The sequence below is a fragment of the Pipistrellus hanaki genome, assembly GCF_964339955.1.
Source record: "Pipistrellus hanaki genome assembly, chromosome: 1".
Taxonomy (NCBI): domain Eukaryota; kingdom Metazoa; phylum Chordata; class Mammalia; order Chiroptera; family Vespertilionidae; genus Pipistrellus; species Pipistrellus hanaki.
Window position 1 is genome coordinate 72,415,425 of NC_140503.1, and position 140,190 is coordinate 72,555,614.

At 47.7% G+C, this 140,190-nt stretch overlaps 8 protein-coding genes and 1 pseudogene across 16 annotated transcripts in view; 2 read left to right on the forward strand and 7 right to left on the reverse strand.

The window, feature by feature from the left end:
* The window catches only part of PSMB5 (proteasome 20S subunit beta 5), a 6,701-nt gene extending 5,253 nt beyond the window's left edge, over positions 1-1,448 (reverse strand). The window contains exon 1 of the mRNA XM_084902396.1: positions 899-1,448. Coding sequence (XP_084758522.1) covers positions 899-1,096 — 198 coding nt within the window. The 5' untranslated portion in view covers positions 1,097-1,448. The remainder of the gene's footprint in view (positions 1-898) is intronic.
* Positions 1,449-8,468: 7,020 nt separating this feature from the next.
* PSMB11 (proteasome subunit beta 11) lies at positions 8,469-9,332 on the forward strand (the record flags this gene model as incomplete). Its single annotated transcript, XM_084880010.1, has 1 exon — positions 8,469-9,332. One exon carries the CDS (start codon positions 8,469-8,471, stop codon positions 9,330-9,332), a length of 864 nt encoding a protein of 287 aa, XP_084736136.1.
* A 5,326-nt stretch (positions 9,333-14,658) lies between these two features.
* On the reverse strand, positions 14,659-24,520 carry CDH24 (cadherin 24). Its single transcript, XM_084898875.1, has 12 exons — positions 24,212-24,520; positions 22,454-22,762; positions 21,981-22,275; positions 21,684-21,803; positions 21,445-21,612; positions 21,109-21,296; positions 20,486-20,739; positions 19,435-19,571; positions 17,030-17,151; positions 16,839-16,950; positions 16,369-16,617; positions 14,659-15,636 (listed from the first exon to the last, which is right to left on the reverse strand). Exons 2-12 carry the CDS (start codon positions 22,652-22,654, stop codon positions 15,140-15,142), a joined length of 2,343 nt encoding a protein of 780 aa, XP_084755001.1. The 5' UTR covers positions 22,655-22,762; positions 24,212-24,520; the 3' UTR covers positions 14,659-15,139.
* Positions 24,521-25,184: 664 nt separating this feature from the next.
* ACIN1 (apoptotic chromatin condensation inducer 1) lies at positions 25,185-61,333 on the reverse strand. Of its 6 annotated transcripts, none has more exons than XM_084862820.1 (19): positions 61,016-61,333; positions 59,468-59,533; positions 57,378-57,489; positions 56,853-56,972; positions 47,791-47,879; positions 43,196-44,440; positions 42,460-42,675; positions 41,864-41,979; positions 34,601-34,742; positions 31,153-31,195; positions 29,919-30,049; positions 29,671-29,787; positions 28,805-28,946; positions 28,163-28,308; positions 27,731-27,838; positions 27,491-27,598; positions 26,984-27,308; positions 26,774-26,874; positions 25,185-26,096 (listed from the first exon to the last, which is right to left on the reverse strand). In XM_084862820.1, exons 1-19 carry the CDS (start codon positions 61,325-61,327, stop codon positions 25,764-25,766), a joined length of 3,972 nt encoding a protein of 1,323 aa, XP_084718946.1. In that variant the 5' UTR covers positions 61,328-61,333; the 3' UTR covers positions 25,185-25,763. The 6 variants fall into 6 exon arrangements, with proteins under 6 accessions (XP_084718946.1, XP_084718944.1, XP_084718945.1 ...); XM_084862818.1 differs by having other exon boundaries at positions 29,671-29,823; XM_084862819.1 differs by having other exon boundaries at positions 29,919-30,052.
* Positions 61,334-61,525: 192 nt separating this feature from the next.
* LOC311611549 (uncharacterized protein C14orf119 homolog) lies at positions 61,526-65,970 on the forward strand. Its single transcript, XM_084863819.1, has 2 exons — positions 61,526-61,659; positions 64,799-65,970. The coding sequence occupies exons 1-2, from the start codon at positions 61,625-61,627 to the stop codon at positions 65,226-65,228; spliced, it is 465 nt and encodes a 154-aa protein (XP_084719945.1). The 5' UTR covers positions 61,526-61,624; the 3' UTR covers positions 65,229-65,970.
* A 146-nt stretch (positions 65,971-66,116) lies between these two features.
* CIROP (ciliated left-right organizer metallopeptidase) lies at positions 66,117-71,084 on the reverse strand (the record flags this gene model as incomplete). The annotated part of the gene is made up of 14 exons (XM_084880021.1): positions 66,117-66,324; positions 66,829-67,008; positions 67,190-67,413; positions 67,619-67,891; positions 67,995-68,091; positions 68,168-68,237; positions 68,417-68,588; positions 68,665-68,810; positions 68,943-69,027; positions 69,570-69,695; positions 69,964-70,107; positions 70,430-70,481; positions 70,572-70,665; positions 70,790-71,084. 14 exons carry the CDS (start codon positions 71,082-71,084, stop codon positions 66,117-66,119), a joined length of 2,166 nt encoding a protein of 721 aa, XP_084736147.1.
* A 3,328-nt stretch (positions 71,085-74,412) lies between these two features.
* On the reverse strand, positions 74,413-75,679 carry LOC311630104 (heterogeneous nuclear ribonucleoprotein A1-like; annotated as a pseudogene). The gene has a single exon. The product of its transcript is annotated as a heterogeneous nuclear ribonucleoprotein A1-like (transcript).
* A 7,065-nt stretch (positions 75,680-82,744) lies between these two features.
* Positions 82,745-84,555, reverse strand: CEBPE (CCAAT enhancer binding protein epsilon). The gene is made up of 2 exons (XM_084867627.1): positions 83,856-84,555; positions 82,745-83,273 (listed from the first exon to the last, which is right to left on the reverse strand). The coding sequence occupies exons 1-2, from the start codon at positions 84,363-84,365 to the stop codon at positions 82,938-82,940; spliced, it is 846 nt and encodes a 281-aa protein (XP_084723753.1). The 5' UTR covers positions 84,366-84,555; the 3' UTR covers positions 82,745-82,937.
* Positions 84,556-93,545: 8,990 nt separating this feature from the next.
* The window catches only part of SLC7A8 (solute carrier family 7 member 8), a 49,300-nt gene continuing 2,655 nt past the window's right edge, over positions 93,546-140,190 (reverse strand). For 2 of the 3 annotated variants that reach the window (XM_084886078.1, XM_084886077.1), the window contains exons 4-13: positions 125,682-125,886; positions 124,192-124,343; positions 108,223-108,348; positions 106,608-106,761; positions 105,872-105,995; positions 103,920-104,023; positions 99,848-99,944; positions 98,092-98,241; positions 96,089-96,266; positions 93,546-95,629 (exon numbers count right to left, since the gene is read on the reverse strand). In XM_084886078.1, the coding sequence (XP_084742204.1) occupies positions 95,475-95,629; positions 96,089-96,266; positions 98,092-98,241; positions 99,848-99,944; positions 103,920-104,023; positions 105,872-105,995; positions 106,608-106,761; positions 108,223-108,348; positions 124,192-124,343; positions 125,682-125,886 (1,445 nt within the window). In that variant the 3' untranslated portion in view covers positions 93,546-95,474. The other variant, XM_084886079.1, reaches the window with a different exon arrangement.

Here is a 140,190-nt window from a genome sequence, read left to right on the forward strand (position 1 = left end):
AATTATACCTATTTTTTGGGGTCACATATATAAAAAACATATATTTTGGTATGCCACATAATTTTAGTGCTCAATTTATGTGTGCCATGAGATAAAAAAAAGTTGAAAACCACTGCAATATACTTTTCCACATATTGTCACTTGAGCTTCACATCAGTACTGTGACATAGGTATAAACAGTATTTCTCTCATTTTATAGATGAGGAAAAAGGCTTAATGAGATAGAATGACTAGTCTAAGACCGTAGAGCTAGTTATTGCAAAGCTGGGCCAGGAATCCCAACAGTCTGGCCCCTAGTTCTGCAGCGCTCCCTCTCAAAATCCCCCTCTTGTCATAACCCAGAGGGGCCGTTCCATTTCCAAAACCTTTGGTGAGTGGTTACAACCGCCTTCCCTCAGCCAAAGTTCCTTGCTGGGGCTGCCTCTCTTTTCAGGGAAGAATCAACCACAAGTGGCCAAGTAATCAACCTCCGCAGCCTCAGGGTCTTTCTCCTTCCAGCCCCAGCCTCAGCCCCCTGCCCCCAGACACCAGACCCCAGCCCCGGCCCCAGTCCCAGCCCCAGCCCCAGCCCCAGCCCCAGCCCCAGCCTCAGCCCTCAGCCCCCTGCCCCCTGCCCCCATCCCCTAACCCCAGCCCCCAGCCCCCAAACCCCGGCCCCAGCCCCGACCCCAGCCTCAGCCCCCGGGCCCCAACCCCCACCCCAGCCTCCAACCCCCAGCCCCAGCACACCCCTCTCGGCCAGAGCGAGACCCGAGGCCTCCCGGAGCAATGAGACTGCCTAGGCGACACGAGCGACCCGAGCCTCCGCCTGTGCCTCGCGGCGCGGCCCCGGCGGGCTCCGGTCCGGGAAGGGCGCGGACGCGCGGGCCTCAGTCCGGCTCAGCGGCGGGATCCGCACCTTGAAGGCCAGGGTGGTGGTTCCATGAAGTATTTCGATCCTCGGCTCCTCTGGGACACCCCAGCTGGGCGCGGCAAGGCTCAGCCCATCGCTGGGACTACCTGGACCCAGGTCCAACAGATCCGCACGACCCCCGAGCCCGAAGAACCCGTGCCGGTTCACCGGGACCGAGCTCTCCAACACACTGGCCAGCGCCATGTCTAGTGAGGGCAACAGGAACCGCCCCCGAGGACGCTTAGTAGATACCGGCCTGGCAACGTCTGACGTCACAGCTTCACTTCCTATTAACGCTCAGGGAGGAGCCATTTTAACTCCTGGCAACCACGCCTCCAAAGACTAGAGCCAGATGCAGGGGACCATTTTCGCCGAGCGGCGGGGGAAAAAATGGCTTCACTGCCCTTAAATTCTAAAGGGATATATGCCTGCCATGTTAGGTTTTGTCATGCAAGCGGTGCTAGATTAGATTATCCTCAAATTCCTAGGGAGCGGTCGGAAACGTCCACGTCGAGCGAGGGAAGCGCGGCCCGCCATCTTTGAGAAGGGCGTGACTGGAGGAAAATGGGTTTTGGAACCGTAGCTGCTGGCTGTCCCCGCCCAGCCAGGTGTCCAAGCAACACTTCCCGTCTCCACTGCGTCAGCACCCTAGTAACGCCACTGACATTGAAAATGCCATTTTGTTTTACTGGATAAAATAATGATCTACTCTGAAGTCATTTTCCTACGAAGTTAGTTAAACCACCTTTGTTTGTGGTAAAAGTGCAACAAAAAGGAGGGGGAAAAAGAGAAAGGCGCAACAAAATAAAAGTGCTATACTTGTTTGATAGTGTTAAGCATCACATACCCAGGTTTTCTAACAGTAACCACTTAAAAAAAATGTTATTGATTTTTTACAGAGAGTAAGAGAGAGGGATAGAGAGTTAGAAACGTCTATGAGAATCATCCATCAGCTGCCTCTTGCACAACCCCCACTGGGGATGTGCCCGAAACCAAGGTACATGCCCTTGATCGGAATCGAACCTGGGACCTTTCAGTCCGCAGGCCTTCACTCTATCCGCTGATCCAAACCAGTTTCGGCAGTAACCACTTTTTAAGATTTCATATTCTCTTTACTCCCACCCTCTGGTGGAAATTCTAATGAGTAATGAAGTACCTAAAAGGCATATGGAAGAATAAAGAAGGAAAAGCAAAGAGCTTAGCTAATCCACAAACTAGATCTTCATTTCATCTCCTGAATAACGGAGTCATTGACAGTCTCAGAGGCTGGAGAGAGTTGGGGCTCCATATTAGGAAAGAAGGAGGAGGAGGAGGAGGAGGAGGAGGAGGAGGAGGAGGAGGAGGAGGAGGAGAACGAGGAGGAGGAGGAGGAGGAAGAAGAAGAAGAAGAAGAAGAAGAAGAAGAAGAAGAAGAAGAAGAAGAAGAAGAAGAGTCTATCAAGAGGTTCTCCTAACTTAAGGTTGTTAGAGGAGCTCTTTATTCGGGAATGCGGTAGTTAACTGTCTCTCCCTCTCCACCCACCTTCAGTTTCCAAGCCTTTTGGGAACCATACAAGGAAGTGGGCAAAGGTATGAAAGGTTGCCTCCCGCTTTACGGTTTTATGAAGTCAGTGACTGGCCTTCCTTGTTGGATTCCAGCAGTAACACACATCAATACCGAAATTCCACTTTTCCTCTGATACCCAACTCAGCCCCTTCCCTGCCCCAGCAAATTCTGCATGTGTTGTATTTTTAGTGCTGAAATTTGGCAACTCTCCCCCACCTCCACCATCAGAATGTAAGAAGCAGAAGATCCTTATCTGCGTCTCACACTTGGATGGCATGGAGCAGGTATTATTTTGCAGTCACCTCTGTACTGCAACTAGTCCTCCTCCTGACTTCTCTCAATGGTTCTTTTACTCTGCCAGTAATAGCATTTGTACCTCTTTTAAAGCACATTCACATTTTACCTACTTTTAAGTTTACACTTATCTCCTACTGGATTGTGAGCTTTTAAAGACAGGTATTTCTCGCCGAAACCATTTGGCTCAGTGGATAGCACTTTGGCCTGCGGACTGAAGGGTCCCAGGTTCTATTCCCGTCAAGGGCATGTACCTTCGTTGCGGGCACATCTCCAGTAGGGGGTGTGCAGGAGGCAGCTGAACAATGTTTCTCTCTCATCGATGTTTCTAACTCTATCCCTCTCCCTTCCTCTCTGTAAAAAATCAATAAAATATATTTAAAAAAAAATAAAGACAGGCATTTCTCTGTTATTCATCTCTGTACCCACTGTGTACTTAATACGTTTGCCAAATGAGTACCTGAAAGCATGACAATAATGTTCTTCCAGTCACAGGCTTGACGTCCTGGCTCAGCTTTGACAACTCCCTTTCCTTTCCTCCACAAACAGAAAGTTGCCAAGTCTTTTTTTTTTTTTTAATATATTTTATTGATTTTATACAGAGAGGAAGGGAGAGAGATAGAGAGTTAGAAACATCGATGAGAGAGTCATCGATCAGCTGCCTCTTGCACACCCCCTACTGGGGATGTGCCCGCAACCAAGGTACATGCCCTTGACCGGAATCGAACCGGGGTCCTTCAGTCCCCAAGCCGACGCTCTATCTACTGAGCCAAACCGGTCCTGGCTTGAAAGTTGCCAAGTCTTGATAATTTTTGCTCTACAGTGTGTCCCACCTTCTTTCCAATGGTAGCTAATACTTCCTTTGACTTGTCTCCTCACTCTTCAATCACTGAAATGTTCGCCTAACTGATTTTCTGGGCCCAAAAATGTACTCTCTAATTCATTCTGCAGAACACCAGATAGATTTTCTAAAACAGAATCTTGATCTTATCACTTTGCCTGCTTAAAAATGTACTATGGCCTGGCTGGTGTGTCGCAGTGGTTGAACCAGGAGGTCACAATTTGATTCCAGGTCAGGACACATGCCTGTGTTGCAGTCTCAATCCCCAGTGTGGGGTGTATAGGAGGCAGCCAATTGGTGATTCTCATCACTGCTGTTTCTATCTCTCTTGCCCTCTCCTTTTCACTCTGAAATCAATAAAAATATTTTTTAAAATTAAAAAATGTACTATGAAGTTTAATTCTTCAGTATGGGACTCAAGGACTTTCATGATCAATTCGGAATTTACTTTATATTAGTTCTCTGTTCTACAGTCCATACTCATGGGGACCACAAAAGGGAGGTACAAATGATAAGAGCTGCTGTTGGGCCTGGCTGGCATAGCTCTGTGGTTGAGTGTCAATCCATGAACCAGGAGGTCATGGTTCAATTCCTGGTCAGGGCACATGCCTGGGTTGTGGGCTCAATCACCAGTGTGGGACATGTAGGAGGCAGCCGATCAATGATTCCCTCTCATCATTGATGTTTCTCTCTCTCTCTCCCTTCCTTCTAAAATCAATATATATATATATATATATATATATATATATATATATATATATATATATATATTTTTTTTTTTTAAGAGCTGCTGATGCAGAAACCGGTTTGGCTCAATGGATAGAGCATCGGCTTGGGGACTGAAGGGACCCGGGTTCGATTCCAGTCAAGGGCATGTACCTTGGTTGCGGGCATATCCCTAGTAGGGGGTGTGCAAGAGGCAGCTGATAGATGACTCTCTCTCATTGATGTTTCTAGCTCTCTATCTTTCTCCCTTCCTCTCTGTACAAAATCAATAAAATATATTTAAAAAAAAAAAAAAGAGCTGCTGATGGTAGGAATGTAAATAGAAACAGCACTATGGAAAACAATGTGAAGGTATCAAAAAAATTAAAAATACAACATATGATCCAGCAATCCTACATTTGGGTATTTATCTGAGGAAAATGAAGTCACTATCCTGTAGAGATATCTGCACCCCAGTGTTCATTGCAGTATCAATTCATAATAGCTACCTCTTGCACACCCCCACCAGGATGTCCCGCAACCAAGGTATATGCCCTTGACTGGAATTGAACCTGGGACCTTTCAGTCCACAGGCCAACGCTCTATCCACTGAGCAGCTGAACTGGTTTAGACTGATTCGATTGTGAATTTGGTTGAGTCTTCTATTATAAAGGGTGAATAGCAATATTAAAATATTTCTTTTTAAAAAAAATGTATTTTATTGATTTTTTTTTTTTTTTTTTTTTTTTTTTTTTTTTTTTTTTTTTTTTTTTTTTACAGAGAGGAAAGGAGAGGGACAGAGAGAAACACCGATGAGAGAAAAACATCAATGAGCTGCCTCCTGCACACCCCCCACAGAGGATGTGCCCGCAACCAAGGTACATGCCCCTGACTGGAATTGAACCTGAGACCCTTCAGTCCACAGGCCAACGCTCTATCCACTGAGCCAAACCAGTTAGGGCTAAAATATTTTTTCTAATTAATTTCCTTTCAATGTGCACAAATCTGTGCACCAGGACACTAATGTGTGTGTGTGTGTATGTTTGGCCAGATTATTATGGTATCTGAATGCATAATAATCTGGCCACTCAGTGTATATCCTATATAATAAAAGGCTAATATGCAAATTGTCCCCTTGACCAGGAGTTCGACCAGCAGGCAGGCCAGCCAACTGTCCATGTCTCCTCCCCTTGGCCAGGTTGGCTGGACCCCACCCATACATGAATTCATGCACAAGGCCTCTAATATATATATTAGAGGCCTTGTGCATTATAGAATGTGGTGCTATATATATATATAACATTTTGCTGTATACATATTGAATATAATATTGCACACCTTAAACTTACACAACGTTATATGTCAGTTTTATCTCAATATGGTGGTGGGATGAGGGGAGGAAAATGATAAATGCTGTAAGTTCATAGGTGGGAGAGGAGGTCAGAACAGACTGGGTTGAGGTTGGGGGTCCAAGAAGGCTTTGCCGAGGAGGTCTGGATTTATTTGCCTAATTACTAATAGGGTCCCCCTGCTCCTCAAACCCCCAAGCTCTCCTCTCTCAATCCATACCTGGGAAGAATTTTCAGAATAGGTGGTAGTTAAGCCAGACTTTGAAGAATAGGATTCAAATAGATGAAGAGAAGGTTGTGGTGGCTGGATTAGGACTGGACCATAGTGGGCCTTAAATGCCAGCCAATGTGGAGAAGTATTTGGATTTGATCTTGTGGCCCTTCAAGGTTTCTTAGTAGAAAAAACACAGGACTTGAGTAATAACTTAGGAAATATATCAGTGTGGAGGATAAGATTAGATGGGGAGATTGGAAGGTGGCTAATTATAAGGCCATTCAACTGTCCAGATCTGACTTGATATTGGCCTGACCTAGGGAGCTGACCGTCCACTCATAGACAAAGAGTTTTAAGACTTAGTCTTTAGATGGAGTAGACAATCTTATCTCTAGTAAGATTTCCATGTGGCCGAAACCGGTTTGGCTCAGTGGATAGAGCGTCAGCCTGTGGACTGAAAGGTCCCGGGTTCGATTCCAGTCAAGGCATGTACCTTGGTTGCGGGGGTGTGCAGGAGGCAGCTGATTGATGATTCTCTCTCATCAATGTTTCTAACTCTCTATCCCTCTCTCTTCCTCTCTGTAAAAAAATCAATAAAATACATTAAAAAAAAGAAGAAAAAAAAAGATTTCCATGTGGTCCTACACAAAGGAAGGGAGAAGGATTGGTTGGACCTTTGCCTGACCTCCTGGTTTCTCCAGTCTTCCCATGACATGTTTACACTTGCCTTTGTACTGAAACCTCAGGTAACTATGATGCCACAGCTCCACCATCATGATGGCTGGAGAGTCCAGGCCCTTTTCTTTGGGTATGGGTCTATTTCTTTGAATAAAGCCATTCCCACGGCACCCGTTTAAGCTGCAATATTTAGTAAAACATACTCCACTAGAGGCCCAGTGGATGAAATTCATGTATGTGGGGGGAGGGTGTCTCTCAGCCTAGCCTGCACCCTCTCCAATCTGGGACCCCTCTCACAATCCAGGACTGCTGGCTCCCAACCACTCACCTGCCTGCCTGACTGATTGCCCCTAACAGCTTCTGCCTGACAGCCTGATCACCCCATAATTACTCCCCTGCCAGCCTGATCAATGCCTAACTGTTCCCCTGCCAGCCCGATTGCCCCTAACTGCCCTCTCCTGATGGCCCGGTCACCCCTAACTACCCTCCCCTGCAGGCCTGGTGCCCCCCAACTGCCCTCCCCTCAAGCCTGGTCCTCCCCAACTGCCCTCCCCTCAGGCCTGGTCCCCCCAAACTGCCCTCCCCTGCAGGCCTGGTTGCTCCAAACTGCCCTCCCCTGCAGGCCCAGTCATCCTAACTGCTCTCCCCTGCTGGCCCAGTCACCCCTAATTGCCCTCCCCTGCCAGCTTGGTCACCCCTAACAGCCCTCCCCTGCCAGCCCGATTGCCCCCAACTGCCCTCCCCTGCCAGTCTGATTGCCCCTAACTGCCCTCCCCTGTCAGCCATCTTTGTGGCAGCCATCTTGTGTCCACATGGGGGCAGCCATATTGTGTGTTGGAGTGATGGTCAATTTGCATATTACCTCTTTATTATATAGGATGTGGTGCTAGAAGTAGTTGCAGCTTGTCACTCTGCTCTAGCCTACTTTGTCTTTCTGTAGGGCCAGCTGTCAGGGTCCACCAACTTCATCGCTCAACCACCCCATGTTGGCCTAAGACTTAGGCTCAGCATAAAGGGGTCAAGGTCAGTTGTTTCCCTGCCTTGGCACCACAAGCCAATCTCTTGCCATTGTGAACTATTGGGCAGAAGGGGACCCATTAGATTTTTTTCAGCTACACACTCAGGATTATAACACAAGTCAGAGAAACTTTGCTGCTGGAGAACTGGGTGCCATCTTTATAGGCAGATGGAGGTTCATATACACCCCCAAACAGAGGAGAAACAGAGGTCCCTGACCCCTGGCCCCTCAATACCTTACTTTTCCAAAAGGTATTTGAGTCTCCCCAACCCTCCAGCTCTTTTACTCTTATCTCTTTTGTCCTTGTCTCAGCCCATTTCTCTTTCCCCACCCTGGCCATGAGGTGAAAATGTGAGCTGACGGAGCATCCTGGTTCCCTGGCCCCATACCTCTGAGGCGAAACCCCGTCTCGGTGGGGCCACGGCTCGCTATTCCGGCTATTTCAGAGGACTGACTTGTCTCTATTCATCCTCCTAGGCTGGGAGATCTTTCAGGGCAGGGACAGGGAAAACAAGAGGAAGCCAGCTCTGTCCCTTGGCTTGCACCTCCTTCCCTTGGCAGTTACCCCAGCCCCACCTTGCTCCAGGTGCTTGGGGATGACAGACAGGAGACTCCTTGGGTGAAGCTCAGGTGTGTCAGGGGCAGCGTCTTCCCAGCACTGGAAACCCCGCTGGCCTCATCCTGTCTCCCCTCTGCGCTCCTCCTCTGAGGAGGGGGCTGCTCCAGCAGCCAGTCCCCACGCCTAATGTGGGACCAGGGAGAAGTGAAGCCACAAATCACATGCCTTCCTTGCCCATTCTGGCTGCAGCACAGCTTTTCTTCAGCGTCCCTTTCCCCCACCTGACACACGCGCGCACACACACACACACACACACACACACACACACACAAAGCCCCGTCGTGCTCATTCCAGCCTTCACTCCGCTCCGGGATGGCTCTGCAGGATGTGTGCAAGTGGCAGGCCCCAGACGCGCAGGGCCTGTCTCCGCACCTGCCTCCGGCCGGCGGCTGGGCCGTGCCCCGGGGCTGTGACCCTCACACCTTCGTGCAGACCCACGGCCCCAAGCTCGCCCACGGCACCACCACGCTGGCCTTCCGCTTCCGCCACGGGGTCATCGCCGCAGCCGACACCCGCTCCTCCTGCGGCGGCTACGTGGCGTGTCCCGCTTCCCGCAAGGTCATCCCCGTCCACCAGCACCTGCTGGGCACCACCTCGGGCACCTCGGCGGACTGCTGCACGTGGTACCGGGTGCTGCGGCGGGAGCTGCGGCTGCGGGCGCTGCGGGAGGGCCAGCTGCCCAGCGTGGCCGGCGCCGCCAAGCTCCTGTCCACCATGCTGTCCCGCTACCGGGGCCTGGACCTGTGCGTGGCCACCGCCCTCTGCGGCTGGGACCGCTCCGGCCCTGCCCTCTTCTACGTCTACAGCGACGGCACCCGCCTGCAGGGGGACATCTTCTCGGTGGGGTCCGGGTCCCCCTATGCCTACGGCGTGCTGGACCGCGGCTACCGCTTCGACATGAGCACCCAGGAAGCCTACGCCCTGGCCCGCCGCGCCGTGGCCCACGCCACCCACCGCGACGCCTATTCCGGAGGCTCCGTAGACCTTTTCCACGTGCGAGAGAGTGGGTGGGAGTACGTGTCCCGCAACGATGCCTGGGTGCTGTACTCGGAGCTGCAGAAGCTCCCGGAGCCAGAGGAGCAAGAGGAGGAGGAGGCCGGCCAGGCCCAACCTGAGCCTGCCACCCCCCACGGCGCTGGTGACGGTGGGGAACTCTCTGTGGGACTCAGAGACTGAGACGCTGTAAGAAAGGGCAGGACTTGGGGGCACCCAGTGCGGGGAGTGGGTGACGCACGGGTGTGAGCAGCCTCACAGCCTCTGGCTCCAGTCCACATGGGTGGCCCATTTCATTTGTTCCAAGTCCCCCTCTCTTCCTGCAACCCCGAGCTACCAATGGTTCTGTCCAGCGTGTCCCTAGGGGCACCCAATAGATTGGTCCAGCCTCCTGCTCAGCGCCAAGTTCTTTCAGAAATCCTTGCTGCGTGCCTGCTGTGTGCCAGACGCTGTGCGAGGTGCCAGACCCTCCTTTCTTGCCATCCTCTTCTCTGCTTTCTCCACCCCCCTCCCTCGGTCTTCCTTCCTCCTCCCATTTTAGTCCTCATCTCAGCTTCAGAGCCTGTCATTTTCTCAGCTTGCTAAGGAGGGGAAGCCAGGAGGGGGGTGAGGTGGGGGGCAGCCCAAAGGGCCCAGGCTGGAGAGGCAGGGCAGAGCGTTGCGGGCCCCTGGTGGGTGGCGACGGGCTTCTCACCTGCTCTCCTCTACTGCCCCCCCCCCCGACACCCCCATCTCATTCTAACTGAGTGAGTACAGTTCTCGAGGTAACCCTCTGAGGTAAAAATTATCCTCATTTTACAGAAGAGGAGACCTTGCCCGAGGTCACACAGTGAGCGGCAGGGGTGAGACTTGGACCTAGACCTTGGGCTCCAACACAAAGCTCCTTTAGCACAACTCCTCCTCCCAGGTCCTCTGCCTCGCTTTCCTCCCTGCCACCAGGACAGAGCCCTGCAGGCATCTGGGGAGGGCGGTGGGGAGAGTAGCGGGCCAAGCCCATGCCAGTGGCCAGGGGTGACTGAACCCCGAGGATCCCGAGGGCTGGCGGGAGGGTGAGCCCGGGAGGCTGCTCCCCCTGAGCCTCAGTGCCCTGCCTTCCAGGGCCTGGAACCGGCACCCCAGCTCACCTGTGCGCTTTCGGTTGCTGCTGCTGCCAGACTCCTCCTCCTCCTCCTTCCGGCCCACCATCTTCCCTTTGCTTTCCTTCCAGCCTCTGAGGCACGCAGGAAAGAGGGAGATGGCTGTGCCCCTGGGAACGATCCAGTTATCAGGGCTTCTCCTGCCCCTCCTGGCCCCCTCCTGCTCCCTCACAGGCCCTGATGTGGAGCTGCAGGCTGGCCGCTCCAGGAGGGACACCCCCAGCCCCTCCGGATCCCAGAGACAGCACGGTCAGCCAGGAGATGGGCCTGAAGGAAGGCTGCTGAGCCGTCTTTCTCCGATCCCACTCCTACAGCGTCCATTACACGGATAACAGACACCTCTCCCCGCCCCCCGTCTCCCCTCCCCCTCCCCACTCCTCTCAGCCCCTAGCCCTTCCTTGAGTTCAACCCTGCCCCTCAGGCTAAGCGCTCCTCCAGGCGGAGCTGGCCAGACTGAGGAGACCCCCAGGCTCAGGCCTTCGGGGGGATGACTGGAGATGAGGGAGGAAAGGCCAGGGAGCACTAGGAAGGAAAGCAGTGGGGACCGAGGGGCTGAAATTGTGATAGGGAAAAGCGGCTGTAGAAAGGTGCCCAGGCCTGGCCCATGTGGCTCATGGTTGAGCATCGATCTATGAACCAGGAGGTCACAGTTCGATTCCCAGTCAGGACACATGCTCAGGTTGCAGGCTCGATCCGCAGTGGGGGGCTTAAAGGAAGCAGCCGATCAATGATTCTCTCTCAATATTGATGTTTCTATCTTTCTCTCCCTCTCCCTTCCTTTCTGAAATAAATAAAAGTATATTTAAAAGAAAAAAGGTGTCCAGGCCCTAGCTGGTTTTTCTCAGTAGTTAGAGTGGCAGCCCATGGACCAAAGGGTCATGGGTTCAATTCCCAGTCAAGGGCATGTACCTTGGTCCCTGGCCCTGGTCCGGGCGTGCAGGAGGCAGCCCATCAATGTGTCTCTCTCTCCTCCTCCCTCCCTTCCACTCTCTCTGAAACTCAATGGAAAAAATATATTGGAGTAAGGATTAAAAAAAAAAGTTGCCCAGTACAGGAGGACCAGCCCTTCGAGCCAGGGTCCAGAATATGGCCACTGGCCTGTTCAGCAACCCTTCTTCACCCCTTGCCTGGTCCTCAGCCTCAGGGAAGGAAAGGAGGGACTCTGGAAAGAGTAACTGGGGTCAGGGACCCTGGCTAGCATAGGAGGAAGGGCAGCTTTGGCTAGGATTCCAGTGATTAATGGAATCAGGCATAAGAGAGTGCCTCTCCATGTGCAGTGATGTGTGTGGGTCTTGAGTCCTGGTATGAGTGATCCAGGACAGGTGTGTGCACATGAGTGTGACGGGTGATGTATGTGTGGTTCCTGAGTGCAGAGAGGGGAAACAGACTGGAAAAGAAGGAGCAACACTTGGGTGAGGAGAGCAAGACCTTACTGGGGAGAAAGCCAGGCCTTGTCACTTCCTTTGAGAAAACGCTCCAGAGCAGCAGTTGCCAACCTTTTGGACCTCACAGACCGCCAGTCATCTGAGGCCATGGGTTGGTGACCCACTGCTCCAGAGTAAAGAGGAGGTCAGGGCTCATCCCACCCCTTCTACGCCCTCCTACCCTTATCCTGAGGCCCTGCGAGTGAGAAGTAGAGAAAGGGAGTGGTGGCCTGGAGCCTGGATTGCCAGCTGAGCCCAGAAAAAGGCTTTCTGGGAACGGCATGTAGCTCAGTCTCCTGGGACGGTCTGTGCCCCTTCACTTCCTATAGACTGGGAGGGAGGATGGGATCCAGACAAAGAGAGCAGCATAGGAGGGGAGTCCTCCTTCCTGCGGCTCCTTTACCCATTGTCTCTCCCCTTTTCTTTTTCTTTCATGGTCCCGCCCTTCTTCACTCCTCTGACAGGTTCTGTCCTTCCAAGAGATAAGGCATCTGAGACCAGAGATAAGCCCAAGGGTCTTGCTGACAAGCCTGTTTCCCCATGCCGTGTCCCCGCTAAGTTTAATGAGTTGCGGAGGACTGGCCCAGAAGAGGGTGTGGGGAGGGTTGGAAGAGCAGGCAAATGTATGCATTCACATCAACACACCCCTCACTACCTAGGAGTGGCCCATGGTCAGTTCTCCTTTTCTCCACTTAGTCCTGAAGCTTGATGCAGATATCAGAGAGACCAAAGGGGCAGAGATCTTGCCTGAACTGGAAGACCTTGTTCCTCTGACACCTGCTTAGTGTGCTGCTTCCTCACCGTCACCTGAGGCCTTTGGGGACAGACAGCCTGCTCTCGCACAGGCCTTTGGGCGGTCAGGGGTCCAGTTCCAGCCTTCAGCAGAGGAAGTGACAACTCCAGCACTGGGGCAAGGGTGGGAGGTGTGAGAGAGGGCAGTGACCCTGGAAGCAGCTTCCTGATTACCAGCACCCTTCCTGATTACAAGCACCCTGACCACCTACTCCAGTCTACAAGAGCCCGGCCGGGCCAGGCGTGGGTGCTCACACTGATCCCTTCTCTGCTCAGGGAGTGGACATTGAGAGATGCTGGCTGCTCCCGCTCAGCTCCCACCCCAGCTGGCTTTGATTCTGCCTCTCTGGTCCTCACTCCCCTCCTTTGTGCTTCACAAAGACGAAGACAACGGCTCAGCCAGCGGGCTCCGTGGTTGAGTGTTGGTCTATGAACCAGGAGGTCATGGTTTGATTTCTGGCCTGGGCACATGCCCAGGTTGCAGGCTCAATTCCCAGTTGGGGGCGTGCAGGAGGCAGCCAATCAATGATTTTTCTCTCGTCATTGATGCTCCTATCTCTCCCTCTCCCTGCCTCTCTGAAATCAATTGAAACATATCTATAATAATAAAAGCATAATATGCTAATTAGACCAGACATCCTTCCAGATGACCTTTCAGATGAAGCAGGGGGTGCAAGGAAAGCCCAGGTCCCGGGTGCCAGAGGGAAGCCAGTGCCATCAGCCAGAGGAAGGAGCCAACAGTTCCAGATTGCGAGAGGGGTGTCCAATTGCCGGTTTAAGATGACATCCCTTGAGGGGTCCCAGATTGGAGAGGGTGCAGGCTGGCTGAGGGACACCCCCCCTCCGTGCATGAATTTCGTGCACTAGGCCTCTAGTATATATATAAAAGAGAATAAGACAATGGACTGGGGAGAATTAAAGGTTGGGGCAGCAGGCCCAGGTTCAGTGTGACTGTGCCATCTCACACTGGCCCACCCTTTCCCCAATGGGCACCACAGGCCCCAAGATAGATCAGATTGTCCTCCTACATAAACATTTTTTCTTAGTCTGAAGTCCCTCTTCTTTTCTTCGTAGCCTTTTTTTTTTTTTAAATCCTCACCCAAGGATATTTTTCTATTGAAGTTTTTTTTTTAGAGAGAGTGGGAGAGGGAAAGACAGAGAGAAATATCGATGTGAGAAAAACACATCGACCGGCTGCCTCCTATAGGAGCCCCAACCAGGGCCCAGGGAGGAGACTGCAACCAAGGCTGAGTGAGGTATGTGCCCTTGGCCAGAATTGAACCGTGGACCCTTTGGTCTCCAGGCCAACACTGGCCAAACTGGCTAGGGCTCTTCTTAGTCTTTCATCGCTCTTCCTCTGTTCTCTGTAGCCCTCACCATCTACTTCTTTCCATTCTTCCCTCTGGACAGTCCCCACATCTTAATTCCCTAGGACAGTTTGAGAACCACAGGAAACCCAAAGAGTGGGTGTAGGGGTGGGCACAGTCATTATTTCCTTACTTCCTCCATGGAAGCAATGCAGACCCTCCGCTGTCTGGAGCAGCGGTCGCCAACTGGTGATCCATGAGGTCTGAAAGGTTGGGGGCCACTGATCTGGAGGGACTAGAAGTGGACGGCCCCCCAAAGGAGAAAGAAATGAGGCGGAGGGAATAAGCTCAGGCCTCTCCTCCCGCCCTTTGGTCCAATGAAGCTCCCGACAGAAGCCCGAGTGCAGAAACAGATCAGGGCTCCAGCTTTACAAAATAAAGTGTTTGTTTATTATGAAATTAGAGATGGAGGCTCCTCCCCATCCTCCCTCTTTCCCCTTCCCCAGCTGCCTCCCCCTGTCCTTCCCCTCCCCTCCCGCTGGGGCCTGGGAAGCACACAAGACAATGCCCAGAGCTGGGATGCCAACAGCCTGGCAGAGCTCCAGGGAGGCAGCCAGTGTGTGTGTGTGTGTGGGGTGGGGGTGTGTGTGCTGGAGCTCTCCCCTGGGGGTGGGCTGGCTCCCTTCCTCTGCCGGAGGCCAGGAGAGCCAGGATGGGCCATGAGTGATGGATGGAACCATGCGGGAAGGTCTGTAAAGACAGGAGAGCCCAGTTAGAGGTAGTGAGTGGGGGAAGGCTTTGGGCCACCATCGCCCCACACCGTCTCGGGGCACTGACCTGGGGCAGAACATCCCCTGCAGGAAGATGGGCAGCAGTGGCTGGAAGTTTCTCTTGCTTTTGGGATGGACAAAACACAGAAATCCAGTCACAGGGACCCAGAGAGAAATGGGGCAGATGTGGCAGGAGACAGACACGGAGCATGTGTGTGGGGGCCAGGGACACAGAGAGCACGTGTGAGATTTAGAATCCAGAGACAAAACCAGAGCCAGGGAGCAGGTGGGATCACAGTGACAGAACAGAGGACTCCGTCAGAGCCACACTACCCAGACCCAGACAGAGTTCCAGAGACAGAGATCCCTGGAGAGAGACAGAAGACGCAGGAGGAGGGAGGAAGGAGAGGGTTGCCTGGGGGGTGGGGTGGGGCAGGAGCAAGGGACACAGGGATGGGGAAAAGGCGTGGGGCCCCTGGGCTGCTGCCGCCTGCTTGGACACGGGGCTCACTCAGAGGGCCGGTGTGGGCTCCCCCACCGGGGCGGGCAGGGCGGCCTGGCTCAGGGGCCCGGGGGCTCCTTGGCCCCGTACAGCTCGGCCAGGGTGCGGAAGAGCGGCCCCCAGTCCTCCAGCGGCTCCGCGGGGCCGGGCGCGCCGCCGGCCTCGGAGCCCAGGGAGCTGAGGGAGCCGCAGGACGAGCCGCGGCCCTCGTAGCCGTACACCTGCACCGAGTCGTAGGGCGGCACGCCGGGGTCCTCGTCCGCCTCGCGGAGCCGCAGCGCCAGGAGCTGGGCCACGTCGGCGGGGCCGGGGCCCGGGGCCCGGGGCTGGCGGGGCGCCCGAGCCCGGGGCAGCACGTCCCGGCGCGCGGGGGGCCCGGGCCCCGGCAGCGCCCCGTCGGGGTTCTGGAGGGCGCTGATGTCGAAGGCCTCCGTGTCCTCCTCGCCGCCGCCCTCGTCGTCGTAGGTGATGATGTTTTCCCGGACGTCCTCCTCCTCCAGCACCATCAGGGCTTCCTGCTTCTGGCGCCGCAGCGCCGCGAAGAGCACCGCCAGGGCTGCGGGAGGACGGCGGTGAGCCGGCGGCGGGCTGAGGCCAGGGTCCCGGGTGGGGGCAAGCCCTCCGTGTGACCTCTAGTGAACTTGGTGTGAGTCCAGACTCAGCCTTGTTGTGTGTGAGCATGGGAAGTCGCCTAACTTGTCCCAAACCCTTTGACCAGAAGATCGATGGCTTGTTTGGAGAACAGGGAAAGCATTTCCCTCCAAGGGTTGTCAAAAGGATGAAATGAGCTGAAACCGGTTTGGCTCAGTGGATAGAGCATCGGCCTGAGGACAGAAAGGTCCCAGGTTCGATTCCGGTCAGGGGCATGGTTGGGGGCACATCCCCAGTGGGGACTGAGCAGGAGGCAGCTGATAGATGTTTCTCTCTCATCGATGTTTCTAGCTTTCTCTCTCTCTCTCTTCTTCTCTGTAAAAACTCAATAATATATGTATATTTATTTTTATTTATCATTTTTTTAAAAGGATGAAATGAAATGCCATTAAGTTATGTGCCTAGTACCACATGTGGCCCAGAGCTGGGGCTCCATACACAGCTTTATGGCTGTTACTGCCACCGCAGACCAGCAGGGCAGGCATATGCGGCCAGAGCTTTTCTCTGGGATGCGACAACCCAGGAACGAGGGTTCCTGTAAGCCCTACGATGGGTTTCCCTAAGTCCAGGGTCCTGATGCCTCTCCACATCCCCAAGGACCTGGACCCCGCCTCTATGTCCCACTGTGGCCGCTCACCAAGCAGGGTGCCCACACAGGTGACGATGGCGAGCAGGGCCCCGGTGCTGAGCCCCGCGGGTGAGAGCTGAGCCTCGGGCCGGCAGGATGCCACGGAGCCATCAGGCCGGCAGCGGCACATGCTGACGGTCACGGTAGCGGTGCTGCTCAGTGCCGGGGTCCCCCAGTCCCACAGTGCTATGGGAACTAGGTAGGGGGCCTGGCGGGGCGGAGCAGGACGAGAGGGCAGCAGCAGGCTGGCAGAGCCATCTGTGGGAGAGAGGAGGTGTTCCGACATCGCCCGGGATACCTTCCCAGGAGGGTCAGGCTGGCCCATGGAGACGGCTCCCCGTGGGGAAGGTTTATAATCAGTGAACACGAGCAAATCCGTATCTCCTTTCCGTTGGGAGGAGGGACCAGAGAGGCGGGCAGGGGTCACGTAGGCTGGAGACAGAGAGGAGCAGGGAGGCAAGCAGGGGCAGGCCACCCACCTCGGTTGTCCCGGACAGTGAAGTTGGCATCGGGGCCCAGAGGACCTTGAAGGGAGACACGGCTACTGTTGCCAGCTTCATCTCTGTCCAAAGCCCGGATGACCTGAATCAGCTGGGAGGAGAAAATGGGCCTTTATGGCGTGGGCAGCCAGAGGTCCTGAGATCCCAACCCCTCTGTCTCCGCAGCTCACCTGGCCAGGGGCTGCAGAGTCACACACGAAGGTGTCGTAGGGCTCAGCCAGCTGGGGAGCATTGTCATTCTCATCCAAGGTCTGGATGGCGACTTGTACATGGGAGGCCTGTGCGGAGCTATCTGAAGCCAGAACACGAACACATACACCCCCACACGCACACACAACATACATGGTGCATGGGCATGGATGTCACATGCAGCACATAGCACACACATGCAACACAGATGCATGCAATTTTGCAAGTAGCAAACATTTTGCAAAGAATGGAACAAGAACAGGTGCATGCAACATTCATGTAGTGCCCAAGATACACAATATACATTTGACAGGAAGGTAGCACCCATGATTTACATAAACAATAACCCACATGTAGGGCACACATACCATAAATGAAGGGTAGACAGACGGTGCATACCAGATTGCATTTAGACAACAGCCATGAAATACACAAGCACAGGCATATCACATATTAGGACACTCAGCATTTAAAATAAATGCAACATATATGGAGTGGATGGTCAGTGTACACAGCGGGTACAGTATCCCCCACCCCCCAGGGTCCAGATAATGCATTTTCATGCCCAGCATCGGTGGGAGGACACACACACACACACACACACACACACACACACCACGCCCCATCAGAGGAAGGCTGTGGTGCAGCAATGAGTATCACTTAGAACTGACCTTGGGGAGGGAGGAGCTGCCTGCTGCACAGGGCACAGAGCCTGGGCACCACAGGCAGGCGCAGGCCCCTCTTCTCCCACCCCTTCATCAGGTGGCTCCCACCACTGCCCTGCCCTGCTCCTCACTGCCAGCGGCCCCAAGAGAGAACGGGGACATGTGCATTCCTGCTCACTGTAGTGCTCACCGCTCCTAGGCTGGTCCCTTTAACATCGCCCTCCCCGCCCCTTCCCCACGGAGAGAGCTGACGGTCACAGCCTGGCACAGGAGGCTGAGTGGGCTGCCTGGCTAGAGGCTGGGGATACTCCAGAGACGGGATGGGGCTGGGATCCATTCCCTCACTGCACTAAGGGCCTGGATCTGCTAGGTGATACTGGGGTTCCAGCGGGGAGCAGGACTTGCCAGAAGCGTGAAAAGACAGTGAGGACACACACACACACACACACACACACACACACGGCTGGTTATGTGAACACAGGCAGCCATAACACACACTATGTACACACTCAGGGACAGACAGGCATGCACTGCCACGTGACACACAGCTGCATGGACATAAACACAGCCCTGTCCCAGCACGGTTTAACACGACGACGGCAGGGTGGTGCCAGGACATAGCTCAGCCTCCGGCCTGACTGGGCCTGCCTGCTCCATCCTTCGTCTCCGGTGACCTTGGGAAGTTCTTTAACTGCCTTTGCCTGAGTTTCCTCATTGTACAACGGGGAAATAAGCACACCTCCCCCACAGATTTGTGGTGATGATTACATGAATAAATCTACATTTGGTACTAAGACCAGTGCCTGATATATAGTAAGTAATAAGTTATTATTATCTGTCCATAAACACTCACATATATAAAACAATAGACACAACCGGCTACGTGTCCCTATCATTTATGCACCTTCAATTACACATGTGCATAAATCTTGTAAGTGTAATTCTACACCCTCAACTACACATGCATATATATAGACATGTACTCGTAAATATATATGTGAGCATATGTACTTTTCACACACATGGAATTATACTCACACGTAAGTGCACAACACACAGACACACACATTAGCTCTTGACTGACATGCAGACATCTCCACACCACAATGACAACTCCCTTAGACGGGACACAGCACATGCAGTGCCCCGGGGCGGGGGCGGGGTGCTAAGGGGAGACTGACAGAGGGCGGGGTCTTCCTGCCTCCGTGGGCCAGAGCTGCCGGGGAGGGGCCGCTGAGCCGTGCTGTGGTGACCGGTGACTGACAGGGGCAGGGGAGGGGCCAGCCTTCTCCCCTACCCTGAGGATTCCCCGCAGGGCTTCCCTGGGAGTGGCCCCCAGGGCCCCCCATCAGCCCCCAGAGGAGGTCCTAGCCCTTCCCCGGCCCTTAGCTTCAGCCTGAAGCGGAGAGTAGGCAGGGCAGGTCTGCCAGGCTGCAGCTGGGATTCTTAGGGGCTGGGAGCTATCTATCTGAGGTTACGCTTACTTTGGAGGTGAGGAAAGTCAGGTATAGGAGTTTCTTTAAGGTCAGAAGGATGCTCTAACAGGCCCAGCAGCCTAGGAGAGCAGCCTGCCTGACGGTGGTGATCCAGACCGGGACCCAGTACCCAGGGGAGGGTCCGATGACGGAACCCTCCCCTCCCCGCCCCCACGCTCAGGGACAGTCCCTCTGCCAGGAGGCTGCCGCCCTCTCCAGGGCCTCCTGGGGCCCAGGACTCCTCACCAAGCTCTGTGGCCAGCACCGTGAGGTTGTGCCAGACTCGAGCCTCGCGGTCCAGGGGCACAGCTGTGCGGATGGTGCCGTCCTCGGGCTCGATGGAGAAGCAGCGCTCCACGTCCGAGTGGGGGAAGATGGAGTATCTGGTGAAGACAGAGCAGCATCAGGGCTGATCTGGGGGCAGGGCCACAGCTTGCTGCTCTCCCTCGCTCCCTCCCTCTTTCTCCCTCCCTCTGTTCCCCTTCCTGGGCCTCCTGCCCCATGCACCCATAACCATAGCTCCCATAGGGTCCCCTTAAAAGACAGTGTCCCTGGGAAGTCATCAACATTAAATACCTGTCATGAAACTCAGGGGCCTGGGTTTCCTTGGGGTGGGGGTGGGGGTGGGGGAGACGGAAAGAGGTAGAAATGGGGAGACCCTGTTTGTCTTTCAGACTCTGGGCTCTGTCCTGGGGACCCCGGGATCAGTGTTCTAGCTCGGCTCTGCCCCAGACCCACTGTGGGACCTCAGGCATATGGTCCTCTGTTTAACCTCTGTTTCCTCAACTTCCAAATGGGAATGATCCCAGCTCCCCCCTCAGTGCTGTGATGGGCTGGCTGGGTGGTGGAAAGAGGGGTTCTTCTCTGGGCACAGTCCCAAGCTCTGCCACTTACCGACTGGGTGACCTTGGGCAAGTTACTAACCCTCCCAGGGCCTCGCCTCTGAAAGGCTGGTGATGAAAACGCTACTTCAGAGGGCCGTTGTGAGAATTAAACGTCAGTGCGCCATGCTGAGGGAATGACCCCAGGGAGAGCGACCAGGACCAGTCACACTCGGCAGAGGACATCCATCTGCTCGCACTGCCGCTCGGAGGCACCTCTGCCATCCGCCCCGGGGGCTGGGTGGAGAGTGCTGAGCCAGGTCCTGCAGCCCTCCCCTGGCCCCAGGCCCCCGGGAGGGAGACCTCTGCCAGGAGGCAAGTGTGACTTTGGGTAAAGGGGACACATGCTCCAAGGGACGAGACTGCCACTGGGCACCTTCCCCCAGGCCCGCCCTGCCCTGCCCCCCTCCACTCACCTGATCAGGCTGGCAGGGGAGTCCAGGTCCGTGGCTGAGACCTGGCCCACCAGGGTCCCGGGAGCCTTGTTCTCGGGCACTGCCAGGTGGTAGGCTGCCTGGGTGAAGGCGGGCGGCTCCGGGGCATCCTGCACAGCTACGCGCACCGAGGCCACGTCCTTGAAGGGCCCTCGCCGCAGGTAGGCCGGGTCAATGAGCGTGTTGGTGGCCTCCACACGGAAGGAGTAGGAGTGGCGGGTCTCAAAGTCTAGGGACTACGGCAGGGGAGGCGGAGTGACTGAGACATGCAGAAGCCAGGGCAGGCCCAGCTCCCGGAGGGCGAGGAGTCCTTCCCCAGAAGCACCCAGTGCTCAGCCCGCCTCAGAGAGGGCCCGTGGCCGTGGTGGTCAGGGGTGGGGGCAATGACTTAGTGAGTAACTCTGGGTCTACCCCAGCTCTACCACAGACTCTGATACACGAAGTCTTGAGCCCCAGGCCCTCCATCTGAAGGCTGAGGGGATGACCACGATTTCTGAGCTCTAACCTAGCTTCCCGAGTCTGCTCCAGACCAGCGGGAAGCGCGTCCCCAGGGGCAGGAGGTGGGTAGGAGTGACTCTGCAAGTGTTAGCGGACAAGAGGCTAACCTTTCGGACAGTGAGGAGCCCATCTCGACCTTGGGCGTCCGTGCTGATGCTGAAGGCCTCGGACCCCTCCCCATCTAGGATGCTGTATGCCATGAGGGCGTTGTCCCCCAGGTCTGGGTCCTGGGCCCGAAGCCGGCCCACCAGGGTGCCTGGCCCAGCCGTCTCCACCACCGAGAACTGGTACAGGCCTTGGGGGTGGATGGAGGGGAGACATTCTCAGAGAGGTCCCCAACCCTCCTCCCTCCCCCAGCACTTCCTTCTCCGGAGCCTGGCCGGGGGAGGAGTGGGGTGGGCGGTCAAAGGATGGCTCCGGTGGCGGCAGCACTGGCCCCTTACTCTGAGGGAACTTGGGGGGATTGTCGTTGACATCGCTGAGGGTGACTGTCACCGTAGTGCTGCCCGACAGCCCCCCCATGTGGCCGCCCATGTCCTTGGCCTGAATCACCACCAAGAACTCCTCCTGTGTCTCCCGGTCCATGTTGGGGATGGCGGTTCGCACGACTCCTAGGGGGAGACACTGGGTCAAGGGGCGCCTCTTCCCCGGCTGCCCCACCGCCGCGGACCCCTGTCCTCACCGGTCTGGGGGTCCACGGAGAAGAAAGGCAGTCCGTCCAGCACCGTGTACACCAGCTTGGCGCTGTTCCCGTAGCTGGGGTCATCGGCGTCGTGAGCCGTCACCTGGATGACTGATGTCCCTGTGGGGGATCCCAGCACCCCACTCAGCAGGGGCAGGGCCAGGAGGGGAAGAATGGCAGATGAGGGGAACCCAGAGGCGAGCAGGCCCGAATCGAAGGATTGGGTTTGGGGGCAGAAAGCAAGGGGAAGGAGGGAGGAAGGGGTGGGACCTGCGCGCTTGGACGTGGGGCACTCACCGACGTTGGACATCTCGGGGACGGTGGCGTGGTAGGGCCCGAGGGGGAAGACGGGGGGGTTGTCGTTGATGTCCTGCACTTTGATGATGAACTCTGACGGGGGCTCCAGGGGGCGGTTGGAGGCTCGGTCCACGGCCTGGGCCAGCAGCACGTACTGGGCCTTCTCCTCCCGGTCCAGGCTCTTGGTGACGTGGATGTTGCCTGTGGCCTCGTCAATCACAAACACGGTGCCTGCCCCCTCCCCGGTCAGCAGGTACTTGGTGCGGCCCTCGCCCCGATCCACGTCCGAGTGCAGCTGTAAGCGTCAGGGGAAAATGGCAGCGGGTTCCAGCCACAGGAACCGCAGGTTAGAGTCCGAGTCTAGGACTGAGTGGAGTGTCAGGAGTCCTGAGGGAACAAGGTCATTGCAGAAATGATGAAGCTACAGGGCAGGGCTTGGGAGTCAAGGTGGCCACAGGAGGGCTGATCCTTACCTTGCCGATGAGGACGGGCTCTGGACCGGCATATTCCTCGATGACAAAGAACTGGTTCCACACCCAGCTCCTTCGGGTCCGCAGCAGTGCCGGTCCTGGGCCCCTCCGGGCCCCTTCCCAGGCCCGGGCTGGGGCTGCCAGGCGCCCCATGCAGCCCCAGCCGCCCAGCCAGGCCAGCAGGAGCCTCACCAGGCCCCACATGGTTGGGCTCTAGCCAGGCAGGGCTCTGGTCACCGTGCCCGGGGGGTGAGGCATGAGCTGACTGGGGCAGAGGGGCACGGGCGCTGGGGCTAGCCCATGGATCCACACCTGCAGGACAGGCAGCTGCTCAGGCTCAAAGCAACATTTCACCCTCCCTAAACCAGAGGTCGATGCTCTATGGACCCAGACTCCCACGGCCCAGAACCCAGACGAAGACGGAGGGCAGACAGTCTGGTCCTTCCCTCCACCCGGCTCTGCCTGTATTCACCTCCAGCCCTCCAAGCTGATAAATCTCCAGCCAGTCAATTCTGAATAGAGAAGCTGGGGAAGAAAACAGGCAAGGGGGTGCTGGGAGGGCTCGAAGCCCCATGTTGGACATGCAGCTGTGGGCTGGAGGAGATGGGTACCGCCCGGAACAGGCTTACTGCCCAGGGGTTGGGATTCGTGGAGCTGTCTAGGGTCAGGCTGAAATCAGGAGGAGTGCAGCCTGAAACAGGCTTGAGAGCCCTTGGAAGTCCCTCCCCCGCAGCAACCTGCCCCTCGCCCACACTGCTGGCTGAAGTCCTTGAAAGGGACCTGGGCTTATGAGGCAGAGTGGGGGTGGGGGGGGGGGGCAGAGCTGAAGAAAGAGGGGGTAGAGTTGGGGGCAGAGCCAGTAGACTAGGGAGGAGGAAGAGACACAGCGCGATTGAGGGTGAAACCAAGACTGGACTGTCCAGCAGAGACAGAGACAGAATGGCCGTGAGACCGAAGGAGAGCTCAGAGGAGGCTGCCTGGTGTCTGAAAGGCAGACAAGAGTCATAGGTACCGGGCTGGGGAATGGAGGGGAAGAGGCAGAGGGGCTTCCCGCGTGTGATGGGCAGGCAGGTCCGCCTCCGCTGCAGGGGTCAGAGCAGGCCGCCTGAACTTCATTCTGGGAGGGGGTGGCTCAGAGGGGCTTGGGGTGGGGGCTAGAGGGAGGACCCCTCCCCGGCCATCTCCTCCCTCTGTCCTGGAGGGGGGTTCCCCGCAGGTAGCTGCGGCTGCCTCCATCCTCCCCGGGAGCAGACACACACCTGATAATCCTTCCCCTCCCCAGGGAAAAGGGAAGCCGGAGGGAAGCCGGGGACCAGAGAGGGAGGCGGGACGAGGAGGAAAGGAATAGAGTGGGAAACAGGAGAGTGGGGAGGGGAGAGGAGCGGGAAAGAACAAGGGAAGGAAAGGAGAGCGGGAAAAGAGAGGAGAGAGACAGGAAAGGAGAGACTAAGGCAGAGGAGGAAAAAGGCACAGAGGAAGTGGAGATGGGGAAAGACAGGTCAAGAGGGAGAGAGAAGGGTTGGGGAGACAGGGAAGGGGCAGAGATGGCAAACTGGCAGAGAGAAGAGACATCAAGGGAGAGGAAAACGGGAAAAGCGGGCCGGAGGTGCGAGGGGGGACGAGGAAGAGGGAGAGCGCGGGAGAAGGGAGCCGGCGGCAGGCTCAGCCGCGGAGCGCACTGCTCTGAAGACACCCGCAGACTGCGGGCCCCCCGCTGCCCCTCCGCGATCCCCGACCCCGGGCTCCAGGACAGGCCCTTACCTGGCGGTGTGGGAGGGCCCTGCCCGGCGGGGAGCACCCCGCACGCCCCCGCTGCCGGCCCCGGGGGCGCAGCCCGAGCCGATCGGAGCGGGCGCCGCGGCTCCGCTGCAGGTCTGAGCGGCCCCGGCGAGAACAAGGGAGCGAGACGGAGGGGGCGGGGGAAGGAGGCTCCGCCTGCGGAGGAGCGAGGCCGCTCGGAGCCGCGCGGGAGAGGGGAGCCCAGCCTCCGACCCTCCCCGGCCAGCCCGGCCGCGCGGGGGCGGGGGCGGCGCCGCCAGGCCGCGGGGCGCATACAGATGTACCGCCCCTCCCGCCTTGTCCGCTGCGGGGCACTTGGTGGACGTCCTGGCCAGGTCCCCGGGGCAGGCGGGAAGGTGCACCGAGAGTGCTGAGGGGCCGCATGCCCCCCACAGGGGGCTGTAGGGGGGTCTGGGAGCTAGGAGGGGACTTAGGTTAGGGGCCACTGCGGAGGGGTACGCTCGCGGGGACCGGCCTCGGGGGCGGGTATGGACCCTGACCGTAAGGCGGCGGCATTTGGGGAGCTGGTGCAGGACACGGTAGAGAGCCTGCTATGTGCGCTTCAGGATGGCATTGAGGTCGAGGAGTCCACGGCCTGGGCCCAGGAAGCAAGGCACCAGACTGGCGGGAACGGAGGTGGGGAGTGGAGCCTTTTTGGGAAGCTCATTAACAGGCGCCTACCGAGCGGGCGGCTGCGCCCCCTGGCGGCAGTTGTGGGAGGCACCTTGAAGGTGAAAAGCAGGTGACCAAAATGCCGTTGGCGGGACTCCGGGGCCTTCCCTCTACCCCGCAGTGAGGTAGCCCCTATCTGTGGTGTGGTTAGAGCCAAGGCAGGGTGGGAGGTTAATCTGGTTCTGGGAAGCAGCAGTCTGCACAAGGATATGCTGGCTCCAGCCCAAACCCACAATTTGGCTGTCACCCGGGCCCTACCCAAGGAAAGCCACTCACACACTAGTTAAAACTAAGTCAGATTTTTATTATTTTCCATAGACCACATCATTTAATAATAAAAAAAAATAAAAATAAAAATTGAACAAAAGGAAAAGGTGGATATAAAGTGAAACTGGTGGGCAGAAGGCAAGGGCTGCAGGACAGAAAAGACTGGGAACTGCGGGGGCCCTGGGACTCAGGAGATGCTGATTCAGCTCATAGGTGACCCAGTCCTGGCCCCAGCTGTTCCCAAGAGGAGGTGTGAGTACCCAAAGGAGGTGGTGAACAGGATGGAGAAAAAATGAAAAAGCCCGGGGCTCCTGGCTGTGCCGCAACTCTGGGCCTCCACCTTCCTCTCTGACCTAGCTCTTCCCTCTCACAGACTTCATGGGAAATGAGAGGAGGGCTAAATCCCGAGATAGGTTATGGGGCATAGGGGAGGAAGATGGCCACTGCTCCATTTGGTATGCGGGGACAGGGGGCAGCCATACTTCAGCACTGGGCAAATGGCATGAAAGAGATTGTACCTATCCCTCCGTGGCCTGGAGCCCCCACCCCGGGGCAGGGTGGCTGATGCCTGCAGCTCTCCCTACTGTTTTCCCAGCTAGCGGCGCCCACCCCGGTCCCGCACAGGTGTGCTCCGACTCCGGCTCCTGCTGTGGCGCTTGGTGTCTCTGCGGTCCCTCTCCCTGCCTCGTTCCCGGTCCCTTTCCCGGTCCCTGTCCCTGTCCCGCTCCCCCCTGTCACGCTCCCGGTCCCGCTCTCTCTCCCGGTCCCGCTCTCGGCTGTGCTCTCGCCGCTTCTCTCGCTCCAGCTGTCGGTTCCGCTCCCGCTCTGCTTCCTTCTCCCGCTCCTTTTGTTCTTCTTCTTCTTGCTCCTTCCGCCGTTTCTCCCGCTCCTTGGCCCGTTCAGCCCTCTCTGCCTCCTTCTGAACAATCTGCAGCCGCAGGAAAGGCAACAGGCATTTCAGTCCAGCTCACATCAGTCCTGCTTTTGTCTATTTGCACCCAGACCAGGCACTCCTCGCTCAGGGTCACTGTTGGCTTTGCTGTTAAGCAGGAAGAATGTGTATGTGTGTGTGTGGGGGGGGTGGTGGTGGTGGTGCAGCAATGACATTTGTCCTTGTCTCAGAACCCCAGTTCCTCCAAGTGTTTATCTTTTACATTCACAGCAGGTAGTGGGCACCATCCACACCTGACCTCCGGTATTTCCCTAGCTGCCTATATGTGAACAAATCTCTTTTCTCTTCAGTTGAGTGGCATAAACCTAAAATTCCCAAAAGGGCTGTTACAAAGAAACAAATTTTAAAAGCAAAAACCCTACATATTAAAACAGAGAAAGGGGTGAGTTTATACAACAGATTTCTCTGCTACCTGAAATTAATTTTTAAGAAGCACAACGGGCACAGCCAACTTCCTAGGATATGTGCACACAGTTCCTGTCTTTGTGTCTCCCTCCACCCTCTCAGGTTTGGCTTCTCTACAGGGCAGTCTCATCAACGGTTTCTTAAAACTGCCCCTTTCCGGAATGCTCCGTTTCCTCCCTTATTCCCGAGCTGTTCCTTGGGCCCCAGCCTCGCTGCAGCTCTGAGCAGGCAGGAAGGCCAGCACCCACCTGGCTGTCGGTGAGTGGGAGCCAGTAGATGCAGGGAGCTGCCTTGGTCTTGCGGAAAAGGTCGTCCAGAAGCTTGGCCGGTGGTTCCTCCTGAGCTTTTTCTGAGGTGCAAGACAATGAGTCAGACTTGATGCATAGCCCACCCCCCCGAGTCCCACACGGGTCCCTTTGCCATGTACCAGCGGGTATGTGTGCCCCACAGCTAAGTACCTTTCTTCTCACTCTTCTTTTCTTTGGATTTCGCACGTTCCTTGCGGCGGCGGTCCCGGGACCGTGATCGGGAACGGGGCCCTTCTCGAACTTTGTCCCGATCCCATTCACGCTCTGATCGAGTTCGCTCCCGGCGCTCCATTTCCCGTTCCCGCTCTGCCCACTGCTCCCGCACTGCCCGCTCCTGCTCCCTCTGCTCTGCTCGGGGATGCTGTGGCGGCTGGGCTGGGGGCGGGGGCGGAGGGTGCAGGGGCCGAGGTACCCCCTGCTCCTCTGGCTTAGTTTCAGAGGGACGGTCCACTAAGAGGCCCCGGTGATAGTCCAGCTGTGAGTAGAAGAGGGACAAGGACAGTCAGGATGGAGATGACATCACTCCCACAGAAGCAGCCTAGGAACCAGAGGACAGAGGCTTCGGAGCCCAGGGTTCCACTACAGAAACCAAACAGGAGGGAGAGAAGGGAATCTCAGGAGAAGATGGCCTCCCCTGCCTTTACCTCAGCTTCTTACCTCCTCTTGCTCAGCATAGTCGGCACAGAGGAATTTGGGATTGGATTGGGGCCATTTGACCCCATGTAGAGCTGTGCGAGTAGCAACTGCTTCTTCTACTGTTGAATACTGGTGGGGGAAGGGAGAAGGTAGAGGGGTCATAAAAGGCCTTTAATCTCGACCACTTGCTACAATGCCCTCAAACCCGTCACGCTGGTCACAAGAAACATGCCAGAACTTAGAGCTTCATCTGCTCCTCACCGTTACAAAGCAATGAGACTTGATCTTGTCAATCCAGAAGGCCTCTTCCACCAGAGTTCCTGTTCGTCCCAACAATTCCTTCAGTTGGCCTAAAGTGAAGGGACGAACCTGCCAATGAAAGTGCAAGAACAATACTCAGATAACTAATATCAAGGTTTCCCGAGCCACTGTCACAGGGGCACAGCTTCAATGTTTGCTAAGGGCACAAGCGAGGAATCCTCTGATAGTAATGTGAGAATGAGAACACTCCCTAAGGCGTTATATGCCAGCCCTTCTGCAAACTCTAAGAAAACCCTGCAAGGTTTTTCAGATGAAAAGACAGATTGTGGGGTTAAGTAACTTGCTCAATCTGTCTCTTTAGGAGTTGACCCTAAGAAGCAGGAGTCCAAAGCGCAAACCCAACAAGGCTGCACTGTGGGAAAAATAACTTACCAAATTGGAGATGTGCACGATGTTACTGATCTTTCCCCGGGGTGGGGAGGGCACTTGAGCAGTTCGGACTGGATCATCAATTGTAATGGAAACTCCAGACTTCTGCTGGCTAATGGAACGTCGTGTTAAAGTATCTCCTAAAGTCACTACAAATAGAGCACACAAATGGTTTTCAGTAGGGAACAACATGAGTTGATTTTTTTTTTTTTTTTTTTTTTGAGAGAGAGGAAGGGAGAGGGAGAGCGAGAAACATAGATGTGATAAATATCAATTGGCTACCTCCTGCATGCCCCCTACTGGGGATCAAGCCTGCAAACGCATGCGCCCACCTTTTGGTACATGGGACGACACTCAACCACCTGAGCCACAAGGACCAGGGCAACATGACTTTTCCCGACTCAGGAGTTACTCTTGCATCTAAATGTGTTGAGCACCTATAATGTGCCAGGTATTGTCTAGGCTAATCTCATTAAGGGGATTCAAAGATTTTAGAGAGTCAAAACTAGCCCTCAAGCAGCTTAATAACTTAGGAGGGACAGAGATAAATAAAATACCATATAAAGCTGGAAAACATTAAAAGTCCAAATAAAGTGCTCTGGGAATTCGGGGAGTGCACTGTTTCACTGTTGGCGGTTCACCCACCTTTCTTTACTTCATGCTCCACAGGTGGCGGCAAGGCCACCTCTACTGAAACTTGGGGAGGTATAGGGGGTTCTGCTTCAGGCTCTTTTTCTTCTTCTTCTTCTTCCCTCTGCCCATTCTCCTGGCCCTCTGCAGGTACCACCTATAAAGAACCAGATGCAGAGGGATTCTTAAACACTAGCATATTCTTTTCAGGCTCTGGTTTCCTGTGAGAGCGGGCCGTACAGTTAACCCAGCATGTGTCTTAAACTAGGACAGTGGTCGGCAAACTCTTTAGCCACAGAGCCAAAAATCAACAGTACGATGACTGAAATGTCTTTTGAGACCCAAATTTTTTAAACTTAAACTTCTTCTAACGCCACTTCTTCAAAATAGACTTGCCCAGGCCGTGGTATTTTGTGGAAGAGCTACATCAAGGGGCCAAAGAGCCGCATGTGGCTCACGAGCCGCAGTTTGCCGACCACGGCACTAGGGGAAGTTTTCATCATTAAGTTCACCTCCACTACATCTTGGGATTGTTAATGCCTCAACTCTGTCACGAGGAAAACTTAGCCAGGAGGTCCATAGATTTCCTTCTGTACAGGGTAAGACAGTAAATATTTTTAGGCTTTGTGACCCATACGGTTTCTGTTGCAACTATTCAACTGACTTTATTTATAACACAGAGCAGCCACAGACAAGAGTACGTGAACTGGTGCGACTGTGTTCTAATAAAACTTTATTACAGGCAACAGATTGGATTTAGTAGTCCACGGATTCCTAAAAGGACCAATTAACCCAACTCTCTGCAGATCCCAACATAGCTCCTTGGTTGCCTGCTCTGCCTCCACTAATCCCGCCCTCAACCCCGGGTGAAGGAGCCTCACCTGAGTAACAGTCCGGCATATTTTCAGCCCTTTGTCGTGGGTCCCATCGTCACCGTTGCGATCGGTTTCATCCTCAGAGATTCGGGAGTCATCAGCATGAAGATCCACAACAGCCTCCTGCCCCGCCAGGGGTTTGATGTCGGGGATGAGGCTCTGGGACACAGACACCCCCCACCCCGTTACACTGGGCCCATGTCTACCCCACCTCCATGTTCTCCTCCTCCCTGCCCTGGCTCCGCCCACCTCACCTTGAGAGACTCGGTGGTGATACTGATGGAGGGTTTCTTCTGTGTGGTGGCCGTGCTGGCTCCCCAACGCCGCTTCCGACAAGGCTGGCCCCCCTCTGTGTCACTGTTTCCACCTGGCACCCCCTTGGCAGCTGCTGTTCCCAAGAAACAGGACCCAAAAGTTAGATGGTCTCAGGGCCTCTACTGGTTCACGCAACACCCAGATAGCCTTCAATTGGCATTTTAGTAAAAGGGTAACCTAAGGAACTTATATCTGGGGACTGGGGAAACCATGCTTCAAAATAAAAGGTCTGGAGTCACTTCCTGACAAACGAAAGCTACTCATCTCTGAAGGCAACAAGAAGAGCAATTTTTAGTTTAAATTTTTAGTGGTAGAAATATCTGAAGTTCTAGGGAAGAAAGATTGAGGAGGATATGGTAATGTAGAAAAAACAAAAACAAAACCATAATATTAAAATCTAATTAAGATCATGATGTGATCTGATTATGCTTTAGGTTAATTTTCACGATACAGATTGATATGTAAGTTATAAAGATCTATTACACTTCTGTCAATTTAGAGTTCCTCATTTGGGAACATGTTAAAAATGTTACTGTTTGAGCCGAAACCGGTTTGGCTCAATGGATAGAGCGTCGGCTTGGGGACTGAAGGGTCCCGGGTTCGATTCCGGTCAAGGGCATGTACCTTGTTTGCGGGCATAACCCCAGTGGGGGATGTGCAAGAGGCAGCTGATTGATGACTCTCTCTCATCGATGTTTCTAACTCTCTATCTCTCTCCCTTCCTCTCTGTACAAAATCAATAAAATATATATATTTTTAAAAATGTTACTGTTTGAAGTGTGGGGCACTCTTTTCCTCAGAAACTCTCTTAGAATAAGGCATAAACTGGTAAGCACTACATAGGATCCCCTCAAACCCACTCCTGGTTTTGAGAATTCAGACACCTGAAAGACTAAATACATGTAGGACTAAATAAGAAATGGTGAGACATTTCAGTCTACCTCACTAGAGTTGAGAAACGTGACTGGGGAAAAATGACAAGGATTGTCTGTTTTGAGTTTCAAAACAGAACCCTACATATGCCAAAAAGATGTAGATTTGCTGTGTGGAGATCATGAGGCAGGAGTGGGTGACCCAAGAATGCCATTGAGAGAGAATGGGAATTTATTTCTCTGTGAACTCTGGTTTTTATGCTATTCTTGGCCTTTATCAGGGATTTGGGGCTAGACTTACAGACAACGGAGATCTTCCTCTTGAATGATTTAGGCAGCGAACTCTGTATAGAGAAGAAAAGGGGGAAAAAAGAGAAAGAGACACACCCCACAGAGAGGGGGGAAAGAGGTTAGATGGGGCAGTCTTAGCTTAAGCTTCAAAGACACAGAGAGAGAGACACAGAGACAGACAAGAGACCAAAACAGAAGCAGCAAACGGCAAAAACGAAGCAGAATCAATGCAAGTTAGAGAAATAGAGAAAAAAATATATAAAACCAAACATCATAGCAGGGAAAAATCCTCTAGCTCATACCACACCTATGTATTAGCTTAACCAGAAATAAGCTGAAAGAGGATTTCAGCAGCCTCCCAGCCCTTCCAAGTTGCTGGTCATGTCCTTTTCCACTGTGTCTATGGGGTAAGGGGACACCAAGCCCAGGCTGTGCCCAGAACTGGGTCATCTGGCCTCCTTGGTCTTCCTTTCTAACTTGGGGAAAACATGGGGAAACCAACTCTGGGATGGCAACTTTAACAAGGTAACTAACCATCCTCCTTTTCTCCAGGTCCAGTCTGACATCCACGCACAGTGGCTTTGAGTCGTTAAGACTGTCCAGACCCCGACCACACACACTGTGGAGAAGGGCAGCGCTGGACCCACTGGCAATGAGGCCCCTGAGAAAAGTGCCCGGAAAGAAGTTGTCTTTGGTAAAGGAAGGTTTCTCTGAAGGCCAGGCTGTCCCCAGCAGAGTCTCCCTCAAACTTCCCAAGCACTGTGCAACTCCAGTCAAGCCCGACTGTTCCTTCTGAACAGGGCGTAAGCCTTAGGGGCTCTGCCAAGGACCAGAAACCTCCAAAGCTGATTTCAAGTAATTTTCTGTCCCAAACACTCAGTGGGAGAAAGACTATGGACAGAACAAAAAAAGGGAGGGAGAGAGAAAAGGGGAATAGAGCATTTTTAGACTTAAGGCTTATTTCTGGAAAAACTAAGAACTACCACCCGCCTTAAGGGCAGGGAAGTACCCTCTTGATAAAATCCCCTTTCTCCCCCACCCCCCACAACCCCATCTGTGTAGTCTAACCAAGTCTCCCTGGTCTCCGTTAAGGGCCAGCCTGACCCCTAGCCAGTCTGCTCTTGATGGGTAAGTTAGTGAGAAGAAGAAAAGTCTTAATTAAAACAGGAAAAACATGAACCAAATAAATAGATAAATAAAATAAATCCAATAAAGAAATCAGAAAAAGAAAAAATTAAAATAAAACATAAAATAAAAAAAGAAGAAAATAAAGAGGAAAATAAACTAGGAATATGACAAATGTTCCAGGTACCATCTCACACCTGGGATCTTCAGTTCAGCCAATCGCACCTCACTGTGTACTGTATCTAGTCAACCGCCGGTCCAATCAGAATGAGCCCTCCCTGCTAGGCGCTGTGCAATTGGTGGGGGGTTGGGTTGGCAAAAAAGGTGGGCGCACGGCGTGGTGGTCAGCACGGCAATGCCAGAGTCCTCCCAGGGGCGCAGGGGGGCGGGAGGGAAACGTGTGGGGGGACGCTGCCCAGTTTCCATGATGTCAATAGTTCACTGGTGGTGGCCGGCTCAGCGAGGGGTACAGGGGGAAAAGGGGCAGAGACATCAGTCCCAGCTCTGTAGGGGCACATTTTGCAGTCCCTGATGAGATGGCCTGCGAGAAGCAGGAATGGTCCTGGCCTTTATCGCGAGGCAGGCAGGACCCTATGTCCACCAGTGGCAAGCTGCAGCAATACCACCACCCAATACTTGGAATGCAGGTGATGACTCCAGAGTCCCTTTCTCCTCTGCCTGTAACTGGGGAGGGGGTCCTCTCACCGAGTGGGATCATGGAACCTCTGATGAAGGCAGCCTGGGGGTAGAAGATGACAGCCCCAGGACCTGGCACGCATTCAGCATCGAGGTGAGAATGCTTTTCTTCTGAGAGTTGTGTGTGGCATCTTCTCAGGGACTCCAGCTGAGACAGTGGCTCCAGTCAGGTGGATGGATGAGCTCCTGCCTCCAGGGATGGAGAAGTCGGAGCAACCAACCTGCTGCCCTTCATCATGGACAACAGGGACCAGAGAGAAGTCCATCTGATGAGCAAGTGATGATACTTGGCTGGGCTGTCATCAGCAATAAATCCCTGGGCTCAGACCCTAGACTTCTCAGCAGGGTTCCTAGTCGTCACAGCTTAAGCCGAGAGCCCCACTCGGTGTCTCACAGCATGGCACTGTGATCACAAACATCGACTGTAGGAGGTCTTGGTGCCCTAGACGGGGATCCCAACAGTCTGCAGCAAAGGAGGTAACCCACAGTCCTCAAAAGAGTAAGGCCATGTGGGCAGGCGCCCCAGCACTGACACAAGCTCTTCTTGGGGTGTCCCAAATAGGGAGATGGTGCAAGTCCACCCCTTTCCAAATGCTTTTTGCTTTCTTAATACAAGTCTCTCCAGAACAGTGCTCTTCTTGGCCCCCTGATGTAAGCAAGGCAGGGAGGCAAAAGGGGCCCATCACAGCATCCCATATACATGCCCCCCTCTGGCCAAGACACCTGGACAGCAGACTCGGCTCTGATTGGGCAGCTCAGTAGCAGCGGGTGGGTCCAGAGGAAGAGGCGGCATCAGCGATTGGCCAGTTGGGCAGGGTTATATTTTACGGGCGGATTATCGTACATGAGGTACTTGGACAAAGTTTTAAGAAGGACCTTGTAATAAATAATATTCTGCACATCAAATCACTTTCACCGGCCCCACCCCCCGCAACACACACCAAAGAAAGGCTACACACACAACAGTCCCTCCCACCCTGTTACCCCATTCCCAAACCCAGCTAATTCTTTCTGTTACTTTAAGAGCCAGGTGGATTTCGCTGGCTCTGATGGGAGGAGGCCCCTGAATTGGATGCAGGATAATATATATGACAAAAAAGGAGGTAGAGGGGTCACAGAAGTGGGGAAGGGGCCTTTGGGATCAACCCAGGTGTGGGTTCTAAGTGACTCCATCTCTGCAATGAGACCACTGGGGGGCAGATGACAGACAAAAATTCCTCAGCATGGCGGGTCAGCTGAGAACCACAAAGCCCACTAGATGGCGTTTAGCTGTAACAGACTTTTTAGAAGGAGGGAAAGCTAAAGGAGTTCCCACAGGGAAAAGCTGGGGAAGGTGGCAGGGAAAGCTGAGGCCAGGTCTTAGATAAAGGGCCATTAACCGACTTTCCCATTATTACAAACTTCCGGGGTCTGGACTGCATTAGTTCCCCATCAGGGAAAGGGGAAATGATGAGCCCTGTCCCATCACAAGGGGTCTCCTTTGCTAAACCAGCGAACTCTCCCTTGGCCCTGCTCAGATGGCAGTCTCTGCCTCTCCCCTGTAGCTATCCACCTGCGGACGAGGGTTCACCAGGTGGTCCACTCCTTCCCCTAGGTCCACTCCTCCCCTCCCACCAATGGGCAGCTTGAAGATTTACCTCTTTCTTCTCCTCATCTTCAGCACTGCCCTCTGGGCGGTCATCATTGCTGACTTGGTCTGCAACAGGCATGGGGGGCTCTGGCACCTCATTTTCTGTTCTGTTCTCATTTGTATCCATGGTCACTTCCTCCTTCTCCTCACTGACAGTATGGGGGGGGGGGAGGTTGGGAGAGAAGGGCAGGAAAGAACCAAGGGGAAGAGAGAACAACATGTCAGGTTGGGATCAGGAAACCTCCATGCCTCATCTCTTGGATGGGCTGGGAGAGCTGCTTTTCACACCAGACCAGAGACACCCCCTTCAAGAAAAGTGGGAAAGTTTTCCTTGAGGAAGTGCATGGATCAGAGCAACCCCAGATGGGATAAAGCTGTTATTTGTTGGGCCAACTGTTCTTAGGTAATTAATCAGAGTACTCTTACGTGAAGGCAAACAGCCCCCAATCCCTCAAAAGTGACTGTGATTTGTCTACAATCTTGTGGCTTCTCTGTCCCCTAGTCACAGGCACCTGTATTTTACAAAACTGCATACTAACTAAGTGGGTTTGAGAGCCACAGCCGTGGTCATTCTCCTGATTCTTGGGAGAATAACCACAGCTGTGGCAAATGATCCCAATCTTGTATTTAATCAACTGCTTAATAAGTAAAGACCTACAGACCCATAGGATCTGGAGATACCAGAAATGGAGAGATGGTAGGGGTGGGGGCTGTAGGGAAGTTAGGGGTGGTGAGGGTTCAAGCTTCAACGAGAACCCTCGCTCACCTAAAAGGAAAAGCTGAAACTGCTGGAGAGTACGAAAGCTCAGAGGAGAAATCGGGCCACTTTTACCTGCTCAGAGGTGTAGGAATTGTTCTTACTTTCTGCTTTCGCCCGGTTTCCCCCACTCCCTCATTCCAACTTCCAAGAGATAAAGAGCAGCCTCCCAGCCAGGACACACCCTCCCCCACAAATGCAGAACCCACTTCCACTTTCCCCCAATCACACACGTTCTCTCTCATTTAAGGCAATGAACACTAGAGACTCACTTCAGATAAACTATTTTCCTCTCTTCTTTTTCTGTCTTCACCCCTAACTTCTACCTCCAATCTCATCCCCACTATCACCCATACACTGGGATTAAAAAAAATCAAATTGAGATGATCAGGGGCCTAAGTCTCAGAAGGGAAACCAAACCTCCCCAGGCTGATAATCACCACCAGGAAATCCAGCATTCCCGACAGGCTGACTGACACTGAGAGGTCAGAACAGCTTCCCAGAGCAAGCAGGGAGGGATGCACAGGAAGGGGGAGGGGAAACTCGGGACTGTGCCCCCAGCTAACAGGCCCCCGCAGAAACACAAGATTCAACTCCCTAAATCTAAAGAAAAGGCTTATCCAAAAAATACCTATTTCCTCCAGAGAGAGGACAAGTGGGGCCAATTAGAAACCAGGCAGGAAGGACAAAGGGGGAAAGCAGAATGACTGAAAACAAACCAAAACGAAAGGCGGAATGAAAGCCACGGGGCAGAGGAGGAAGCCGAAGTGGGCTAGGCCAGTGGGGAAAGAGGATACATGGAAATGTGAAGCTCTCACCCTTCTTTGCTTTCTGATAACATGATTTTTTTCCTCCCCCTGGAAGTGCTGTTTATCCCTTTCTGGAATGGAAGAAATAACAAAAACCAAACGAAAAATCCTAAAAAATTAAAACAAAACACCTTTCTTGTCCCAAGATCCCACCACCTCCTCCCCAGCCACCCGATCCAGAGAGAGAAAATCGAGATGGAGCAACTGGGGATCCAAAAAAATGGTAAATGGAAGGGGAGGTGGTGGTGGTGGGGAGGGAGGTTAAAATAGATCTGGATTTTAAGAGATAAGCGTTAAGTCCTCACGGCAAACCCCGAGTTCGGCCGCACTGGTCTCTCTGGAGGAGGCGGCGGCGGCGGCCAGGCTGCTGGTAGCGGCTGGCTCTATTGTATTAGCGGAGAGCGGCGATCAGCCGGAGACATGCAGGGCAGCCATCTTGCCACTTACCCAGCAGCCCGTGTGCGGAGGGAGGGCCGCTGCCGCAGGGGAGGGGAGGGAGGAGGGAGGAGGAGGAGGAGGGGAGGGGAGGGAGGAGGAGAAGGAAGGCGGCGCTCAGCGAGCTCGGCTCTTAGCCTCTGGCAGGCCGGCCACCGGGCTCACAGCTGGCTCAGTAGGCCTGGCCCTTTTCCCTCTTTTCTCGGGTTACAGCAGCTACAAGGCCTGAGCCCGCGGGGAAAGGGTGCTCTCTCCCAGTCTTCCCAGGGGGCGGGGAGGGGGCTGGGTGGAGAGGACATACAAAGTTACAGCTGCTTGCCTGGAAGATTCCAGAGAATAGAAGCAAGGAAAACTGCAGAGCTGGGAGTGAGAAAAACGATTAGAGGGCAGATAACAATGTCAAAGTGGAAAGAGACACAGAATGGAGGGTCACAAGCAATTTTTTTTTATGTGCCCACCTCCCTCTCTTCAAGAAACCAGACATGAAACCTCGAAACCAGATCAGGTCAAGGTGGGGAGGTGGGATGAGAATTAGTGCTAACCAATCACTACAGTAACTGGCCGCGCACCCAAACATTACGTTTCACTCCAATCTGTCCTTTTCCCGGGGATGTTGGAAGAAGCGGATAAACAGATTTAGTTCTCTTTCGGATTACCAGTGAGGGGGTAGGTGGGGTGGGGGTGGGTGAGGGAAAGGTGTCTCTGAAGATATGACAGACAACTTTGTTTCATAGAGTCTTTAATAAGGTCACCCTGCCCCAGGGTCCACTGGAGACAGAAAAGGATAAACAGGGCAAGAGGACCTTGGATAGCTGAAGCATGAAGGCAATTCTTGGAGCCAGGGCTCCAAGGTGAGGGCTCTGAAGTGGTAAGAAACTGAAATGAGAGCGCTGTTACACCGGTGGGGGTGTTCTGCTGGGCAGAGTGACTGGGAACTAAGTAGAAATTATGGGCCTATTCACCAGCCTAAATGTGAAACGGGAAGCTGACTCTCATCATTCGTAAAGCATTCAGTAGATGCTCAATATCATCATTTGTGGACTACAAAGGGGCTCCTTTTGTATCTTAGTAGCAGCAGAGGTTTAGCACTTCTGAGTACTTAACCAAAAGCTTAGTGTTTATCTCATTTGCAATACCAGAGCTTTTAGGTAAGAATAAAATTTTCTCTCTGCTGCTTAAAATCTTAATCCTACACGCCAAATGAATGCTAAAGAGGTCATGCAGTTTATTTTATACATTATTGTAAAAGTTCCGTCTCCTCAGTAAGATTAGGAGCTTTGGAGTCAAATTGGCTAGGTCCCATACAAGTTGTGTGATATGGGCAAGTTTCTAACCCTTTCTGTGCATTTCATTCTTAAACTGTAAAGTGGGAATAATAACATACATATCTCATGGAACAGTATAACAGTTCACACTTAAGGGTCTGGCTTGAACAACACCCCAAGTCAGGTAAAGAATGTGCATAAATACATGTCTGATTAATAGGCCATTATCTCATTTGATGTCACCTATAGAGCTTTTTAAAAAATTTTATTTCCTCAAAGAGTAGACTTCTCTATCTCTCATACAAAGGCTTTCAGTAATTGGGCTGACAGATTTTCAGCAATATCCTCATCACTCTGTAACTGCTGGTTTACTTGCCCCTCACTCCACCCTGCAGGGTTCCTCAGGGCCAGAGACTACAGCCCTTGGTCTCTAGCCCAAGGCCTACCACAAAGAAATGCTCAGTAAATACTTCTGAATTAGGTTGTCATTGTGGGTACCAAGTGGACACTTTAAATAAGTGCTTGCTCAACTGTAAGTTTTCCTCTTAAAACATTTCTTTGGCTAGAATTCCCACAAATAGTGTTACCTTTAAAAATCCTCAAATAAATACTCCCTGTCCATCACTGTCCTAAAATACTTTCAACTGCCAATTTGCATCTCCAGAAGTAGAATCCTTGGAGAGAAAAAAAATTCTTTACTGGAAATTTCACCTTTTTAAAAAAAAAAAAGAAAAAGAATTTTACCATGTTATCCTTGGGCTTTTTAAGGCACAGCAAGTTTGTAATACTGCCCCATAATCAATTTTGTAGGATCCAAAACTTCCCAAGGCTTTAAAAGAAGAATTCTTGAAATTTACTTGCAAGACCAATCCAAAAGCCTTGTTAGCTGTGTGTCAGAGCCCCACCCAGCTTTTCCTTGTAGTCTCTGACTTCCCACTTATTTTAGTTCTTACACAAATGTTTCCGAAATCTTTGAAATATATGTGAAATTGCATGGGGGTTAGGGTTGGGGTTATCTACCCATAATTAAACAGCATTTGTAACCCAGAAGAAAAGGATATTACTACTTGGAGGCTAACAACATCACACTACAGTTAACAAATAAATATGAATAAAATTCAGAGAGGCTAATGGAAAAGAAAATTTTATAAGCGTATGTTTGAAGTTTAGTTTTTGTAGAAAATTCACGAGGTGATGTGAAAGTGAATAAAAAATAATGGAAATTGACTACCACCAGCCACTGAGATTTTAATACAGAACGCTCTCAGGAGCATACTAGTTCCAAGATAACAAGGACAGTATGGTTTTGGGGGAATATGTCCTTAGATACCAATTTCTCAGTGAGCAAATTCTACTGATGACAATAAATTCTACTTTTTTATTATGCATCATTTGGCATAATGGCACTGTAGGTCCTCCCTGGGGAGTACCAATTATGGTGTCATATTGGCTTAAAGGACCATTTCCTTACTCCTATTCAGGCAAAAAGCCCTACATTTCTCTTGCAAGGTCTGTATATACAGTAAGGCAGTCTTCAGAAAATTTCAGGTTTGAATCTACAACTGCTCCCATAAAGTTCCCCCCTTTTCTCCCCCCCTCTATTTTTTTTTTTTCTTAAATAAAGAGAATATCCTTATTTTCTGTTTTATGAGGACATTTTTGTTATAACCATAGCAGGCAGAGGGCTGTATTTTGGAATAGGGCTCAACTGAAATAGAATTGAGGCTCACAGATTCCTGCTCCAAGCAATGAAAAAGATACCTTACCCCATAAATCTAGAATTCTTCAGGGCACAATCAGAATCAGAATGTATTTAGCCAACCACGGCAAAAAAAAAGTTAGGCAATCTCTTTCAAGTGGTGAGAGGTCCTTGAAGTACAGTCTAATTTTTTTTTTAAACACTTTTCTGAATCAATAGGCCCTATGCTGTTTTTATTAAAGTCATGTGATTTCTTAAGATGAAGGAAAACCAAGGTTAAGCCACAAAAGGTCTTTTCCATTTAATACTGTTGATCCCACTTTTAAAAGTGGCCAGGGTTCCCAAGGTCACTGGCTAAACACTGGAACTGGGGTGGGGGAGGGGGTGTGAAAGCCCAGGAGTGTTGTGAATTCGTTGTACCAGGACCTCTCAGAATAGCCTATGGGTTTAGGCCTGTGGCATGTCTTTTCCTTAGGTTGCTGACTAGACCATTTCAAGAGGAATGTGTGTAGTAAACTCACAGGTATTTCTAATCTAGAGACTGTCCACTGAACCTTGCCTAGGCAACAATGGACAATCACAGTATTTGCTCAAAGTGCCACTTGTCTATCATCTTGTCAGAATCATGTAGATTAGATCACCTTCGTCATTAAATGAAGACCAAAGCCACCTTTCACTGGGGAGAAAAACTGTATATGACTCCAAGCCTCATTTGCCCTGGACTCCATGTGAAAATCCAGAAATAAAGGTGCTTCAAAATAGCATAAAGCACTGTTCTGTTGCCAGAAAGAACCTCACAGACCCACAGAATTTTAGGGCCAGCAAAGAGCTTTTAGAAAATTACTTGCTTCTCAAAGTGCATTGGAGCAGTTTCTCATGCCTACTCAGTAGCAACTTGTCCACACCGACTTCCAAACTGTCACTATGCAAAGGCCATGTTGTACCCCCATGGGATGGGGATGGGGATGGGGAGGCAAGTATTATCACTGGTTGATGGACATGAAAGGGAAGGTGTCACCCCATTTCCTCATCGATGTGTAGCTGGGGAAATCCTGAACACTTTCCAGAATCCGCTGAGTTTTCACTTTATGGTCCTAGAAGAAAAACCCTTTTCCAAAGGAGAATGTACTCATCCCAAAAAGGAATAACAAAAACTTTTCAAAGTAGAATGAACTTTGGCTTTCAAAAAAACAAAGTAATGCCCACAAGATGGCAGCAGAGGCAAGAATGTGTAATGGACAGTAACAAAGGTAGTGCCAAGGTAAAAGCTATAAAGAGTATAAATTATTAAAATCATTAAAAAACGAGATGATAAAATCATATCACCTGCCAACCACCCTCCAAAATCAGAAGTAAAAAACAGTCTAAAGTTCTCAGAAAAAGACTTTTACATAAAGGAAAAAAATCATACTGATAGTATAGTGTTAAAATTACATAGAAACAATCATGGGAAAACTTTAGGTCAACTGTCTATATAGGACATTCACCAAAGCAGTACCGGATTCCTGATGTCTAAAAGTTAAGCATCTTATTTTCTCAATGCTTTTATTTATTTTTTTATTTTCCCATGAGAATTTGAAGCCAGGAATTCTGGTTCAATAGCTCTTTAATTTATAATACTTGGCTCAGAATAATAAATGTTCAATTACAAATTTAATTTGACACGAGTATTTTTCTAGAACTAAATACAAGGAAATAAAAAACTCACATTAATTATCTAAATTATAAAACCAATTCAAGAGTCTTAGGGACCCCAGAAATAACTCTGGACTTATTATGGATGGACTTCATATTTTGTAGTATGCTGTATGAGCTAACTTAACTGTGCTAATAAAATGATAGCAAATAAACAAGAAAAACACAGAAACTAAAACACAGCAACACCCTTCTGTGTCTTTCTTTGTAGACCCTCAATATCCTTTATTAACCTGTATTCCGGGCTTAGATGTACCTGGTAAATGAGTTAAAAACTGAGAAAGATGTTTTGGGTCAAGTCCCTCACACTGTCTTGAGTTTGGAGACAGACGTCTCTGCTGCCTGCTCTTAAGGAAGCAGAATTTTGGCCAGGGGATCCTAGATACGTTTCTTCACGCTCTCACCACCACTTTTCAGACTCTCTTAAGATTTTTGGTGGTAGCTCCCAACATAGCAACTGAAGCCTAGCCTTTGTCCAGATAAAGTTCTGCTTTCATGTTTTAAAAGGAAACTATGACCGCTTAACGAAGTGTGTGATAGTTCTTGCGAGCCAAGAACTATCACACACTCCAAGTTTCTTGTTATACCCGAGTTGAAATATATCACTTACACAGTGTGATGAATCTTTTCTGATTCTGGTAGGTGAGAGGTCGGAGTCTCTGAGGTTTGGGGCTGTGTGGCAGCTGGTGGCTCTGCCTCTTCAGCTTCGCACTTCTTTGGGCTCTCCTGTCAGGACAAACATAGCAAAACAAACATAGCAACATACTTACATCGGCTGGGTTTCTTGTCTTTAATCTGGAGCTGGTAAAAGGCATAGCAGAATATACAACATACCACCTCTACACATAGCTCTACATAGCTTTGCTATTTCATTTTATACAGTGGGATGGAATATTGCTTAAAGAATTTCCATGCCAGCTATCATTTTATTAGAATTCTTTTTCAAGAGAAGCAGGAAAAGGCTTCCTTTGAGCAGAAAAAAGGAGTTTTGTGGAAGAACTGACCCCGAGAGTCCTGGAACTGAGAATTTAGCCTCAGGAACCAGGGAACTGGAAATGAGTTAAGTGGAATCTAACAGGTATCCCCAACCTTCTACATTTCTAATGAGCCTTGTCCAGATTGACCTTTCAGTTTTATAGCTAAGACAAAAGGGAAAATCATGCCTAATCCTCTCTCCCCCTCTAGGGAGAGGGCAGAATAGCCTACCCGTTCAGGCTGTACCCTCTGAGTCACATGCTTTTCGGCTGGCTCAGGTTGGCCCATGGGCCTCACTTGAATAGAGGATGATATGGAAGTCCTCTCCTTTGGCTCAGGGACCTGTGGTTGTAGCACTGGTGGAGTTGCAACCTCCTGACCAGAAGAGGGATCTTTGGTTTCAGTGTAGCTGGTGTTGCTGTCCCTGGAGATTCCAGGGCTCAGAGACTGAAGAAACGAAACACATAAAGCAAATTATTTTATATGATGTATGTTCAGTAGGTCACTGGTTTTCTAACTTCTGCTGACCCAATTGAATACTTTCAACCTTTTTGTCCCTGTGTTTATTCCTGTTTGAGTTAGTGACCTCCCTGGCTTCTTAGATTATTCAACAAATTACTTATTTAAGCCCCTCTGGGTGCTGGATACTGGAATACACATGTTAAAAGGGACGTTCCTAGCCTCAAGAAGTTTATAGTTTAGTAGAAATGGATAAATGAACTAAAAAAAAAGTTCAAAGTTCAAATTCTTTTCTTTGGAATCAAAGGGGCTCAAAATGAAAAAGGACCCATTTAGGGATCAATGAACTGAAAATTAGATTCTGAAATGAGGGGAAAGTAATTACTGAACTGGGAACTAAAGGAAGCTTTTCCTATTTCTTCCAGAAAATATGATAGGTTCTCCTGTGATTGGAAAACACTGGCATACAGACAGAACATCAATGCACTCGGGGTACTCCCATACTTACTTTTCTGCTGTTGCTTGATGCTGAACGAGAACGGGAACGTGACCTAGACTCTGATGTTGATCTGGAACCCATCTTGGATCTACCACGAGGGTTGGCATGAGATGCATCTCTCTGCTTAGATCTTGGAGGTGAGTGAGACTGAGAGCCTGAACTATCAGGAGAGCGAGATCTTGATCGAGAACTGGAAGATGAAGATGAGGAGGACCGGCTAGAGGATGAGTCTAACCGTTTCGATCTGTGGCTTGGGAGAAGGGGATGAGAAGCCCCTCTACCTTCCTTCTGTTCCAGAGACGGCTGTTTGAGAGATTCCTCAGTGATCCCTGTGGCCAGTGCTGATCCCTCCATTTTCAGAGGGACTGGTTGACCAGATTTGTCTAACTCAGTTTCAAGATCCTTCTGGGTTGAGGATTCAACTGGTGTGCTTTTCTGAACCGGAGTCAGGACACTTTCCTCTGGCACTTTCTCTGCTGGAGATTCTACTTTGGTGTCTACAGGATTTGACGAGAGAGACAAGCCTCCCGCCAACTGGACAGGGTGCTGAGATATTAATAGCTCCCTGGCCTCAGCTTCTGTTTTAGGAGGAGATAACTGAATGAGAACAGGGGGGGCTGGGCCTTCCATGGGCTCTATTTCTTCTTCACTCTGAAGCTGGGCATTAGGTGGTGGTGAAGATGCTTCCTTGGTAAGTAAAGGTGGGGGAGTCTCCTCCTCACTGGCGGTTTGCTCTGGTTGTAGCATAACAGGGGCCTTCTCTAGATCCTCAGTCAGTCGAGGAGGGGAAGGGGACTTTGATTTTTCCTCTAAGCCTTTTGAAGGCTTTAATTCTCTTTCTTCTTCAAGGGGAGATGTTTTCATCTCTTTTTCCTGCTGATGTTTGGCCAAATGACTTTTTCTACTAGCCTCTTCCTGGGACCTTGTAACTCTCCCTCCTCTCTCTAACCCCTCCTGTTCCTGCGATTTTATGGTTTGGGATCTCTCATCCATCAGCTCTTCTGGTTTTGCTCTGGGCATCTCTTCCCTCTCTTTTTCTTCCTCAAACTGTTTCAGAACTGGTGCATCCCTCGATTTTAACCCTTCATCATCTTCTTCCTCTTCTTCCTCCTCCTCCTCCTCCTCCTCCTCTTCTTCATCCTCCTCTGTTTTCAAATTTCGATCTGCTCTGACCCTTAGATTTCTGGAAGGTGTTTCTTGATCCTCTTCTTCCTCAGCAGCCTGGCTGCACTCAGAGAGTTTAGCTGCTCTTGCCTGAAAAACAACAACAACAAAAAAGACATATACAACAATTCCAGGTATATTAGCTCACTGTCACCAGAAGAGAAAAAGTATCTCATGAGACACACAGGAAAGAGAAACTCAATGAAGTGCTTTCAGCAACATAGAAAAGTAAGTGTGACAGTAGACAAGCATGACTAACGTGTTCTCTAATGAGAAGCAAAATAATGACCAAAAGGAAAACAATAATGAATCTTCTGGTTCATTTTTTAGCTTCAAGCTTGAAAAATAAACATAAATTGAACATCAATAAAGTAGGAGGGGCTGATCTGTTATCATTGAATGTGACTATTTTTGTCATTTTGGTATATTTTATTTCTCCCCATTATTTCTTTTCCATCGTTATAATTACACTATACATACAGGTTGTTGTTTTTTTTGGCTAAACAACAGATTTTAAAAAATATATATATATTTTATTGATTTTTTACAGAGAGGAAGAGAGAAGGATAGAGAGTTAGAAACATCGATGAGAGAGAATCATCGATCAGCTGCCTCTTGCACACCTGCTACTGAGGATGTGCCCGCAACCAATGTACATGCCCTTGACTGGAATCGAACCTGGGACCTTTCAGTCCGCAGGCCGACGCTCTAGCCACTGAGCCAAACCGGTTCTGGCTAAACAACAGATTTTTATTGTCTCACAGTTTGGGAGGCTATTACAAGTTTGAGATCTAGGTGATAGCCAAAACTCTGAAGGCAGGCCTCTCTCCTACCTTCTAGAAGTTCCTTGAACACTTCGAATGGTGTTCTCTCTGTGGATGTGTCTGTCTCTGAGTGCAAATTTCCCCTTTGCGTAAGAATACAGTCATATTTGATAAGGGCCCACCCTGATAACCTCATTTTAACTTGACCCTGTTTACAAATAAAGTCACATTCACAGATACTTGGAATTAGGACTTCAACATCTTTTGGAGGATGCAATTCAACCCATAACAGCAAAGTAGATGTCAATATATTTTCTATTTGCAGCTACATCTTCTTCCCTCTTTCTCTGCTTTTCACATTCCTTATTCCTCAACAGCCATCATTATTAAGATCAATCTTTGGGGAGAGAATCCAAGATGGCTGCTCGGGTAGGCACCTAGCCGCAGCCGCACGCAACAATTTCAATAAAATACAACTAAAATATAAAATGGACATTACCCAGAACTACAGGAAAGTCGACTGACTGGAAATTCTACAACGAGAAGCAAGGAGAAAACCAGAAGGAGGCGCGGAGGAGCTGTAAAAGCCCAAGGTACGGAGACACGCAGCGCGCGCGGAGAGGACGGAGCCGGAGAGGAGGGAGGCCGAGTGCCTGGCTGGCGTTCCCTAGCGGGAAGGAGATAAACATTCCGACTGTGCTGGGCCCCCGACTGCTCTGAACCCCCGTTCTAGGCCAGACCCTGGGGACCCAGGCTCATCCAGAGGGAGCTGGGCTGTAAGGCGGAACCCGGGGAAGCGGCAAAAGGAGGTCCCAGAGGCGCGCACACCGCGCGCAGAGAAGGGCCGGCCGGCTGTGCCGTAGGACTGCCCTGGCGGGAAGGAGACAGGGGCTCCAGACTGCTCTGAATGCCATCTCCAACTCCATTTCCAATTGAACTGAACCCCAGTTTCGGGCCCATTGCAGGAGAGCCTACACTGTTTGGCAGCAGGCGAAAATCGAGGGCACCTTTCTCTCAGAGGCGCTTGCAACAAGTACTGGAGGACCTGAGTCTCAGGAGTCGCATAGGGCGGGGCTGACAGAAGCCGAGGCTGTAGGCTCCACCCTGAAACCCCGCCCCATCAGGAAAGCTGCCTGCGAAAATGCCTAAACCAAACAGATCACAAACGAAAGAAATGGAGGACAAAAAGCGACTGGATATAGAGTTCAAAACCACACTTATAAGGTTTTTCAAGAGACTCCTAGAAAAGGCCGATAAAATAAATGAGACCTATGAGGATATGAAAAGGGATCAACAAGAAATAAAGAATACATTGTCTGAAATAAAAAATATTATACAGAGTCCTAAAAACAGAATAGAAGATCGCAAGAATCAAGTAAAAAATTTGGAACATAAAGAGCCAGAAGATACTCCTCTGCAGAAGCTAGAAGGCAAGAGAATCCAGAAAATTGAAGATAATGTAAGAAACCTCTGGGACAACTTCAAATGATCCAACATCAGAATCATGGGGGTCCCAGAAGATCAGAGAGAGCAAGATATCGAAAACATACTGAAAGAAATAGTGACAGAAAACTTCCCCCACCTGGGGAAAGAATTGGACTTACAAGTCCAGGAAGCACACAGAACTCCAAATAAGAGGAATCCAAAGAGGACCACACCAAGACAAATCATAATTAAGATTCCAAGAGCAAAGGACAAAGAGAGAATATTAAAAGCAGCAAGAGCTAAGCGGGTGGTTACCTATAAAAGAGCACCTATACGATTGTCAGCTGATTTCTCAACAGAAACCATGCAGGCCAGACGGGAATGGCAAGAAATATTCAAGGTGATGAATAGCAAGAACCTACAGCCAAAAATACTCTACCCAGCAAAGCTATCACTCAGAATCGAAGGTCAGATAAAGAGCTTCACTAATAAAAAAAAGCTAAAGGAGTTCATCACCACCAAACCAGAATTATATGAATTGCTGAAGGGGGTTCTTTCAGAAGAGAAAGTAAATAAAGATAAAAATTATTAACAACAAATATGTAACTATCAACAAGTGAATCTAAAAACCAAGGAAATTAAAAAAAAAAATCTGATGAACAATATTAACTGTTGAATATAATAGAATCAGAGGTATGGAAGGGGAGTGAACTAATGATTCTTGGGGAAAAGGGGAGAGGGGAATGTGGGAAGAGACTGAACATAAACTGTGCACCTATGGATGAGGACAATGGGGAGTGGGGAAAGGGCAGAGGGTGGGGTGGGAAGGGGGGGGGAAAGGAACACTTGTAATAATATGAACTATAAAAATTTATAAAAAAATAAATAAAATAAAAAAAAAAGATCAATCTTTGAGGATAAGTTCAAAATGTATTTTTTTTGAAAAAATGAAGTTATTAGTGGAACACCTAGAAAAATTTAAATGACTAAATATATACTTTTGTACTCTGTTCACTTAACATCATATCATAAAGCTTTAAGGTTTTAACTGAATAATTAGAAATCTAAGGCCAGAGCAGCTAAATTAAAAAAAAAAAAAAAAAAAAAAAAAAAGATGAAAGGGAGTAGAAAGATGAGTATATAGAAATAGAAATGTAGAGAAACCAACTCTGAAATAGTCTGAGAAAGAAGAGCAGAAGCTATCCAAAGCATTATCAAAGAGATAGATGCTTTAAGAGGTATTTGACTTACCTGCCTGACCCTGGATGACCGTCTTTCTCCTTTCCTTGGTTTCTCATCATCAGAGTCACCTTTCTCTTCAGAAACAGAGGAACCTTTTCCTATCAAATGAAAGGAAATCAAGTCATATTCATGACATGAACACTCATTCAAGGCTGTTTTCTAAATCAATTATAGCATATGAACTGGTCAATACATCATTCTATCAATTTCTTTGACTTCTATGCAGAAGACTATATAAAGCCCTAAGGGTCTAGGTCTTAATAATTCCTGCTATGTATGTCTGAAATATTTAAAAAAATATATATTTTATTGATGTTTTACAGAGAGGAAGGGAAAGGGATAGAGTTAGAAACATTGATGAGAGAGAAACATCGACCAGCTGCCTCTTGCACACCCCATACCGGGGATGTACCCGCAACCGAGGTACATGCCCTTGACCGAAATCGAACCTAGGACCTTTCAGTCCGCAGGCCAACGCTCTATCTACTGAGCCACACCGGTTTTGGCTGTCTGAAATATTTTAATTATCTCAAAGCCAATTCACTTAGTACAAATAACTCAAATGTAAAATAACTACCAAAGGCTTCAAACTGTCTAACAAAGATGTACAAATACTAAATGCAGTTCTTTCTTTTTTTAAAATATATGTATTTTTCATTTCAGAGAGGAAGGAAGAGATAAAGAGATAGAAACATTAATGATGAGAGAGAATCACTGATTGGCTGCCTCCTGCACACACACTGCACACTGGGGATCAAGCCTGCAACCAGGGCATGTGCCCTTGATTAGAAATGAATCTAGACCCCTTCAGTCCGCAGACTGACGTTCTACCCACTGAGCCAAACCGGCTAGGGTCAAAGTACACTTATTTTTTTGTTTTTTCAAAGTACACTTATTTTTATAAAATGTTTTCTCGCTCTGAATTAAAACTCTAGATCCCACTAGGTTCAATGTCTATTTTTTTAAAATTTCCTATTACTACCACTAGTTTTGACTAAAATATTATGATTAATATGCCAGTTTGTAAAATAACAATCTCATAAAGTAAGTACTTATAGGTGTGGTTTTCAGAACCTTAACATTCTTAGAAATTACTAGAAACAACAGGACAAGGCTTCAGAAATGAGCCCTTCTCAATTATGTATTACATATGGAGCTCAAAGTGAGATTTTTAAAAAAGGAAAAATAAGTTATATTAAAAAAAATGCTTGGAAACTACCAATCTAGGTCATTTCAAATAGTAACTCCAGGTAAAACTGAAAAAACTTTCACATTTCATGAAGGATGGTAACTGTGGGTAAATAGTATTTAAACTGGCGGCAAATAAAGCAGATGGTATGATCTCTAACTCAAGGCAGTATTTATTTCTATATTTCAACAATCTAAAATGAACTAGAAGACTGCACATATTTTATAAAACTTTACTCCATGGTCACCTGATTAACAAGATCTCTGCATATACACCATTTTTAAAATCTTGGTTAGTGAATAAAGACTTGCATATGGGTGTGTGCATAGGATCTATGGTTAAGATATATAGTGACAGGCCAGATTCTTTAGTAAACATGTAAAGGATAATCTAAGAAATCAATAAATAATGTAGTGGCTAAAATAATCAATAGCTTTATAATTAAATGACCTGGAATAGATTAAATTATAAAATTAACAAAAAGGTATTTCCTCAAAGTACAGCTCCTTTGCAAGTGTAAAGGAGAGAAACAGATTTATTGACAGTTTTATAAAATAAAAAAAAAGGCAGGTGTGGGACAGATACATAGGCAGAGCACAGAGGATTTTTAGGGCAGCAAAAATATTCTATAGATACTGTAATGATGAATACATGTCATTTATATTTGTCCAAATCCAGAGAATGTACATCAATAGTGAACCTGAAGGTAAACTATGGACTTCAGGTGATTAGGATGTGTCAATGTAGGTGCATCAAAAAAAAAATTTTTTTAAATATATTTTATTGAGTTTTTACAGAGAGGAAGAGGGAGGGATAGAAAGCTAGAAACATCGATGAGAGAGAAGCATCGATCCCCTACTGGGGATCGATGTGCCCGCAACCAAGGTACATGCCCTTGACCGGAATCGAACCCGGGAACTTTCAGTCCAGAGGCCGACGCTCTATCCACTGAAACAAACCGGTTTTGGCAAGGTGCATCAATTTTAAAAAGCGTGCCACTCTGGTGAGGGATGCTGATAATGGGGGAGGCTATCCATATGTGGGGCAAAGGACATATGGGAACTCTGTACCTTCCTCTCGATTTTGCCTTGAACTTAAAACCACTCTAAAAAACAAAAAACATTATCCAGGTGCTCAAGAGTTAAAAAAAAAAACATAAAGTTAATTAGGTTGGAGGGAAGGTTAAAAATTTTAAATTGCAGATATTTTAAAGCTTATACGTAGATAATTTCCTGACCAGGAATCAAACCGTTGACCTCCTGGTTCAGAGGTCTATGCTCAACCACTGAGTCACACCAGCGGGCAAGAAAACAAACATTTTTAAAATAATAAAATCCTGCCCTGGTCAGTTTGGCTCAGTGGATAGAGTGTTGGCCTGTGAACTGAAGGGTCCCGGGTTTGACTCTAGTCAGGGGCACATGCCCAGTTTGCAAACTCGGTCCCTGGTGGGGGGCATGCAGGAAGCAGCCAATCAATAATTCTCATCATTTATGTCTCTCCCCCCCATCCCTGAAATCAATTAAAAAATAAATAAAAAATCCTAAACTCTGAAGGGAAAACCTACAGAGATTCTCAGATACTCCTCAAATACAATAAACTGCTAAAAAATTCATAGACCTAACAATCCCAAGTACTTTTTAAAAAAATATATATTTTACTAATTTTTTACAGAGAGAAGGAGAGGGATAGAAAGTTAGAAACATCAATGAGAGAGAATCATTGATCAGCTGCCTCTTGCACACCCCCTACTGGTGCATGCCCTTGACCAAAATCGAACCTGGGACCTTTCAGTCCACAGGCTGACGCTCTATCCACTGAACCAAACCGGTTTTGGCCATCCCAAGTACTTTTATCACTGCCAAGTTCTATGTAAGAAACATTTTTGTTTTATTTTCAATATAAAAAGTTATAAGCACATATTTAAAGTCATATGAGAAATGTTTTGTGTTTAATAACAGGCTTTCAGTAAATTTCAGTGGGGAGTGTGCAGGAGGCAGCTGATCAATGTTTCTCTCATCGATGTTTCTAACTCTACCCCTCTCCCTTCCTTTCTGTAAAAAAAATAAAATAAAATAAAATATTTTTTTTTTTTAAAGAAGGATGCCTGGCTGGCATGCCTCAGTGGTTGAGCATCGGCCTATGAACCAGGCAGGAGGTCACAGTTCGATTCCCCATCAGGGCACATGCCTAGCTGTGGGCTCGATCTCCAGTGTGGGATGTGCAGGAGGCAGATCAAGGAGAGCCAAGGAGGATTTTATAAACAAACTAGAGCAGTGGTTGCCAACGGTGGTCCATGGACCACTGGTGGTCCATGAGGCCCAAAAGGTCGGTGACCATTGAAATAGAGACCTAGTGCACAAATTTGTGCACCGGTGGGGTCCCTTGTTGTGGTCTGTGGGGACTAGGCTAAAACTGGCAGTCCAACGCCACTTGCTGCTCTCACTCATCCCGTCCCTGCTACACCTCACACTGTCAGTCCAGATCAGGAGAGGTTCACGATGCCACAGCGGCACTTGCCACTATGAGCCCTGTGTCTGGCACCCATGAGCTGTGTCTGGCGCCCATCAGTCAGCGGAGCAGTGCTCCCGCTATGGGAGTGCACTGATTACCAGGGGGTCAGCTCCTATGTTGAATGTCTGCCCTCTGGTGATCGGGGCACATCATAGCGACCAGTTGCTTAGGCTTTTGTATAATATAGACTAGAAGCCCAGAGCACAAAATTGCACCGTCCCACCCACTCGTGTGGCCTGGCTGTGCTCACGACTTGCCCACCTGCTCACACACCCCCACAGCTCTGCCCACCCATGTGTGCCTCACCACACTCACAGCCCCACCCACCCAGGCCTGCCTTTGGTCATTACGGAGTTAGGGCCACTGGGTTTTTATAATATAGATTCTTTCTTCCTATTTGGAATTTTGTCTACAGTACATAAAACAGAAGGCTGTCAGAATATAAGTCAAACATCCTGATGAAATATAATACTGAAAAACTATTCTTTTAGTTAGTCATTCAAAATTGATCAACAGAACTTTAAGAGGACTTTAAAACCAGAAGTCACATTCCCTGAGATTCTCAAGGTAGGGCCCAGGAATCCATAGTCTTAAAAATAGTAAAATAGCCGAAACCGGTTTGGCTGAGTGGATAGAGCGTCGGTCTGCGGACTGAAAGGTCCCAGGTTCGATTCCAGTCAAGGGCATGTACAGTGGTTGCGGACACATCCCAGTAGGGAGTATGCAAGAGGCAGCTGATCGATATATCTCTCATCGACGTTTCTTTCTATCCCTATCTCTTCCTCTCTGTAAAAAATCAATATGTTTAAAAAAAAAAATAGTAAACTAACCCTGGTCAGTGTGGTTCAGTTAGCTAGAGTGTCATTGTGAGCACCAAACGTGGCATGTTCAGTCAGGGCGCATATGGGAAGCAACTGATCGATGTTTCGCTCTTTCTGAAACCAATGAAAACAAAGCAAGATAGCCTTGCTGGTGTAGCTTAGCAGTTAAGCCTGGATCCAGGAACCAAGAGGTTATGGGTTTGTTCCCTGATCAGGGCACATCCTAGCAGGGGGTACCTATGGGAGGCAGCTAATCGATGATGTTCCTCTCTCATTGGTGTTTCTGTCTCTCATTCCCTCTCCCTTACTCTATTACACCTCTTTTATTTTATTTCATCTCTTTTATTTTTCAGCTCTCCTTTCCTTTTCTTTTACCTGTCCCCGCTCCTCCCTCCATTAATGATAGCCACAGGCAGGGTCCTGCTGACGATATTAAATACTGAAGAGACTAACTAGCCTCACTCTACATCCTTATTTCTATGAAAGATACATTGAAACCTTATTTCTATGTCAAGATACATTCATTTCAAATTCCAGTTGTTTTTGTTAATCTTCACCCGAAGGTATTTTTTCCATTGGTTAAAAAACATTTTTTAAGTTGATTTTAGAGAGGAAGGAAGAGGGAGAGAGATAGAAATATTGATGAGAGAGAATCATTGATTAGCTGCCTCCTGCACACCCCAAAGTAGGGATTGAGCCTGCAATCCAGGTATGTGCCCTGACGGGAAATTGAACCATGACCTCCTGGTTCATAGGCTGACACTCACCAATAAGCCACGCCAGCTGGGCCACAGAATTTTTTTTTAAGAGACAGTGGAAGGGAGTGGGAGAGAGAGAAACATCGATGTGAGAGACACACATCAGACACATCGATTGGTTGCCTCCTGCATGTACCCCGAGGGGAGCCAGAAATAGAGTTTGCAACCGAGGTATGTGCCCCTGACCAGAATAGAATCCGAGACCCTTCAGTTTACAGGCTGATGCTCTAATCTAGGGGTGTCGAACTCAATCAGAGAAGGGGCCAAAATCTAAAATCCAGCCTAAATCGCGGGCCGAATGGTTTACTGAACAGTCATAAACTGACAGCGGAGTGCAGTGATGACAGCGCGGTGCGGGCCACATTGCAAGGCCTGGCGGGCTGGATTTGGCCCGCGGGCCTTGTGTTTGACACATGTGCTCTAATCACTTAGCAAGACCAACTAGGGCTCAAATTACATTCTGAGACAGGTTTTTCCCTTAAAATGAGTTCCTTATCAAATCATGTTCCTAACAAGAATTTTCAACGGTTCCCCCATTACCTTTAGAATAAAAAAGTTCATACACATTGGCTTAGTATTTCAAAGCCTTCTACAATATTATCCCAATCTACTTTTTAAATTGTTTCTCTATTTTAAAAAAAAAAATTTTATTGATTTTTTACAGAGAGAAAGAGAGGGATAGAGTAAGAAACATCGATGAGAGAAACATCGATCAGCTGCCTCCTGCACACCCCCTACTGGGGATGTGCCTGCAACCAAGGTACATGGCCTTGACTGGAATTGAACCTGGGACCCTTCAGTCTGCAGGCTGATGCTCTATTAACTGAGCCAAACCGGTTTCAGCAGTTTCTCTATTTTTGAATATGAAAGAATACTTTACACTGGCTAGATTCTTTTGATACCTCTTTTTTAAAGATAGCACAATCATTCCTATCTCTATACCTTTGTTTCCTTCTAAAAATACCCTGATCTGTGCCAATTCAAATCTTACCTATTTTTAAAAAAAATATATTTTTATTGATATTTTACACAGAGGAAGAGAGAGGGATAGAGAGTTAGAAACATCGATGAGAGAGAATCATTGATCAGCTGCCTCCTGCAGAATCCCTACTGGGGATGTGCCTGCAATCAAGGTACATGCCCCTGACCAGAATGGAACCTAGGACCTTTCAGTCTGCAGACAGATGCTCTATCCACTGAGCCAAACCGGTTTTGGCAAAATCTTACCTATTTTTAAGGCTTAGCTCAAATCCTACACCTTCATGAGGCTCTCTCTAATCACATTAGTCCTCAGAATGCTCTTACTCTTGAAATCATATGGTACATGTGTCTGTACTACTTATATGTCATTTAAAAACGTAACATATCATATTATAGTGTTAATTTTATGTGCAATTATCTTTTCTCTCCCTAAATATAATTTACAAATGGGCTAACTCCCCATATACATATGGAGATATGTATGTTGCAGAAATTCAATACATATTTTGAGTGACTTTTGTTTAAGAAAAGTGGACAACTAACTTTAAGTTTTACTCTTCCTCTTGGCTTTACAATCAAGGAAAAAAGAGTGCTAAGAGCAAAATGGATCAATTTAGGGTCTGCTACTTTTATATATGAGGAGAAAAGAAGTTTCTTAAAAAATGTATTTTTCTCCAATCATTAAACATTTCCTAAAATTATATTTTCAGGAAGAATTCTATGTTTATCAGAAGAGCCAGCAACTTTCAAACATTCCAAAAATGTTAAATATGAAATTATCACCTTCCCCAAGACCACTGATAGCTTATCTAATAAAGGAGTAATATGCAAATTGACCATACCTCTGCTACACCCACCAGCCACTCAGAGCAAGTATGCAAATTAACCATAAGCAAGATGGCTACAGCTATAGAGAGCAGAAAGGATGCTTGGGTTTCTCTGGCAATGGAAGAAGCCAAGCTTTCCGCCTGCCCTTGCCGGCCTAGGTCTCCACTCAAGGCTACAAAGTTTCAATCATAGAAGGTAAACAAATCCAAACAGAAATGGCTGCTGCCAAGGAGCAAGCAGAAGGCTTGGATCTGCTCTAGGCTACAAAGTTTCAACTGTAGAAGGTAAATAAATTCCAGATACCAGGGCCTCTGCTTGGGTCGCCAGGCGGTTTGGCTGGCTTGCAAACCACCATAGGCCCCTCGCCCAGGCAGCCCTACGCCCCAAGAGAACCCCATCCTGATCCGGGACACCCTTCAGGGCAAACCAGTTGGCCCCCATCAGTGCACCAGGCCTCTATCCTATCTAATAAAAGAGTAATATGCAGATTGACCATCACTCCATCACACAAGATGGCTGCCCCCATGTGGTCAAAGATCCTGCCCCCATGCGGACACAAGATGGCCATCACAAGATGGCCAGCAGGGGAGGGCAGTTGGGAGGGACCAGGCCTGCAAGGGAAGGCAGTTGGGAGGCACCAGGCCTGCAAGAAAGGGCAGTTGAAGGCAATCAACACTGTAGGGAGAGCAGTTAGGGGTGACCAGGCTGGCAGAGGAGGGAAGTGGGGGGCAAACAGGCTGGCAGGGGAGCAGTTAAGACATCAATCAGGCTGGCATGGGAATAGTTAGGGGGTGATCAGGCTGGCAGGCAGAAGTGGTTAGGGGCAATCAGGAAGGCAGGCAGGCGAGCAGTTGGGAGCCAGCAGTCCCAGATTGGAGAGAGTGCAGGCTGGGCTGAGGGATACCAACCACACACCTGCACGAATTTTGGGCACTGGGCCTCTAGTGATTAATAATGATTAAAAACAATAACACTGATTCAAAATACTTGTTAATTTACACATTGGTTTAATATAGCTATCTACTGTACACACATCTTATATACATATTCTCCTAAAAGGATATTGTCTTAGCCCGACCAGTGTGGTTCAGAGGTTGAGTGTCGACCTATGAACCAAGTCCTGGTCAGGACACATGCCCAAGTTGTGGGCTCGGTCACCAGTAGGAGGTGTGCAGGAGGCAGTGGTCAATGATACTTTCTCATTATTGATGTTTCTATCTCTCTCCCTCTCCCTTCTTCTCTGAAATCAATAAGAAATACATTTAAATAAATAAAAGTAAAATAAAAAAATAAAAGGATACTGTTTTAGATAGTTAGTTCCTAGCAAACAAAGGCTCAATTTACAGACTGTTGCTTGAGATATTATGCAAAACTAGAGGCTTAATAATGTGAAAAATTTAATCTTGCCTGAACCTAGTCCACATACTGGGTTAGAGCTCACATAATACTCTGCACTGACTTTCATAGCACAAAGCACAATTTTAATTAATTATGTAATAATTTAGTTATGTCCATCTTCTCACTAGACTATAGATTTCATTAGGGCAGAGACTTATCTTTCTCTATTTCTGGTGCCTCAAACATGCCTGGATTAACAGGTGCTCAATAACAATTATGAATTAATAAACTGCAGCAGATGCTCTTTGAGGGATGACTGGATGTGCAACTCAAAATATATATAATTGATGAAGAGGTAAAAGAAAGTCATGACTGTTGGTAAATTCAGAGGTAGAAGAGGTTAAAGAGGTACAGATGAGAAGAAAAATCATACCACCATACAAAACATTCTGAGAGGTTAACACAACAGAGGTGAGAGCAGACTTCAAAAAGGACATAATTTCCATGAAAAAACATGTCAAATAACAAGTCACAGAGTTTCCCTGGGACTTTAATGGAGGTTTAGTATGAAAGGAGGTGTAACTACCTCCCCCCACCAACTACGCAGGATTGACAAAATTGCGCAGTGGGGAGGGAGATACGTACTGGGCGAATGTCTGCTGAGTTCCAGCTCTGGTCTCTCCAGGCTGCTCTGAAAGTCAGGAGGCAGCAGGGAAGTCACTCCCTCAGGATGGATCATCTCGTCCTCCGACTCAGCTGAAGCTTCTGCAAAGTACAGATTGGGTCGGGGCAGGGAGGGAGTGAAGGGCTCAGCATGTGGGAATATGTAGAGGAGTGAAGGAGGTCAGGCAAAGTCATGGATACAGAGCATATACTAAAAATAGTGCTATCCATAGAGGAAAAACTCCCTAGGATTAAGCTCTACTTCATCTAAAAGGGTGGCTTAATTTACTTATTACTCTTTCTGTTGGCAGGAATCCTTTTCTAGTAAGATAGTCAAACTGTCTTCTTCCCTGACAAAAGGTAAATAGTAACTCACTTGGCATAAACTACCAAAGCAAATAAAATAGTCTTAGGCTGACTTATTCCCCAAATTGCCTAAACAGGCCCATCTACTCAGTTACAGGAACAATAATGAAGAACTTCTAAGAAGGGACAGTCTGGGCTTACCTTCAAGTTCTGCAGCTTCTCGAGCTTCACGTTCCAGACGCTGCCTAAGTAGCTCCTGCTGCTTTTCCAGATACTGCTTTATGAAACTGTTCTGGCTCATTTCCTCGCCAATCTGGGTTGAGGACATGAAAAAAGAAAAGAAAAAAAAAGGTCTAGGAAAGCAAACTAGGAAAATGCAAGGAAGAAAATTCCATGGAGCAAAGGTCTACCCCTTATACCTGGACTCAAGAAAGATGATTAAAATGTTGAATGGCTTCTTTTTAAGCGACTTTTATGTTGAAAATCAAAATAAATGGTCCTATGGTTCACAAAAAAGGGCAAAAAAAGGAACTACACATAATTTCTTATTTTAAATATTCAGTTCCCATCCAAAAAGTGATGCACAACTTAAAAGAAATACAAATTCCTGTACAAGTATCTAAATTTTTAGGTACTTTTAATCTAAACTTTTAGAAAATATTATCTAAAAATAATCTAAATTTTTCAGTAATATCAGAAATAAAAAGGGAAAATACTAGGTCATACTATTTCATCTTTTATTGTTAACAAAAGATCAACCTCTACCTATCCAGGGAACAGTTAACATCTCCAAAATTCAAGTACAGGACTTAAAAAAACATGAAAGCAAGAGACTAAATAAAGGGATATCCATTCAGCTTTAGACAGAGTTCTAAGTCCATTTTCTTTGGGTGATAAGAAATACTTGGTAACAACATTTAAAATGCAGTTGCTTAATCCTTCCCATCCTTTTTTTTGCAACACAGACTCCCAGGTCACTCTTCTGCTCTTCAGCTTTCTCTCCACAAGTCCCCCACCAGAGAGAGCCTTCTTGCTTGGTAACTGCTATTAGAACTCCAGAAAAAGGAAAAAATCTAAATACTTTCTATGTTACTAGTCATCTTTCCTAAGCATAGTAAATGTTTGCTTTCACCTAACGTATAGTTTCTTGGTACTCAATGGACATTGATGAAGTGTAGGTTGCACATATTAGAGAATATATGTATTAATTGCAAAAAAAAATTATATAATAAAAGCAAAGCTTCAAAGACTAAAATGCAAAAGGAATATAATCATAAACTGATTAATTTATGCAGTGTCTTATGCTTAACCAAACCTCTGTAAACGGGCTATATTATAACACAGCTTAATGAGGCGATAACAAGGGAGTAAGAATTTTCCACAGTATCTTGGGACTTCATCTAGTACTGGAGCTGCACACCACTGCAATAACAAAGATCTGGATTTTTCCTTTAGTGCATGACACACTACAATGATGAGATTTTAAAATGGAAAAGAATCTTAAGAGATCATACAGTCTAAGACAGAGTTAAATGTTAGCTTTTAAGGTTGTTTTTTTTAAACTGTGGAATAATTCCTTCTAAAAAAAATAAAATCTTATGCAAAAACTCAGTATATAAACCAGACAAAATAGATCTAATCTAGTGTAAGAGGGGAGTGTGAATCTCTGCTTACTTGGGACTAAGGTATCTTCCCCAGGAAGTGCCCAAAAAGCAACTCCACAAAACCCCAGCAGAGCAGTTATAGTACTAAGGATCTAGTTCAACCTCTTTATCTTATACACAGGGAAGTTGAGGAAACCAAGGTTTCCAAAGGTTAAGTATGCCCCAAGTAACAGAACAATTAATAATGTTTAGGAGTAACTTCATGGTTAGTATTAACACTTTTAATGGTGGATGATTTCCAAAAGATTGAATTCTTAGAAAATCTATGTCAACACAGTATTTCCTTAGCCAAGCATTTTCCTTACATTGTATATCTACATTCAAAGACCACTATTTCCCCCAAATCAATGGCAAATAAATGACTTCAGATCCCAGGACAACACTTAATCAGTTGGAGCCACATTTTTTCTGCACACACCATTTCAAGTATCAGAAATCAACTAACATCTCCTCTGATTCTGTTCTTTAATTCTTTATTAGAATTCAACTGTCCTGGAATGAGAACATTTCTGACCAAGGGAACTTTGGAAATACTGGTAAGGAATTAAGCCTCAAATATACATGGTGTCCTTCCATGTATCTGTGCATCTAAAGAGTCTACCCCATCTAATGAGCTTTCTTTCTTACCTGGGAATTTGGCTGAAATGCAGCATGGGGCGTTGAGTGTTTCTGTAAATTTTCTAGCATTAGAGCCTGGTATAGAAAAGGGCAAAAAGTCAGAAAACGGGGGGGGGGAAAAACACCCACCCCTCCCTCAATCTCTTCATGAAGTGCAATGACTAACCATACACATTTAAACTGTATTCCTTTTCCAGAGACCTAAAAAGCCCTTCACTAATACTGTTCTCATTTATCTGCAGAAGACCCTTAAAGGTAGCCATGGTTACTGCTCCCAAACGAACAGAGGTAAAATGTAGGCACACAAGAGACAATCAGGGACTTGGCTATGTAACACAATCAGTGACAGAACCAGTGCCATAATCCCTATTATCTTCTGCACTTCTGACTAGCGCTCCTTCTAAATCTGACCCTGCAGGTAAAATTACTTCAAATACTCAAATCAGCTTCAAATGCATGAAACCAACATGGGGCTGCTAGCTGCGGGCTGATTGAATTACTAGGTCAGTTACCCAGGAGTAGATCTACTCCAGATTCTTTCCAAAAAAAGTGACACGTAGATTTAACAAATTGAAAAATTTTTCAAAAAGGAGGCTACAGAGCAGAACGAGCTCAGACTCTGTAAACTATGCTCCAACACACACCAACACACACACACACACACACACACACACACACACACACACGAGCTCGCGCGCGCGCGCGCGCGCCCGCACAAATGTCAGCTTATGTATAAGCAACGGTTTGCCAACTTAACCCTTGAGCCAACCCAGCCCCAAAACTACCCACCACATATCCTAATGGACCCTTATTAAAACCAAGACATCCTCATCTTCCCTCCATTCCCAAACCTATACACACCGATCCACCCACCACCTACCTCGTGATTATCCCACCCTAACTTACAAAATCCCCAACATATATACCAACCTGCCTCACCTCTCACCAATAGTCACCAAACTCCAATCTACTCAAATTGCTTCTGAGTGCCCTATAAATTATACACCCCTCTCTCACCATGTCCCTTCAGGTGAAGGGCTCTCTTCACCTCACCTCCCAAATGATCAGACACTTTCACTCTATTGATCAGACACTTTCAGTCTTATTATTTGGGATGCCGATTCCAAGCCCATCGACCCCTCCGCCTAACTACACCCCTAACTCCGACCCAGCCCAACCCGCCCCCACCCCCACCCCCCCTTAAGCCAGCAACGCCGGTGGTTGTAGTGGGATTTAACTCCTTCTGCAGCGCATGCGCCGAAACCACAGACACAAACAAGGAGCGGGTGGGGGAAGGAGGAAGGAGCTCAAGACACTCCGGCAGAGTAGCGCGCACCCTCCCATTTTGGGCTCGCGCCGCTGCCGTTAAGGCGGGAACCGGCGCGGTCTCAGGTCCAAGGCGAGGCTCGCCAACCACCGCGCGCGCGGCCCCGGAGGTTCGCGCTGGCGGCCTGAGCGAGCTCGCGCCGAGCCCGGACACTGCGCCTGCGCCGCGGCACAGACTCGTCTCTACCGGGTCCGCTCCCCTCCGACACCCCGGCAAGGCCGTCTCCTCACCCCTTTGAGCCGCTTGACCAGGGCACTCTTCTGCCCACTCTTGGCTAGGCCTCGCTGCTCCAGCGCGGCCTTCAGGTCGGTCACCCGCAGCGCCTGAAGAGGCTTCCCGTCCAGAGTCACCTCCTCCAGCTCCGCCATCTTGCGTGAGGTACTCGGGTCCGTCCCGACGGCTTCGGGCATCTTCGGTAATTTCCGCCAACGCCCTTCGAACGGACCGATCCGACCCCGCCCACCGCTGTAGTCAACCCCTCGATTACCACTCAGAACTCTCCGGGTTCCTCCGGAACTGCTCGGGTGTTTCCGTCTCCACATCGGCACCAATCGGTTCTCTCCATCCTAGATGCTCCCCCCCTCCCTCGCCCTGCTCTTAGGATTCGGTTATCTCCGTTTCACCGAGGCCTTGAATCGAACCTATTCGGAAGCCATCGACTTTGGCATAACCACGATCGGAGTTACTCGGCTCTCTTCGGACCTAAAGCGGAGGCGCTGAGGCGCTTGGGTGTTTGGAGCTGGTCCGGGACCGGAAGTGCGTGGGCTGTCTGGCTGGCCTCGCTTAGGGTTTTCAGGAAACATGGAAGCGGTGGCGGTAGTTGGAGCCTAAGTACTCCGATGGTCTCTCGGTGCCCTGTGAGAGGAGAGGGGAGGTAAGCGGGGTAGAAGCCCCTCCCTGGGCTGGGTGAGACTCGGTGTTTGCGGGTCACCCTCGTAGGGCAAGTCTCCCGCTCTTCCACGGAAACAGTTGCCGCCTCCCATCCTATTCAATCCCCACCACTCCCATCGAAGACTACGTTGTTCTTTCATACTTCGAAATGCCAGACTTGGTGGCCTCCAAAGTGGGCAAGTGGCAGCACCGTGTCTTCGGACTCAGATTGAACTAATTCATGATCACTGAACTTGAGTTTGCCATGGAAGCCATGAATCAAGACTTGGGAAAAGTTTCTCACTTTCCCCGAAAAGGCGATTCAGGTTCCTTTCTGAGGAATTGCTTCCTATTAAGGCCACTGAAAAAAGACATCCTTTCCCAGGACTGTTTTGGTACTGAACTGATGCTATTGCTTGGGGGTTCCTTTCTTACTGCAAACAATCCAATTTGCAGTAGAAGAAACACAAACAGTAAAATAGTTCATATACAATAGTAGTTTAAGGTTTTCATTGTTGGAGATTCAATTATGAAAACTATTCAAGTTGGCTGATCTTCTAGTTGCATTAGTGATGCAAATCAATGTCAGGACATCAACAGGTATTATATTAACTTTTTAAAATTTGATTTTAGAGAAAGGGAGAGAAAGACAGAGAGACAGAAACATCAGATTGGTTGTTTCCCAAACTTGTGACCAGGAATCGAATCTGCCATGGGAGGACACTACAACCAACTGAGCCACCTCCCCAGGGCTCAATAGGTAGTATATTAAACATTAAGGAAAAAATTTCAAGGACATGAATTGTCATCTACAGCAGTGTAGTAACATTGTTAGATCCCTAAGCCACCAAACCAACTAGACTTTTTTCAGTCTTATATAAACAGATTATTTTCTTGTTTTTCTTATTCTGTTATCTTATTTTGGGCCAGGTGCCCATCACTTATTCTGCTGTGTAATTTTTTCTTGGTGCTTTACAGGGAGTATAAGTAATGGATGTTATGAAATTCTTGGCATATTTTAGAAGTAATATGCACATTGCAAAGGAGGTGTTTATATATACTGCTATTTTACTACATGCACACTAGTGCCCCTGTGCACGGATTTGTGCAATTAGAAGGTGCCTGGCAGGGCAGGATTGGCTGGACACACCCTGGAGCCAACCTCCCTCGGTCCCTCCTCAGATGGGGCAACACATTGGTTTGAAGGGCATCTGTGGAGTGGGTGGGGTCCCTGTGGCAGGTGGAGTCCCTTGGCCCTAGGGCTCCCGGATTGTGAGAGGGCAGTTCTTGGGTGACACATCCAGAATAGGGCTCCTTCCTTTCTGGTTCCAGGGTGCATAACCCGAGAACTGCCGTTGTTAAGTGACCACAGCTTGGCAGCTCCTGAGTGGAGCATCTGTCCCCTGGTGGTCAGTGTGTGTCATACCTACTGGCTTAGCCTTTTATATAGATAGATAGATAAATATTATATAATGGTTTTATTTCCCCTTCACTGTTGGTATTGCTGGAATAATTAATATCAAGGTCCTCCCTGACCAGCTGCATGTACTTGATTTAAAAAATGGGTTCCTTTTTTTTCACTTAGGGAAGATGTGATAGACCAACATTAATAATTGTGGTTTTTTTTTCCTTTACTCAACATGAAACATAGGAATAGGCAGGAGAAAATGAGCAAGAAATGTATTGGAGAAGCTGGAATTATTGAGGGTCAAGGAACAGCAGGGAAAGAGGAAGAGAAGAAAAAAAAAAGAGAGAGAGGTGGAAGAGATCAAACAAAACAGAAGACTGGCACAAAGGGCTACCATAGCCACAATCCCCAGAGCAAAGATGTATGTAACAAGAGTATTTGGCCTTGCAAATTGGAAATTGATCTTAAAGAAGCACAAATATCTTTTTCCCTGAAAAATTCTCCTGTGGTGCCAAAGTAACAAGAGGATGAAATCATCATTCAAGGAGACTTTACAGATGACATAATTGATGTCATTTAGGGAAAATGGCCAAATGTTGATCATGATAGCATCAAACATCTTGGAGAAGTGAAGAAGTGGTTTTTAATTATCTAAACTGAGAGTTAATATGGCCAAAGGGAAAGAGGTTTTTTTTTTTGAGAAAATACATATTTATCCTACAGTGTAAACTACAGTTCTGTACAAGGCTGCTTTTTTTTTTTCTTTTATTCTCCCCCGCCCCCCCCCCCATTGCTATAGTCTTTTTTTTTTTTTTTTTTTTTTTTTTTAATATATTTTATTGATTTTGTACAGAGAGGAAGGAAGAGAGACAGAGTTAGAAACATTGATGAGAGAATCATCAATCAGCTGCCTCTTGCACACCCCCTACTGGGGATATGCCCGCAACCAAGGTACATGCCCTTGACCGGAATCGAACCCGGGACCCTTCAGTCCTCAAGCCGATGCTCTATCCATTGAGCCAAACCAGTCTCGGCCCATTGCTATAGTCTTAATAAACAGAGGAAATCATGCTTATGCATAAAATAGAATGTAGTCCAAAAATTTTGGTCACTTGCCCAGCCACTGTGGCTCAGTGGTTGAGCATTGACCTTTGAATCAGGAGGTCATGCTTTGATTCCCGGTCAGGGCATATGCCCAGTTTGTGAGTTCAATCTCCTTTCCTCTTTGAAATCAATAAAAATACATTAAAAAAAATTTTTTTTTGGTCACTTGAAAAAGTGTTGGTTATTTTTAGATTAGAAGAATGATGGAGGAAAATAGTGGTTAGAAAAAGTAATAGGTTTGAAAAAGAGAGAAAGGTTGGCAAATATAAAATGAAGTTATTCTTGAATGATTTCTCTAAAGTATAATAGTTGGATAACAACTGAAATAAAGGACCCTGTTTTCTGGTAAATTGAATTGGTAATTATCTTTTAAAAAATATATTTTACTGATTTCAGAGAGGAATAGAGAGGGAGAGAGAGAGAGAGAGAAACATCAATGGTAAGAGAGAATCACTGATTGGCTTCCTCCTGCACGCCCCATACGGGGGTTTGAGCCCGCAACCTGGGCCAGGTGGGCCAGGCAAAGTAATGTTCTTTTTAGATGCTGATTGAATGATAAGGCTCCTTATTGTTGGGAAGTTATATTTTAGTTGATCTATCTAAAGAGTATCTAACTGCTTTTATGTTTCAGGATGCCACTGGAATCATCTTCATCCTCGGTGCAGCTGTCCTTCCCTTCTCCCTTACCCTCAGTGCCAGACAATCCTGTTAACTCTTCCCTTCCCCCAATGTCTTACATCACTTCCCAGGAAATGAAGTGTATCCTTCACTGGTTTGCCAGTTGGTCAGGTCCCCAGCGTGAACGTTTCCTACAAGACCTGGTAACTAAAGCAGTGCCAGGAAAACTACAGCCATTGCTAGAAGGTCTGGAGCAGCTTAGTGTGTCTGGAGCCGACCGACCACCTTGTATCTTTGAGTGCCAGCTACGTCTTTGGGATCAGTGGTTTCGAGGTTGGGCTGAGGAGGAGCGCAATGAATTTATCAGGCAGCTGGAGGTCAGTGAGCCAGACTTCGTGGCAAAGTTTTACCAAGCAGTGGCTGCTACAGCTGGTAAAGACTGATGGGCATGAAAATCAGAGAAGAGAACCATAGTTGATGGAGCTGAAACTACAACTCTACAGTGAGAACTTCAGATGTGCCACTTAAAGGTCGGGATGGTAACCTGATTCACTGACTGAGCTTGCTGACTAGTACAGGCCTGGTTATTGCAATGTTTACAGCACATCCGCTGGACTGCTAGTGTAAATGTTTTCCAGCTAAGCAGATCCAGAGTAGCAGTCTGCCTCTAGCTTATTTCTTTCCAGGAGATGTCAAACCCTCAAGAATTTAATGGCTTTTGCAACTATAATCAAACAGCACCTACAAATAATTCAAGCCTACTGCTGGCCCATGGGGATATAAAGTAGAACCTTCCTATTCCAAAAGCCAGAGAGAAGTGCAATAAAAGGACCCGTTTTTGTATTTAGCTGGATTCAGATGTCTGGTTTCACCTCCCTTAGCAGATTCAGGCACAATTATGTGACATCCTAACCACTAACTTTCCTGTGATGATTTAGAAAAAATTATGGAAAAATCAGAAGAGGGAAATAATTAGTTATTCCTTCCTCCACACTGATGTGTGTTTGAATCCTAATAGTAATGACTTTTTCCAAAAGCATATGTGATATCCTTGGAGCTGTTAGAAGATATTCTGTAAATGTGCTCTGTAACAATATGAAAAAAAAAGTGACATTCTTTAGAGGTTGAAATGTTTTTCGTTTTTTGTTTTGTATCAAAATAAAGAATGAATCTTTGGAATCATAAGTCTCTACCTTTTTTTTCATTGCAAACCCAGTATGAAAAGAGGCATTCTGAGAAAAGTAGAACTTAAGTGTAGACAGTAGATTAACTCCCATCCAGTTGTCTTTCAAGTAATGATCTGTCCTGCCCCCACCATGCGCTGGGTAACATCACACCTCCATTATTCCTCCAGCTGAGCCCCTTGTGCTTCGGAGCTCTGATGAATGGTAAGGGGCAGATGGTCCCACCTGAAGAATAGCTCGTTTCTGATAGGCCACGGTTCCCAGTGCACCCACCAGGATAAGCAGCATTAGGCAGAGCACTATTGACAGACCTAGATGGGCCATGGAGGAATTATGACCAGAGGTAACCAGGAACCTAGGAAGAGAGAAGTAATATTTGACTTGGAATAATGCCGTGGCTTAGGAGGAGAAGGGCTTTACCTTTATTATCATACATAGAGCTCATAAAACCCTGCTTTATCTAAACAAAATAAGAGTGACTATAGAACCTGAAAATAGGAATATGATGAATATCCGTCTTCAGCATCTTAAGATTGTTGGAAGGAAACTTAACTTGACAGTGAGGGAAGTGGCTTAAGGGGAAGGCTGGCTAAACTGGTGTTTAGGTAATTAGACATGGTGCCTGGATAATACTTAAAAAGGAGGGGTTAGGATCCCTATGTCCTAGAGATGGGAGGGGCTTCATTTGTTTTAAATGCTCTATAATAATAGGCCTGAGATAATCATGTCAGGGATTCTTATTTCCTGAAATAACCCTGTCTAAACTCATGTATACACATGAGTAGATGCTTAATAAATACAATTTCAAACATCTGGACTAGGAATTGGGGGGAAAAATCTACTTGCAATGTTGTCTTACTTGCTATATTCTGTGGTAAAGTTGGCTCCTCTATAATATACTTCTAGAGGCTTCTTCCGGAGAGTCAGGGTCAGGGCCCTGTGCAGCATACCAACCGAAGGCCCTTGGCAACCAGGGGACTTCCACATATGCACAGTGAACACCAGATTAGTGGTAATTGAAGGGCTGTGGAAATAGCACCTAAATAGACATTTGGATCTATTAATTGAACAATAGTCCCTGGAAGGCTATATCGCATGAAACGTGCAGGTTTAGGAGTGGGATGAACAGAAAATCTCCAGAAGACAGTTGTGAAGTAAAGGACTTAAGCATTCTCTATAGCCCATCATAGAAATTCTCAGCCTGAATTGCCCCTTTTTACCTTCCAGTGCCTCCTCTGCTCACCAGAGCCTGTAAGATTGCTTCAGCCAACTCTTCTTCCTTCTCTAGGGAATGGCCTGGGGGCCCAGCTAATCCGAAAGACAGCCTGAATAACAGGTCTTGGGTTGAAAGACTCATAGGTGGGGAAGTAACAGCATCTGTATCTTCATTAGTCTGACACAGCCGACCCCGGGGGCAGAAGAGAAGACCATAGTACCCAGGTATCTACAGGGAAACATGTAGCAGGTTATAGTCAGTGACTTACTTGCACAAGTCCTCCTAAGAAAAATGTACAGTCTAGATCAGAATCTTGGGCTCAGTTGCTTCTTAGTCAAAAATGAACAGAGAACAGTTTGGTTATAGCACTGAACAAACATTTCCAGATGTCTTTTTGCCAGTGTGTTACCGCCTTTTCATCTGTGACACCCACCTGAATAGCCCTTCCTGGAGGGCATGAAACCCAGGGGGATCCCTCCACCTGCACCTTGTAGGCTCCCCGCTCTGTGCAGTGATGTAAGTAGCAGCGGCCAGTGAGCTCCTCTTCCTCCAGGTGTGGGATCTGAGAGGGATGGCTGACCTTGTCCCCAGGGAGCAGCTGTGATGTGAGGTTGGAAAGGAAGCAACGACTCTGGGAATGGTAGATCTCCCCGTGGGGATTCTCTGCCCCAGGTGGGAATCCGTTTTCCTTTTTCCAGCATTCACTCTGAAGAGCAGGGCAGAAGGTAGAATAGTGTTTGTCTCGATGTCTTTGAAGTTGACTCCTCTCTAGGCCCACTCAGTTTCACTCTGTTTTCTAATCTACTCACCCGGTTGGCCAAGGGCTTGTACATGCGGCAGCCTTCCAGCACAGGGTCTGAAGAGCAGCTTCCCTTGTCCAAGTGCAGGTAGTGGCAGCCCAGTCCACTGGATGGGAGAGATGGGAGAGTGACACTTAGATCACCGACAGCTGCACAGCCTCTCCACCACTCAGCACACACACCTGCCGGTGCAGAAGAAGTCTGAGGAGCCAGTCCCACATGTGGTCACCAGGCCAAATTTCAGGCCAGATCCTGTTTGAGAGATAGGGAGAAAGAGCATTCAAAACAAATGAAGCCCCAAGCATCCCTCCAGTGCTTGCTATGCTTACAGCCTCCATTACATCTCAGCAGATATTCCTTCCAGCCTCTCTCGCTTCCCCCAAGCTGACTTCGGTCATGTGTGCCCTCTGCGATGCTCCCTGATTTCTCACCATGGCCCCACAACAGCTCCTCTGCAGCACTGTGGTTGACTTGGTACCAGCCTGAATCTTTGAAAGCAGCAAGCGTGATTGGGTCTAGTCGAGTGCGCGGGGCACCATCGAAGATAGCGGTCATGATAGAGCCTTGGAATAGTCGGGCCTCCCAGTGTGAAGACAAAGGGCCCTACTGGCGGAGGTAGCTGGTTGCTACCTGGCTACTCCCTCTTCCTTCCATCACCCCAAGGTGTCGTTATTCTTACCTCCTCTTCCAAGGGGGCACCCAGGGAAACCCCTACCACTCCCAAGTGTTTGGCCAGGCTGTGGCTAACAGTTGGGGTGGTGAGAAGCAGTTGTCCCCACTCATCTCGCCTTGTCACCTGTTGCCTTGTAGAACAGTTCTCTCCAACTGAGTACAGAAAGGGGAGAAGGCACTATGAGGAAAGGTGAGGTAGAATTGGAAGGAAGAAGTTCATAAGATAGAGGTAGTTCTTTGTAGTTGACATTGTGGGAAAGCCTCTTCCTCATTCCTCTTGTTTACCGCTGGGTCCTGAGGGGCAATCCCGCCACTTCTTGAAGAGTTGTCCAGAGAAACCTAGGGCATGGAGCAATTCGTGTAGTGTGGCCTAAGGACAAATGACAGCAGCGTGAGAGACCAGGGTTTGCAAAAAGATTAGCCAGCCACTCTATAGCCCCTCTGCCCCATCACTTAGAAATTGAGACACCTTCTATTCCATCCCCCTTCCCCCCCCCCCTTTTTTTTTTTTCTGTTAAGAGAACGTTTGTTTGGTAAATCAGAGTTAGAAGTAATTCCTAGAAAGAAATGGGTTTAGGAAACAAGTTATTGAAATAATGAAAGGATCCTTGGACTTGGGAATGAGGAAGCTAATGGTAACGTGCCTTGGGTGGGATGGTGGAGGAGGAAAGGAAGGGAAGGGAAAGGAAGGGAAGGGAAGGGAAGGGAAAGGAAGGGAAGGGAAGGGAAGGGAAGGGAAGGGAAAGGAATGGAAAGAAATGAAAAGGAAGGGAAGGGAAAACAAGGGAAAGGAATGGGTGGTGTGCTCTGGGGAGAGAGAGAGCCTATTCCATCCTTACTAGATTCTTCAACTTCATGGGAAGCTGAGTGACCTGCCCCACCTCACCCAACCTGTCAGTATACAACAGTCACCATGACGATGTCACTATGGCTGAGGCTGGGGCTGGTGAGATGTTGGGCACAGTAGACAATGGTACCAGCAAGGGGCCTGTCTTCTGAGTCCAGTTGGCAGCAGGCAGCGTAGGCAATGACAGAGGGCTGGGGATGGATGAGTCAGGACAATGTATGGGCAGAAAGGAGAGAAGTGGGGTAACACAGAAGAAATCTTTCTAAAAAAGGGAGGTTCAGTGTTACCAAGGGATGGTATAAACTTTAGAGGGTTTTTAACCCTCATTCAAACTTCATCAGCATGTCCAAAGTTATGCCAAATAAGCACAATTTAATAAAAACTGCTTTTACTCGCCTTGCCCTGCATTTAAGATTAAGAGAGACAGAGTAGGGGAAAGGGATTTGATTTGAACCTCACCTCTTGGTGGCACTTGGAAGTGTAGGCAACCCGCACATACAGGAGAAAATCAGTATTTTGGACCCCAGGCCCATCTGGCTGGATCAGCTGCGGGGGACCCTGCTCTGGCCACAAAGCATAACCACGGAGATGGGCATCAGGGATCTGGCAGGGAGTGAAATGGGACATCTGGATTAGCAGATGTGCTGGAAGGCATGGCAATAGAAAACTGGGTACCAGGAGTGAGGGGCAAAGAGTTTCTATATCTAGTGTGTCTTAGTGTCATCTAGGCAGCTGGTCAGAATAAGGAATTCTACCATCACCTACCCTACCCCAAATCTCTGATTTAATAAATTGCCAAAGGGACATAGGGCTCAGGAACCTGTATTGCAAGGGAGCACATTAAGTAATTCGATGCTGTTGGTCTTGGAGAGATCTAAGCAGGCTCTAGATTTGCAGATCTCCAAAGCTGAGCATTTAATCTCACCTTTGCACCCAGGCAACTTTCTCCTTTGTACCGTGGGTTCAAGAGGCTGCATCTGCAAAGAATGAATAGCTGTAGGTAAGTTGGCGACACTTCTGGGTACCCCAAAGAGGTATTGTACACAACCACAATGACTTGCACTCACCTGTGGTAGTTTGGAGTATCTGGGTCTCCCCAGACAGCATGGCAGTACTGTGCAGGGTCTCGGCTCAAAAGCAGGGGTCCTTGCACTGGAGGCACTAAACAAGATGCAAGGTCCATTTCACCTCAGTATCTTGGAGTCCCAGTTTTTCTTCTGTGGTGGGCTTCTGCCTCAGTTCCCTCTGTTCCTCAGCCCTCCCTGACTCCTGTTCATCCACTCACCTGCGAGGACACCCTGGAGGCGCTGAGCAGCCTCTCTCACTGCCGCCAGGGCTCGGGATTCCCCACTCATCCCATCTCCCTCAGGATCCCAAGCTCCACCGGACACAGGGTCTGTTATATGGCAGGTTTGGATTCGGAGGGGCTGAGGATCACGAGGGCCAGGGAAGGTGATGGGGGAAGAGCGGAAGTCCGAGGGAGGTTGGGAGAAAGGTGGCCTGAGAAGGCTCACAGACTTCTGTGTCTCGTCATGGAGACACCTGCGCGCGGCAGCCCCCAGCAGCAGCAGCAGCAGCATCTTCCTCCGGTGTCTTCCACAGCCCGCCCGAGGCTCTCTTCTGGCCCCTTCTACCCGCCTCACTTGCTTCTGGCTTTCCTTTCTTTACCATCTCTCTGCATATCTCCTCCCACCACTTTTGCTTATTTTTTCAAGATGTGAATGCTGTTGACTAAATCTACAATTCCCGCCAGGAGGCCGGATGTGAACCACAAGAGCCAAAGTTGTCTCTCCCCAGAGGTGCCAGAGGTGGAGAGCGTGGTGAGGGGCAGTGTTATTCCCAAGACCTGGCCCACCTACGGAGGAACTTACCTAACCAGCTTCCTTCTCTCATCCGAACTCCCCTGCCCTTCTTCTTTTTAAAAAATATATTTTTTATTGATTGATTCCAGAGAGGAAGGGAGAGGGAGAGAGAGATTGAAACATCAATAATGAGAAAGAATCATTGATTGGCTGTCTCCTGCATGCCCCCTACTGCGGATCAAGCCCACAATCCAGGCATGTGCCCTTGATCAGAATTGAACCTGGGACCCTTCAGTCCCCAGGCCAACGCTCTATCCGCTGAGCCAAACCTGCCAGGGCTCCCCTGACATTCTGAGTGGACAACCTCAGAACCTTCCCAGAACTAAAATGTGGATTTTAACATAATGGTGTGTGTGTGTGTGTGTGTGTGTGTGTGTGTGTGTGTGTAGTGGGACATTCTTTGCTTCATAGGTATCTGCCTAGTTCATGGAGATGTGCAAACAAAGCACCTGCACTTCACTAGCCCCCTATCAGAGCCGGGTGGACTCCAAACTGCCAGAGGTTAATGCATCTCCTCCATGTGTGTAGGAGACTTAATAGGTGCTTAACAAATACATGTTTGGTCCTGGCTGGTTTGACTAAATGGTTAGAGCATTGGCCTGGGCACCTAAAGGTCACAGGTTGGATTGCTGGTCAAGGGCACTTACCTTGGTTGCAATTTGATCCCAGGCCCAAGTGGAGGTGCATGTGGGAGGCAGCCAATTGTTGTGTGTCTCTCTCCACACTGATATCTCTCTTTCTCTTCCCCCCTCCTTCCTCCCATGCACTATCTCTAAAAATCAATGGAAAAATATCCTCAGGAGAGGATTAAAAACAACAAAAAATATGCCCCAGCTGGTTTGGCTCAGTGAATAGAGCGTTGGCCTGCAGACTGAAGGGTCCCGGGTTTGATTCCAGTCAAGTCTGCACAGTTGCAGGCTTGATCCCCAGTAGGGGGTGTATAGGAGGCAGCTGATCAATGATTCTCTCTCATCATTCATGCTTCTATCTCTCTCTCCCTCTCTGAAATAAATAAAATATGTTTAAAAACAGATACATGTTGGTTGACTAACAGCTCCAAGGAGAGGATGTTGGATTCACAGAAGCCAGTTATAGACATGTGGGGAGGGAAAGGAGACTCTTAAAATGGACAGTGATGGAAAACATTCAAAGATGTCCTCACCAAACTCTTGGAACTCCGTTTGTTTTCTTTGCTCATTCTGTGCTTTCACATCCTGTTGACTCTGCCTGGATACCCCTCCTTCACTGCCAGCCTGGCTAATTCCTCCTGCCTTCCCTGTAATTACTCTGGAAAGCCTTTCTTAACACCTCCAGCCAAAATTCCACACCTGCCAGAGGGGGAGGCAGCCTCTCCTTCCTGCTCCCGACAGAACACTTGTCATCTTTTATAATTGTGGCTTAATGGCTCTCCCTCCACATCCTGCACACTTTCAAGGTGGGTCTGCTTCCTGGCTGGCTTTGTGTCCACAGCACTTGCATAGCTCAGAGGGCTTAGTCTTCAGTTTGTGGACAAGGAACAGCACCTAACCCTATTATTTAACTTTTGAAGAGGCAGGTCCAGGGTGCAGTGACGTAAGGCAACATAGCTAATTCATGACAGAGAAGGGAGACCGACTTCTATACTCTTACATTCCAGAGCTGTGGCTGGCACTATCCATGACAAGGGAGGGATCCAAACTCTGGAGCCAAACCAACTCTGGCCCACTCTATCTGTGTAACTTTGACCAAATGCCTCAGTTTTTCCACTTCAAAAATGGAGATGATTGTATTTGCTTGATAGTATGCATATTCTATAGACATTTTAACTCAGTGGAGAAATATTCCATTCTTATCGACACATGTAAAAATCTTTAGAGGACTCTTATTTTTTTGTCTGTTTTTTAAAAATTGATCATTGTTTTTTTTCTCTAAGACAAACCTAGTCTTTTTCTCCAAGTGTTGGGAGAAGCCTTTTTTCTCTCCTGACTGGGACAGGGCAACTGTAAACAAAACCTTGGGGTGATGGACTCAAGGTTGTGTGGCTCTCTTCTGGTTTTCTGGCTCCCACCTGGAGCCCCTCCTATGCTTTGCTGCCCCCTTGTGGTCATACTGAGGAGGGTGCCCACCGCCAGGGTAGGGATTCACCCTAACTTCACACACACTCACAGAACCTCATACCTTCTCACAGAGGAAGCTCAAGAAACACTTTGAGTGTCTTCTGCTGGAATACCTCTCTGCTGAACGTGCCTGGAAAACCTCTTCCTCATCTTTAAAGATCCAGCAGTGGGGTTAGCTGCCTGTTGAGACTTTATTCCCCAAGCTGAGTTAGTTTGCATAGCCTCTGGTCACTAAGCATTTCTTTCACATCTTTGAAGTAGCTCTAATTATACTCTCCTGGCATTTATTTTTGTGCTTGTTTCCTTGCTGGACTCGGGGGGGTGGGGGGGGTGGTTTGTTGAATCTCATTCTCCCTGCCTCTTTGAAGAGGTATGAAGTAGGTGTAGAGAGGTAGTGGAGGTGAGAGATGAAAGTGAGGCCAGAGCAAGGAGGTAAGGAGAGAGTGTGAGGATAATAATTTTATTGAGCACTTCCTTTGTGCCCATTGTTCCAAGCACTTTAGGTTCATGTAAACCTTTCAGCAACCATACATTGTAGGTATTATTATAGTTCCAAGTTTACAACTGAGGCACAGTGAAATTAGTCAGCATAGGTAGGTGGTAAAATGTGGGATTTGAACCCACATAGGTAGTCTCCTGAGCACAAGCTTTAACCCATCATGCAGTAGTACTTCTCAAGGGCACAGCACAGAGGAGAAATAAAGATGTGATGAGCCCTGACCCGTTTGGCTCAGTGGATAGAGCGTTGACCTGCAGACTGAAGTGTCCCTGGTTTGATTCCGGTAAAGGGCACCTTGGTTGGGGGTACATCCCCAGTGGGATCCAGGCAGGAAGCAGCTGATCATGGTTTCTCTCTCATAGATTTTTTTTTTTAAGACACATTTATTCAGTGTCATGATCAGACTATTACATTTAGCAATCAACAGCATGGATGCAAAAAAAAAAAAAATCTACATTAAAACCCTTGGTTGGAATGCTTTACACTTTCCACAGAACAGAAACTAAAATAACCTGTTATATAATTAGTCACAAGTACAGTCCTCGGGTTTTTTTGCCCATTCACATGAGTATTGTCTAACCAACACATGTCTTCTTTGTAGCAGCTAGGCCCTGCCACCACTGTGCTTGGCTGAGTTCACAAATCTGTTGTAACCTGTAGCTTCTCTGTCACTTCTCTGGCTCTCCTCTCCTGCTAAGCTTTGTTTCCTGGCAGTAATTAAAACCGTCTGCCACTGCCGTAGCTACTGCTGCTGCTGGAACCACCATAGCCACCTTGGTTTCATGGTTTGGCAAAGTATTGCCCTCCTCCACCACAAGGGCCAGAGCTTCTGCCTCCAAAGTTTCCCTCCTTTCATGGGCCCAAAATTTGAAGATGGATTGTTGTAATTGCCAAAATCATTGTAGCTTCCACCACCTCCAAAATTGCTTCCATCATTACCAAATCCATTATAGCCATCCCCACTGCCACCATATCCACCGCCACCACGGCTGCCACCAAAGCCACCTCGACCATTGAAGTTTCCTCCATGACCAAAGTTGTCATTTCCACCAAAACCACCTCCACGACCACCTCCGAAGTTTCCAGAACCACTTCAACCTCTTTGGCTGGACGAAGCACTAGCCATCTCTTGCTTAGATAGGGCTTTCCTCACTTCACAGTTGTGGCCATTCACAGTATGGTATTTCTGAATGACAATCTTGTCCACAGAGTCATGGTCATCAAAGGTTACAAAAGCAAAGCCCCTCTTTTTGCCACTGCCTCGGTCAGTCATGATTTCAATCACTTCTATTTTCCCATACTGTTCAAAATAATCTCTTAAGTGATGTTCTTCAGTGTCTTCTTTAATACTACCGACAAAAATCTTTTTCACAGTTAAGTGGGCACCAGGTCTTTGAGAATCTTCTCTTGAGACAGCCCTCTTTGGTTCCTCAACTCTCTCGTCCACCTTGTGTGGCCTTGCGTTCATGGCTGCATCCATCTCCTCCACAGTGGCATAGGTGACAAACCCAAAGCCTCTGGAGCGCTTGGTGTTTGGATCTTTCATCACCACACAGTCCGTGAGCGTTCCCCATTGCTCAAAATGGCTCCTCAGACTCTCATCGGTTGTTTCAAAGCTCAAACCTCCAATAAAGAGCTTCCTCAGCTGCTCCGGCTCTTTGGGAGACTCAGACTTAGACATGATGCCTGCAACAGGAGGGATTCCAACGATGCTCACTCCGCTGCGTTCACCAGCAGAAAAGAGATGTTTTTAACTCTCTATGCTTCTCCTTTCCTGTCTGTTAAAAAACAATAATAATAATAATAATAATTATTATTATTATTATTAAAAAAGCTGTGATGAGAGGAACAGGATGAGAAAGATGAGGCCGAAGGGAAAAGGTAGAGATGAGGAGAGATTTTGGGCAAGGAGAAGGTGAAAGCTGTGATGAGAGAGGGTGGAGTTAGGAGAACAGAAGTTAGAGTGATGGGGATGAAGGTGAGAAAGGGCGTGGAGCTAGGACATTAGATAGGTATAAGGAGAAGGGATGTTGATGAGGCAGGGGAAGAGGTGAAAGAGCTGATGTGGGAGGTGGAGAGAGGATGGGGCTGAGCAGAGCAGTTGTCCTACGTGATGTATCAAAATAGGGCTGGTCATCTAGGATGCTGACCTCTCAGTCCTTTCACCCTTTTTCTCTAACACTCTTCTCAATTTCACCTTAGCAAGCCACTCCCAGAGTCATGCCCAGAGCCTTATCATCACCAGAAACTGTAGCACCTATGAAATAACCGAATCAATCGTCCCACTCTGATATGATCTCCTTTCCTTATGGTCTGTTTGCTCAAGTCGGCTCATTGCAGCTGTTCTACGAGCTCACTGAAGAACCACTGGCCCTTCCTGTCTTTTCATCTCTCCTGTCCACCTTAGCTTCCGGTTCACCACTAAATCCCTGTTTCGTAAGTGCCTTCAGCTCCCCTTCCCAGTCTGTCCTGTTCATCCCACCTCCTTGGATAAGATCCATTTGTTGTCGAGCCGCTAAGGACAACTGCAGGAAATAGCCCCCAGTACAGACTGCTGTCACTCTACATTTGTCATCATCCACTTTAGTTGTGTGCTTCCAAGTCAGAAATATCAGCAATCAGCTTCCTCTTCCACCCTCAGCAACTAGGATTTTACTAGTATAGCTTCAAGCCTCCTCCTCTGAGCCTCCTGCCTCAGTCACTTGCAGTAACCTCTTCTTCCACCATGAGATGGAAGTCAGCCTTAGCCTGCTACTAACCTAACTGTGTCTGCTGCCATCCCTTTTTTCTCATAAGGAAGGGGAAAAAAAATCTTCCTTTGGAAGGTGTTTCTTCCCTGTGGTGGTCTGGATCCCATCTATTGGAGAAGGATGTGGTCTCAGCCCCTCTCTGACCTCACTCCCCTCCTTGGTCTGGTCTGCCTGCCCCTCCCCAGTCTCTGAGAGTGACGGGGAAGGACCTGTAGCTCAGGACCTTTGCATACTCTTTCTGCTAGGAACCCACTTTTTATAATATATATTTTTTTTTAATTGATTTTTTTACAGAAAGGAAGGAAGAGGGATAGAGAGCCAGAAACATCAATGAGAGAGAAACATCAGCTCCCCCCTGCACACCCCCTACTGGGGATGTTCCCACAACCAAGGTACATGCCCTTGATCGAAATTGAACCTGGGACCCTTCAGTCCACAGGCGGATGCTCTATCCACTGAGCCAAACCGGTTAGGGCGGAACGCCACTTTTTTTGCCAGACTGACACCTACGTACCTTTTAGGTATTCACTTATATTACTTCCTCAAAGAAGCCTTTCCTGTCACTTTCAAATCAAGAGCCCTTATACATATCTGTTACAGCCACCTTTTTACTTTTGCCACAGAGCACTGTCCACAGCTTAGTGTTCTATATGTATTTGTGAGATTCCGTTTGTCTGTCCCCCTCACGAATCTGTAAGCCCCACAAGGACAAGGACTGTCCTTGTTTATCCCGTAGCTCCCACAACAAGCAAAGTGCCCGGCAAGGAGTAGATGTTAGTAAGTATTTGTGGGCAAACAAATGACTGTAGTGAGAAGGCCGGAGGGAACTGTGGGAGGAGGAAGGGTGAGGATGGGAGATGGGAGGTGAGGGAACCAGATGGAGAATGAGGAGAGAGGATGGTGATGAGGAAAATGAGCAAAGGTTAGGCTAGGGATGGAGGGAAGAAGAGGTGAGGAGAGGACCTCTGGGTCTGAGTAAGGCTGCTTGGGAGGTATGAAGGCAGAGCTGGTGGGTGGGGCTAGACTTTATCTTGGGGTGCAGCCCTAACCTCAGATGGTGACAGAGTTGGAGCCAGCAGGGGTTTTGCAAACCGTCCCGATTGCAGCAGGCCAGCAGTCTCGCTCCGGACAGGCGGGTGGGGCCTGGGCTTATCTCCTGAGCACAGTCCTAACCTCAGATGGTGACAAAGCGGGAGCTAGCAGGCGTTTTGCAAACCGTCCCGATTGCAGCAGGGTTGGATGGCCTGGCCAGCGGTGACAGTGCGAGGTGTGGGGGCAATGGGTGGACAGTTTGAGGCTGGGTTGAGAGCAAAGCTTGGCTTGAGGGACATGGGGAATGGACCCAATCTATATATGGCTTGCCTCTACTTACCCCAGATCTCTACTTATAAAAGAGAAGGGGAAGGCTCTGTAGGTGGGTCTCCCCCATTAGGAAGTTTTCCTTTCCCAAGTCCTAGGATACTTCTGCTGCTCCCTGAAGTCAGAACTGGTGTCCATTTGCAAGCATTGCCTCTGAAAATACCTACCATCTCTCCATGGGTTAGCCTTGGGGAACTTTTTATGTGCCACTGAAGTTTTCCTGAGGCCAGGCCTGCTTATAGGAGCAGCTGAGAGTGGCCACCAGGAATCCGTCCAGGTGGACCTTTCCTACTTTGGAGCAGCCTGGGCTGAGTACTGAGAGGAGAGAGAGGTCTGCCTGCTGGGGCTGGCGAGGTGACGGGAAGTGACTGGCTGTGGAAAAGGAGATGCACAGGCCCTCGGACAGCCCTGGCTCTTGTTGCCTCAGCATCTCCTCTGCAGCCCCCTCTATCCCGTAGTCTCCACTGGCTTGGAACAGGGGAGGGGGTGGAGATGAAGAGGCCCCTTTCTACCTCCACAACCCCAACCGGGATCTTGCAACACTGGGATGGGGGCCCTGGGGGCCCGGGCATGTGGCAACCCATGGGGGGCGGGGTGGGGAGGTGTGCACGGAGAGGGGGAGAGGCTTTCACAAGCAGCCTCCACCGCGACTGACCTTGGCGGGCTCACCTTGGGCAGCTTCCCCCTCTCAGAGGAATCTCCAAGCAGCCTTCCTCCTGCTGCTTCCCTGGGCCTGAGACCCCATCTTTCATACAGGACTCCCACCCTGCTCCCAGCTCTGCTCATGAAGTAAGAGTCTGGGCTGTGGATTCTAAAGCCATAGGAATGCTTTAGGTGTCCCTCCTTTCCCGCCACCTATTTAAAAAAAAAAAAAATGTTTTATTGATTTTTTTTTCTTTCTTTTTTTACAGAGAAGAATTGAGAGGGATAGAGAGTTAGAAACAACGATCAGCTGCCTCCTGCACACCCCCCACTGGGGATGTGCCCACAACCAATGGACATGCCCTTGACCGGAACTGAACCTAGGACCCTTCAGTCTGCAGGCTGACGCTCTATCCACTGAGCCAAATCAGTTTCGGCTCCCCCCACCTATTAATTCCCCTCCACCCTACTCCTGTCTCCTCCCCAAGCGAGACCTTGCTTTTTTAAAAATAATATATATATATATATATATTTTTAAAAAATATATTTTATTGATTTTTTTACAGAGAGGAAGGGAGAAATATAGAGAGCTAGAAACATCGATGAGAGAGAAACATCGATGAGCTGCCTCCTGCACACCCCCTACTGGAGATGTGCCCGCAACTAAGGTACATGACCTTGACCGGAATTGAACCTGGGACCTTTCACAGTCCACAGGCCAACGCTCTATCCACTGAGCCAAACCAGTTTCGGCTATAATATACTTTTTATTGATTTCAGAGAGGAAGGGAGAGGAAGAGAGAAGTAGAAACATCGATGAGGAGAGAGAATCATTGATCAGCTGCCTCCTATAAGTCCCACACTGAGGATCAAGTCTGCAACCCGGACATGTGCGCTGACCGGGAATCAAACCCTGCCCTCCTGAGGTATATAGGTCGACACTCAACCACTGAGCCACTGGGCAAGAGAGACATTTCTTGACCATTCCAGCTAAAATAGCTTCCCCATCTATTAGTTTATTTGGTTTCCCCAAAGGGCATATGCAAATGGAGTAATTAATGGATTTAAGGAGGGTGTTCTATAGAAATGCGAATGAACAGGATTAAGGGAAGGTGGGAAGGCAGCAAGGAGTGGTGAGGTGGGCCTGGTGGCAGCAGGGTAGGGGCGGGGGGGCATTACCCCACAGGCCATTTGGGCAGGAATCCGGTGAGAAGGCTGTGAAGAGTACCTGTCTGTCCTGGGAAGGGTTGGGGCCAAGCACCTCACTTCACTCTCCTGTCTTACCTGGCATGTGGCAAGATGGACAAGGAGGGGCAGAGGAAGACACTCAGCACATTTGTTTGTTGCCTTTTTCTTTCTGCCCCTTCAGCTGGGAGCTGGGTTGTCTTACTCACCACATTATTCTGGACACCTTGCAAGGGCCTGGCACAGGAAAGATGCTCAATAAATACCTGCTAAGTGTTACTTTGGCCCAAACAAGTTGAGGTCAGCTTAAAAGCCTCATTCAGAAAGCGTGACATCTGGCCCCGGCCAGTGGCTCAGTTGGTTGGAGCATCATCTTTGTGCACCTAAAGGTTTTGGGTTTGATCCCTGGTAGGGGCATGTAACTAGGTTGCAGGTTCAATACCCCATTGGGATGCATTTGGGAGGCAACTGATCGATCAGTGTTTCTCTCTCTGTCTGTCTCTCTCTAAAAATAAATAAACAAAAATTAAAATAAATAGACAGCCTGGCCAGTGCGGCTCAGTGGTTGAGCATCCACATATGAATCAGGAGGTCATTATTCACTTCCTGGTCAGGGCAGATGCCTGGATTATGGACTCAATATCCAGTAGGAGGCATGCAGGATGCAGCTGACCAATGATTCTCTCTCATCAATGATGTTTCTATCTCACCCTCTCCCTTCCTCTCTGAAATCAATAAAAATACCTATTAAAAAATAAAAGACATTTTAAAACGTGTGACATCTGGCTACCTGCCGCCTCGCCCTGGAATATGATCAGTCACAGAGGATGGGGTGTGCTCAGCACCCTGTGTCACACTGGGCCGGTGCTCCCTTCTCTCCCAGGGGGGCTTCTCCAGTCCTGGTGCCACCCACCCACCCCGAGGAGCCCTTGGGGTGGTGGGGGCTGAGAGGAGACACAATTCAGAACTGTGGGAAAGAAGCCTGGGTTTAATGGTGAAGCAACCTAGGTCCCATCACCCAGAACCCTGAAAATAAGTCAAGGGGCAGTGGTCTTGAGGTGGGAGGAGGAAATCCGGAGGTTGAGTCACTCGGTGTGTTCTGTACAAACCCCCCTTATGCAACCCACCCCCCTGGGCCGAAAGGAAGGTGCAGGATTCTCCCAGGCATTCACAGACACTGGCCCCTCCTCCTCCCCAACTCAGATGGCTCCAGTGGGTGAAGTTCAGATCTGTCTGCCCAAACCAGACCCGGGACAGGGGATCCAGGGCACAGATGTAGGAGAGATGGTGCTTGAGAGACACCAAGGCAAAGGCAAGAGAGAGATGAGTCCTGGGCAAGGCAGGCACGGTGCCCACGAGTGCCCAAGATGTGGGAAGGCTGTGACACTGGGGATGTGGAGAAAGAGAGAGCAGGGAGGATTCGGACCCCAGTCTTTATGCGTCTCACAGTGTTTCCTTGATGTCTGACGCAGGCTCTCTCAGCAGTGGCTTATAAGTCATTGGTGATCTAGAGGAGGCTCTAGCCTGATTTGTGTGTCCCTGTCTCTGTCAGGCACTCCTCATCACTCAGGAATGAATTCAGTTCCCTGCCATGTGCTGTATACCGCTGAGGGGAGGTGTGAGCTCAGAGTAGAGAGACAGGTGCCTGTGCTGAGACAGCAAAGGGACTGAGTGAGCTTTAGGACAATGTCTCTTACGCCCTCAACCGCGTTATCTACAAAATGTGGCTCACATTATCTTGTTTCTCTGAGAGCCGAGCCCACTGGATAATTTCTTGAGGTCTTTTCTAGTACTTTAATCTATAATTTTACGGAGCTAATCTTGGTTCTGTGATTCTAAGTCCCTTTCCGTCTCTGAGGCCTCAGTTTTCTTACTTGAAAAAATGAGAAGTTTACACGAAATCTCTGAGGCCCTGTCAGTTCTAGCAAAATGGAATAACTGTTCACACTGGCCCACGCCCTGTTCATCTATGAACATAACAGCACTATGAGGGGGTGGCTAGCCCTGCTCCCATTCTGCGGATGAGGAAGCTGTAGCACGGAGAGAAGTAGCTGGCTCAAGGTCACACAGCTAGTAAGCGGCAGAGGGAAACTCAAAGGGAGGCTCTCAGGCACTGTATTACTGTGTGTCTCAGGTGAGAGTTCTGTGAAAAAAAAAAACACTTTGGACACGGGGTTTCATGGTCATCCTCCTTATGATCAACTTTCTCATAAACAAACGGGCCTCAAGACCCTTCCCAACGGATTCATTCCCTAAGCACTCAGATGCTCAGGGGATGAGGGACAAAGACGGGAGTGGGTGGGAGGGAACCATGGGGATATGTCAATTGGGTAGATGGAAGCTGTGGATCTGGAGAGAAGAGACTTAAGTCTTGGATCAAGAGCTAAAGGTCCACAAGTATAGCAGTCACCTGGAATTTCTCCCTTGGTCACCGGGGCAGGAGCTCCCAGGGGATACCTCCAGGGGACAGAGAGCAGGGCTTGGGCCAGCAGGGTCTGGGTGGTGCTAGGTCTTCCTCCAAGCCACAGAGCTCTGTGAGGACAGTAACCAGAGGCTGCTCTAGGTCCTGTGGGATGCAGGAAGGCGCCTTCAGTGTCCAGAGGACGGGGCCGGGGGGGCGGGGGTGGGGGAAGAGACAGTGTGACAGACAGTATCTGCTGAATATTTGGAAATATTCCCAAATATTCTCTTGGGCATGGAAGCAAGAGGTATGCAGAACTAGCTACATGCATTTCCAGGCACTTGCCATAGCTTCATTTGCTGTCTTTCCTCTGCCGTGGCTGAGGCACACACACAAACACACTCCCACACAGGCCCAGGCCCAGCGTACAGCCCCAGAACCGAGTCATAGTGCAATTTTATTCAGCTTCAGAACCATAATGCTGAGGCCTGCCCTCCTCCCTTGCCACCTGCTGCCATTTGTCCATGGTTTATGTCTCAGGCTTGGCCTGTGAGGGGCTCTAGGAACCCAGCAGGGCAGGGGTCCCCAGGGTCAGATGGGGGGGAAAAGGGGGAAGGTGCCCATAGTCTACCGGCTGGATCAGCTGCAGCCCCCCACGCCCTTGATGAGGTTGGCGGCCTCGGGGATCTGGCGGAAGAGGTTCCGAAGGGTGTCCAGCTCCTGGGTGAGCTGCTCCACGCGGGTGCGGAGGCGATCGTTCTCCGCCATGTACTCCAGCACCTTCTGCTGTGTCTCCAGGATGCGCCTCTTGGCCTTGTCCCGGCTCTTGCGCACCGCGATGTTGTTCCGCTCCCGCCGCAGCCGGTACTCCAGGCTGTCCTTGTTGACTGCCTTCTTGCCCTTGTGCGAGGAGCCAGCCGGGGAGGGAGCCTTCAGAAGGGGACTGCAGGGGGGCGCGGCAGCAGCCATAGGGGCCTGGAGAGGAAGGCACAGGGGGGCGAGAGGTGAGGGCTGGCCAGGAAGCAGAGCAGAGGTAGGGCAGCGAGGCCGGCAGCCAGAGCACCCTTGGGCCTCCAGGAGCTGTGGGCTGCAGAGCCAGCTGAGTCCCAGGCAGCGCAGGCTCGCCTGCCAGATGCACAGGGTCCCGGCTCTGACTGAAACTCCCTCTCCTGCTCCACACTCTCTGAGGACACTTTCCTTCTATCTATCTTGAGCCTCCAATTCTGTGATCAGCTGGCATTTCCTCTTCTAGAAGCGGGCGGCAGAGACACAAGAGGCGGGCAGCAGAGAAGCCGGGGGCCTGAGGTCAGGCAGGTCCCCTGGCCACAGGGGCTGCAGGACATTGGGCTTCAGGGTGGGAGTAGATCCACAGAGAAGGAAGCAGGCTCATGCCTGGATGGTGGGTGCAGACAGCTTCGGGGTGAGTCACTTTCACAAAGCAACGCCAGACACAGGCCCACCGACAATGTAAGCAGGAAGCTCAGGGTCCCCCGCCCCGTCCACAGGGGCCTCTCTCCGGCCACTGGAAGGCAGGGAGGAGGGCTGACCCGCTCTTACCTTGAGGACACGCAGGGGCTGGCTGGGCGCTGCCAGGGCCGGGGGCAGGTGCATGGCCGTCTGCCCGCAGTGCGCCACCTGGTACTGCAGAGGGTTGTAGCCGCTGCGGCCGGCCCCGCGGCCGCCCTCGGGGCCCCGCGGCTCCTCCTTCACAGCCACGGCCCTGGGGTCGTAGCTCCCCGGGCTGCTGTAGATGCCGGGTCCCAGCGCCTTCCTGTCGGGGCCGAAGGTGTGTGGGGGGTAGGCGAAGGGCCGAGGGTCAGGCGGCAGGTAGTGGGGGAAGGCAGGGGCTCCCGAGCCCTTGAGGCCTCGGGCCTCCGGTGACGGCTTCACAGCGAAGAGGTCGGAGAGAAGCTGCTCCTCCCCGGACTCGATGTAGGCGGAGAGGTCTATGGAGGCCTCGTGCTCGCACATGTCCCCCAGCTCCCCAGGCCCCGCGCGGGCCCCCGAGAACTCGAGTGGCTGCTGGCCAGCCCGGGGCTCACACTCGTAGTAGGTCCCGTGGGACATGGCTGGTCCGCCCCCTGGGCTCCCCGCCCCCGGCCTGCTCTTGGGGCACCTTGGGATGCTCGGCCTGCCCTTCCTCAACTGCCCCCTGCCCTAGATTTGCCCTAGATCTGCCCTCTCGGGCTCCTCTGCCACCCACTCCTGCCTGGCCTCTCTCCTCCCGCCTCTGTTTCCTTTTCCTTCCTCTGTAGCCAATGCAGCTTTTCTCTTCCCTTTTTTCCGCCCTCTCTCCCTGGGGTGACTCAGGGAGGGGCAGGGCGCACCCCGAGGGAGGGATGCGGGCCTTAGAGAAATGGGGCCCCCAGCCTATCTAGCGGTTGGGCACTCTTTGGTCAGGATCCAAGTCAGAGATCTGAGCTGCCCAGGAGCTGGTGCTTCTGGGAACACCTCCCCGGTTCCCGCTGAGTCCAGGGCATGCCAGCGTTCTTGCTGAGGGCAACACCTTCCTCTGAGAGTCCTCTTCCCTCCAACCTCCAAAGGGTTCTGTGCAGAATGAGGTGCCAAGTCAGAATGAACAGAGAGCACCCTCTTCCAGTGCCGACCCCGGCTTTGGCTGAGCTCCTCCCTCAACACACCTCTCTCTCAGGCCCCCCAAAGCCTGGGCTCCACCCACTCCCAGAGGCAGTCAGTTCCTTCTGTAGCCCCACCTCCCCGGGGCATTCTCCTGGGTGCAGGCCAGGGGGCGTTTGAGGGGTTTAGGAAATAGTGATAGGTTCTGGGACCGAGTCATACCCAGGGCCTGTGTTGTGGCACAGAGCCCGCTCATTGGCTAGGTTTTTGCACAAGGTCTGTGCAATAGCCCAAACCCTCATCTGTTTCCAGCTGTGGCTAGCGTTAGCAGCCTGGCCCTGGCCCTGAGTGTCTGGCTTGGCTGAGGCTCCTGATCAGGACTTGGACCCTGTGCCCCGGGCACAGGCAGGTTGCTGCCCCAAGAATGGACTGTCACACTCCTCTGGGGGTCCCAGAGCCTCTGTGCCTGTTGCCTGGTGCTGCCAGAGCCTCAGGCGGGAGCTCTGCCCCGCTCCGGACCTGGGGCTCTGCTCCATTTCCTGTGCCCTGGCCGCAGGGCTCAGGCACTCTCCACAGCTCGGTTTGCTGTCTTTCCTTCTGCATAGCCATTGTCTGACCTCCATGCACATCTCTTGGGACCACTTCCTCTTGTGAGGCTTGAGAAGCCTCTTTTGTTATCACCTCTTCCTGGGGCTCCTCCTGAAGAGGAGAAGCTCAGGGTTTGCTCTGTGCGTTTGATCTCATGGGAGGTCCCTTCTCCCTTTTCCCTCCCCTCCCCCCCCCCCCCCTCTGGGAACTCCCCACTCTTTTCTGGCAGCGGCACCAGCTGTGTCCCTGTTTTTATGTGTCGAATTATATCTATAAAAGGGATGATAATTCAGTGAAAAGGAAGGACACATGGAAGTGTGTTACTGGCTCTTTTATCACCAGCAAATGCTGGGAGTGCCTTGTGGGGAGCTAGAAGGTTTTATAGGTCAGGCACACCAAGGGCCAGGCCACAGTGGGGGAAATGCAGAAGGGATAGGTGTGGCATTAATCACTAAAATGAAGTATGCAAATAGAGCTGCCTAAAGGTCAGACAAGTTACCCCTCATGTCTGGGTGGTGGGTGCAGACAGCTTCCTCCCTCCCAACACCACAACACCCCAGGAGCTTTCCATGCAGGGATTGAGGTGCTTCCTTTAAAAGCCCTGACCTGGAAACAGAGGGAGGAACCAAGATGGCGGCACAGGTAAACGCCTAACTGCAGCCTCACACAACAATTTCAAAAAAATACAACTAAAATATAAAATGGACATTATCCAGAACCACAGGAAAGTTGACTGACTGGAAATTCTACAACTAGAAGGAAAGAGAAAACCAGAAGGAAAATCAGAGGAGCTGTAAAAGCCTAAGGTACGGAGACACGGTGCACGGGCAGAGAGGAAGGAGCTGGAGAGGAGGGGGCGGCTGATTGCCTGGATGGCATTCCCTAGCGGGAAGGAGACAAAAGCTCCAGACTGTGCTGAGCGCTGAGCCCCAGTTTTGACTGCACTGAACCCCAGTTCTAGGCCAGACCCTGGGGACCCAGGCTCATATGGAGGGAGTCTGGGCTGTAAGGCGGAAACTCAGGGAAGCAGTGAAAGAAAGTCCCAGAGGCGTGCACATTGCACACAGAGAACGGACTGTTGACTGAAGCCAAGGCTGTAGGCTCTACCCAGAAACCCCGCCCCATCCAAGTTGAGCACAGAGGCTTTTGAAATTTTCCAAGTCTAGTCGAATAAGGCTGTCTCCTGGCATAGACACAGCTGATCCTCACAGCCAATTGGCCTGGAGGTCAGTTCCTCCCAGTGATACCAACAACAATCAAGACTTAACTACAACAAGGTTGTAACACAGTCCACAAAGGGGGGCACCAAGAGTATCCACCTCAGGTAACTGGGAGACTGACCCACAGAACCATATAGGACACCTTAGCACACAAAGCCATCCTACCAACTCAGGGAAGCAGCGAAAATGCTGAGACAAGGAAACAGATCACAAACGAAAGAAATGGAGGACAAAAAGCGACTGGATATAGAGTTCAAAACCACGCTTATAAGGTTTTTCAAGAATTTCCTAGAAAAGGCCGATAAAATAAATGAGACCTATGAGGATATGAAAAGGGATCAACTAGAAATAATAAGGGATCAACTAGAAATAATACATTGTCTGAAATAAAAAATATTATACAGAGTTCTAAACACAGAATGGAATATCTCAAGAATCAAATCAAAGATTTGGAACATAAAGGGGCAGAAGGCACTCCTCTGCAGAAGCAAAAAGACAAGAGAATCCAGAAAGTTGAAGATATGTAAGAAACCTCTGTCTGGGACAACTTCAAGCAAACCAACATCAGAATTATGGGGGTCCCAGCAGAAGAGAGAGAGCAAGATACCAAAAACATACTGGAAGAAATAGTGACAGAAAACTTCCCCACCTGGTGAAAGAATTAGACTTACAAGTCCAGGAAACGCAAAGAACCCCAAACAAAAGGAATCCAAAGAGGACCACACCAAGACACATCATAATTAAAATTCCAGGAGCAAAAGACAAACAGAGAATATTAAAAGCAGCAAGAGCAAAGCAGATAGTTACCTATAAAGGAGCACCCATATGATTGTCAGCTGATTTCTCAACAGAAATCATGAAGGCCAGACGGGAATAGCAAGAAATATTCAAGGTAATGCATAGCAAGGACCTACAGCCAAAAATACTTTACCCAGCAAAGCTATCACTCAGAATCGAAGGCCAGATAAAGAGCTTCACAAATAAATAAAAAGCTAAAGGAGTTCATCACCACCAAACCAGAATTATATGAATTGCTGAAGGGGGTTCTTTAGGAAGAGGAAGAAAATAAAGATAAAAATTATGAACAACAAATACATAACTATCAACAAGTGAATCTAAAAACCAAGGGAATTAAAAAATCTAATGAACAATATTAACTGGTGAATATAATAGAATCAGAGGTATGGAAGGGGAGTGAACTGACGATTCTCAGGGAAAGGGGAGTGGGGGGGGTGCAGAAAGAGACTGAATATAAACTGTGCACCTATGGATGAGGACAATGGGGGGGTGGGGAAAGGGCAAAGGGTGGGGTGGGAACCTGGTGGAGGGGAGCAATGGAGGGAGGAAAAGTGAGGAACATTTGTAATAATATGAATAATAAAGATTTATTTAAAACAAACAAACAAACAAACAAACAAACAAACAAATGCCCTGACCTGGCCCTAGCCGGTTTGGCTCAGTGGATAGAGCGTGGTCCTGCAGACTAAAGGGTCCCAGGTTCGATCCCAGTCAAGGCCATATATCTTGGTTGCAGGTGCTTCCCCAGTGGGGGCTATGCAGGAGGCAGCTGATGGATGTTTCTAACTATCTCTCTCCTTTCCTCTCTGTAAAAGATCAATAAAATAGCTGAAGCCGGTTTGGCTCAGTGGTAGAGCATTGGTCTGTGGACTGAGGGGTCCCAGGTTTGGTTCCGGTCAGGGGCATGTACATTGGTTGCAGGCGCGTCCCCGGTTGGGGATGTGTAGGAGGCAGCTGATCAATGTTTCTCTCTCATCGATGTTTCTAGCTCTCTATCCCTCTCCCTTCCTCTCTGTCAAAAATCAATAAAATATATTTATTTAAAAAAATATCAATAAAATATATTAAAAAATAAGTATATATATATATATATATATATATATATATATATATATATATATATATATATATATATGTGTGTGTGTGTGTGTGTGTGTGTGTGTGTGTGTGTGTGTGTATATATATTTTTTTTAAAGCCCTGGCCTGGCCCTAGCCAGTTTGGCTCAATGGATAGAGCTCCAGCCTTAGGACTGAAGGGTCCCAAGTTCGATTCTGGTCAAGGACACATGCTAGGGTTGCAGGCTCAATCCTCAGTAGGGGGTGAGAGGAGGCAGCTAATCAATGATTCCCTCTCATCATTGATGCTTTTATATCTCTCTCCCTCTCCCTTCCAATCTGAAATCAATAAAATATATTTTAAAAATAAAATAATAAAAGCTCTGACCTGGCATGGGAAGATCTGCGTGCATCCCAGAGACAGATCTCAGGAACCATATGGGGAGATTTGTTCCGCCTTCTCCCCGTTTCTCCAGACCCTACGGCAAGCAGGTACCACAGCTGAGACAATTCGTTTGGCGGCAGTGCCTCTGTGAACCATCAGGTGGCAATGTTGGCCCAAAATCTGGACTTGAGGGGCTGCTGTGGTGGCCGACAGAGGGCAGTCTCCCACAGTCCTGACCCCGGGAGACAGCCGGGGGTCTGCGGGGAAGGAGGAAGAGGGAGCACAGCTGGGAGGAGGACTTATGGTGCAGTTACTGGGAGAATGGACAGGCTGATAGGGCCTTGTCTCAATGAGGAGAAATTCTATCCCTCCCCAACTTTAAAAATACTAGCAATGACAGTGAAGGCCTAGCATTTTCCGGTGCTTTTTTAATCATTGAAACGTACACTTTTTCATGTTGACAGTTTCCTTGTGAGTTAAGTAGGAAGGTAAGCAAGATGGTATATTTTTTTTTTAAAAAAATACATTTTATTGATTTTTCTTACAGAGAGGAAAGGAGAGAGATAGAGAGCTAGAAATGTTGATGAGAGAAACATCGACCAGCTGCCTCTTGCACACCCCCTACCGGGGATATGCCTGCAACCAATGTACATGCCCTTGACCGGAATCAAACCTGGGACCTTTCAGTCCACAGACTGACGCTCTACCGCTGAGCCAAACCGGTTTTTAAAACAAAATGGTATTTTTATTGTTGCCTTAAAAATGAGGAAAACCAACAGAGCTGCCCAAGGTCATTCAAGCATGCTGCGTTGATCTTGGGGGAAAGGGCAATGGGTTAATTCTTGATACGCTCAGCAAGAAGGGACAGGGAGATGGGGGAACTGTGTGTCTCAGAGAGTCTTCTTTGGCTCACTCAGCCACCCTGGGGGAGGGGGAGAGCATCAGCAGTGATCGAACTGATGTCAGTGAGCCAGCACTCAGAGGTGCTGGAGGAAGCAGGGAGGTGTGCAAATAAAACCGGCAGGAAATGAGAAAGTCGCACAGCTTGGCGGGAAGATAAGTGATCTCAGGTCTCTCACCTTCCAGGCTGGTGGCTGACATTGGCTTACTGACATCAGTGTTTCCCAGTAACAGGATGGGGGGGACTGGGGGAGGGCCAGGCGGTGGTGGTTGTTGGCCAGGCTAGAGCTGCTCTGATGTTTGGGCAGGGGAGGAGTGGTTGCTGGGCTGGAAGGAGGGTGGGGAGCGCAGAGCCAATCAAGGGCTCAGGTATACTTGGGTTCTGCATTATTGTTCAGGAGCCGAAAGAAAGCCTCCTGGGTCAGCAGAATCATTTTCTCCTTGCTCCTGCAGTTGCTACCTGTTTGCATTCACTGAAGCAATGCATGTGTATTATCTTACTGACTCTAACCTGCCTCAGTTCAAAGGCCACTTTTACCAAGTCTTTCGGACAGGGAGGCCGTTGAGCATGTCGGGGAAGTGCCAGAGATAACAACTCACGTCTTGCCTTTGTCACCAGCTCCATGACCTTGGACAAGTTACTTAATCTTGTAAAATGGCAGTAGTCATGCCTACTTGATCAGGTTGTTTAATTAAACTTTGAATAAGATAGCGCAAGGAGCCGAAACGAGTTTGGTTCAGTGGTAGAGCGTCTGTCTGCGGACTGAAGGGTCCCAGGTTCGATTCCGGTCAGGGGCCTGTACCTTGGTTGCGGGCACATCCCCGGTAGGGGGTGTGCAAGAGGCAGCTGGTCGATGTTTCTCTCTCATTGTCATTTCTAGCTATCTCTCTCCCTTCCTCTCTGCAAAATATCAATAAAATATATATTTTTAAAAAAGGTAGCGCAAGGAAAGTAATGTTCAGTCTCATTCTGCCCTTCCTTTGACCACCAGTTAAGTAGGAAGTTTATCTGTGTCTCCGAAAGAGATACAATCTGCAGCCTCATCTGATGCTTCAATTTGACAAGCACTTTTGAACACTGAGGTGCCAGCCACTGCCTGGGGTGTGGGGGTCTGGCGGGATCAGCCCCTGCCTGCAGCAGCTGGAGTCCAGCCAGAGTGGGCAGTCAGTGATGCTGTGAAGGGCACACATCTGTGCCACGTGTGTTCTTTTCTTTGTTTTTAATTACTTCGTTTATTGATTTTAGAGAGAGGGAGATAGAGGGAGAGAAAAACATCATTTTGTGATTCCACTTATTTACACATTCATTGGTTGATTCTTTTAAAATAGGTTTCTATTGATTTTTTAGAGAGAGGGAGAGGGAGTGGGAGAGAGGAACTTCAATCAAGCAGCTGCCTCCTGCATGCCCCCCACTGGGGATAGAGCCCACAAGCCAAGCATGTGCCCTAACCGGGAATTGAACCTTTGACCTTTTGGTGCCAACTGAGCCACACCACTCACCCAACCGAGCTATACCAGCTAGGGCAGTGGTTGATTCTTGTATGCACCCTGGGGATCAAACCTGCAACCTTAGGGTATTGAGATGATGCTCTACCCAATTGGGCTGCCTGGCCAGGGCTGCCATGTGTGTCCTTGCCTTCTCCTACCCACAGACTATATGCTCTGTGAGGGCAGGGTCAGATACATCTTTTGGACCTCTTCAACTATTAATGACCATATTGCTTGAATTAAAATTAAAAACAGGTGGACTGACATGTATGAATATTCTTATGAGGAAAACGGAACAAAATATTTGAAGTCTGTGCTGATTTGAGAAATTCAGGAGTAAGTTGGCTATTCCACAGCATATAACAAAATTCTTGTACACAATTAATATAGTCACACAAAAATTAAACAAATGCTTAAGCAGCTACGATTTCAGTGACCTCCAAAAGTCTCCCAAGTCCCCTAAGGTCTGAGCATCTGAGTTCCTAGCATTAAAGTGACTGACAGGATTAAGACAGGTGAAAGGCCCAGGTTAAAAATAAATGCATGTTGCTCAGGAGAAGACCCACATTTACTCCTTTGACCAGGTTGAAAAGATCAGCAAGTGTCATCTTACAGAGAGACCGGGGGCCCCCAGGGACAAGTGTCTCCATGGAGCAAGAGGTGGTTGGCAAGGTCTAGACTTGCCAGAGTAGGGCAATGTAGAGGACACCGTGGGCCACTCAGGGAAAGGCAAAGGGTGTTTTGGGGAAGAAGGGGTCTCAAAGGGTGGCTGTGAAGCTTGGAGGAGGGCCTCTTGCAGAAGACTGGCCTCTGTCCAGTTGTGCCCTAAGTCTCTTGGGACAACCTTGGGCCGGGAGATGGAGGAACACTGTGAGATTAGATTCTATGCTCCTTTCTCCCCTCCTCTAAAAGTACTAAATATGTTAAATGACTTGCCCAAGGACACACAGCTGTTTGGTGTCTGACCTGGGACTCAGAGCCAAGTGTTTGTGCCTCTGTTAATAGCAAGCCTCCAACCTGAGTCTAGAACAGTGTTTCCCAAACTTCTCTCATGATGAGAATCACCTGGTGGAGTTGTTACCTAACTTAGTGCTCTGTATGTAACATCTGTCTTAGAGCACTAGTTAAGTATACAATTTTACCTATATGTTCCCAAAAATTCTAGTTTAGCACTTCTTAGTTGGGATTCAGGAATCTGTGTTTTAACAACTCCACCAGGTGATTCTCATCATGAGAGAAGTTTGGGAAACACTGGTCTAGAAGGACACCAGCCATAAAACCAGAGTGTTAAGACCAGCCAGAACAGGGAGCGGAGGCATCCTGCCTGCCTGTGTCCTCCCCGTGGCCAAGGTGGTGGGAGGTGATGTCTTAACACCCTTCCACCCCCACTCCCCCTCCTGCCCACGTCTGCCAGCAGTGCTAGCTCCGGAACAATGCCGTCGGGGACAGGCAGCGGGAGGGCTGCCCACTAAGGAGGGACTTCAAACAAGGACAGGGTCTAATCCCATCAACTTCCTCTAGCAATTAACCCGTAGGACAAGGAGGTCCTTGTCCCTACTGTAACCACTTCTTCCTTTGTCCTAGTCCAACTAGGCTTAGTCCCAGCCCTCCCAGTCTTCCACCTAGAAATCTTCCTCAGGGGTGCCAGAAACCAATCATTGTCTCAGTTAGATGGGGAGTGGTTGGCTCTGACCTTTCAGAGCTCCAAGGTTGACCAGCCTTTTATATCTTTCTATTCGTGAGACAATGATCGGTTTCCGGTATTGGGCTTTGTACAGCTAAGTAGACCCCACTTCATCTCCCAGTCTCTCCCATCAAGCCCCTTGGACTCAGCTGGGTGCTCTCCTAAGCCCCTCTCTGTGTCTCCCCACAGGGTCAGGCTGTCCTGGCACCAGAAGCCTTTGATGACTAAGCTGTGGGAACCACTTTTGCCTTTACCTCCCTCCACTCAGCTTGATGCCCCCATTCCCTCCTTGGGTAGTGAAAAGGTTCTTCCCAGCCTGCTAGTCTGCAGGCTCTCAGCACAGTGTGCAGAGAACTTAATAACACTTTGTGACTCCACAGAATAAATGAGAGGTGGCTGTTTGAAAGTACTAACATTGGGTCCCTGGGACAGAGCGAGGGCCTTCAGGAATGCCATTTTGGAAGGAAACTGGCAACCTCCTGAAGAAGACAGGAAATGCCTGGAAACTCTGTCTCAGAAAATCATTGAATTATCAACACCAACCATTTCATTTCCATTAAAAATTTTATTACATTAAAAGGAAAAATTCCAAGCCCTCCACAAAACCAACCAACCAACCAACCAACCAACCAACCAACCAACTAACCAACCAACCAATGAAACAACCCTCTAAAACCTAAACCAACTTAAAGACAAATTATTACCCAGATACAAGTAACTCCCTGCTCCCCCAAACAACCTTGCATTAAAAAGTCCAAAAGAAATAGATATGCCGGCTTCAAAAATATTTATCCAAAAAGTAAGGCATCCACTTAAAAAAACACACACAACAATAAATTGAAGGTGGGAAGGAGGTTGGAGGAATGAGAAGAAGGAATAAGAGGATGGTCCCCTGACCCTCCAGGGGCCAGCCCGAGTCTGCCTGGAGTCCACTCAGAGGGACCATAACTCAGACCAAACCTGGCATCTCACCAGTCAGGCAACTGGGCAGGAAGCTAGGAGACAGGAGTGGGCCGAAGGGGCTCCCAGGTGTTCCAGTGTAATCAGACGGGATAGGGAACTGGGGGCACGGGGGAACTCCTGCTTGGGGATAAAAGGATCCTAGTCCTTAGCACACAGGTGTGGTGGGAAGGCCCAAGGACAAGGGCAGACACTATCTCCTTCCTTTGGAGCACAGCGAGAGGCAGCCCCTGTCAGTCCTCACACCACGGACACAGGCTTTCCTGGACCTCCGCAGAGGGCACCTTCAGCTACTGCCTTCTCACCCTGCCCTGGAGGCCATCCAAAGGCAGGACAGTGGTGAGACCCAAAAGAGGGAAGGGTTGAGTTGGGGGAGGAGGGAGGAACTGGCCTTCAGAACACACTTTCTCCCCAGATGGCACCTCAGGGGAGACGGGGAAAGCACCCTCTCTCCTGGGAAAACTTTGCATACCAGGTCTGCCTGAAGGTTAGAAATAAGGAAGTATTTTTAGGTCCAGTTCTTGGATGGGAGGTGACTTAAGGCAGATTTGGCTCAGGTTTCAGGCCTGAAGGGCTTGGGGAACCTTCACACCCAGTCCTAGGTTCAGGAGCCAAAGTCCAGAGAGGAGGAAAAGGGCACGAGGGGGGCACAGGCAGTGCTGGCTGCGCGGCATGTGCTGGAAGCAAGGCTGACTGTTCCTTCAGGCGGGTGGGGAGGGAGGAGGAGCTGAGCCACGCTGTCATTAGGAGAGAACTTTCTGGCGTGAGGAAGCTTTGGCACCCAGTTGGGGGCAGGATGCAGGGGACAGGGACAGGGCTGGGTTTCTGCAATCTGAGCCTTTCCCAGTCTGTTCTACAGGCCTGGCTGGGGGTCATGGGAGGGACAGTTCCCCTCCTTCATTGGTCCTTAGCTCAGAGGAGGTTTGGGGGGTTGAATAGGGGGGTGGTAGCGGTGGGAGTAGTATCCTGAGGAATCTTACTTTGCACAGGGAGCCGACACTGGAGTGGTAGACATGGGGGGAGGAGTGGGGAACAGGGCAGAGGGATTTATTGAATCCCTAGTGAAGGGAGGGAATACAGGTCTCTCCAGATGGCTTTTAATGGTGACAGATTTTCTTGAGTCTTTCCCTCTCCAAGATACTCACTGTTGCTTGTTGCTGCCACTTTGCTCAGAGCTGAGGCCGTGGGCTCAAGAATGGGAAGGGGAGGCAGAACTGAACTCAGGCTCCTGAGGAGGCAACCAGGGCCGGGGAGGAGGGTCCATAGGGCGCTCCTGCCACTCCACTCTCCTCTAACAGTTCTGATCGTGGGCAGCCCTGGTTTCGGGCACAGGTTCTGGGGGTAAAGGGCTGGTATTTTGGGTACAAATGTCAGTGTCTTTGTTTATAGTTTCTCACCCCCAGGTCCTGCCCCTGCTTGACAGAAGCAGAGGGGTGTGTGTTGGGGGGGCCCCAGGCAAGGAAGGAGGGCAGAAAGGGGGCAAAGGAGGGAGGAGGCAACTGAGAGGGTCCTCAAGGCTGGGGCTATTTCACTGAGTTCTTGTCTTTGGAGTCAACGGATTGGTTGATGGGCTGCCACTGCTCCTCCGAGTCCTCATTTATCATCTCTGTCTCCGAGCTCCCTCCGACATTGGGGTACACAACCACACACATCTTCTGGCTCACCAGGGTTATCAACTCTGTGGGAAGAGGTGACACAAAAACTAGGTAAGTGCCGAGTGTCTCACCATGCTCTTCCCTGCTCTCCTGTCCTGGCTTTTGCCTTGGCAGAGCCATTCCCGCCTTCAGAGAATTCTCCCTCCAGGAGATGCCCCTCACCCACCTCCTGTGTCTCTGGGCAAGATCCCAGTTTTCCACCATCCCTTGCCCACTAACTACCAATTCCAGGGTCTCCACTGGTCTCCACCCAGCCCAGGGCAGCTCTTGATAGCGATCAAGTTGCCTATTCATGAGGCTTAAAGTCTGTGGAAATGTCAGTTGTTCTCTCCTCAGAGGTACCTGGGAAGGCACCTGCCCTCTCCTGCCCCGAACTCCTTCCCCAGAGTTCTGTGGCCCAGCCTTGGCCTCCTGTTTCTGGTGGAGTTCTCCTGACAGACTGCTGACCACTCTGTCCCATACCAGGGCCTTCAACAACTCACTGATGAATTTATTGAAACAGCTGGGCTTGTTTTGCCAATAAACACCCAGGAAATAGACGGGCACTCCTGTCAGCATGATGGCCAGGCCGATGCCACACACTACGGGCTCCGACCACAGGCTGAAGACCAGCAAGAAGGCCCAGAACAGCAAGTAGATGATGGGGAACAGCAGGTTGATCTGTGGAGCAGAGGCATGGTTAGCTGTGTGGATCCCATGGCCCCAGGATCAGGGCAACCTCCCTCTTCTTCACCCTCAGGGAGCACCTGAGTGCAAAGGCTGGGCTTCCCTCAGCTCTGAGGCTTGCACACCCTGAGCTTTGATAGGATAATGCTGTGTCAACAGATGTTGGTGAACTTGGGCTGTGGGACAAGAAGGGGGGGGGGGCCCTAAGGAAGGAACAATCCTCACTACCTCCTTTCTCCCTTCTAGATAGGATCAGTCAAGGCCTTGTCACCCAGGCCATGTGCCTGTGGCAGCCTGAGCAGCCCATGGGGGCTGGGAAGCTTGCTGGTACATTGGTATGGTATATGCTTGCTGAGATCCTAAGGTGGAGGAGAGTTGGAGAAATGAAGGAGGGGCAAGGACATGACCTGGGTCAGTCACTCTTCTAGGCAGGGCCTTCATCTGGGCACATGACAAATAACCATCCCTCTCCAGGATCAGTCCCAATTTGTTTCTCTCAAGCAATATGAAAAGATAAATCTTCCAAAACCCAAGAAACCAGGAAACCTAGCATAGTATAAAGCAGCCTGGGGCCTTTAATCAGAAAGAAGCACCTCTCTCTTCATTCCTTCTTGCTAACCACAGGTGGGAGTTTCTAGTGGATCCTCATCAAGCCTCTAGTCTAGATTCAACTGCCTTTCTCCTCCAGGTCCTTCCCCCCACCCCCACCCCCGAGGGATAATGCATGTGGTAGGACAGTGTTTTCCAAACTTCTCTCATGATGAGAATCACCTGGTGGAGTTGTTAAAATACAGATTCCTGAATCCCAACTAAGAAGTGCTAAACTAGAATTTTTGGGAACATATAGGTAAAATTGTATACAATTCCCAAAAATTCTAGTTTAGCATTTCTTAGTTGGGATTCAGGAATCTGTATTTTAACAACTCCACCAGGTGATTCTCATCATGAGAGAAGTTTGGGAAACACTGTTAGGAGATGGGCTACTTCTACCTCCTCTTGCTCTAGCAGGCTTTCTAAGAGTGGTAGAAAAGTGGTAGTGGAAAACAGAGACTTGGAGAGCCCTTGATTCTCAGCTGGAAGAATCTTCTAGGAGCATCTAATCTCCCTCTGTTTCCAAAGTAGAATTGTTAAAAAAATTCAGGGTAATATTCTATTCTTCTAATTTGCAGGAATACCACAGCACGATTGCATATTTCATTCTGAGCAATCTCGTAATTTCCACCACAAAGTTATTTCTTGTATGAATAGGTTCAGTGGGTAACCCTACTCTGTGCAGAGCCACAGTAGTTTAAAAAGGAAGGCTCACTCATGGATGGCTGGAGCGAACTGCGAAGCTTCAAAGAAGAGGAGGTGCTTGAAGCTTCTGTGGGAAATGGTTGGAATTTGGATAGGCAGATGGGAGGAGGAAACTCATTCTGGAATAGAAACAGCACAAGTGGATCTAGCTATCTGGAGGGACAAGGAGGAGGAGACTGGCCAGACTAGAGGGCCCAGGGAAACATTGGAGAGATAAAAGAGACTTGCACAATGAGGTGAAGTTTAAGACAGTCATAGGAAACAAAGGAATGACTCCATGAAATCAGAATTTAAGCTAACTCATCTTTTCAGCTGCAGTTTGCTCTGGTCCTACCCCCAGCAGAGAAAGGAAAGAAATGGCTGTCCCATTCACACAAGGCTCTGCTTCCCAAAGGGTCTTTTACCATCACAGAGGTGATCTGTGGTCAGCAGCTGAGAAAAGGGTGATTGAAAAATCTGTGCTGCAGCTATAGAACCAGAATGGGGCAGGGGAGGGGGAACCTTCATGGGGAGGTTTTCGCACCTTGATGGGGCGGGGGATGTCAGGCTTCTTCCAGCGAAGAACGATCTGTCCAGCAATTGTGACCCCGTAAAAGAGATAGTTGATGAAACCCACATAGTTGATGAGTGTGTATATGTCACTGGTGACCAGCATCAGCAGGGTGGAGATGCACTGTGGGGAGTGGGAGAAGCATGTCAGTGACAGAAAGGGTATTTGGAGACTGGGGCTGCTTATAGGTCAGGACTGTGCCCTTGCTTCAGGCAGATGGAGCCTTTTCATAAAGGAGGTCTCAAAACAGAAAGTGTATAACCTCCCCTAGAAACCCAGGTCATTGCTACCATCTTCATTGCCAGGAAGTTCTTTTCGACTGCAGAGATGATAATCAAAATACTTAATTATTGGTGTGGCATGGGCACTAACCAGTCAGAATAGAATTTGGCCCCAAAATAACTGAATTTGCCACACGGATGGCACCTGGTTCCATGTCCACCCTAGTCTGACTTATATTCATTCCCTGGGTATATCCCTAATTAATTTCATGGAAGATGGTTGACTGCAGATTAAAGCTTTATCTTGCCTTTATCACCCTCTTCTCCTGTCTGAGTCATCTAATTTTTTTTCCTTCCTTTTCGAAATATTATAAACAGCTATAGCACTTATAAGGTGCCAGGCTCTATTCTTCACATTCTACAAATAGTAACTTGTTTAACCCTCATAACATCCCCGTGAAGTTTTCTTGATAGAATCTACTTTCCAACTTCAAAATAATCTCAGAACAATATTCTTCACCTGCCCCTTAATGTGTTACAGCCAATAGAAGGTTCAGTTTTCCTGTGAGATCTGATGTGAAAATAATTGAGAAAATTTTAATGAATAAATAAGCCAGATTCTTACTGTACTTGCCTTGTAGTTATGGTGCTGCACCAGTGGCTCGAACTGAAAAAAGTCTGTGGCCCGCTGGGAATACTGAGTTTTCTCCAGCCAACTTTCACAACTAATCAATCATGATGACCTTCTTCCTGTGCCCAACATTCTGAAATTCCCCCGAATGTTATACAACAAATGCCCTTGACTCCCAGAAGCTCTACTATCCTAGTCTAACAGCTTCTCTGGTGGACCACAGTAATTTCCAATATTTTATTCAGGATCCAGAAGGAAAAAAAAAAAAAGAAAAAAAAAAAGAACCTATAAGGCTCAAAGGGATAAATCTTTGTTCCTTCTTTTTTGCTCTAAAGGATTCTCCTCTGGAGTCATTTTGCTCCCATTTTCCCCCCCAACCCAAGTTTTCTTTTCTCCATTTTCAGTGTACCAGTCTTCCTTTCTTTATTTTTCTTATTGGCGTATTCTTAGCACTTAATTTGTTTCAGTGATATCTCCCAAGAGACTGGCAGAGCCTCCTGGGGCAAGAAGATCAATGGGGAGGGATGGGAGTGTGTGGTGATCAGCTGGGAGCAGAGGCACAACATGGCAACCACAGGTGCAGAAGAGAGCCAAATAATATGTTTCTTTGGGAGGTTATAAAAACTTGAGGAAGTCACTTCATTCTTACCCCAAAAGATGGGAAAATGGAAATGACCTGGCCTGAGAGCCTTAAAGTCTTGCTGTATCTCCTGATATTAGTAAAGCGTGTGCATACAATTGCCAGACTATCTAGGACCACTGAAACCTAGGAACAGAGGAAGGGTTGCAGGGGTGTGTATGGGAGTGGGAACTCCCAGCTTAGAGCAAGCACGAGGGGAAGGGTGTGGGTGGGACCGGCAGAAGGAGGGGCCCTTACTGTGAAGAGCAAGGCTGGGATGGGGGTGCAGCGCTTCACATGGATCATGGCCAGCACGCTGGGAAGGTGGCCCTCCCTGGCTCCAGCAAAGAACAGCCTGGCAGAGAGAAAAGCAGATCAGCCTGGGACGGCCCTCGGACTACCAAAGGAAGCTCCCTCCCCAGACCAGGCTCCCTCATCCATGCCCCCGCTCTGCCCACGCAGGAGCATCACCCCTCTAAACAGATAACCGCCTTCCCATGCACATCTCCAGCCCACCAGTCACAGGACCCACAATCCCAAATGCAGATGCAGGCAAACCGGAAACAGCCCGTGGATAAGTGGATGGATCCTGGGTGTGTGGAGACCCTGAGTGTGGCCTGGTGGCTTGGGGTTACTGATGATTGTGTTGCCATTCTGTGGGTCTCTCTTCATGCTAGAGTGCTGTTGTGGAGTGCTTCTTTCCTTTGCCTAAGCCTTAATCCCATAAAAAATGTACCTTCTGTATCCTCAAAAAATACATGGGGATTGAACTGTACAAGGAAGGCCTTAAAAACATTCTTATCCTAGTCAGAAAGTAGTTATCTCTGCGGTGGGAATGCGTGGTGGGCTAGAAGGGACACATGGGTACTTCGGGATATGTGGAGAAGTCCTAGAGCTTGTGGATGGTGGTTACAAGTCTGTCTACAATTGTTGAAACTCATCCATCTGAACATCTATGGTCTGTGCATTTTATTGTATGGAAATTATACCTAAAAATTTATATCTTTAAGCTACTTATTCTATTCCCAAAAAGCCATCCTAAGGAAATGAACGGAGAGTTAGTGAGGGGTGTATATTCAAATATATTCTGATAATAAGAAAAAAAGGAAATACAAGTAGGAGATTGATAACATTATGGCATATCCACAGGATGGAATATTTTGCATTCATAACAATGTTATAGAAACGAAACTGATTATACCCAAAGCCAGTTAGGCTGACCGGATAGAGCATAGCCTGCATACCAATGGGTCCCAGGTTCGATTCTGGTCAAGGGCATGTACCTTGGTTGCAGGCTCCTCCCCTGTCTGGGCCCTGGTAGGGGCTCGTGCAGGGGACAACCAATCGATGTGTTTCTCTCACATAGATGTTTCTCTCTGTCTTTCCCTCTCTCGTACACTCTCTCCCTAAAAATCAGTGGAAAGCCGAAACGGGTTTGGCTCAGTGGATAGAGCGTGGACATGCAGACTAATAGGTCCCAGGTTCGATTCCGGTCAAGGGCATGTGCATTGGTTGTGGGCACATCCTCAGTGGGGGTGTGTGCAGGAGGCAGCTGGTTGATGTTCCTCTCTTATTGATATTTCTAGCTCTCTATCCCTCTTCCTTCCTCTCTGTAAAAATCAATAAAATATATTTTAAATAAATAAGTAAATAAATAAATAAATAAATAAAAACTCAGTGGAATAATATCCTCAGATGAGGATTAAACCAAAACAAACAAACAAAGCTGGTTATATGAAACATGTTCACAATATAATGGTAAATGAAAAAAGCAGATGATTCCATACTTTATGATTCCAATTAATTGAAAAATTATTTATGGGGCATGTACAAAGATATATGGTTATGCCAACTAATTATTTCTAGGTAGTGGGATTATGCATAATTTAAATTTTCTTCCTTAGATGTTATAGAAGCAATTTTAAAATTCTAAAATGGACAAAAAAATTTGTAATTGGAATAAACATTATATTTTAATTTTTAAAATTTTAACTTTTTATTTTAAGATATAGATTCTCATACAATTGTAAGAAATAATATAGAGCAATTTTACATATCTTTTACCCAGTTTCTCCCATTGATAATATATTTCAAAACTATAGTATAATATTAAGATCAAGATATTAATGTATTAGAGTTATTTATAAAAAGAGGAATTTTAACATAAAAAGCAGGCCTTCTTCCTCTTTCCTCTCCAGAGATAAGAAAATACTATAAATTATTGGTATTTACAAATTAGTGTGAATTATACCACTTTATTTTAAAATTGATTTCAGAGAGGAAGGGAGAGGGAGAGAGAGGTAGAAACATCAGTGATGAGAGATAATAATTGTTTGGCTGCCTCCTGAATACCCCACACTGAGTATCAAGCCAACAACTTGGGCATGTGCCCTTGACCAGAATCAAACCTGGGACTCTTCAGTCCACAGACCAATACTCTGTCCACTAAGCCAAACTGGCTAGGGCCACTTTTCCTTTTTTCCTAGGGTTTTGTAGGGAAAGGAGTGCCTAAGGGGGTAAGAGGAAGGGGCGGGTGTGATGGAGACAGAAATGCATAGAAACAGCACACGGGGTGTTCTGAAGAGAACTATCATTTACTTTGAAATTTGTGTATAGGGGAGAGTGAAGCTAAAAGCAGTAGCTCATAAGAAGTGTGGGAGTCGATTATGGTTCTAAGTACCCAAATGCATCACCATCAGGTGCCATCATCAAATACCTAGGCCAGTGGCACTAGTTTCATGCAACCATGTGGTATTGGCCCTCTACGATGCAGCCTCATGCACCCAACCGAGCCCTAGGTGCTCTGCGGGCCTCATCATGCACATAGCCAGGGTCCCACATTCAGATCCCTCCTCCATAGCAGCCAGGACCAGGTGGGGTTGTCCAGATCCAGCAGCATTTGTAAGTGGGGTCACGTTCACAAGCAATCCTTGCCCAGCTAGCTGACAACGGAGGAGACAACGACAGTAAGCATGACACACACCCACACACACTCCTACTCCTCAGGAAGGATCATCTTCTCCATACTCCAAATCACAAAAGAGTAAGAGAAAGAGAGGAGGGGAAAAGGAGGAAGAAAGGAAGGAAGGAACTGGAAGATGAGCAGAGGAGGCCTGGTGGGTAAGCCGTGCCTCCGAATTGGAGGCTGATCACACCAGGCCACATCTCCTGCATGCACACACAGCTATACCACATGCACGCAGACCACTGCTGGGCTTGCCTGAGGGACAAACCCCACTCTAAAGTGGCTGTAGCCAGTCCCTCTCCTCCAATAGATCCCAGAGAGCCTCATGGGTCATTGCTCTTCCACCGCTCGCCCTTGGCTGGGGCCTCCAGGTGGCCTCTGCTCCTGTGTAACACGCACAGGATGTGTCATAGGGTCCTGGGGAACCGGGCATACCCACATTCCCTTTTCCTGCCTGGATCCTGAAAACATGGCACTCCTTTGACATTTCACGGGAACTCCTCTCTGTTGGCTTTAGAAGAAGCTGAACTCGGGGACTTACTCCTTTGGCTGTGTCTTTCGAGTAGGACTGTGCCCCGGGTGCAGAGGGGCTTTCTAAGAACACTGGGAAGACCCCTTGAACTACACTAATGGAATCTATCCAGCATCTGCTGTTCTCAGCAGATATATGGAGGTGGGAGATGGGGACTCCTGGGCCCACTTGAGTTTCTGGCTTCCCTGAGAGGGATGAGGGATGTAGCTTTAGACAAATGCTTTCTTCGCACTCTTCCCCAGTCCTCTCACTTCACATGAGTGAGTCCACTTGAGTCTCAGGGGTGGCCACTCGAAGACCTCCCACAGCTGCCTGTCTGTGGAGCAGAGAGGAGCCTGTGCCCACAGGGCATTCAAAGACGATCCCATCCCACAAAGATGGCCCCAGAACTTTCCTAGGGGGCCAGGCCAGAGGCCCCAGGCACAGGTCCCTCCTGATACCTTTCAGAGTGGGTTCCTTTCTAGCCAGCACAGCCTGTTTCCAGAAGGGGCTCTGGAGACAGTTCTGCTACCAATTTCAGTCCCTGACCTGGAACTGCGTCAGGCAGCTTGGGCCTCCTCAGCCTCCTGCTCCTACTGAAGTGAGGTGGGGTGGGGCTTTTCACCACTACATGTGAAGGCACATACATCCTAGGTAACCACATGAGCAACATACACCTCTCTGCGTCTACACTGATACATACATGCCCTCACATGAGCAATCACCCCCTGCAAGATCACTGCCCAGGTTATCCACACAGACCCTGCTGACGGAGACAAGCACCCTACATATACACAGAGCAATATGCACAGCAGTGTGGCTTCTGGCTCTGAATGGGCCTGGACAGCACTCACCGGGAGGAGGTGAAGAGAGACCCATTGACTCCTCCAAAAGTGGACAGGGCAACAGAAATGGGCATGATCCAGGCCATGACCCCCAGGAGCTTCTCTCCAAAAGTCTATGAGAGAAAACAAGGGATGGGCAGGAAAGTAGAGGTTATATCTCTGCACCGGTGCATCACTGCTAGGAATGCTCCCTCCCAGGTCCACCCTTACCGAGCCTCTAACTAAGCTCCTAAGAGGAAGGAGGGTGTTTGTGCCCTGTCCCCCATCCTACACCACCACTTCCCACAGAGACCACTACACAGCAGGGAATCAATAACTTTTGGACTAGCTAACTGAAGGAAGCAGTGTTTGGTAATAATACCAATATTAATAATGCTAATAATGAACTAACACTTGTTATCCTTGATTTATGGATGAAGAAATTGAGGCACAAAGCAATTCAGTAGATTGCCTAAGATTATACACCCAGGACTGGACACCAGCCATGTGAATTCAGGCCTCACTACAGTGTACATTGGTGAGTCAGGCTGGTGGGGGCTCTAATCTCAGCCTAAGATTTAGGAACTATAAGACCTTGAGCAAGGTTCTTAATTTTTGAGCCTCTGTTTTCCCATCTGTAATTCATAGGGTAGAATTTCTAAATTCATAGAAACAAATTAAATTGGGGGAATAATAAGAAGAGGCTATTATGTAGACCAGGGGTCTTCAAACTACAGCCCGCGGGCCACATGCAGCCCCCAGGGGAGTCTGATCCTGCCCGCCAGGTTTTTTGGGCAGTGAGCGCAGCCAAGGTGTTACAGTAGGAATTAGTAGTTCATATAGTCCGGCCCTCCAGCTCTCTGAGGGACAGTGATCTGGCCCCCACTTTAAAAAGTTTGAGGACCCCTGATGTAGACTGAGAAAGAAAAGGTGGTGAAACTATAGATTAGTCTTCATGTATGGAAGGAATATAAACTATCAGGGGTCCAGTGTTTCTATATTTTCTGAGCTAAGTACACACTTGATTTACAGCATATTATGGGGAGAGGCTATTTAAAATAGCTATCCTGCCAGTGGATAGAGCGTCAGCCTGCGGACAGAAAGGTCCGAGGTTTGATTCCGGTCAAGGGCATGTAACTTGGTTGCGGGCACATCCCCAGTAGGGGTTGTGCAAGAGGCAGCTGATCGATGGTTCTCTCTCATTGATATTTCTAACTCTCTATCCATCTCTCTTCCTCCCTATAAAAAATCAATAAAATATATATTTAAAAAAATAGCTGTCCTTTGGGGAAGGCTAGTCTTGGAACACCCTGAGGTGGGACACTGGAGGGCCTCCTTTAGTCTTCAATGAGACAAATGATGACATTGCTTGGCAGGGAGAGATCATAGCCCAGGTGAAGCCAGGTGAGGGAGCAACATGTCTCCTAGTAGTTCTTTCCTGGATATCAAGGACCCAAAACTTTGGACCTGCATGATCTCTTTCCCCAAGAGCACAATCCATCCTACTTCCTAATCGCTTACTGGCACACACTTTTCCCTGATGAGTGAAGGAGTCAGATTGCATGCTTTCCTTTGGTGAAAATGGAGGCAGAGAAAAATGGCATGTCTTATGCAAGACTGCATCTCTCTGGGGAGAAGCCTGCCTCCTTTATACAATCATCATATTTAGAGTTTTAAGTGCCCTAGATCAGGAGTCAGCAAACTTTTTCTGTAAAGGGTCAGATAGTAAATAATTCGGCTTTGTAGGCCATACAGTCCCTGTGGTAACTACTCAGCTCTGCCATTGTGGCTCTTCTAGGTACAGCATGGCCATCAGCTCACTACTGGGCACTTGAAGGTGCGGTTTCTGCCCTAAGGACTTGGGATGACTTCCAATTCCACAAACCCATGGATTGGGGGGGGGGGGGGAAAGTAGGGGTAGCTCAGCAGGCAAATCTATGTCAACCTTCCTGGTTTGAGGGACCGTGAGTTTGATTTCTTACCACAGCGACTGCATTCGATGCCAGCAGCTCCTGGGGGGACATTGCAGTGACATAAGCGACATTGGCAAAGACATACACAAATGTGACCAGTGGGATGGAGATGAAGATGGCTCTGGGAAGGTTCCTGTAGAGGGAGAGGAGGTGAGAGGGGGAAGGCCTGGCACCTGGGACCATCTGCCTCATCTTGAGGTCCAGGGAGTACCTTCTGTTTTGCTACATGAAGCTGACCTTGCAGCCTTCTGTGAGGTTTCCTCCTCTTGAAGAGGTGTAGAGAGGAATTTATCTAAATATGGGCATGATAATTTAAAGAAAATGAAATAGCTTAGGCTGGAAATACATTCCGTGCCTATTGATTTTTTTTATTGACCAGAATCTCCACAATGCACCCCTTCCCCTACCTTAAGACACAAAGACCCACCTGTCCCAAAACAGGTAAGGTGCCTGGAAAGCACTCAGGGCACATTTCATTCTCTAAGGCAGTAGTGTTATCTCAGCACCATTTCAACCTTTAACCTACTCTGGTAGAGTCACCAGGTCATTTTTTTTTCTCCTGGAAGATTGAGTGGCAGGTGGTCTAAGTTCCTGGGAAATGAACTGTTTCTTCAGGATACACCAGGTCATAGTCAGAACTGGGGCTGGGAGGAGAATTGGGGAGTGGACACCTGTTTCCCTTTTCCCAGTAGTAGGTGCCTCGGCCTTTCCAGGAGAAAGGAAGAGCTGGGCTGTTTCAACTCACTTGTAGGGATCAACAAGTTCCTCAGTCACGTAATTAAGAAAGTTCCAGCCTCCGTAGGCAAAGGAGCCCTGAAGGAAAGCCAGTGCAATGAGGCCAATGCTCGGTTCCTGGAAATTCTCAAATGCATTCTTTGGCTCCAGCCAGAAGTATTCTCCTGTGGACACAAGGGGCAGGAGGCTGTCAGCGAGACCAGTCAGAGGCCTGGCAGCCACTGGCCTCCCTGGTCTGGTCTCCACCACTCCCTGCAGTGATGATGCAGTGAGCCTCATGAACTGGAGAAGTGGGACCAATAGGAGGAGGGAAGTATGGCTTGAGGACCTCCCAAACCTGTTAGCCATTCATTCAATGGGGGCTCAGATTCAAAGCACAGTTCTGAATGTCCTTTTTTGACAAGGCAAAGGTACTTGGAAGGAAAGGCCAAGGGAAGGTCACCGGGAGGGCAAAGTAACTTGGGGGACTAGCAGGGTAAATGGGAGCTGGCCTGCTGGGATTTGGAGAGGCAGGAGAAGAGCCCGTGGCAGTCTCCTGAGCCCTTTCCCTCATACTTAAATTTGTACATTTTCATGAAGAAAGCATCAAGAACAACAAGCTTCCATAGTGCTCTATTAGCTCAAACCTGTTCTGCTTTTTTTGTCAATCTCCATCTGTCTCTAAGGTGTGTGTCTGGTCTCCATTTGCATGGCATAGATTTGCTAAGGACAGGGACCTCAGCCAAGAGTTTATACATTTCCTTCCCATCCTTTAGCACAGTGTCCTGCACACAGAGGTCCCTCCAGAAAGGATGCTGACTGAGGTTGTAGTGAGACACAGAGTAACTGCTCATACTTTATTCATTTGTAATCTGGCATTGGGACAATAAATAAGGAGATTAGAGTGATCAGGAGAAAGCATTGGGGCCAGATTAGGAGGGACTCTATTTTGAAAATATAGGACAGTGATTTCCTTAAGTCTAAATTCCTGAAAACAATATAACCTGCTAAAGAACTTAATCCAACTGATTAAAGTGGACATTTTATATAGCAGAACCTTAATTATATTTCCTGGAGTGAAAATCCAGGCACCCACACTGCCTTCGAGGCTTGTGGGCAGATGAGAGGTCTCCTGCTTGTCATCTGACTTTCTCCAGGAGGCAGTGACACTGGGCAGAGCCTTGTGGTGCTACGGATCCCATGGAAACCAAATACAGACTGAGGCTTGAAAAGGACCAAATCCCTGGGGGAATGTTGGCAAGGGCCCCAGGAATGCAGAGCTCTCTTGTAGAGATTATGAGTAATTTAAAAACATATAAAATCTCCTCCTCTGTCCCCCCATTTTAAGATATGGACAAGATACAACATAAGATGAGGTAGATTCCCTGGGGTTGGCGTGAGAGGGCAATAGGAGTCCAGAGATCTGAAGTCAGCATGAGAAGACTGAATCTGCTAACAGGCAAGACACATTCTACTTCCTATGGGAAATGGTTTCTCTTCCCCTTTGCGAAGCAAGTAGGAAGGGAAGCCATTTAAGGCCAGAATTGGGAAATCTCAGGGCATGCACTCACCCAAAGACAGTATGAGGGTGTGTACATTCAAGGGTGGGAAGCTGGGCAGGGCCCCGTGGCTTCAATGGCACTCACCTTTGCAGATCTGCACAACCCCCATGATGATGATCAGGGCCAGGGCCAGGAGCTTCCCAGCTGTGAAGATATCTTGAACCCTGGTGGCCCACCGCACACTGGAGCAGTTGACCCATGTGAGGAGCACTGAAAGGAAAGACCCCAAACACACCATCAGGGGCCATAACAAAGCTGCAGGACCCTCTCTGCACAGAAGCAGAAACGCTCTTTGCTCCTAACGATGGAATTGCAGTAGACGAGCCAAATCTGCGAGCTCAGCCCCAGTGTCCAGAAACTTTGGCTGGGTTAGTGGGTTAAGAAAGGGGATTACATGCCCCAAATTAGAGCTTGGTCAGAATATGCCCTGCCCAGGGCTGGGAGCCAGAAGTAGGCATGGGAGAGTAGACACTGGCTTTGGAGGGGAAGTTAGCAGCTGATCAGGGCACCGTTGTAGGTTTTGTTTTCAAGCCATTGTATATTCAAGGAGCATTCTGAGCAGCTGGTGGGATCCTCGATGTCATCTTTCTGAGCCTGGTTTTGGGGCAACAGAGGTGTAGGGGAATTGTTTGTTATTTTGGTTTATCAAGGCATTACACATATAGAATACAATTCACTTTTAAGTGCACAATTTGATGAGAGTTGACAAATGTATTCAGTTATTTAATTACTACTGCATTTTCTATTTCCAACACTCCAATGAGTTCTCTTGTATGCTATGTTTCTTTGATGTCAGTCACTTCCCCTACTGGCAATCACTAATTTGATTTCTGACCCTCTAGTTTTGCTTTGTCCAGAATGTCCCATAAATGGGGTTATACAATGTGTAGCCTCGTGTCTGGCTCCTTTCACTTACATGCTTTTGGGATCCATTCATGTCGCTATATATATTAGTTTGTTCCTTCCTATTGTCAAGTAGTATTCTGTTGAATAAATGTATCAGTTTGATTTTCCCCTTGGCAGCTGTTGGACATTATTAATAAAGCTATGAACACTTGCACAGAAATCTTTAAGTAGATTGTAGAGGTCTTTGAATGGGGTTTTCATTTCTCTCAAGTAAATACACAGGAGTGGGATTCTGAGTTATATGGTAAATGTCATCAAACTTTGTAAGAAACTCCCAAACTGTTTTTTCTAAAGTGGCTGCATTATTTTGCATTTCCAACAGCAATGTGTGCAAGATCCTATTGCTCTATATCTTTGCCAGCATTTGCTACTGTCGGCTTTAAAAGTCTGGCTATTCTAATAGGTGTTAAGTGGCATTTTGTTACAGTTTTTTGTTTTGTTGTCTAAAGTTTTACATATGTCTCCCTTTTTCCCCATTGATGCTCCTTCCCAGCCATTCCCACCCCCGAGGCCAACCCCCCATTGCCCTAGTGTCTGTGTTCATTGGTTAAGCTAATATGCATGCATATAAGTTCTTTGGTTGATCTCTAAACCCCGAAACCTCCCCTGCCATTTGTCTCTGGATCTATTTTTGTTCATCATTATATCCCACATATGAGTGAAATCATGTGATTTTTATCTTTCTCCCACTGGCTTATTTTGCTTAGCATAATGCTCTCCAGTTCCATCCATGCTATTGCAAATAGTAAAAGTTCCTTATTTTTTATTTTATTAATTTTTTTTATTGATTTCAGAGAGGAAGGGAGAGGGAGAGAGAGAAACATCAATGAGAGATAATCATTGATTGGCTGCCTTCTGCTTGACCCCTACTAGGGATTGAGCCTGCAACCCAGGCAGGTGCCCTTGACCTGAATTGAACCCGGGACCCTTCAGTTCCCAGGCTGATGCTCTATCCACTGAGCAAAATTGGCTAGGCTCCTTTTTTATAGCGGTGTAGTATTCCATTGTATAGACGTACCACAGGTTTTTAATCCACTCAACTACTGATGGGCACTTAGTTGTTATAGTTTTGACTTGCCTTTCCCTAGTGACTAATGATGTTGAAAATGTTTTCCTGTGTTTCCTCCCAATATCCCTACATCTTCTTGGGGTGCATGGGGGACTTTTAATCTGCCTCTTTTCCTAAGAGTCAGAGATTCCAAGAATGTGTAACCTCCAGGGCTGCAGGAGAGCTCAGGCTGAGTGCTATGATGGAGGGGCCCTCTGTTTTACCATCACAGTCCCTAAGTAAGCCACAGGAGCCCTGTGATTCAGGAACAGGAGTCTCAGTCAACCCCCTGGTGGTTATGAAGTGCCTGAGAATAAAGGGGAAAAAGTTAAAATTCTCTTTCTCTCCCTCTGAAACAGTGACCAGGATGCCCCTTAGTTCTCCAAGGTATGTTAAATCATATGTGTAAAAGCACAAAGTTCTTTCTCTTTCCTCAAGCCACTATCCAGGCCTGATTTCACATATACAGCTGATCAAGTTCTATCAATATCTTATCCTGAAAGTGTGCATTTACTTTCCAAATATTTTCCAACCGTGATTCTGAGAACATTTTGGCAGAGTAAGGACCTGACATTATTCTTCTGTAACCTTCTTCCTTGTGCCATCACTATCAGGCAAAATCCTCATCTTTCAAGATCCAGCTCAAATGTCACCTGTTCTGTGAGTCATTATTATTTTACTTATTCCTATTTTATTTAATGCCTGCTAGGTAAGATTTATCAGCTGCATTTTATAGACAAGAACTAAAGTTTGTCCCTCTGCTGTTCTCCCAGACCATTCTGTTTATATCTAATTTTGGCACTTCTTTCTTTCTTGCTTGCTTTTTTTTTTTTTTTTTTTTTTTTTTTTTTTTTTTTAAGTATTTTATTGATTTTTTACAGAAAGGAAGGGAGAGGGATAAAAAGTTAGAAACATCAATGAGAGAGAAACATCAATCAGCTGTTTCCTGCACACTCCCCGCTGGGGATATGCCTGCAACCAAGGTACATGTCCTTGACTGGAATCAAACCCGGGACCCTTCAGTCTGTAGGCCAACGTTCTATCCACTGAGCCACACTGGTTAGGGCAGCACTTACTTTTTATATTATAATGATGTTTCTGTTTCTCTGTCTCCTTGTAGACTAGGAGAGTAGGGACTTGGACTTTTTCATGTTTTTAATCCCAGGGCATATTACTAATGCCTGCAGCTGGTAGGTGCTTAGTAAATATTTGATACTTGAATAAAGAAAATGTCTCAATTCATTAATCTTCCAATTTCATCACAGTCCACAGATTTCACAATGCACACTAATCCCCCTGCTCTCCATGAAACTCATCAAAAGGAGACACAATCCTCAGTTGGTTTCACAGAGCCAAAGAGCAAGAGGAAACTTGACTTCAAGAGCAGAAGCTCTGAACTCCTCATGGAGCTGTTATCCAAGACAGTGTCATATAAGGAGAACCAGCACATGCTGCTGGAAGAGGGATTTTAAGTGCCTGAACAGAAAGAGCATGTTGTGAATACTCGAATGTTCCAGATGGACTGGGATGTCCTGATAAATACACATTCGGTTTATCCTACTCAATTCAATAAGGTTTTCAGGATCACATGTCTCATGACAATCCAACCCAAATCCTGCTAAGCAACTGGGTTTCTTCCTAGGGCTCTGAGTCATGCTCAGGATGAGGTTGGGCCCCTGGGTCCCAGGAGTTTAGCAGATATAAGTAATAATGACTAAAAAATAAAGGAGATTGATTTATGAAAAAAAAGGAAGTTTAGAACCTAAAACCCCTGCATAGGCTCGGAGACAGGTCAGGGCTGCAGAACAAAGGACAGAGAAGAAACTTATCCTCCACCAATGGGAGGAGCGGGAGGGCAAGGATGTGCCAAGAAAGTTCATGGAGAGAAATAAGGACAAAAGCATGACAACTGAGAAGAGGAATGTGGCCTTTTTCCCACGTGCAGGGATAGGAAACACAAAATCATGTCCTTGATAAGGCAACCAGGAAGACTCCTTCAAAAGCTCAGCTCCACAGTACCCTGGGAGGATCAGAGATGTTTGAAAGAAGGGACATTTGTCAACCAAACTTGAGGTATGTGTCTTCTGTCCTGCTTATCGCCACAACTTCACAAGAACCCAGTCCTTGGCTAACATTTAACTTTTCCCTGGGATCTTTCAGAAATAAAAAGAGAATTCCTGAGAATGAGGTGGGGACACAGGCTGCCTGTGACACTAATCTCCTTGGAACAATGGCTGCAGGCCTTGAGTGACCTTTCACCTGAAGTTAGGCCACCACAGCATGTGACCAAAGGAAAGAGGGTACTCTCAGTCTCCTGGTACCACAGGACAGCTTCCCTCTCGGCAGCTGAAACCTGAGCCTCCATCCAGAGAGGAAAGGTCAGTGAGTGAAGGCAACATTTGCCAGGTGCTTGCCAATCTCTGCCCTGCTCAGGCTTCCTGTCTCGGCACGTCTGCTATCCAGCATCCCTTTCTGTTGCTGACGGCTATGTTTTCTCTCTTCTCAGCCAGATCCTGAATTCTGTATATACAGTGACCTTAGGGAAGCCATATGGAGAATGGAATCAGTGGCCACTGCAGCTTACAATGTGAGAGTTTTCATCCATCCATCCACCTATCCATCCATCATCCTTCCATCTATCCAGCTAGTTAGCCAGCTATGCATCCATCCATCCATGCCGTTGTCATCTATAAAGGGTCTACACATGCTAGGCACATTAATAAGTGGGGGAGTTATAAATATGACTCAAGTCCCTGACCTTAGGAAGATGACATCATAAGAGGGGAGATGGGTGAACTAAAAGAGGATCCAAGACAATGTGGTAATGGGAGAGCTCTTCGGGAAAGCCAGGGGTGTCATGAGGAGTCCCTAACTCAGCCCAGGGGAATCAGAGATGCTTCCTCTGTGAGGGAGAGACCCAAGCAGCAGGGAGAATTTTATAATTTTGGCCCAGCTGGACAAGATAATAACAAGGCATAAAACTCTGGTTCTTATTCATTGTAATCTGACTGCGGGGGCAGTTGCTGCTTCTCTAAGGTCCCCATGGAGACCCAGGCTTATTTGTATTTCTTGGGCTTTTTCTTCTTGGTTTCCTGGCTTTAAAAAAATAAAGGTGAAAAGACTACCAAGAAGATGCTTAAGCCAGCGGTTGGTTTTAATCAGCCCAGTTTGAAAAGACTAATCTCAAGGTGACAGGAGGGATTAAAAAAAAAAATGAGTCAGGCAAGAGTAGCCCCAGTAATCTCATGCCCTGCCCAGTGCCCAGGGCCTCTCTCTCCACTGCCAAGTAGGAGAGGTGGGCTCTGCGTTTCCTGCCTGTTTCCTGCAGAGAAGGCATCTCTGGCCCCATCTCAGCTCTGAGCCTCAGCCTCTGATCCCTGGGGAGTCCCAGAAGCCTCTAATTTACTTCTTCCCTCTGACAATAACATCGGAACTCATGGGGGCAGGCAGAAGAATGGCATCCCAGAAATGTCAGCATCTTAATCCTGTGAATATGTTACCTTACACAATGTAAGAAATTCCGCAAATGTGACTAAATTAAGGATCTTCAGACAGGGAGATTATTTTGGATTATCTGCTGGGTCCAATGTAATTATCTCCCCCTCCCCTCCCCCCGGCAATGTATTTATGAGTCTTTTAAGAAGGAGGCAGGAGAGTCAGGGTCAGTAAAGGAGATATGATTACCAAAACAGAGATCAAGAAGGAGAAAGAAAGCTTTGAAGATGCCATCCTGCTGGCTTAGGAGATGGAAGAAGCGGCCATGAGCCAAAGAATGTAGGGGGCCTCTAAAAGCTGGAATAGGCAAGGAAACAATTCTCTGCGGAGCCTCCAGAAGGAATACAGCTTTGCTGACCTTGAATTTAGGACTTCTGGGCTCCAGAACTATAAGAATAAATCTGTGTAGTTTGAAGCCACTAAGTTTGTGGTCAGTTGTTCTAGCAGCAACAGGAAACTAATACAGAGCCAGACCCCCTACAGATAGACGAGGAAGCAGGATGACTACATACCCTTAAAGAGAAAAGCTTTTAAAGAGCAACCAGGCAGCATATACCAGGACCCCAAAGGAGTCCCTCTCTTGCCTTGCAAGACACCAAGGGGAGGGAACTGGTATTCATCTCTACAAGTGGGCAGTGAACGTGAGATCAGCAATGTGCTGATCTAGTTGGCAAATTTTCACACAACATGAGCATCCCAACTCTTCCACACCCTGCTCTTGTCCGTGGTAGCCATGGTCGTTGCTGACAGTGCCACTTGAGGCTCTGAGTCTGTTACCTGAAGATACTGGCCAGGTTGCTTTCTGGGCAGCAGGACATAAGATGTGGCAAAGAAGGAAGATTAAGATGAGAACTCCTCAGAAACCAAGGGAGTCATGTCCATTGCCCTCAGGGCTTTAGAAAATAACTGTTCACAGGCAGACTTGTTTCTCTGCCTCATGTCCTCTCCCCTGGGCCCTTGTCAATGTCCTTGTCACATGTTCCCTGGAACTCAGGGAACTCCATTTGGATTTCTTGGTCTTGCTGGCTTGCCCCTTTCTTAGGACTAGGCTGGAGGGAACTTAGAAAGCCTGTTTTCCTTTAGAATTTCTAAAACCAGGCCTCTCCTTGTCTTTTTTTATAAAAGAGAAAACAGGCAGTAGGAAGGGTGAAGACAGATGGTGAAGAAGAAAGAAGAGTGACATGAAAAACAATAGAAGAAAGGAAGGAAGGAAGGAGGGGGAAAGAGAGTAAGGAGAGGGACATATGAGGGGGAGGAGGGAGGGAGGGAGGGAGGGAGGGAGAGAGAGAGAGAGAGAGAGAGAGAGAGAGAGAGAGAGAGAGAGAGAGAGAGAGAGAGAGAGAGAGAGATCTTAAGGTGCAGAATAGAGAGAGAAGGGGCCAGGACAGGGGGGAAAAAAAAAAAGATGGAATGTACTAAGCAGGCAGCTACTGAAGAGGGAAGCTAGTGACACCGCTCTGTAGAACTCAGAACAGCCTGTTCCTGTCCATAACTTCAAAATCAGCACCTTTCTGGGAAGGCGCGCCTCAGCCCTCCCGAGGCAGCAAGTTTCACCTGGTTCTGTGCCTGGCAGAGTGCAGGCCTGCCTCACCTTTGGCTGTGGCGTGCACTTCTCTGCCTCCTGCCACGCTCTGGCCAGCCCCCCCTGACTCCCTCCCTCTGGACCTGGAGCAAAAGGGGCAGCTGGCGCCCCTCACAGCACCCCCCTTGCCCGCTGGAGCTGCGGTGGGCACCGGCCAGCGGAGAGGCCGGGAGGGGACGGGGTGTGGCTCCGCTCCGCTCGGTGATAGGCGGCGGCTCCCTGGCCGCCTCCCCTGCCCGCGGAAGGAACTGGGCACGTGTTTCTAATTGTGGAAAGGCAGCTCTGGGTTGGTTTGCCTGTTCCCAGATCCAGGAGGTAACTAGTGCCAAAAGGCACTGACTAATAGGCAAAGAAAACACGGAGCCCAAGGCTCAGATAAGGTGCCGGTTCTGCCCATGCAGGCCAGCCCGCACTCCTTCCTCACAAAGGCTGGAGGACAAACCCTGCCCTGCTCGCCTGGGGCCGAGACGTTTTCCTACGGGTGAGGAGCCGCCTTAGAAAGTCTCAAGTCTCTGAAAACAAACGTTAGTGTTACTGTACGCGTAAATCATTTGATTGGTGAAAGACAAAGCTATCAAAACAAAGCAACAGCAACTCCTTCCCTATAAACTAAGCTTTGCTCCCAGCTTCTGTTAGGTCCATAAATAGGCTTTGGAATAGACCTAGCCCATCACCCACACGGCAGTAACATCCCGCCCTGCTCATCCAGCCCCTTTCTTCTTGAAAATCGGATACCGGGCACCGGTTGAGAAGTCTCAGAAGCCCCTCTGAGGAGAGGAGTTGTGCTGAGCTTCTGGAAGGGCCTCTCTCCTCCAGTGACAAACAAGGCAGAGGAGGAGCGGTGCAGCGACACTATGAGCCTTTGGAGTCCCTGAATCACAGTTTTTCCTGGAGTTTTCAGCTATGCTTCTACTTCTACCCCTTTCTTTCAGGGATCTCCCTTCCCCTTCCTTTTTATCCCGATCCCTCCAATGGCAAGTGCCAGCTGCTGGCCCTGGAACTTTTGCTGAATCACCATCCAGTACTGAGTTCAGCCAAGAAGCCCAAACACCCTGCTCAGCATTTTCCAAGAGCAGAATAGTTCTCTCTCCAGCATGAGCTTAGCAAGGCTCCTGAGCTGAAGTGGAGGAGGAGAGAAAAATGGGACACTCGAAAAGCAGGGAGACAGACACAGTGCACCAGACCACCTTGGGGAGCCCCGTTTTAATCCTATTCATTACTGTCCCAGCCCAAGCCTGAAGATAATTCCTGTAATCTCACGCCCCAGTTCTCAGGGCTGGTGCCTCCCAGACTCGGAGCAAGGGGGATGGGAAGCATTCTGAAGGGGTCTGCACAGAGCTTGGGAGGGCCAGTCTGACTCTCATCCTCAGATAGTATCCACCAAAATCTGCAGGTGCGCAAGTCTCTTACATAAAATGATCTATAAACCTGGTCTATAAACCTGAACTCAGGCCACAAAATTCCCAAGACTGGACAGTGTGGATGAAAAAATGGATTCTGGGGAAAGTAACCTCACAGGGTGGTCTGGTCATAAATTCCTAACTGGGCAGGTCATGGTAAGAAGTCATGCCCCAGGCATGGAACTTCTTTAGTAAAAGGCTTATCTTTGCCTTAAGCAAACCCTGTCCTTGCCTTAAGCAAGCCCTGTCCACTGTTTCTGTGCATCTAGGTTAAGACACTTTTTAAATGTCCCCTTTCAGAGTCTTCCTTCTAATACCTGACCACACTTTTAGAACTCGGCTTCTAAAACCTGAGTACATACCTTAACTCTCCCGTAATCCAACCCATGCCTTGCTTTGTCCCAATTTCATGTAATCTTCCTTACATTCCCTCCTTAATCTTAAATGCATAAAAGACATAGCAAACTGTTATTCTCAGAAGCATTTATCTCTCTTCTGAGATCTTGCTTTCAGGTGCATCTTCTGCTTAACTCAAATAAATTTTAATAAGAATGCTCTACATGTTCTTATGTCAACACCAGTTATAGCCCAATTCCAAGGACAGCTTGTGCTCAAGCTTGTTAAACTCTCAAAACAAATCTCGCCCTCTCTTCTGTTCTCTAAAGCTCCTGGTACAACTAGGCTTCACTGCTGTGGGTCTTCTGGTTTTATGTTCTTGGGCATTTGATATGAATTTGGTGTGTCGCGTTAGCCCTTAAAAGTTTAGTTTATCAGACTCAGTTAATGGGTGAGTTCATACACTATAGGTGCTGGCTTCTCTTGGGGGAGCGGGAGGAGAAGAGTGATCTTTGAGAGTCAGCAACAAAAGGCCAGTGAGAATTTAAGCTTCTAAGCTGGTTTTAAAAAGGCAGCAAGTTGTTTTCATACTGGTGAAAGCTGGATGCCAGGAAAACTCCATTTCATGGCACCTCAGTCTCATTCTATTATTTTTCTAAGCAGGGGTGGACCCATTCTCAGGAATAAGCTCCTCGTTCCCCAATTTCCAGGACTTGAGCTCTGTACAGCCTTTGAACAGAAGAATTCCAGTTTGAGAGCAAAAACTGGAGACCAAAAGAGACACTATGGGAAGCCAGGAAAGAGGAGATGATCTGGATCAGAATTGAAGCATATTGAAACTAAAATGAAGCCCCCAGACTTCTCAGGTAGCCACTGGCTAAATCCTGATCTGAGAATAGATTGGATTTTGACTAATGGGCAGAAGTGTCCAACACCAATGGATTTCAAGGGAAGACCTCTTTGCAATTGCTTACTATGAGATAGAAACTAAAAGGCACTATGCCAATAGTTGTTCAACTATTGAATTACTCTTACAGAAATCTAAAATGAGGGCAACTGAGATATCTTCATTCCCAGGGCTACAGGCACAAGGAACACTCCAGAGGCCGAATAGGTCAGGGAGGAGGTGAAATAGCACTAAACGGGTCTTTACTCTGCCATTAGAGGCATGGAGTCCAAAAGCCTAGGAGATGTCTTCCTCAAGTATTAGCGATGAATCGTTAAGTATTAGAGAGTGAAGAGAAAGGGTAACAAAGACAAAGGAGCCAACTCAACCTAGTCGGAACCACACCAATGAGAAGACATTAAAATATGATCCTGTCCTGGCCAGTGTGCTCAGTGGTTAGAGTACCAGCCCAAGCACTGAAGGGAGGTAGATTCAATTCTCAGTCAAGGGCACATACCTGGGTTGCAGAATTGAACCTGGGTCCGAATTGAACCTTGGTTCAAAGGCCAATGCTCTGTCCACTGAGTCAGACTGGCTAGGCTTGACCCCAAGTCTTTTTTTTTTTTTTTTTAATATATTTTATTGATTTTTTACAGAGAGGAGGAGAGGGATAGAGAGCTAGAAACGTCGATGAGAGAGAAACATCGACCAGCTGCCTCTTGCACACCCCCCACCAGGGATGTGCCCGCAACCAATGTACATGCCCTTGACCGGAATCAAACCCGGGACCTTTCAGTCCGCAGACCGACGCTCTACCACTGAGCCAAACCGGTTTTGGCTTGAGCCCAAGTCTTGCCTGTGTCCTTCCCTCTACCTGGCTGTTCTATTTTATGCTCATCTGCAGCCTACCTATTTGCCTTTCAAGATTTAGCTCAACCTGGGAGTCTTCCCTAAGGATTCTCTCCCAACGTTTTTTGTTGTTAATCCCACCCAAGGATATTTTCCCATTGATGTTTTAGGATGAGTGGAAGGGAGGGGAAAAGACAGAAAGAAAAACATCAATGTGAGAGAGACATCGCCCACACATGCCCCAACCAAGGCCGGAGATCAAGCCTGCAACCCAGGTATGTGCCTTTGACCAGAATAAAACCTGAGACTCTTCAGTCCATGGGCCGATACTCTATTCACTGAGCAAAACTGGCTGGAGCTCTTTCCCAACTTTGAAGCAGCTTTTGTCATCACATTATATTGTAATTATTTGTACACCAATCTCTTCACTAGCCTTTAATTTCTCCCAAGACTGTATAAATAATGCCACAGCTTCACTCAGTGTAGGAATTCAATATGATAATTAAATGATAGATTTGCAGTTTCTTTTTTCTTCTAGAAAGTCCATTTACAAAGAAATTTTAATCTCATGCATTATAATAATAAAAATGAGATTTTAGTCAACTTGATTATTGTGTAAAAACCAAGAGATTTGAAAAACCAAGAGATTTATATTTTAAATGTTGGCAAGTTAGAAGATGTACAGAAAAAAATGGGGCTTAGGTATATGGGAATCGAATCTAGTTCCCTCTGTGTTTGTCTGGATTCATATACGTATACAAGGCTGATGAGACACCCTAAGAACCCTCTGGGGATGAGGGAAGGGCAAGAAGGCAGCACTGCGCCAGCATCTGAGGCAATATGTGTAGCGCTCAGGGATGAGAAGTTTGGGGCTCAAGAATATGAAGCCTCATAGGTAAATGAACGGAGATTAAGGGATTTAGATGCTAGGAAAGACTGTTGAATCCTCTGATGTCAGGGGGTGAATCTGTAAGAGGCATGCAAACCAACACACACAGTTTATCTATAACAATATCTTGCATCAAGCACCTGGAAACTTGCTTGGAGAGTTGCCTACCCTTTCTATAGAGGAATTGCAGAGCAACTCAGGGCTAACAGTAATGCATACAGTGAGTCCTTAAGAAGAAAACATCTGAAGTCCTGGAAAACCAATCTATTAGGAATCTCAGTAGAGAGATAGAAAACAAGATAAGAAGCATTTTTACCTGTGAAACCCATGAAAGGTACTCTGTTCTCCTCAGGGTGAGAAAGGAAAAGGAGCTTTGTTAGTATAAGGCATTAAGGGAGAAGAGGGCAACTTGAGCAAGAAGAAAACAAATTTACTTCTGGTACTGGACATGACTCCAGCTCCAAAAGAGAGAAAGGAAGCCAGGAAGCTGCCTGAGTGAAAGATGGTCTGGTCCCTAGGAGAGGGGGGACAAACAGATCCCAAAGGAAAACCCAGTATTAGGAAGTGAGAAGCTCAAATAGGGGGACCCCAGAACACCAGTGCTCCTCTGTGGCATTGGGACCACTTTGTTTATAACCAGGAACTCAGGTAATAATCAAAAGAGCTACTGATAAAAGATCAAACTGTAGAAATGACCAATCAATATGGATGTCTATATACCCAGATAGGTACATTGATAGATGAATTTTATTTAGAACTGTAAGGATACCTATCCATTGTTACCAGGACTACTGGACAGGGGAGGGGGTGAAGATAAGAGGAACATCTTTTCCCTAGAGCTGTGGTTGGCAAACTGCGGCTCAGGAGCCACATGAGGCTCTTTGGCCCCTTGATGTGGCTCTTCCACAAAATACCACGGCCTTGGCAAGTCTATTTTGAAAAAGTGGTGTTAGAAGAAGTTTAAATTTTAAAAATTTGGCTCTCACAGATACTAGTAAATTGCAGCACAATAATTAGGAGGTGGTCTGTTTTTAGTATTTATTACCTTTGTTTTTAATATAACTTAATTGTAATTTTATATAATTTAATTTTTCATAATGGCTGTGCTTAACAACCAGCTTGAAAAATTCCTGAAAATTTAGCAACTAGCCAGTGCGAGACAGCTCCCCGCACACCGCTGTCCCTCCCCCTGTTCCGATTGGCCCCCATGGGCCTCATGCCACCTGATGGCCACACCCTTTGTTAAATAGCTCCAGCTAGTCCTGGTCCACATGAACCAAGAGAACATTCTTCAGTGCTCAGCTTCTCCAAATAAGCAACGCCAACGACTTCATTCTGGTGGAGTGACTTAATGATCTGTTTCCTTCAATAAACTGTGATTTCTGAACTTGAAAAAAAAAATTGGCTCTCAAAAGAAATTTCAATTGTTGTACTGTTGATATTTGGCTCTGTTGACTAATGAGTTTGCCGACCACTGACCTAGAGAATATAGTTATTTACTTAAGAAATACTAAAAAGTAAAACAAAAGAAAAAGAAAAAAACTCAAACAAATTACAAAAGAAGGCACCAAAACCAAGTTTTAATACCTCCTGTTACCCCGCTCCCCTTTCTAACTTCTCTTATTAGTATGCTTGCTCTGGAGAAAGTAGAAAGGCTTTTCATTTAATTAAAATGTAAAATCCTTTTTTTTTTATTTACTGGCTGGTGGCTAGGAACATTCTGCTGACTCAGCAGTGAATAATCAGCTTTGACCTAAATCATAAAATAACTCAAAGTGGCAGCTGCAGTTGCATAAGCATGATACAAATCCGCAGTTCCTTCTTTCCCTCCCTCCCTCTCCTCTCCTCCCTGCCCCCTCCAGACTTGGAGCAGGCAAGCCAGTTACAGCAGGTTCTTTCTGCCTCTCCGCCCCCATCTGGTTCGTCTACCATAATTTTTCATCTGATCTATTTTAAAAACGCTCCATGGAACCAGATTTGACCTCATCTCCTCCTCGCACAGCAAACCCCAGCCAGGGGCTTTGCCACACCGGTTCTCCCTGCTGGGCTCCTGCCCTGTCCTCCAGCTCCCTCAGCCTGATGCCCTCCATTACACACCAGCATGCCAAAATGACACAGCAGAAAGCAGCGCTTCTTATAGCAGTACATTCAGACCACCCCCAAACTCTCTACTGCTTCCCTTAAGAATACAGCTGGACTGGGCCAATCTCTGCTCTGCTGCCAAGAAACACGGGGCCTGTTCTACACAACTGACTCGCCTGGCACCTGCTGAGAGGATGGGGTGAGGCTGTAGGATGGTGGGAGGGGTGCTGGGATAAAGATAGCAGCATTGAATAAAAGGTGGCATCCACCAAGCCTTTCTAACAGCCTGGTTCTAATTTATTTTACTGGGTACCTTAAGGGAGGGTTTGAGGGGTAGTAAAAGTGGGCTACAAAAAAAAAAGGAAGAAAGAAAAGAAAAAGTATTTGATGAACCAGAAAACAAAATCTTTGCACACAGACTCAAAGCATCTGGGAGTGTCTAGTGAGGACGAATGGGTGTGCGGCTATGTCCACATGTGTGCCCCTGTGGAGAGAGGAGTTGGGGAACTCCACATGGCTTTCACATCTGGATGTAAGGGGGCGGGGGAGGGACACAAGGTGAAGTGAGGAGCTGTTTTGCATTTCCCCCCAAGGAGGAATAAGGAGGAATAAGTTTGGGTTTAAGAACATTTTTCTGTTTATGCAGGTGGAAAATTATTTGAACACATATCTCGAGGACATTGGAAAATTTCTATCTCTGGAGGGCAAGATTGACCACTGTTAAGTTGGTCAGAATGTCTTTGCCATTCTACTTAGAAGGCGGAGGTCCGGCCAGATAAGCTTTCTTGAACCTTTGATGTCAGGAATCGGGAAGGGGAGGATCTTATAATTTTTGTCATTAGAGTTTCTAAATTCCTTCTAGTCTGGCTCTGGCCAGGGGAGGTGTGGGCTGTCAAAGGGACTGTGTACAACCTGTCTTTCTGGAATGGGGCTACAGGCAGGAGCAATTTTCATCTCTTGGGAGGGTTTGTACCCCTCTGGCCTGAGGGGATCTGCTAAGCTATCGCAGATCAGAAGATCTTTGTCTAAGATGTCACCTACCCCCCCGTGGGTTTGGGGAATGCAAAGGGAGCTGTAGCGTCCAGCTGCCCAGAGAACTACCCCCTGTGCCTGATTTCTCTCCTAAGGGACGGACTAAACAGCCTCAAGATTCTTGACTTCTAGTTGGAATGTAAGGGTGGTTCTTGTCTCAGACACTAGCAGCATCAGCAGAAAAAGGAAGCAGTGTCTGTGTGCACGAGACACTGAAATAGCAGTGGCCAGCACTCATGTGGTCCCCCTCCTAAGCCCCATTAGCCTGTCTGGTGGCAGAAATAGCAACTCTTCCTGTATTCCCACATCTTCTCCCCCTCCCCCACCTTCTCTATCTCTAGATCTAGCTAGCAAGCAACCACCAAGGGACTACCCTCACTGACCACCTCACAGACTAATGGTGGGGCTACAAGGTGCCCAAGTGTCTCATGCAGTCCTCACATCTACATCCTCCTGTGTAGGGTGAGACAGGTTACTTTGCCAAGCGCTCATAGCCGTTAGAAAGTGGTAGAGAGATGCAGTCTCCAGCAGCCTGGCTCGGAGATTTCTGATATCAGAGATTAAATGTTGAAATTCCTAGAAATATAAGTTGCAGAACTTCTCTAGAAAGCCTCTCTAACCTATTCCAGCTCACAGAAATATTTCCCCTTCTTTGAACTTTTCCTGTACTTGAATCCTAACCACAGAATCTGTCTATGTAACTTTTCTTCCCAGTAGGATATAAAATTTATCAAGGGACCAAAATTAATTTATTTTGCCCCAACTCACACATCTGAACTCTCCTTCCAAAGAGTTTTAAGATGTGAGTGGGCCCCGGCTGGCAGGGCTCAGTGGTTGAGCATTGACCTATGACCCAGGAAGTCACAGTTCATTCCCTATCAGGGCACATGCCCAGGTTGTGGGCTTGATCCCCAGTGTGGGAGTGTGCAGACGGCAGCCCAGCAGTGATTCTGTCTCATCAGTAATATTTTCTCTGTCATCATTAATATTTCTCTCTCTCTTTCTCCCTCTCCTTTCCTCTCTGAAATCAATTAAAAAAAACAAAAAGATATGAGCTGGCAGGTTGGGGTAGAGGTGGACAATGCTGGAAAAATCTTCCCACAATCAACAGAAGCCTCCAGGACACAATGTGTGTACTAGAAAGAGAAGAAATCAGGAGACCAGGGCTCTACTCAGGACCTGCCAGTTGGGTGAGTCACTTCCTTATCGGTACTAGGAAAATTCTAATACTGCCCAGCTTAGCTTCTGGACTTGTCATTTGCTTCTATCAGATCATATAAGTGAAAGTGCTTGGTATAAAGAGCCCTGCCAATGAAAATTACTATGCCTATAAGCAGCTACTTAAATATCTTCTTCTTTTTTTTAACATCAGGTAATTGTATGCAAAATTCATTAATCCAAAGCACACAAGTAGGAAATGGGAGGGGGAGAGTAATGGGGGCAGATAAAAAAGGGAAGAAAAGAAAGAGGGAGAGGAAGAAGCAAGTATGGAGACCACCGGAAGGCTAAAAGAGACCACCCTGAGAGCAGGGCCCAGATGGCACTTACATAGGCAGATGGCAGCCAGGAGTCGGAGACCATACTCTGGGGGAAAGCAGGTGGGGAAGAGTGGCTGTAGCACGTAGTTAGAGAAGGTGAGGGCGATGACAGCTTGGTTGGTGGGGTAAATCACCAGCACAGCAATCCATAGCCTCAGGAACCTGAAGGGAGAACAGGACAAGATTTGACCCAAGACAGCAATGGAGACCCCCACCCCCACCGAAGGCATGGCAGGTATTCAGAAGTCATCAGGGAAAGCCTGGGCATCATTAGGAGAGAGGCAGGTGGGCTAAAGAGATGCATTTCCCTTTTGTTTTCAAGATACTGAAGAGCCCAGTCTTCCTGCCCCCCTACTTCCCCCCTCCCCCCCCTGAAGTGGTACACCCAGCCCTCTGCAATGGCGAGCACAGTGGAAGCGGTGAGAGCCTCTCCTGCCTCCATGAAAGCGCTAAGCATGTCCAACTGACAGCTTAGGCCCGGCAATCAGTCGGACCTCCCTCAAGGGCTCCTGGACTATGAGAGGACATAGGCTGGGCTGAGGGGCTCCCTCCCCGCGCCCCCCCCCCCCACCTCGTGTATGAATTTCATGTACCGGGCCTCTAGTGGTTTAATGATGAGAAGTTAAGTTTTAACTAGTGCTAACACACATCTTGGCTTTACTTAACACTTCCCTCTTTTATTATCTCTTCTTTACCATTTTGGCCCCCAGCATCCAATGGTGGAAAATAAAATTTGCAACGTCAGAATTTTAAAAGCCAGGACATGCAACTGCCAGGGGAGGCACCGAGCAGGTGTTACAGGAGAAGTGTCCTCCACATCCTTGGGCTCATGAGGTGAGGGTTGAGTTCTTTGGTAGCAGGGATGCAGAAGCTGAGGAAATTCAAGATCAGAGCCTGGCTTGGAAGGAGGTCATTATCCTAGGTAATGTGAGAAGAGAGGATCTCTGTCTCTTAGGTGGGCACTCTCACTTGTGAAGATAAAAGAGCTTTGGTTTTTTTGTTTTGTTTTTTAAAAAAATATATATTTTTATTGATTTTTTACAGAGAGGAAGAGAGAGGGATAGAGAGTCAGAAACATCGATGAGAAAGAATGATCGATCGACTGCCTCTTGCACACCCCCTACTGGGGATGTGCCCGCAATCAAGGTTCATGCCCTTCACCGGAATCGAATCTGGGACCTTTCAGTCCTCAGGTCGATGCTCTATCCACTGAGCCAAACCGGTTTCGGCAAGAGCTTTGTTTTATGAAGTGGTTTTCCTTGAAATCTTCAATCAGAGTTATCATATTTGTTCTCACTCATAAACTCTTGTCCACTAAGATCAGCTGACTAAAACTAGAATCTGGTTCCTTTATCACTCTCAGGGGCATCAAGGGGACACAAGGCTTCACTAGCAAGCCTGAAGGCAAAAGGGGAACCCCATTTCCCAGCTCTCCTCAGCACATTGGAAACTCCTGGCCTTGGCTTCCTAGGCCATTTAGGTATCCACAGAGCCTCTTACCCAGCCAGTCCTCCAAAGATGTCCTTGACGTAGGAGTAGTCACCTCCAGATTTGGGGATGGTGACCCCGAGCTCAGCATAGCAAAGGGCTCCCACAGCTGTAATAAGACCCGTCACGATCCAGATGATAAGAGCGAGGCCCACGGAGCCCGCATTCTCCAGCACACCCTTTGGCGAGACGAAGATTCCAGAGCCAATGATGTTCCCTGCATGAGGCACCAAAGGTAACAGGGAGACAGGAGCATCAGCACAGGTGGCAGGACCAGCATTTGCAGGGTGACCTCATCTGGGAGCTGTTTCTAAATTACTGACTCTTGGGTCGTGGGAAACACCTTCAGGGAGATGTGCCTAGCAATAATTCTTCTTAGAAGCAGAGGAGGAGGAGACAACGGGCACTTAGAGACCAGGAACGTGGTCAGGTACTCTACATGTCTTTTTTGAGTCCTTAGGATAAACCTGTGGAGTCAGATATCATTTCTCCCATGTTACAGAGGAGGAAACAGAGTCTCAGGCTTACCAAGTGCATTGCCCAAGTGCACACAGCAACAAGTGCTAGTGCAGGTATTGAACTTCAGGACCCTCTCACTGGGCTGCACATGATCTACCCAAGGCTGAAAAAGGCAGGGCTGGAAAAGTGGGCTGTCTCAGAGACCAACTGTTAGTTAGCTTCAAACGTGAGACAAAGGACCTTGGGCCACATGTCTCAGTGGTTAGAGCTTAGATCGTGGGCCTGTGCACCAGAAGGTCTTGAGTTCGATTCCTGGTCAAGGGTACATATCTGGGTTTTAGGTTCATTCCCCGCCCCAGGTTGGGGCACGTGTGGGAGGCAACCAATTGATATACTTCTCTCACATTGATGTTTCTCTCTCTCCCCCTCCTCCCTCTTTCTCTCTGCTCCCCTTCCCTCTCCCTTTCACTTTCTTTAATTATAAATGGAAAAAAAATATCCTCACTCCTTGGGTGAGGATTAAAAAAGAGTGAGCCAAAGAGACAGAGTGTGGTCACATCCCATGACTGGGGTTTTTTCTAGACCCATGAGCATGGATAGCACTCCTGGAGGCTAGCCTCTACCCTAAACATGACAGCTCCACCCTTGGTGAGAAGTAGAAATAAACCCTATAAAAATAGTCCTAGTCATTTGGAAGTGGTTTATAGGCGTGCAATCAGTACAAAACCTCAGCACTATATTCTTCCAAAGGTCGTTCTCCTCCACTGTTTCATGTGACTCTCACAACATTATGAAATTCAGGAAGAGGAAGAAATTTTATTTATAAAGTGATTGGGATTTTGTTGTTTAAATATTTTTTAAATTTATTGATTTGAGGGGGGGGGGGAGAGAGAAAGAGAGAAAGATTGGTTTGTTGTTCTACTTACTTATGTATTCATTGGTTGCTTCTTATATGTGCCCTGACTGGGGATTGAACCTGAAATTTTGGTTTATTGGAAAGATGCTCTAACCAACTGAGTTACCTGCCCAGGATCTAGGTATTTCTCTATTTTTACAAACTAGAAACTAAGAGGGGTTAAATGGCTTTCTCCAAATTCCACAGATACTGACAAGTAAAACTGGATGTAGAAGTCAGTCTCCTGGTGCTTAACCTAGCACTTTTTCCATTATTCCACTTCTGTTTCCATCCCCAAGAGGGTGGGCTTCTTCAGAGAGGTGAGACCAGCAGTAAGGACTGAATGTGTGTATTGGACAGAGGAGGGGTAGGAGTGTGGAGGAAGCAACTACATGCTCCTTCCTAAACTTTCTTTTGTCTACTTCTTACGATTTAAGATTGAACTGATGCTTTGAAAGCTACCTTCGAACCCCAACCCAGCTGCACCACTAAAGGCCTGAAGGAGGAAGCAGAAGCTAAGTTGATCCAGGTAGAAATGCAGAGTAAATATGAGGCCAGTTTGGATCTGACAGTGTTCTGAGGACATCTCAGATTCCCACCATACCCCTCTAGTGATGTGGAACTAGTACTTAGCTGAACCAGATGCAGAGTAGAGAATTGTATGCTCAGCTTTCAAAAGCAGTCTTTCAGACCTTAGCCATAACTCAATCTCAATCGAGTCCTGAATCTCACTTCTGAACCAAAATTCAATTTTTAATCCCAGGTCATACATCCAGTTATTTCAGCCAAGGGAAAGAGAAGAGAATATTTACATTCTAAAAACAATAGTGTTAGTGTCCTATTCCCCTAGTGTGCAAAATAAGCTGCCCCTTTACAAATGAAAAAATTGCAGCATGAAATGAGTAATGGTGGTGTTGGGGAGGGGAGGGAGTTAGGTATCTAAACAGCCCACATTTGTGTGTTTTTTTTTTTAATTTTTTTTTTATTTTTTTAAATCAATCTTTATTGTTCATATTATTACAAAGGTTCCTCATTTCTTCCTCCCTCCACCAGGTTCCCACCCCACCCTCTGCCCCCTCCCCATCCCCCATTGTCCTCATCCATAGGTGCACAGTTTATGTTCAGTCTCACATTTGTGTTTTGCATGAATGTTGGGTTAATGGAGACTAAAAGGCCCTAGTATCCCGGGAGTCAAGACTCGGTCACCCTGTCAAGTGACCCATCAAATGCAGAATTAAATATGCTGCTGGGTACTGAGAACAAGCGCTGAAAGATGATAGTAAATTCCTTGCTTAGCAGGTATTTATCAGAAGAGTGATCTGTAGGTCATTTCAAAGCCAGCCAAGAAGAGAACAATACAATTAGGGTTAAAAAACTAGCTCAAGAGCTTGAAAAAAGCAATCATTACAAGAGAAAAATCAGGTTTGACTTTGGTCTTGAAAATGCTGAAAGGGAGGTTAGGGAACAACGAGGAGTTTCCCAGAGCCAGGGCTGTTGCAAGGAAGAAGTGGGAATGGATGTTATTGAAAAGAGCCCATCTTCTCAAGAATAAAGAATGTTAATGTTCCCCTAAGGATTCTTGGAAAACAAATTTTGCTATGGGAATCAGAAGCACCTCTGTTCTCTGGTTTGCACTGACATTTCTAGAGTGTGTGCTCCTTCCCTCGTCCCCTGTGGAGGGCGCCGCTGGAAGGTGGGATGTGCAACACCAACAGCCCATTGCAGGGGTGACCTCTGCTTGCCTCCTCTTATAGTATGTTGGGTAACAAACGTCTTTCCATGGAGTTGCTGGAATGATGGTGAGAGTTGCAATAGGTTAGCATTGAGACAAGAATCTTCATTTTATACAAATTGGTTTCTCTCCTCTCTCCAACAATATTAATTTGACCAAATTAAAATTACAATGATAAATGCTTAACATTTTTTAAAAATGTATTCTAAGGAGCCGAAACCAGTTTGGCTCAGTGGATAGAGCGTCTGCCTGTGGACTGAAGGGTCCCGGGTTCGATTCCGGTCAAGGGCATGTACCTTGGCTGCAGGCACATCCCCGGTAGGGGGTGTGCAGGAGGCAGCTGGTCGATATTTCTCTCTCATTGACGTTTCTAGCTCTCTATCACTCTTCCTTCCTCTCTGTAAAAATCAATAAAATATATATTTTAAAAACTTATTCTAAGGAACAGGAAGGAAAAGAATGCCTCTCCCAGATTCTATGAAGCCGCTACCTACAAAATCAGAGTCAGTTAACATTCCCTCCACATTAGTGGCCTCTGGAGCTTCTGCAAGGGGAGTAATGTCATTCACAGCACAGCTATGGTCTGGAGCTGGAAGAATATTCACATGACTTTTACTCAAGAGTAATGCCTACTATATCAATTTTTAGTGTAATTAATTAATACTTATCTCCCCACTAGACCGTAAGCTCAATGAGAAAAGGAACTATATTGCTTCCTCTCACCTGTGAAGTGTCACTTAGTAGACACTCCATAAATATTTACCAAATGAAAGATGTCTGACATCAATCTAGAACTTATCTGCACAGAGCAATTTAATATGCCTGTCTTTGGAACCTCCAAATCTCATGAAATATGTCAAGTGTATATTGCAGGCAAATGAGTAAAGCAACACAGTTATTTCACTGCTGAGCAGAATAGACTGGCTGTTACTACTATCTCCAATTTGTAGGTGAAGAAAGTAGGGCAACTATATTCCCATTTTCCAAGTGGGGAAAATGAGGAAGATATTATTACCCCTATTTTATGGATGAAGAAATAGACTCAGGTCTATTTGCCTACATTATAGAGTGAGTAACAACTGGATTAGAACCTAAATCTGTTCCAGCTTCAAGCTTTTTCCTGAAAATAGTTTTGCATGCTCCACTCAATAGGCAATGAGAATGATTCACAGGAAATGCGTATTTAAAAAATGGAACACATGCTCTAGCCAGTTTGGCTCAGTGGACAGAGAATCAACCTGCAGACTGAAAGATCCTGGGTTCAATTCTGGTCAAGGGCACATACCTCAGTTGCTAGCTAGATTCCTGGTTCTGGTCATGGAGTGTGTGAGAAGCAACCAATTGATGCATCTCTGTCACACCAATATTTCTTTCTGTCTCTCCCCCTCCCTTCCAGTCTCTCTAAAAATCAATGGAAAAATATCCTAGGGTTAGAATTAAAAACAAAACCCCCCAAAATTGGAATACAGATCTGATTCCTTTCTTCTGTTGCAATACCACCTTTAGTGGTGATTTACAAAACATTCACATCAATTACCTTACTTGACTCTCATAACTATTTTCTTAGGTGCATAGGTCAGGTACTTATTATCCTTATCTTCCTTTTTAAAGACTGAGGTTCAGAGCGGTGAGGAGACTTGATCTAACTCACATACTGCATATGTAGCAAAGCCTGGGTGAGAGGCCAAGGCCTTGGACTCCTGGCCCAGGATCTCAACTATCCCATGCTGCCTCTCCTATAGAAATTGCACAACACACACTTTAGCTGCAGGGCTTTTAAGCTTGGACACTGTCTAAAGGAGATTTTTCTGGAGTGGCTTTGAAAAAGGAAAACTGGGAAAGGGCTTCTACCTAGACTCTCAAACTTGCTTGATGAAAGGTGGGAAGAAAGTTTAATAAGATGGGATTTTTTTCTCTCCATTGTTTTACTCTTAGACTCAGCGTCTATAAACCATTCAAGAATGAGATGGCCACCCGTTTGATATAGCCAAGGTATTGGAGATCAGGTTTTAACTCCCCCTTTCATCCACCCCAATTAATAAAATTAATCATCTCATCACACAGATCTTTAATGAGAAATGAGTCCTAGGATGCCTAGACAATGAGGCCCATTTTGGCTTGTTCTGGGGGGAAAAACCCACTCCATTAAAAGGGGGCCAATTTTTATCAGTGGGCAAGTCTTCACTAGAAAAATTGCTGAAATTGAGAAAATCTACATTGGCTATGAAGAACCCTTAACTTCTCTACCTGTGACTCCTATTAAAGGCTTTACTCACATCCAGGCCTGTCCACACTGGAATGGAATCGCCATGAAATAATATCCTAGGACAGAGGTTGGCAAACTCATTAGTCAACAGAGCCAAATATCAACAGTACAACAATTGAAATTTCTTTTGAGAGCCAAATTTTTTAAACTTAAACTTCTTCTAATGCCACTTCTTCAAAATAGACTCGCCCAGACCATGGTATTTTGAGGAAGAGCCATACTCAAGGGGCCAAAAAGCCTCATGTGGTTCGCGAGCCAAGTTTGCTGACCACTGTCTTAGGACATGGATTTACAGACTTCTAATGCCTAACAGACCCTCAGATCCAAAAGGCTTTGGCCTTCCTTGCAAATTCATGCTAATCGTGAAATCTAACCAGATCTCCTCCTAGGGTTTGGTGGTTCCGTCCATTTTCACAATGTCCAGAGAAAGCTGAGGTGAACCTTCTTTGTGCTTCTCCCTTAAAGTGGCTAGGAGGATCTGAGGACTTCTGGGACTCAGGGAGCAGTGTGGAAGCAGAGTCTAGTAGGTTGAAGCCAGGCTTTGATCCTGACAGTAGGCCTGGAAGCTCACCATGCCTCTGACCCTGGTGAGAGCAGGTCAAGACTCTGATATATGGTCTAGGAGTTGCCATCCACCACGGAACACACACGTGGAATGTGCTGCTGGACTCCGCTATCTAAAACTTCTACTAAAAAGTGAAAAGGACACTAGACTTAGAGTCGGAGAAGCCATGAATCCTTGCTTTGCCACTCATACACCATGTGACCTGACTTTTTCCTAAGAGTCCCTTCCTTTATCTGCTGAATGGGAAAAATTGTTTCTGCCCTGCCTACCTCACGTGGTTGTTGTGGGGATCAAAGATCACATTTGTGTGGGAACACTTTATATTCTACGAAATGCAGGGATTTATAACAGTGGGAATAGAGACCATCCCTGGACGAATCTGAGGTTTGGCTCCAAAATAGCACTGTAGAGCCAGGACCATAAAGTATCCTCTGAGTCATTTGTCTGTTTGTCTAGGTATAATCTGTAGATGCCTCAGGTGGGCAGCCAACATGTAATTACATCTCAGGCAGTATTTATTGTGCACCCACTCTGTACATGCTTGCTTTAAAAGATAATTGGGAAGCACTTGTTCACACATGAACTTTTTTTTAACATGAAATTCATTTTAATATTTTGTTGCAACACAATCAATGCAAAATATTATCTTAACATTTAATCAAATTTAATCAACATTAAAATATTTAACTAATTCATTAGATAATACATTTATATACCAATTAATTTTAATTGAATATCCAATGTAATTACTAATGAGGTATTTGATATTCTTTGTTTCACACTAAGTCTTCAATATCTGGTGTGTATTGTATTCGGTTGGAGTCCATTTCAATAGAAATTAGCCACAATGCTAGTGCTCAATAATCACCTATACTTGGAGGCCGACAAGTTGTATAGCACAGATTAGAAAAAAAGTTTCTACAGAGAAGTATAGATGTAAAGCTCTCCAAATAATCATAAGCTCTTCTGCTTATGAACTTTTAACACATGAACTTTTAACAAAATAGAAGGAGCCAGCCACTACCCACCAGCCACTGAAAGACAGGCATCCTGGCCTGCGGGGCTAGGAGTGCTGGGCCCTCAACTATGTCCATTAAAGATTTCCATCTGGCCTCTAGCGTCTCCCTGTCTGGGTGGGGAACCAGGCGCCAACCGTGAAAGGTTTTGTCTACCTCAGTGGTTCGCGTCTGGGGCAATTCTGCATCTGTCTCCCACCGCTAGGAGACAGTTGGCAATGTCTGGAGACACTCCTGGCTGTCCCTACTGGAATCTAGTAGGTAGAGGCAAGGAATGCTGCTGAACATCCTACAACGCACTGGACAGCCTCCATGACAAAGAAGTATCTGCCCCAAAAGGTACTAGTGCCAAGGTTGAGAAACTCTGCTTCACTCTCATGCCTCACTGTCATCATCTGGAAAATCATGATTGTCCTTTTCAAAGTTAAATTTCACTCATGTGGGTGTTTTTCAAGCACAAAAATGTATTGTTCATGGGAATAACTTATTTTTAAGCTGAAACTTTTTTTTTTTTTACTATCGTAAAATATATGCCATTAAATTTACCATCTTAATCATTTTTAAGTGTACAGTCCAGTAGCATTAAGCATATTCACATTGTTGGGAAACATATCCCCAGTGGATGATTTGTTTCTGACTGACTGCTATTATTCAACAAATACTTTCTAAGAACTTTCTAACCACGTGCCAGGCTGAATATGTGGGCATGTGAAAATGAGTAAGACTCAGTCCCTGTCATCAAGGAATTGTGTGGAGAAGTGAAGATATGTACGTGGACACAGAGCTGACCACGCAGACCAGGTAGAGCATAAAGTTGCATGAGGTCAATTGCAAGATATGACAAGACATTGTATTAGGAATGGAAAAGGTCTCTGGCTTGGGCTATTCAAAAAAAAAGCTTCCTGGCAAAAGAGAAGCACGAGATGAATGCTGATTAGTAAGTTGACTCAAATCAACAGAGAAAAAAGGAAAAGCATAGGCTGGTTTATAAGAAGGTCGGACGTGGACTGAACTGGCCAGTTTTCATCACCTGGGTAGTCTAATAGAAATTTCTGAACCAGATGTGGGGATGGGGTGGAGGATGAGCTTAAGGAGAGGGGGGGAAAAACTAATATATATTGAACATATACCATAGGACACCAGCTTTATTTTAATATTCCACGAGAAGTTTCCATTTTACAGATAAGTAAATGGATAATCAACTTGTCCCAGGTTAAAAGCTTGTAAATAAGGAAGCAGTTTACAAACCCAATACTATCTCCAAAGTCCTTCCTCCTCTACTGTATTATGGACGTTTCCTCCCTTTCCACAGCACACTGACACAAGTCATGGAAAAAATAATTATATGCTTTCGACTTCCAGCATCAGGTCCCCGCTTAACAAATGCCTCCTTTTCCCTAAGGCAACCTGATCTGCCTATATCAGTTGCTTACTAAACACCCTAGGCAGAATTGTACTCCAAAGAAGCAGCTAAAGCATTTATGTCTTTCAAAGATGTACAAAAAGGCACCTTTAAAAATCTACATATAGTTGAGAAAAGTACAGTAATATTTCTGCATCAGTGGTACTCTCTCTGGGTAATCTGCCTTCACAGTTCAGTGTGAGTTCTTTAAGGCATATTGTAAAACCTTCTCCCTGGAAGTCACTGCGAATGGTGAGAATGTTTAAAGCAGGGAGCAAACCAATGGGAAGACTTGTGACAAAGAATGAGGGATGAAATATAATCGATAAAGCTTTTTGGCTCACACTTTATTTCTTCTATAAATAAAACAGCTTAAAATAGATTTGAAGGGTAATTTCACTTCTTTTAAATATATATATATATATATATATATATATATATATATATATATATATATATATATATATATATATTGATTTCAGAGAGGGAGACGAAGAGATAGAAACCTCAATGATCAGAATCATTGATTGGCTGCTTCCCAGCACACACCTCACTGGGAATCGAGCTCGAACACTGGGCATGTGCCCTGATCAGGAATTAGACCTAGTAGCCTAGGGCCTCACATAATGTGCTCTATAAGGGTTTGTTGAATGTGAAACTATGGACAGATCTTGAGTCCTATGACCAGCAAATCCCATCCCTGTGCCAGGGAAAAGGCTGCAACTTGCCATTTCCAAGTCACCAGCGGGTGGGGGTGACTTCTCTATAGGTACATTCTGGGAGAGGAACAAGGATGGTCCTTCTTGCTCTGTATGCTCAACCAGGAGTTAAAAATTGGAATAGAACAGTTTCTAGGGCCCTGCTCCTGAATTATTATTGTTTTAGGTAGTTCAGAATATATTCTTTAAATTATTTGCTCAATATATTCTTAAAATTATTATTTTTTAAACACCCCCTCGCCATTCCAAACAATAACAAAACAACAGAAATTCCGGAGGCATTTCTTAGTAGGCAGCCATGTTGCTGGATTAACCCTCAGAAGAAAGCAGAAAACCTTGGTAGCCAGGCAACCTGAGCAGCCCCAACTAGTCTGCCCTGTACCTCTATGCTGCTTCAAGGAGGCGATTCAGAAAAGTAATATACTATATGGGGCCAGTCTCTCCAAGAAGGTCATCTGATCTGCATACAAGTGTTTTTGTTGTTTTTCTAAATAAAATGGGCTGTTTAGTTCTGCTTCTTAGACACATTTTTAAAAATATATATTTTATTGATTTTTTACAGAGAGGAAGAGAGAGGGATAGAGAGTTAGAAACATGATGAGAAAGAGTCATCGATCAGCTGCCTCTTGCACACCCCGTACTGGGAATATGCCTGCAACCAAGGTACATTCCCTTGACTGGATTCGAACCTGGGACCTTTCAGTCCACAGGCTGATGCTTTATCCACTGAGCCAAACCGGTTTCAGCTAGACACATTTTTTTAAAACAGGAGAAAACCACACAAATTGTATTAATTTTTGTATGTACGTGGTAGCCTTGACAAGAGAATAATGACCTGAAATAGTGACCAGAGCAGGGAGCTTTTACACCTTTTGGACAATAAATTTGTGAGGAATTGACCAGACCTAGGGGTTTGGGCTAGGCATAGTAAATGTTTAAGAGGTGACTAGGACGATAAGGGTTGGTTTGCACAAATTTCTCAGCCCCAAATTCCTTGTCCCAGGTGATTAGAATGTCCTTCCCCCTTCTGGTGCAGGGAGGGAACCTTTCACATGGGAGATTTACCTCCAGCTTTCAGGAGGACGAAGGTAGACAATGTTTTACCTGCTGGGTCCTACTTTCTTTCCCCAAGCCTATCATCTCCTGCTGGTCACTCATCTGTATAACTCTGCTTTTTGAGAGAACATATTGTAGCCCTGCCAGTAGTAGGCCACAGATTGAGCCTTGCGTGCCCTAGTTCCTGGGGGCAAGAAGCATGTATCAGGATTCCTGGCTCCAGCCACCCTGAGTTCCATGTTGTGAAGCATTTTGGTTAGCCTCAGAGTTCAGTGATCTGGGTGAGAATCCTGACTCTGCCTTTGCCCAGTTACTTATTCACTCAAACCCTTCCTTTTAATAACACTACTGATTTCATGGAATTAGATGAGACTATGCTTACAGCACTGATCAGGTACTACATGTCTGATGCATAGTCAATGGTAGCTACTTATTATTATTACGCTGTTGGGTGTAGCCTTTCTCTATCCACCAAGATGTGTGTGTTTTGACAAGCCTCCTTGTTGGCTTCTGACAAGACTTTCCCTTAAGAACAATCAGATCTTTAAACATGTTTTCATCCTGAATGAACCAAATCCTAATCTCTCCGTGTATAAAAAAAAATAATTGAAGTAAAAACTCAAGAAGCAGTTTTCATACTCCATTCCCCCACATCCAATAGACATGTTGGGGATTAAAAAACTAATATACCATATTAGATTCTATTAGACTCTAAAATATAAAATCTTCTAAAGTGGCCGAAACCGGTTTGGCTCAGTGGTAGAGCGTCGGTCTGCAGACTGAAAGGTCCGGGGTTCGATTCCTGTCAAGGGCATGCACCTTGGTTGCCGGCACATCCCCAGTAGGGAGTGTGCAAGAGGCAGCTGGTCGATGTTACTCTCTCATCGACGTTTCTAGTTCTCCATCTCTCTCCCTTCCTCTCTATAAAAAATCAATAAAATCTATTTTTTTAAAAAAATCTTCTAAAGTGGTGTAAAACACATGGGTCTGAAAATCTTTTGGGCTTGAAAATTTTCCAAATTAGCCCATGCCATTGCAGTATGGTTATAATTATAGCCAAACTTTTTTTTATTGACAAATAGCCTTTAAAAAAAGGTTTCCCCCCAAATTTTCCCTATCAGAAACATCCAGGATCTTTCCAGACTCCAACCTCTAGGTTATGGTCCTCCATTGTCCATTCTTCCACCACACAATACACACCAGCCTCTCTCCCTCCCCTCTTGGTTACCAGTGAGAAATGGGGAGTGGCTAAGAGCTTTGGCCATGGAGTCAGAACATCACTGTAATCAGTTGTGTGACCTTGGGCAAATTACCAGCTCTTCCCCATATTTAAAATAGAGATAGTTATAATATCTACTTCCATGGGATTGTGGTCAGGATTAAATAAAGTAATATACACACAAAGCTTAAAGCACAGGAAGCAGCATTTAGTTAGGGCTCAATAAATACTGTTTTTAAACATCTTTATGGTTGGGAGACAGCAGTCTAATAGCTAGCCCCACATCCAGTATTGCTCTGCAGCAAATAGATCAGTTCCCCCACAAACACACACCGTACTAAGAACAGAACGGTCCAACATAGTATGAATATTTTTCTTTAGGCTCCGCAATTGGCCTGGTGGCCTTCAGACCTAGATTCTACGCATGTACCTAAATATGTAACTGGTATAAAATGATGTAAACAGCCAGGAACTCTAGGCCTCTCGTGGGAAGACTGCTGGTCCCGAGGGGAATGATGAGCCTGTGGAGAGTTCCTGGTAATGTTTTCTGTTCTAGCTGAGCAGCACACCTCCCTCCAAGCCTTCCTGTGATTGCACCGGGAATATTACCTTCTTCCACCCCAGCTGACTGCCCAACATCCCTTTACACGGGACACTTCCTCGCTGGGAATACAACACTCACTGCTTCTTCAATAAAAATGATAAGGATGTCTGCCCAGAGTCTAAAGGAAAACACACTTTTTAGGACATAAAAACAGAAATAGCAGAGAATAACACTTAAGAGCTCGAGTCAGGATTCAGACAAGCTTTAGGTTTGAATCTTGGCTTCCATACCTTTCAGCTGTGTGACCTTCACCACCTTGGGACTTTCTCCCTCTGAACCTCTGTTTTCTTATCGGGAGGAAGGGTTAATCAGTGTCTACCGCAGGGTTATTGTGAGGAATAAATAAGGTAATGTATAATGTATGTTAGGTAATTGGATGAGTACCTGGCATATAATAAATGTTTCATAATGGAAGCTATTAACAGTAGTTTTGGTATAATTAATAAATGGATTTTGCTGCTCCTTCACATTCTCTTTGCATCCATGGAGAAATCCAAGTTCATCTATTGCCAACAGATTTTCTTAACCAAGTACATGGAGAGCAATAGCTTGTTTAGCTTAAGGCAAAGGTGATGGTAAAGAATGAAAATGGTACCACCTGCCCTAGCTGGCATGCTCAATGGTTAGAGCATCATCCAGTGCAACAAAGGGTTGTGAGTTTGATTCCAGGTGAGAGCACATACCCAGGTTTTGGATTCAATCCCCAGTCAAGGCACGTAAGGGAAGCAACTGATCCATGTTTCTCTCACATCAATGTTTCTTTCCTCTCTCTCTCTCCAGAATCAATGGGGGGGGGGGAGGGGGGAGAGATTGCCTCAGGTGAGAATTAAAAAGAAATAAAATGGGACAACCTAAATGTCCAGGTTAATGAAATTATTCCTATCTTAAAGATTTTCAAGCCAATTTCCCAATAGCCCCTCAGATAAACACTTTATATTATTGTCTTCAGACTTTTGTCCAAGAGTCAATTAAATTCAATAATCACTTAAGTAAGTGTTCTATGTCAGACACTCTGCTAAACAATAAAGACTCAGAGATTAATAAGAAGTAACAGTTCAGGTTTTTTTTTTTCCTTCAGAAAATAACAGTTTAGTTATTGCCCCTTTAATATGTAACTGGTATAAAATGATATAACCTACCAAATCTCCCCAAATAATCTTCTCTACTCCATCTTTTTTCACATCCTTCAAAATGCTTTTTAATCTAGTTCTGGGAGAGAACCTCTCTCTCTTTGTGCTTCCACCATTCACCTACCTTTGCCTTCCTTCATCTCTTACACAACTCAATTATATAATGCATGGTCAATGTTCTCTGTTTAATGCATATGAATTTCATCTCCCTAAGAGACTCTAGGGCATGAGTCTTCTATTAGCTCATTATATATTCCTATAGCACCTGCCAATCTGTTGTTTTTATAGGGTGTCCCAAAAAATATACATACACTTTAACAGCTGATAACTCACTTAAATGTTAATAAAGACTGGCTATATATAATCATTCAACGTGTGTTTACATTTTTGGAGGGCACCCTGTACTTTAGATCATCAGTGATGATTGTGAATGAAGTTTTATGAGCTTGTATGAAATATACTTTCACTTATCCCGTCAATTGGGTATGAGATAGACTTGAGGCAATTGCTACTTTCACATATGGCATTATCTGATTCACTTAGGAAATTACCTTTCTCTTTTTGCCTTCTAATTCTATTTCTCCCATAGTATTGATGTTGAACACTGAATTCTGTGTAGAAAACGCATTTGTTTTTTGCATTTGGTCTTGATAAAACATCATCTACTCGGAAACTCCTCTGGAGAAGGATAAGGCAGCTGTTCAGCACACTTGTAACTCAATAACTAAAAGGATTTTGCCCCCATATCATCCTAAAAGGGAATTTTGCATCTCATTCTAGCTTAGATGTAGAATAGTGCCTAATAACCAAAAGGATTCTCTCACTTTGGAAAAATAGCCAGATTTCTCTGAAATCACATATCTGGCATCTCTTTTCACCATACAGTCATCCATGAGGTTGTGGATAAGTCAGTAGTAACATTCACTCAAGTTGTGCTTTTTATACCTGAACACTCACATTTCTCCATAATCTTAGAAAAATGTTAAAGAAAGAGACAAACCAATCTGAGGATACAGGAAAATATCCTCTGCCCTTGAAAACCTCCACATATGTACGTGTGGGTGAGCACAGCTGAGGCAGGAAGAAGGCAGTTGTGCCTGAGTGCACATGGGTGTGCACAATGTGTATGAATCAGAACCTTCCCAAAGGGAGGAAAGCGCTTAATCCTATCAGTCAAACTGGTGAAAGAGGTAACAGGCTCTGCTATTTATATAACATAAATTGGCATGGGCTGTACAAATGGAGTACTTTGCTGATCTCATTTTTTAGAGCAATTGGGATTAAGGAGAGGCAAAGAAAGGATAATGAGAGAGTCAGATCATGACTATAATTTTTAAAATAACATTGCTTTTCTTATAACTGTCGATACCTGGAAAACCTCCCAGAGTCAGAGAATTAGATAGAGTGGAATTCTATTTTAAAAGCAGAGTGGAGATAACAATATCACTGAAGTCTGGG

What these genes read in the sequence shown, in the direction of transcription:
- CDH24 (XM_084898875.1), bottom strand. Translation starts at nt 22,654, where the DNA reads ATGTGGGGCCTGGTGAGGCTCCTGCTGGCCTGGCTGGGCGGCTGGGGC. An exon ending in AGCCCGTCCTCATCGGCAAG is followed by an intron (nt 22,276 to 22,453) that starts GTAAGGATCAGC and finishes TGACGCTTACAG; the next exon opens with CTGCACTCGGACGTGGATCG. An exon ending in CACTGTCCGGGACAACCGAG is followed by an intron (nt 16,618 to 16,838) that starts GTGGGTGGCCTG and finishes TCTCTCCCACAG; the next exon opens with ATGGCTCTGCCAGCCTGCTG.
- LOC311611549 (XM_084863819.1), top strand. Translation starts at nt 61,625, where the DNA reads ATGGTCTCTCGGTGCCCTGTGAGAGGAGAGGGGAG. An exon ending in CCTGTGAGAGGAGAGGGGAG is followed by an intron (nt 61,660 to 64,798) that starts GTAAGCGGGGTA and finishes TTTATGTTTCAG; the next exon opens with GATGCCACTGGAATCATCTT.
- CEBPE (XM_084867627.1), bottom strand. Translation starts at nt 84,365, where the DNA reads ATGTCCCACGGGACCTACTACGAGTGTGAGCCCCGGGCTGGCCAGCAG. An exon ending in AGCCCCTGCGTGTCCTCAAG is followed by an intron (nt 83,274 to 83,855) that starts GTAAGAGCGGGT and finishes CTTCCTCTCCAG; the next exon opens with GCCCCTATGGCTGCTGCCGC.
- ACIN1 (XM_084862817.1), bottom strand. Translation starts at nt 61,327, where the DNA reads ATGTGGAGACGGAAACACCCGAGCAGTTCCGGAGGAACCCGGAGAGTT. An exon ending in AGTCTCATTGCTTTGTAACG is followed by an intron (nt 27,599 to 27,730) that starts GTGAGGAGCAGA and finishes TTCCCCCACCAG; the next exon opens with TATTCAACAGTAGAAGAAGC. An exon ending in AAAGAAGAGTGAGAAGAAAG is followed by an intron (nt 26,875 to 26,983) that starts GTACTTAGCTGT and finishes CTTGCACCTCAG; the next exon opens with AAAAAGCTCAGGAGGAACCA.